The 112,025-nt window shown below is 39.1% G+C and overlaps 3 protein-coding genes and 1 non-coding gene across 8 annotated transcripts; 2 read left to right on the forward strand and 2 right to left on the reverse strand.

Annotated features, from left to right (window-relative positions):
• The first annotated feature begins 6,026 nt into the window (after nucleotides 1-6,026).
• On the forward strand, nucleotides 6,027-23,242 carry LGALS3 (galectin 3). Of its 4 annotated transcripts, none has more exons than XM_059373256.1 (6): nucleotides 6,027-6,109; nucleotides 12,296-12,317; nucleotides 13,961-14,368; nucleotides 17,014-17,102; nucleotides 20,059-20,224; nucleotides 22,939-23,242. In XM_059373256.1, the coding sequence occupies exons 2-6, from the start codon at nucleotides 12,300-12,302 to the stop codon at nucleotides 23,092-23,094; spliced, it is 837 nt and encodes a 278-aa protein (XP_059229239.1). In that variant the 5' UTR covers nucleotides 6,027-6,109; nucleotides 12,296-12,299; the 3' UTR covers nucleotides 23,095-23,242. The 4 variants fall into 4 exon arrangements, with proteins under 4 accessions (XP_059229239.1, XP_059229235.1, XP_059229238.1 ...); XM_059373252.1 differs by having other exon boundaries at nucleotides 6,057-6,138; XM_059373255.1 differs by having other exon boundaries at nucleotides 6,081-6,168.
• A 3,314-nt stretch (nucleotides 23,243-26,556) lies between these two features.
• DLGAP5 (DLG associated protein 5) lies at nucleotides 26,557-65,567 on the reverse strand. 2 transcript variants are annotated; one of them, XM_059373257.1, is made up of 19 exons: nucleotides 65,441-65,567; nucleotides 63,828-64,066; nucleotides 59,894-60,087; nucleotides 57,503-57,565; nucleotides 55,739-55,823; nucleotides 55,505-55,627; nucleotides 54,452-54,522; nucleotides 52,077-52,351; nucleotides 50,648-50,775; nucleotides 50,232-50,364; nucleotides 47,510-47,595; nucleotides 46,605-46,765; nucleotides 41,807-41,899; nucleotides 38,803-39,022; nucleotides 34,540-34,732; nucleotides 31,604-31,661; nucleotides 30,830-31,076; nucleotides 28,936-28,982; nucleotides 26,557-26,925 (listed from the first exon to the last, which is right to left on the reverse strand). In XM_059373257.1, exons 2-19 carry the CDS (start codon nucleotides 64,063-64,065, stop codon nucleotides 26,785-26,787), a joined length of 2,556 nt encoding a protein of 851 aa, XP_059229240.1. In that variant the 5' UTR covers nucleotide 64,066; nucleotides 65,441-65,567; the 3' UTR covers nucleotides 26,557-26,784. The 2 variants fall into 2 exon arrangements, with proteins under 2 accessions (XP_059229240.1, XP_059229241.1); XM_059373258.1 differs by lacking the exon at nucleotides 65,441-65,567 and adding an exon at nucleotides 64,918-65,364.
• Nucleotides 56,150-56,252, reverse strand: LOC132000457 (U6 spliceosomal RNA). Its single transcript, XR_009399318.1, has one exon. It is a non-coding gene; the product is annotated as a U6 spliceosomal RNA (small nuclear RNA).
• Nucleotides 65,568-72,697: 7,130 nt separating the features above from the next.
• Nucleotides 72,698-76,175, forward strand: LOC131998836 (mitotic checkpoint serine/threonine-protein kinase BUB1-like). Its single transcript, XM_059371284.1, has one exon. The coding sequence runs from the start codon at nucleotides 72,747-72,749 to the stop codon at nucleotides 76,002-76,004; it is 3,258 nt and encodes a 1,085-aa protein (XP_059227267.1). The 5' UTR covers nucleotides 72,698-72,746; the 3' UTR covers nucleotides 76,005-76,175.
• The last annotated feature ends 35,850 nt before the right edge of the window (nucleotides 76,176-112,025 follow it).

Consider the following 112,025-nt stretch of genomic DNA (forward strand, 5'->3'; position numbering starts at 1 on the left):
GCAGCTTCTCTCAAAGTTTTCACAGAGACAGTCCCATTCTCTCCTCTCTGGGGCTCCAACCCAGCAAAAGAGGCTGGACTGAGATTGGTTCCAACATCCCTTCTCCTCTACCCCAAAATTCAAAAGTTTCAAGGCATAGATCAAGCATATACAAAGCCTTCCTCACATACACAACTAGCCAGACACAGAACCTGATCCGAGATAGGAAAACTGTTCCTTAGAATTAAAACACGAATCCACAGAGCAACTTTGTTCCTTTGTTGTCTCCGAGACAATTTCACCTTGTGGTCAATTACTCTTTCCATTTCTGAATGACCCCTGCCAACTTCAAGATCTCTCAACTTTTGATGACCTGTTCTTGGTAGTGTTTTTATTCTTCCACAACTCTCTCCCTCCACCCTTCTCTTTTGTGTTTCCTTTCCCCTTCCTTCCTCTCTTCCTTCTTCTTCTTCTTCTTTTTTTTTTTTTTTTTAAATTATTTATTTGACAGAGAGAGATCACAAGTAGATGGAGAGGCAGGCAGAGAGAGAGAGGAGGAAGCAGGCTCCCCGCTGAGCAGAGAGCCTGATGCGGGGCTCCATCCCAGGACCCTGGGATCATGGCCTGAGCCGAAGGCAGAGGCTTTAACCCACTGAGCCACCCAGGCGCCCCCTTCCTCTCTTCCTTCTTCCCCCCAACCTTTCCTCCCTCCCTCCCTTCCTCTCTCTCTTTTCCTCCCTCCTTCCCTCCCTTCCTTCCTTTCCTTCAGTCTATTGAATGGCAAATATCCGACTTCCAAACACTTATTTCTCAGACCCTGACGTACTTTCCACTTGTTCTATGTTGTGATCTTAGTCATATCTAAAGTACTAATCTAAAGTCATATCTAAAGTACTCTGTGCCTCAGCTTTCTCATCTTTTTTTTTTTAAGATTTTATTTATTTATTTGACAGAGAGAGACAGTGAGAGAGGGAACAAAGGTGGGGGGAGGGGCTGGAGACAGCGAAGCAGGCCTCCTATTGAGCAGGGAACTTGATCCCAGGACACTGGGATCATGACATGAGCCAAAGGCAGACACTTAATGACTGAGCCAGTCAGGTGTCCCCAGCTTTCTCATCTTTAAAATTGAGATAAAAATCGCCAAAAAAGAAATTGAATCAGTAATCAGTAATCCCCAAATTAGTAATCAGTAATCCCAACAAACAAAAGCCCAGGACCAGATGGTTTCACAGGTTAATTCTATCAAACATCTACCAAACTGGGGCTCCTAGCTAGTTCAATCAAGAGAGCATGTACTTGGGGTGCCTGGGTGGCTCAGTGGGTTAAAGCCTCTGCCTTCAGCTCGGGTCGTGCGTGATCCCGGAGTCCTGGGATTGAGCCCCGCGTCAGGCTCTCTGCTCTGCAGGGAGCCTGCTTCTACCTCTCTCTCTCTGCCTGCCTCTCTGCTTACTTGTGATCTCTGTCAAATAAAAAAAAAAAAAAAAAAAAAGAGAGAGAGAGAGCATGTACTTCCTAATCTCAGAGTTGTGACTTCAAACTCCATGTGGGATATAGAGCCTACTTATTTGAATAAAGGAGTTAATACCTATTCTTTTCAAACTATTGCAAAAAATTTAGAAAAGGAGGGAAAACGTCAATATTCATTCTATGAGGCCAGCATTACCCTGATACCAAAACCAAATAAAAACACCACAAAAAAGAGTACTACAAGCCAATATCCCTGGTGAATATAGATGCAAAAATCCTCAACAAAATACTGCAAACCAATTTCAACAATATATTAAAAAACTCATTCACTGCAATTAGGTGGGATTTATTTCTGGGTTGCAAGGGAGGTTCAATATTCGTGAATCTGTCATGTAATAGGTCACATCAATAAAAGAAAGGACAAGAGCCATCTGATCATTTCAATAGATGTGAAGAAAGCATTTTACAAAGTACAACATCCATTCATGGTAAAAACCCTCAACAATGTAGGTTTAGGGGGAACATACCTCAACATAATAAAGGCTATGTATGAAAAACTCACAGCTAACATTATCCTCAATGGGAAAAAACTGAGAGCCTTTCCCCTAAGTTCAGGAATAAGACAAGGATGTCTGCTCTTATCACTTTTATTCAACATAGTACTGGAAGTCCTAGCCACCACAATCAGACAAGAAAAAGAAATAAAAGGCATCCAAATCAGTAAGGAAGAAGTAAAACTTTCACTATTTGCAGAACATGATACCATATATAGAAAACCTGAAAGACTCCACCAAAAAACTGCTAGAGCTGATAAACAAATTCAGTAAAGTCACAGGATACAAAATCTACACCAATAATGAAGCAACAAAAAAGAGAAATTGAGAAAACAATCCTATTTACAATTGCATCAAAAATAAGATATCTAAGAAAAAAAACTAATCAAAGAGCTGAAAGACCTGTACTCTGAAAACCCAGAAAACCCAGAAAAGAACTCACAATTATATAGTCAATTAATCTTTGACAAAGCAGGAAAGAATATCCAACGGGAAAAAGAATATATCTTCAACAAATGATGTTGGGAAAACTGGACAGCAACACGCAAAATAATGAAGCTGGATCACTTTCTTATACCATATACCAAAATGAACTCAAAATGGATTAAAGACCTAAATATGACACCTGAAACCATAAAAATCCTAGAAGAGAATCTAGGCAATAACTTATTTGAATCTGCCATAGCAACTTCTTTCTAGATATGTCTTCTGAGGAAATGGAAACAAAAGCAAAAATAAACTACTGGGGGGCGCCTGGGTGGCTCAGTGGATTAAGCCACTGCCTTCGGCTCGGGTCATGATCTCGGGGTCCTGGGATCGAGTCCCGCATCCGGCTCTCTGCTCAGCAGGGAGCCTGCTTCCCTCTATCTCCCTCTGCCTGCCTCTCTGCCTACTTGTGATCTTTGTCTGTCAAATAAATAAATAAAATCTTTTAAAAAAAAAAAAACTACTGGGACTACATCAAAATAAAAACCTTCTGCACAGCCAAAGAAACAATCAACAAAACTAAAAGGCAACCTACAGAATGGGGCAAGATATTTGCAAATGATGTATCTGATAAAGGGTTAGTATGCAACATACATAAAGAACTTATAAAACTTAATGCCCCCCAAAACAAATATTCCAATTAAAAATGGGCAGAAGACATAAATAGACATTTTTTTCAAAGAGGACATATGGATGGCTAATAGACAAATGAAAAGATCATCAGGCAAACACAAATCAAAATTACAGTGTGATAGCATCTCACACCTGTCAGAATGGCTAAAATCAAAAACACAAAAAACAAAGCCTTTAATCTACCGCAAGTTAATCAAAAACACAAAAAACAAGGGTGTTGGAAAGGATATAGAGAAAAAGGAACTCTCTTGCTCTTTTGGTGGGAATGCAAATGGAGTGGCCACGCTAGGAGGCCACTCTAGTTGGAGGTTCCTCAAAAAGTTAAGACCTACCCTATGATCCAGCAATCACACTACTGGGTATTTTCCCAAAGAATACAAAAACATTAATTCAAAGAGATACATGCGCCCCAATGTTTATAACAGCATTATTTATAATAGCCAAGATACAGAAGCAGCCCAAGTGTCCACTGATTGATGAATGGATAAAGAAGATGTGGTATATATACACACAGTGGAATATTTGTCAGTCATAAAAAGCACGAAATCTTGTCATTTCCAATGACATGGATGGAGCTAGACAGTATAATGCTAAGTGAAATAAGTAAGCCAAACACCATACGACAAATACTATATGATTTTCACTCATACATGGAATTTAAGAAACAAAACAAATGAAAAAGGGGAAAAAAAAGAGACAAACCAAGAAACACATTCTAACTACAGAGAACAAACTGATTACCAGAGAGGAGGCTGGTGGGGGAAAGAGTGAAATAAAGGGTGGGGATTAAGAAGTGCATTTGTTGTGATGAACATTAGGTGATTTAAAAAAACTTGGAAAAAAATATAAATAACTAAATAAAATGGATGTATGTATATGGGGGCTTGTCCATGTACAGGCATATATGTACTAACATAGTACAAGGCCCATAAGTGTTCAACAAATATTAGATCTTATTATCCCTAACATTATTTTTTGATATACATATGTTATGAAATGATTACCATAGTAAAATTAGTTAACACATTCATCAACTCACACATTACCATATCTTTTATATGTGGTGAGAACATTCAAGACTTGGTGTATATCCAAAGGAAATGAAATCACTATCTTGAGATACCTGCATCCCCATGTTTGTTGTAGCATTGTTCACAATAGCCAAGACATGGAAACAACCTAAGTGTCTGTTGATGGATGAATGGATTAAAAAATGCCCCCCCCCCCACGAATATCCAGATTGTGAGAAAGAAGGAAATCCTGCCATTTGCAACAACGTGGTGTATATTCCTTTGGATATACACCAAGAAGTAGGATTGCTAAGTCATATGGTAGTTCTATTTTTAATTTCTTGAGGAACCTCCATATCCTTTTCCATAATGGCTGTACCATTTACATTCTCACCAGCAGTACACAAAGGATTCCCTTGCTCACATCCTTGCCAACACTTACCTCTTGTCTTTTTGATGATAGGCATTCTAACAGGTGTGAAGTGATATCTCATTGTGGTTTGAATTTGCATTTTTCTGATGATTACTGATACTGAATTCCTTTTCATGTACCTGTTGATCCTATGCCTTTGGGAACATGTCTGTTCAGAGCCTTTGCCCATTCTTTAAATAGGACTATTTGGGTTTTTTCTGTTATTGACTTCTATGAGTTCCTTATATGTTTTGGAGATCAATCTCTTATCAAATACATAGTTCACAAATAGTTTCTCCCATTTTTTGGCTGTTCTTTTCATTTGTTGATTATTTCTTTTGCTATGCAGCTTTTAAGTTTGATGTCTCTCTTGTTTGTTTTTGCCTTTGTTGCTTGTACTTTGGAGTCATATCTGAAAAATCATTGCCAAGACCAATGTCAAGGAACTTTCCCCTTGTTTTCTTCTAGGAGTTTTATGTTTTGAGGTCTTACAATTAAGCCTTTAATCTACCACAAGTTAATCTGTGTGAGTAGATATCTGAATTAAAAAAAAAAATCCATCTTGGAGGTTTCTTAACCATTTCACTCAGTTATTGACCCTCGAAATTATACAAACAAGTACCTTCTCTCTTGCAAGAATCACCATTTGTTATACGAATCTTTTTTAGAGTGGTGGCTTTATCCTACTCCTGTCTTTACCAAAGCAGGAATAGGTAACTGTTCCCTTCTTCATCCGGACTCTCCCCAGTCTTTGACAAAACAGCTAGGCTTTCTAGGAAAGGATTCATTATTTCGCTCATTCCTTCACGAAACAAATCTTTCCCGAGAACTTACTACACACCCAACGCTAGGTAAGATGCTGAGGACGCGCTGCGGAGCAGACAGACAAGAATAATTTCCAGCTCTCGGTGTGAGGTGGGTCCCCACGTCGCAGTTCAGAAAGGCAATGAATGCAAGGTCAAGCGCAGGTGGCATCTGTGTCACCCCAGCACCTCCGAAAACTTGGCAGGGCCCTCCCAGTGACACAGTCACTGTCACTTCTTGGGAAGGCTTTGATACTGAGAGAGGATGTAGGTAAAATAAATGCAGACAGGAGGAGAGTGTCTGCAATTCAGGCAGAAAATAAGCAAACTTGGTTAAAACAAACAAGCAAGCCAGCCAAACTCTTGAAAGAAGCACACTCTGAAAGTTTCGCGGACGCTCCCCATCCCGGTCTGAGGAGTCACCAGGTGAATCCGGAGAGGGCGGTGGACGTGGCCCCACTCCAGGTGGCGGCTGGCCGCCGGACATCCCCCGCAGTCTGCGGGGCTGGGGGCCGCCCCCGAGCGTCCCATCCGCCGCTCTCCAGACCCGCAGCTTCCCCGCTGCGCCTAGAGCGGCGCCGCGGGGTGCGCGGTGGGGCGGGGGACGCCGGGGCGAGGCCGGGCTGGGCGCGAGCGGCTGCCCCGCCTCGGGAGAGGCGGGCCGGGCCGAGCCTATTTGAGGCGCGGAGCCACCGCCCGGTCTGGGATCGCAGCACCTCACCAGAAGCCGCCCCCGCAGCAAGCGAGCGAGCGCCGAGGCGTCGGGTGCGTGAGCGGGGGCGCGGGCCGCGGAGGTAGCTTGCGGGCCGCCGGGTCCAGGCAAGGTGGAAGCCCGCGCGGGGGCGGAGAGGCGAAGGGTCGCGTGCGGAGCCGGGGGCGCGGTCCTGGGCAAGGGTCCGTAGCCTTGTCTCCCCGAGAGGGCGCAGTGTGAGACTCAGGAAAAGTTAGTCGCGCTTTCCCGAGACTCACGCACTCATCGTGGGGCGGACGGTGAGCGGCGCGGGGCACCCTCCGCGGCGACCGGCGGCCTCGGCCACGGCGTCCAGCCCTCGGGCGGGCTGGGGGCGGGGAGGCGCACGCTCCGTCAGCCCCGCGGCGCGCCCCTATTTGGGATTAGGAAGCGGGTCCTCCTTTCCTGGACGCGGGGGGCTGCGCAGGGACTCTGGAGGCGGCTCCTGCGCCCCTTGACTGGGCTGCACGGCTGCTGCATCCGGCTGCGGGGGGCGCAGGAGCTCTTCTACGAGGCCCTGCGGAGCAGGGGCTGCCGCGGCTCTCTGGGCGCTGATCCCACAGAAAATGGTGATGCCCCAGGGCCTGAGTGGGCATGTGTCTGGCTTGGCGAGCAGTGCACATCCTAAACTTTTGCAAATCAGTGACTCATCCCTGCCCAGATTGGCTAATTTGGGCATTATCCCAGATCTGTGCTGAGGCCGTGTAGGGTGTGGCAGAATGTTGGTCTGAAAGTGCAGAGCCCCAGCGGGGGACGCTAGGAGGTGTCCGCTTTGGGGGGTAGGAGCTGAACGCCAGAGAGTCAGGGACACATAGGGTGAGGCTGTGACTTCGGCATCAGGCTCTCCCCTGCAAGTTACTGATTCCTATTCCAGATACTGTGGAATCTTTGTAAAGTGACTCCCGGGAGTTGGGTTGCTGGACAGTGAAGATCGTTGAACCACAGTGACCCAGTCTGTTTCTGGGATCTTGGGAAAGGAATGGAAGACAGCTCATGTGATCGGTGGGAGATGGGAACTGCTTCCTAACTTCATAACATTTGGGGGTTACACTTAGAATCAGCACCTACTCCATGTTCTGGGGTAAAGTTTGATGATGGTCTTAGAATGTTTTGAGCCTCAGTGTGCTAGAAGGATGCCTCACCAGGTACTTAAGTAGCAGAAGAGGGGAAACACTGCCTGAGAGATTGACCACCAAAGCTAGTTTTTTGCAGGGGTCCTTAATCAGTGATGTTTCTCTATGCTACAAAAATGGATCAGTGCTTTACTATAAAGACTTCACATATTGCTAGTGAGTCAAAAGGCTAGGGTTGGCCTCCCCTATAGTTTAGGTACCTACTTGCCAGGAACCTCATCAGCTAGACTCTGCATCTTAACCGTAGCAGAGACCTACGTTCATGTATTGTAACCTGAACATCTCATGTTGTCCCTAAATACAGTTGGCCTGTAAGCTTAATGTATCTGAGGCTCGTGGTTAACTGATATAAAATATAGCCTCCCTTTCCTGTGATGGTTTGGGAAACAGGCTCCTGCTGAGGACAGCTGGGTTAGCATTTGGTGTCTAGTGCCTGGACTGGTTCTTCTGATTAAATTTGGAGTGGTAAGCCTGCGAGAGAAGGGCCTGTTGCAAACTTCCAATTTGCTGCTGACTAAGTATCATGTGTTCGCTCTTGACTGATGTTCAGCTTTTCCATAGCGGGGAAAACAATCAGTAACTGAGAGGCACAAAGTAACTTTACCTTCCTTGATGCTGAGGAACTATGATAAGAAGGAAATCCTAGTAAAGGACCAGTTTCCTTTATTCCAACTCAGCATCACAGAATTTGGCTCTGGAAAGAAGACTTGTTTCAGCAAGGGCAGGAAGTAAACTCGCTCTCCTGGGTTCTTTGCAGAGGAGTGTGGGCAGGCAGTGCCTTGGGTTCTGAGGAAATGCATTTATGATCTACTCCTCTTTCAGCTTGTATAGAGGTCAGGGCCCTTTGTGAGCAGAAGTTACAGAAGTGCTCCCAGGAACCCCAACTACTAGACTAATTGCTAGGTGGACCAGAATAGCACAGTACAGTAGATAGCCACTCTTTATTAGAGGGAAAACTACAATTAACAGCCAATTAAAAAGGTCTACATTCTGACTCACATTTAAATTCTTTATTCCAAAGCAACACTGAACTACTTCTTATAGGTTTTTCCAAATGTGAAGACCCAGGTAGTATTTCCTCAATTTTTTGTTTTGCTTTAATATAGTGTTTCTTTTCTGGCGCTTCTAAATTCTCTGATTCTGGGAATGGCAGGATGGCGTTCACATATCCGTAGTATCTGTAGGGTGAGAAGGTTTTTTTTTTAATATTTGATTGTGTCTCTATATAAACTGTTCATCTAAAAGGAAAGAAAGAAAGAGAGAGAGAGAAAGAGGAAGGGAGGAAGGGAGGGAAATTTTCCAGGCAAGGAAGAAAGATATGTATCCAAATAGATTTTTTTTAAAGTTCTAAGGTTGCTAATCTTGATTTCAAAAAAAGTATCGGTTATAATCTCTTCTGGAAAAAGAGAACTGATGTTTAAGAATGAACATATCAAAATGGTGCGTACCTAATTTTTGGAGAAGTACACTTTATTGGTTTAAATGTGGTTATAATTAGCAAAGTGACTATGTAAAATGGCATCTTTGCATTCAATACTGTGTGTATTGAAGCTTACTGAATGAGTCAGCAAGTTAGTTTTCTGACAAAAACATGATCTCTTTTTTTAATTTGTTTACAGTTTCCACATGTTATGTAGTTCTGAATGAATAAGCCAGAGTGAAGTAATTAAAACTTTTAAAGGACTGTACTTTAAGATTTCAAAGAGTGAGGTTTTACATTTAGTGTAAAATGAGTCTGTGTCAAAAGTGAGCATGCTTGGACCCTGGTTGTTGACTTGCCAAGAACAGAATGACTTTGGGCCACCCTATTAGCTCTCTGAATCTTAATTTCCTTACCTTTGGAATGGGAATATTAGCTTTCCCCTGAAAATCTCTTACGATCATTATCAGAAAGAGAATAGGAAAAGTATGGGAAAGTGCTTCATACGTGGAAATGCATCACATTAATGCAGGGTGTCATTATTCTAATGGGCTTGTTTAGTGTGTCATAACATGATTCAAACTGTCACATGAGGCTTTAGTGAAACACTGTGGAAAGAAAGTGAAATCTGCTTTGCTTCTCAAATTGTTTTCGTTGGAGCTGAAAATAAGCTGAATATGTTTGAGCAGAGACTTGAAGAAGAAATGTTACATTTTGGAGATGTGGTCTTCACTTTCTAGTCATAATCAACCTTTAAACACATCTTAGTTTTGTTGGAGTTTTGTTAATATGACACCTTATTAGGCCCATGGTACAGATTTAGCTAACTACTGAAACTAACTTTTTAGTTTTTATTGACCTGTGTATCTACACTTCTGTAGGGATACTCACGCCGGTCAGCCTAGACAAGTGTTTCTCAACCAGGCACACTTGTGCCCTCTCCCCCCAACCCCCAGGATATGTGGCAATGTCTGAAGACATTTTCGGTTGTCAGAGTTGAGAGGTGGGGTGTTGTGCTGCTCGCAACTTTGTGTGTTTTTTTTTTTTAAAGATTTATTTATTTATTTGGCAGAGAGACACAGTGAGAGAGGGAACTCAAGCAGTGGGAGTGGGAGAGGGAGAAGCAGGCTTCCTGCTGAGCAGGGAGCCCCATGCGGGGCTGGATCCCAGCACCCCGGGTTCGTGACCTGAGCTGAAGGCAGATGCCCAACGACTGTGCCCCCAGGTGCCCATGCTCCAGGCGTCTTGTAGATTGAAGCCATGGACGCTGCCCTGCACAAAACGGCTCCAGCTCCCACGAAGGATCCAACCTGAAATGTCAGTGATGCTGAAGCTGGGAAAGAGCCTTTACAGAATAGGAATATTTAAGACAAAACACTTACAAAGTTATGTCTAGGTCTTTGGTATGTTGTGCAGGACTGGAAGAAGTTTGGGTAATCAAAGGATTTCTGCCCACCGTGAAGTTTAGGATTGTTTCATACTGGCCTCCAAAATGAGAGAGGCTTTGTTTTCTTAAGAAATGCCCTTTCTAGGGGCACCTGGGTAGCTGTTAGTTAAGCTTCTGTCTTTGGCTCAGGTCATGATCCCAGGGTCCCGGGATCTCGCCCCTCCTAGGGCTCCCTGCTCAGCGGGGAGTCAGCTTCTCCCTCTCCCTCTGCAGACCCCACTCTTGCTCTCTATTTCTCAATTGCTCTCTTTCTCAGTAAATAAAAACCTTTAAAAAAAAAAATAAAGATCTGGGGCGCCTGGCTGGCTCAGTTGGTAGAACGAGTAACTCTCCATCTTGGGGCTGTGAGTTTGAGCCCCACGTGAGGGTGTAGAAATTACTTAAACATAAGATCTTAAAAAAGAAAGAAAGGAAGAAAGAAACATCCTTTCTTTTCCTTTTCTGTAACAATGCTTCTCTCAAATTCTTCCTGCCATGGCAGCACACTTTTCTAAGCGGCGGAAGCCTTTTGGGGAAGGAAGCAGAAGCAGAGGAGCACCTGACTTCTCTTTAAAAGATCACATGCTCTAGGAAACCCCAGAATGGAAGCCCTGGGAGAGTCACTGTGACTTCCCAGTCAAATTGCCAGCAGTTTCCCACGCTGGAAGATGGATGTGGTGATACCCTAAACTTCCAGATATGTTTGAGAATACCCAGATTTAAAAAAGAGAGGTACAAAAAACCAAAACAAAATAGCCTTAACACAAGGTAATATTTAACTGTGGTATAAATAACAGAGGAGTATGATAAAGTCTGATATGTATAAATGAAGGACTTTAAGTCCTAAGAGGAGTTCTGCCTATTTCTTTTTTTACCGAAAAGTGTTAATATTTTAGATTTTTAGGACCTATCAATTAGGATCCCTTGGAGGTAATATCATTTCTTAAAATAATTTAGTAAGTATCATAAGTGGGCAACTCCAGGGAAATCTGGGATTCTGATTGTTTAAGATCCAGGTCACTTTGGCTATAGGACAAGTGATCCTGACCCAAGAAAACTCACCCAGGCCTCAGGAGTCCAAAGCTGCCCTCGTCCCCTCACTGCCAGAGCACGTGCAGCGGGAGCAGGCGTAAAACAGCTTACCTGGTTAAAAACTTGGCAGAGGGAGAGGAGCAGGGGAAAGCAGGAATGATGTGTCAAGGCTACCCCTTGAGTCCGCTTTGGGCAAACCAACTCTCTTTGGTAGCATCCTACCCCAAAACGTTTCCCTCCGCAGTGCCTGACTCCTCTTCTCTCTTCTCCTCTCCTTTCCTCTCCCTCCCCTTCCCTCTTCTCTTCTCTTCTTTTCTTTTTTCCCTAGTTTGTTAGACTGTCAGAGTTTTGTTTGGCATAACAAATCTCTTTTAAAAAATAAAAAGGGAGCTTCTTGTATACCCGCCTTTCTTCTTGATTGGTCCACACCTGGATCTCACCTCTCCTTTAAGGCTTAGCTCAGACACCACCACCTCTTCCCTTCTTAGAAGCAAGAGTTCTAGTGGTGACCCCCTATTTCCAGTCTGGCTGTGTCGATCTCTTGGGATCCCTACCGGCCTGTGAGCCCTTTGAGCATACAGATCCCGGCCTGTCCATCTTCCAACCCAGGCGAGAGCCCATAGAGTGCCTGGCCCAGAGCAGCGAGGGAATAAGTAATTGGCAGCAAATGCATCTAGGGACATTGGTTTTCAAATCTCCCTAGGAATCAATCAACTCTGCTTTCTTTCTAAAACCCAGAAGAGGGTATGGGGGTTGATCTTGTGAACGGGAGGGGAGGGGGGTGATAGGAAGAGCTTTTAAGAGGTGGTGGAAAAGGCACCCAGGAAGGAAAGATGATGATGAACCAGGACTGTTTGTCTCTTTACCAACAAGGAAAGGGGCAGAAGATTGTCTTCCTTGTTCTTCTCTCTCCTGTGTTATGTGGCCTTTTATTTCCAGGATTCAGAACACAAGCTAGTATGATTAGAGCTTAGAATTAGGAGTGAAGTTGGGCTTGGTGGTCTAGCTGGAGTGCATCCCCGCTCGAGTTTCCTCTGTGGTTTCACACTCCTGATTGAGGTGTATTTGGGGAATAGACTGGCTTGGTTAGAAGAAGGCCTGTAGATCATCTAGAACTGCCCAATGAACTATTTGTGATGTTATCTTTAAATGGAAACTGGTGAAATCTTCTAAGATCAAATGATAACCTATCTTTTTTTCCCCCTTTCAGGAAAATGGCAGACAATTTTTCAGTAAGTGTTTTATGTCTGTTTTCTTACCATGATACACATCCCCTTAACACCAGATATCCCCTTCTAATTCTCTGACCCTGCAGCTTCCTCTGGCCATAACTGACCAGTGAGGACTTGTTAGCTGACGTCTTGTTTTTTCAGCAGCAGGTTCAGGGAGAGAGCCAAGCAGATAGAGGCCTGGGACTCACTGACAGTAAGCCTGGGACAGAGACAGGGGGATTCCATGGGCAGAAGCTGAGAAATAATATGAGCAACGGGAATAATGGTGCAGTCTGAGCATCCTGATTTCTGGATTGTTCTTCTCATGTCAGTTAGGGAGGATGTGCTTTTACACAGGGGAAGGCTGCTTTCTGACTTTGGCAAATTATGAAAGGCAGCCCTCCCTGAACTGAGATGATGGGAAACAAGAATAAAGGGAGGCAGGGGATGCAGCAGCTCTCCAGACACCCCGTGAGGCAGAAAGGGGCAGGGAGCTACCCCGGCTTCTCCTTTCTTCCCACTCTTTAATCTCCTGCCAGTGCTGCCCCTTAGCCAGACTCATCTGGAAGCCTGGAAACCACCGCCTACAGGGGTTGGAGACCCTGTGATCAGCACAAGGCAAGGAGAAGGAGGGTTTTGACAGGACATTGCCATCTTGGGAATATGGCAGGACTGACTCTTTGCTGTCAAACACGGAGCTCCTGGAACTATGGGAACTTAGGCCCATCACCCTGACCACCTATTGTTAGGTATATTTCATCTGAACCATGTAGTTGCTCGACTGTGATGAGCCATGATCAAAAAAACACAGATAAGGCAAGTACAGACCTATATCAGAAACCACTGTGCATGGCCCATGTACCTGTTGTGGCTGCCAGGAACAGGCTTGTGGTTTTGCTAGAGATTAGAAATGGGACTGGAAGCCCTTTGGGAGCCATTAAGAAGGGGACCACACCTTCCAGAAATCCTTTTCTGGAATGGTCTTGTGAAACCAGGATGGAGACTTCTAAAGCCATCCTTGTTCTTTGCAAGGAAAAGTCAACGCCATTGGATAGTCGTATTAACTTTACCGTGTAGTTAATATATTGACCCTGTATAGCCCAGAAAAAGTAGCAATCATTAGAATTAAAATCCATCAATGAAGTGCATTCTTTATGGGAAGACAGTTCATGTTGAGAGCTGTGAATTGTTTGCTTTTCATTTCCTATATGGCTCTCTTCCTATACAGGGAGTACTCAATCTGGAACCCCATTTAATTAATGGCATGATATGGCCTTTTAAAAAAAAACTTTGAAATTTTACAATAGTTTTAGACTTACAGAAAAATTACAAAGATAGTATGAAGAGTTCCCGTACACCCTATGCTCACTTTCTTCTATTATTAATGTCTTGCATTAGCATGATACATTTGTTACCATTAATAAACCAGTACTGATACATTACTACTAAAAAAAAGAATAAAATGATGAAGCATATATAATCCCAAAGTCTAATTTTAGTCTTAACTTCAAACTATTTAATAGGTGGAAAATTTTTATTGATATGAATTTTATACCCTTACCATATATATCACTCTACTTCTTAGATCACATATTCCTATTTTCCTGAAAATTCTGTTTCTGTGAATGTATTCATGTTGTAATTGTTGATGTCTTTCTTTCTAGCTTAATGATGCTTTATCTGGGTCTGGAAACCCAAACCCTCAAGGATGGCCTGGTCAATGGGGAAACCAGCCTGCTGGAGCAGGGGGCTACCCAGGGACCTCCTATCCTGGTGCCTACCCTGGACAGGCCCCTCCTGGCAGTTATCCTGGACAGGCCCCTCCTGGTGGCTACCCTGGACAGGCCCCTCCTGGCGGCTATCCTGGACAGGCCCCTCCTGGCGGCTATCCTGGACAGGCACCTCCAGGAGCCTACCCTGGCCCAACAGCTCCTGCTTATCCTGGACCACCTGCACCAGGAGCCTACCCTGGGCAACCGAGTGGGCCTGGGGCCTACCCGCCTCCTGGACAGCCAAGTGCTCCTGGAGCCCAGCCCGCTGCTGGCGCCTTTGGCATCCCTGCTGGACCACTGGTAAGATGGAACTTGGCACTTCATAGACTTGACTGTGATCAGGACAAAGCTAATGAAGAACCAGCACAGTGTTGTCTGGAGCGCTGGTGCCATTACTTTGCTGTGCTCTGGCTGGGAGCTGGCTCTGGGCACCAACCTACAGAGGGCTTCAGAGAGACCTGAAGCTTTAAACTCGCAGGTTAGAGCCCCTCTTCCAGGACCAGCTATGGTGTATGTCAGCCTAATAGAAAAAAATCATTGTATTGAGTTTAGGATGTGTACTGTTAGTATAAAGAGAAGTCCTTTAAAAAAAATAAATAAATAAATAAAGAGAAGTCAATGTATCTTTTGAAGACATCTCTGTAAAGCAGCTTTAATATAAATGAAGTTAAGATTATAGAAATGGGGAAACATTTTGGTTACTATTATTAATAACCACCGAGTACGTAGTTCACACCAGCTATGTGCTTCTACATGGATGATTTCAGTTACCCCTGTATCTGCCCCATAAGATGCTGTTACTGTCCCTACTCTATACACGAGGAATGGGGACAGTAGAGAGCTTTATAGCTTGTTTGGGGTCATAGAGGGAATGTGTAGGGAAATCAAGGTAATGTGGTTTTGAAAGACTTTCTAAAGATAATTTAGTGATCTAAGGATTGAATTTTCATTTATATTAAAACCCACTTTAGTAAGTGAATTCTGAGTGTAAGACCTAATCCTGTGGTAACTGTAGACACATCTCAGACACCAATCCTTCTCTTCCAGATGTGTAGTCTAGTGAGGAGATAATATACAGATGTGGGGAAAGCGTTAAGTAGCCACGTGGGATCAGACCCTTCCAGGAGCCTATGGGTGTTGGCACAGGAGGTGTCTGACTTGCTTTTAGGTCAGCTTGGAAGAGAGTGCAGAGCAGGTGCCGGAAGCGTGGGCAGCATTGGGCAGGCAGTAGTCGACCACAGTTAGTCATTTATAGACAGAAGGGGATGTGGAAGTTGTGGCAAGGGAGAGGCAGATGCGTGAGAGGTTGCAGAGGAAGAACCCCAGGAGCTAGTGGTTACGTCTCAGTCAGGGATGATGGGATTTTCAAGGCTCGACAATTAGAGAACCAGCCACGGGTCAGCCTAGACCAGGAACTCGGGAAGGAGACCTGATTGTGTGGGGTTTGGGGGTAGGGGGTGGGGTGAGGAAGAAGAGACCATTCCAGTTCACACCTGTTGGATTTGAGGCATCTGTGGGAAATTCAGATAGGAGGAGGTATGGGGCCCAAGAGAAAAGACCTGGGTGATGGTTGCATCCAGGGGGGAAAATTATGAAGGGAAGAGAGAAGAGGCCAAAGGGAGTTGTGGGAATATTGACAGCACCCTACATCTAGATGGTTAATGCATTTTTCTGGAAGAATTAGAGAATGTATTAAATGAAAAGTGTTCATTACACCAATATTTAATACCAGACCCCCCTCTTGATGCCATGTAAGTAGAACTCACAAGAATTCACGAGTCCCCGGATGGGATACAATGCCCGCCCTCAGGGAGTAAAGGACCGAGATGAGTATGTTACGTGATCAGGCTCTTAAGAGGGGCACAAAGTCAAAAAACTAAAACTGATATAATTTTATATCAATAAAAATAATCTTAAAAAAGAAGAGTAGCACGAAAATATTAATTTTCTTGATTGCAAGATCTAGTTTAAGCCTTTCTGAAAAATAGTCCTAGTGAATTAATTATAGATTGGGATGTCCTTAGTGATGAGAGATACAGTGCTCCAAAAGGGAATATGGTGTGTCTTTGGCACCAATTAACTGAGGGCTTTTTTTCTTTAATTTACTTATTTATTTTATCTTTAAGAATTATTTATTTGAGAGAGAGTGAGAGAGAGCAGAGGCAGGGGGAGGGGCAGAGACAGAGAGAGAAGCAGACTTTTTGCTGAGCAGGGAGCCTGATGTGGGACTGGATCCCAGGAACCCAAGATCATGACCTGAGCTGAAGACAGATGCTTAACCAACTGAGCCACCCAGGCATCACCCCCCTGCCCTAATGGCTTTATTCTTTTCTTTTCTTTTTTAAAGATTTTTATTTATTTGTTTGACGGAGAGGGAGACACCAAGAGAGGGAATACAAGCAGGGGGTGTGGGAGAGGGAGATGCAGGCTTCCTGCTGAGCAGGGAACCCAATGTGGGGCTTGATTCCAGAACCCTGGGATCATGACCTGAGCGAAAGACAGACCCTTACCGACTGAGCCACCCAGGCACCCCTGGATGGCTTTATTCTGGTTTTTTTTTTTTCTTCAAGATTTTATTTATTTATTTGATAGAGAGGGATCACAGTAGGCAGAGAGACGGGCAGAGAGAGAGGGAGAAACAGGCTCTCTGTTAAGCAGAGAGCCCAACATGGGGTTTGATCCTAGGACCCTGAGACCATAACCTGAGCTGAAGCCAGAGGCTTAACCCTCTGAGCCACCCAAGTGCCCCAGGGTGGCTTTATTTCTGAGTGTTACTTGTGCATGTAGGAATTCTTGTCCCTTCAGGCTTAGGGCAGGGTGACTGGAGAGTCTGGAAAAACGGCTTAAATTAGGGTTATGTGTAAGTCACATTAGCAACGTATTTTTCTTTCTTTTCCTGAGAAGACATGACTCTTTATTGATATTTGCATATTTTTTGTTCCCAGACTGTACCTTATGACCTGCCCTTGCCTGGAGGAGTCATGCCTCGCATGCTGATAACAATTCTGGGCACAACGAAGCCCAATGCAAACAGGTAAGAACAGTATTAGCAACTCTAACGTATTTGTCAATTGTTTCTTGAATATAGGGTCATCTATTTTGAATTTTAATAAAATTTTTAGAACTATGCATTGAGAATTCTATACCATAGAACGGAATTATCCCATAAATCAGTGTGTGTTCCCACCAAGGGACAAAGTATCCCTCATTAAATCTTGCTTTTCTCCTGGAACCACAATGAAACATTTCTACTTTTTTTTTTTTTTAAGATTTTATTTATTTATTTGGAAGAGAGAGCATGAGCACAAGTAGGGGGAGAGACAGAGGGAGAAGGAGAAGCAGGCTCCCTGTTGAGAATGGAGAGCTATGTGGGACTCAATCCCACACCCTAGGATCATGACCTGATCTGAAGGCAGACACTTAACCCACTGAGCCACCCAGGCGCCTTGAAACAGTTCTGCTTTGTGAGGACAAAGGGAAAGAGCTGACAGCCCATACAGAAAAACCTAGGTTCTTCCTGGCAGTGAGAACCTTAGAGTTCAAGGGAAGGACAGCCTTTGAAAAGTAATGCTTGGTCATCCCTCCACCTCTGAGCCATATCTTGTCTAAAAAACCAGGCATGCACTTTATATCTAGATGCCCATCAAAAATTGGGGTCAGAAACACCAAGATCGCACTGGACATCATTTTGAGTTGATCTGAAAGCTTGCACATTGTACCACTCTATTTGTACAGATCACCCTGCAGTCATGCAGTCACAGTATGTACGGTCTCAGATCTGGTGAGCTTGACTGCCGCTTCCGCCTTCCTACTGGGCACATCAGCTGTGTCACAGATTCCTCTGGCGTCAGCCAGGTCTACGGTTGTTATGTGGTGGGATGGGGGAACCCCGGTCTTCTGGGTAGACACAATTTATGCAAAGATTTGAAAAGATCCTACAAGTTAAAGACTTCCTCAAAATAAGTCAACCTTTGCCGTGGGAACTGGTTGGATGGGGGAGTGAGGATGGAGTTATCCTCTGAGCTAATTTAGGACAATCCATGCTGATTTATGGTTGCCTTGTTATCACCACTGGTTGTACGTCCATGTAATACAAGCAGGTTTGGGATATCCTGAAGACATCCAGTATGCCTGTCCCCAAGGTTAGTGGTACCATTAAAGCTCCTGCAGCCATAAAGTAATCTGTGTTTCTGGGGTTTATAGACAGTGCACAAAAGGTACTGGTTCAAGCTATGCACACAGGTTTCCAAGAATCCATAAACAACCCCTGTGAGTTCTGTCACCTTGCTCCTGGTGGATCAATGGGAACCCCCCTTTTCTTTTACCAGAAAATGGACTCAGCCTCTGACGTAATCATTTTACATCCAGCTAGCCCATTCAGGTGCACCTCCAGCGAGCCCTCTCTGCTTCTGTGTGGTAGCCAGTACTCTAAGCCCCCCACTTCGTTCCACACAGCCTCTACAGCTTCTCTAAACACAGTGCTTACCTGCACAATAAAGCTTGTCTCACAGCCAATTATGAAATGTATATACCCCCCGTCTATGTCCATATCCATTTTCCTTCCCAAATAACGCAGCACCCAGCACACCCGATCCCGGGCACCCCACACTCGTAGTTTGTGAGTGTCTGCTCTCCTCCCCCAGCCACGGTCACACAGAACCACACTGGTGTGTTTGCCTCATTGAGGGTTTTTGCACTAGAAACTTTAGCTCCAGTAACACTAGAGGTGTAGACAGAGACTGTGGCAGAGTAAAACTCATTTTGGTGGGAATGGTTAAGATGGTAATAAACTGAAAAAAATGGTTGCTTGGTTCTGCAAAATCTATGTGAGGAATTACCTGAAAAAAAGAATGCTTCAGGTCTATGGCCATACCACCCTGAACACGCCCGATCCCGTCTGATCTCGGAAGCTAAGCAGAGTTGGACCTGGTTAGTACTTGGATGGGAAGAATGCTTAAGGCAATAGAGATGGCAAGATCTTCCTTTTCCCTGCAGAGAAAATATAGCCAAATACAAATTTGGCTATTGCCAAATACAAATACAAATGGTATTGCCATCTGACTATATGGGTCAAATACAAATACTATTGCCATTTGACTATCTGGGTCTACCTGAGCATTCAATTATTGGAAGATACAATTGTGTTTGTATGTGTCCGCTACTGGGTAAGTGAAAATGCCCAAGGAATCATTGTTAATAGGTCTAGACTGTAGACCTTGCTTTCAAACAAGAGCCCCAGCTGATTCTGATGTTGGGTCCCCAGGAGCACACTTGGAAAAGCTGAGGGATAGGGTTAATATGTTAACAGTCCTAGGCCTTGTGTTTGCATTAACATCCAAGGAGAAGGAACAAGGTCAAAAAGTTAAGCCAGCCCCTTCATTAATTCCACCTCACATCAGGGAATGTTTAGCACATTTATCACCATGACTTTACAACTTAGCAACAGGATACTGTACATGATGTTACCTCATTCTTGTTATTTTAGGACTAGGTTTTGATTAACTATAAGGAAGTCAGGTATTTGATGGCTTCTGTTTTATGTGACTGGCTTGCCTTTAATGGGTATTAAAAGTAACTGGCTGGGCAGGAAAGAGGTAAGCATTATTATTCACCATGTACAGCATAAAGTGCCCTCAAAGTGGCCCCAGGTTTCTATAAGGAACCCTTGACCAGTTTTCATAGTAGAGGCAGAAAAGAGGGAATGGCAGCTGAATGGAATCATGTGACCAAAGACAAGGAGGCAAAAAAAAAAAAAAAAAAAAGGAACATGTGGTGCCTTGATTATTTTCAGATACTACAAGAACACATCAACTACTAGGCCTTGTATACTTTCCAGGTTGAAGTCATACTCTGGTTTGTTTGTTTCCATTTGAAAATTTTCCTGTATTTATTTAAAAAAATCAGATCTTTAGAAAATTATATGTTCTCCACTTGATACAGATACATGAAGTTGAATTATTTTACTAACTCTGGTCTTTGCTTTAAAACAGATTTGCTTTAGATTTCAAGAGAGGGAATGATGTTGCTTTCCACTTTAACCCACGCTTCAATGAGGACAACAAGAGAGTCATTGTTTGTAATACAAAGCTGGATAACCTCTGGGGAAAGGAAGAAAGACAGGCGACTTTCCCATTCGAAACTGGTAAACCATTCAAAGTAAGTTATTGCTACCATTATATACTGATAATGCACATTTCTCAGGGAAGAATCACTCTACCACCACAAGGTACTTAAAATGAATTTATCAACTATCCTGAGACACCTAACTGGCACATCTGCTCCCCATCCTGGGGAACCAGGCTTAACAGGTCTGGCACATTTCCCAGCTCCATTCCCGCCCTTCACCATTGTCCCTGTTATCAAACCCTTGAGTTTAAGCTTTTCTGGAAATGAGAAAAATAGCATCTTTAATAAAGAGGGCAAAAGGGGGCACCTATGTGGATCAGTCGGTTAAGTGTATGACTCTTGATGTCAGCTCAGGACTTGATCTCAGGGTTATGAGTTCAAGTTCCATGTTGGGCTCCAAGCTGGGCATGGAGTGTACTTTAAAAAGGAAGAAAAGGGCAGAAGGTCTCAATGGTATAGTTGGGCTGAGACTTAGTACCTTAATACAACATAGTTGGCATGGCAATCAAAGTTAATTTTTTTAAATTCTAAAATTAAGATGTTTTATGAAAAAAAAATTTATAGATTTTCAAATTAAAAAGACTTCCATCTTTTCCCATTTCTCCCAACCTCACAAAGTCTGCAACTTGGTTAATATTTTTCCAGTATTTTCTATTACATGCAGCACTGTTTGTTTTAAAAACTTATTAAGGATTCTCTACCCCTGAACTCATGACCCTAAGATCAAGAGTCACATGCTCTACCAACTGTCCCAACACACTTTTTATTTTTAAGCATTGCTTTAACAAATACTGGGTTGACAGTAGAGTGGACAATAAAACTACTAGGCTGTAAGCTCCTCAAGGGCAGAGACTTATAGGGACCAGATTCTATATTTGGTGGACATCTTCTCAAATTTGAACATTGTTGCTTAATAGTATTTCATTATTTAGATATGTGCTAATTCTGTGAGTGTCCTGTGGATGATAATTTGGAGTATGGAAATATTCCAAACAAATAAAACGTGAAATGATTATTTTGCTAAAATATTGTAATAATGGTCCTTATAAAGCTTTGCTTCCTAGAAAAAGAATTTTATTCCAAGAATGTACATATTTTCCAAAAGATTTTATTTGAGACAGAGAGAGAAGCACAAGAGGCGGGTGGGGGTGGGGCAGAGGGAGAGGGGGAAGCAGGCTCCCTGCTGAGGAGGCAGCCCGATGCTGGACTCGATCCCAGGACCCTAAGACCATAACCAGAGCTGAAGGCAGACGCCTAATGGACTGAGCCACCCAGGCGCTGCTCAAGAATGTACATATTTAAAATTTAGATAAGATATTGCCAAAGTGCTGTTTTCAAAAGGTTATAAGGATAAACCTGTTCACTACTTAACTGTTGGAAGAGTGTTTCTCCTACTCTGGCCCACACTGGTTATTATTAATCTTAGTAACATTTGCCACTCTAATTATTAGAGAATTCCTTCTTTGGTATTCTATTTTCATTTTATTTACTGAAGTACAGTTGCCACAAGAAGCTACATTAGTTTCAAGTGTACAACAGTGACCATCATCTCTTTGTTACCCTATGCTTACAACTGTCACTATCCAGCACTATTACAATACCACTGACTATATCCCTATGCTGTACCTTTTACCCCATGACTTATTCGTCCCATAACTGGAAGCCTGTACCTCCCATGCTCCTCCAACCATTTTGTCCATCCCTGTACCCTGCCCCTTCCCTCTGGCAACCATCAGTTTGTTCTTTGTATTTATGGGTCTGTTTCTGCTTTTTGTTCTTTTGTTTCTTCCTTTGATTTTTTTTAGATTCCACATGAAAGTGAAATCATGGAATTTGTCTTTTTCTTTCTGACTTATTTCATTTAGCATAATATTCTGTAGGTCTATCCATGTTGTTGTAAGTGGTAAGATCCCATTTTTTATGGCTGAGTAATATTCCATCACACCTATATATGGTATATGTAGATACCACATCTTCTTTACCTCATTCATCTATGAATCCACACTTGCACTGCTTCCATATCTTGGTTATTATAAATAATGCTGTAGTAAACATAGGGGTGCATATATCTTCTCAAACTAGTGTTTTCATTCTCTTTGGGTACATACCCAGTACTGGAATTACTGGAGTATTTCTATCTTTAATGTTTTGAGGGACCTCCATACTGTTTTCCAAAGTGGTTGCACCAATTTACATTCCCAAGAGTGCATGCATGTTCCTTTTTCTCCACATCTTCGCCAGTACTTGATATGGTTATATTTTTACTTTTAGGGGTTAGCCATTACAAAAACTTTGTTTTTGTGGAGACACATTATTAATCTTTACTTTCATAGCTTCAACTTATCTTTATGACTCATTATCATCTTTTTTTCATTTTATTTTGCTTGGATCTTTGAATAATCTCTGGAATTTATTTTTGCTGCAAAGTTACTTTTTTTTTTTTTTTTTAATTTGAGAGAGAGCAAGAGAGCACAAGCAGGGGGTAAGGGCAGTGCGAGAGGAAGAAGCAGGCTCCCCACTGAGCAGGGAGCCCGATGTGGGGCTTGATCCCAGGTCATGATCCTGAGCTGAAGGCAGATGCTTAACCAATTAAGCCACACAGGCACTCCCCAGGGTTCCTTTCTTGGACTTTAGTCCGTTCCATGGATGATTATAAAGATGAAATGTGGGACATTCTCAGCTCAGGCCAGATTGGTTTTGAAATTAAGAGCATTTCTAACAGTTTTGTGTATGTGCCATTTCAGATACAAGTGCTGGTTGAATCTGACCACTTCAAGGTTGCGGTCAATGATGCTCATTTGTTGCAGTACAATCATCGGATGAAAAATCTCCAGGAAATCAGCAAACTGGGAATTTCTGGTGACATAGATCTCACCAGTGCTTCACATGTTATGATATAATCTTAAAGGGGAAGATTAAAAAAAAATGAAATTGAATATAAACCCTTATACATTGAAACTTCATGTTTCCTGATTGAAAAATTTCACTTTTATTCATCACTGTCCTTATAAATCTTTGATTTAATAAATATTCTAAGAGTTCCCTCTCTTTATATGTCATTTAATTGGGGCAATTTATTTATTTATTTATTTATTTATTTTTAAGATTCTATCCATCCATTTGACAGACAGAGAACACAAGTAGTCAGAGAGTCAGGCAGAGAGAGGAGGAAGCAGGCTTCCCGCCGCACAGAGAGCCCAATGCGGGGCTCGATCCCAGGACCCTGAGACCATGACCTGAGCTGAAGGCAGAGGCTTTAACCCACTGAGCCACCCAGGCGCCCCAGGGGCAATTTATTCTTGACAATGCACAATGGACTCAGTAAAAGGAATATGTAGCAATATTAATTCTGCATTAAAGTCTCCCAGAGTTTTCTATACTTACTAAAGTATTTTTGAAGAAAATATTTTAACCTCTATCTTTCAGAGTGTCTTTAAAAACCTCAAGATGCGGGGCACCTGGGTGGCTCAGTGGGTTAAAGCCTCTGCCTTCGGCTCAGGTCGTGATCCCAGGGTCCTGGGATCGAGCCCCACATCGGGCTCTCTGCTCGGCAGGGAGCCTACTTCTACCTCTCTCTCTGCCTGCCTCTCTGCCTACTTGTGATCTCTGTCTGTCAAATAAATAAATAAAATCTTTAAAAAAAAAAAAAACTGAAGATGCTACAAGGTAATCATTCTTCCATTTTCTTACTTAAGGAAGTATACATTCAGGAAGCACAAAGAAAAAGTATAGCTGTTGATGACCCACAGGCAGTTCCTGTTAACATTCTGGTATATTTCTTTTTGCTCCTCTTAACTATTTTTTCTCTTTAGACTATATTTAGCTGTTTTCAAATCCATATTTGATACCAAATTGAGACAATCTTGGTATAGGTTCTCTTGGTTCTTCTGAAATCTCCATATTTATAGAGGAAAATTAAGCTCTTAATTAGATATATCATCTGCATAACAAATTTAATAGTTCCCATTGTCAACCTTCTTAAGCATGCCTTTCTGCACTTCCTCATTACCAGCAGGCCCCAAAATTCAGACAATTTCAAAACTAAGAGGTGATCAGAGCACTTTTATAAAAGAATCAAAATATTGTTTGGTCTATTTATTGTTTCTGGAATACCATCTTCTCAGATACTTTTATTGTCACAAGTTGGGTTCCCTGGAAGCAGAGATTAGAACCCAATAGGCTTATGGAGGAGAATCTTGACATCAACAGCTGAAGGACAAGAAGGCACACGACTGGGCAGAGGGAGAAGGTTTGGTTATTGTTGGCTCAGCCTACCCTACAGGGGTTCTGAAGCTGGATGACCCTTTGGAGCTGTCAAGAAGGGGAATAGTCCTTTATCTCTTCAGTTCAATCAGTCAACAAATACAGGCCACCTGAGAAACAGTATGATCTGAGAAGTGGCTGTCTTCAGAAAGCCGTCTAATAGCACTTCTAACAATTAAAGGAAAAAGTATTTCAGTCCTAAAGAGGGATGCGAGCAGCATATCACAGTTTGTTAATTCCTTACTCTATTATTCTCATCTTGATTCTATCTATGATTAAGTGGAAAAACATAAGCTATAGAAAAAAGAGGGAACTTGTTCCACATAAAATTACTTAAATCCTGAGACTTGGTTCCTTTGTCTATAAAATAGTGGTATAATACACCTTTTGTAGGGTTACTGTGATCGTTGAATAAATGTTCACAAATGTTCATAAATGTTCACAAAGGGGTTGCCATATAGGAGGTCCTCAACAAATGGAAATTCTTTTTTCCCCCCATTTTTGGAAAGGCATTTGTTCTACCAAAGCAATATTTTTTCCTAGTATCTTTAAAGATTTTTCTAATATCTCATAATTCTAGAGTCCAATAGCCTAAGAACACACTATCTAGTTGTAGGGTACATTAATAGCTGCTTATCCATCCATTCCCTGTTTCCTAATAGTCACGGTTTTATTCAAATATAATCCTAGATAAAATAAGGAATCCAGATTAAAGACAATCCCAAATGGATTGTCAAAATACCCCAATTTCCTCAAGAAACACTATCATGCCTAAAACACTTTAACACTGAATATTAAAACATTTTATGACACTATATAAAATGATTGAGTAGAAGTGAACACAAATACATACTCTAAAATTTTTAATACACTAACAATATATGTGACCCCAAAAGGACCCAGCCACAGAGAAGCTGACACCAAGGATGACAGAAGGAACTGTGAACATAATTTTGGACCTTGAAACCTTTGTTGAGCTGGTGATTGTAAAGCACCAGGAATCACCCTGGGAACTTATAAAAATAATAAATTTCCCTGTTATTAAGCCAGTTTGACTTCATTTTACCATTACTAAATAGCCAAAAGTTCTCTGAACAAGTCCATAGTACATCTTACCAAACCCACCAAAAAAATCACGTTTACTGACATTGTTTTTGTTCTCATCAAGCATGCTTTGTCCTTGTGGGCAAATGTTATTTTATTATTTTGTTGCATATTGCCTTATATAGACTCTGAGTCTTTGGGTTATCTTGCACCAACTTCTTTTGCATGCTCATATGCTTGGGCCCTTAGAAAAGCCCAACTTTTATATGTTTCTTTGTTCTGCATGTCTTCCTTGAATTATTCATTAATGGGATGTTAAAGCTGCTTTTATCTTTTGGTAAGACTAGGCATTCTGAGAACATTCTTCTAAGCCAGCCCCTCACATGGCCTGACTGCTCATATAGGCTCGATATAAGTTTAACATACCTTTCCCTGACAACAAAAGTGGATATGTTTTCTTTTCTTTTTGAAAACCCCTAATCATACACATTTATAAGCTGCTGCTTGTTTGGTGAATGCCACCAGCCCTAACTCATTTAGAGGTAGAAATAACTGGACCCAGGTCTGGTTACAAGCTTAGCTACTACGAGTCTTCCTGGTGCTGTTATGGCCCTGTCTTCTACAATCCTAAAATTAAGAGTTTTATAAAAGAGAAAATAGTTCAAACACATTAAGTGATTGATATAATTCTTTTCAAGGGAAGAAGGCATTTCCTCCTAAAACTACCAGGTATATTAAGGGGAAAATGAAAAGAAAAAGGCAAAGATTTAATGGGTCCCTCTAATAGTTGAACCGTTTGAAACTGCAGAATGTAAACAACTTCAGATTCCAGAAAGCTCATTTAAAGGAACTCACTATACTCTGAAAAATGTAATATGCAAAGCTGCTCAACATCAACAAATTTAAGAGTCCTAGCTAAGAATAAAGCATAAGATGCAAATATTTCTGTCAAAGTTTAATACTATATTTTGATTAAACTGAAGAATGTTCATAAGTGCTGAGTAAGTACACTTAGTTTTAATTAAGCTTATACATTTTAAACAAGAGAGGCGAGGTAAAGTACATTTTTTATTCTGCATAGTTAATGTACAAAATATCCCCACTTCCCTCGAGAAACATTATCATAGCTAAAACACACTCTGATGAACACTGAATATTAAAACATTTTATGACACTATAAATTGACTAGAAGTGAACACAAATACATACTCTTCAATTTTCAATATGCTAATAATACATCACATTGATAATATGAAGAAAAATATTTGGATTTATTTTTAAATTCAAGATTCTTCTGGTTGTTCATCACGGAGGGGTCTTATAGGTGAAAACGTAATCAAATTACCCCCAAAGGAAATGTGTCTGGCATGATCTTGATGTCTCCTCTCCACCTGAGTGAATGTACTACTGAAGTTTAGGCCGGGCTAGAGAATAAATTCAGAGAAGTCACTAAATCAGAGTTTTCACCAATTAAGCCTTCAACATTGCAAATAGCAGGTTAATTAATAACATGAATAATATTTTGGTATATATAGTAATAAAACCATTAATAGCACAATGATTTTGCTACTTACCAGTGGATCTAATTTCAAATATATATATATATATTTTTTTTTAATTGAAAACGTATGCTAGGTACATATGCCTCAAAGATGACTAGTAATATGTAAATGGACTTTAGCAGTATATGTAGGATAAATAAAATTAAGACCATATCTCAAGCCATTTACAGATTCCACAAATCCCAAACCATATAACTGCACCTCATAGGCCTTTTACTAATGTGATCCTACTAGGATCCTTTTCTTTGTTCCCCCTCGAGTCCTATTTCAGGTTCAAATGATGCTACAGAAGCAAGTAATAATTTGGGTCTCAACTAGACAAGCAGACCTATGGAAAATAAAATTGAGAAGTCCAAGGTCTAATATATATGAAAAGTGGAAAAGAATTCATAGGGAGACTAAATTATAAAGTACCAAGACTTGTCAACTAGCTAACGTATAAGATAATTGAAACGCTTTTAATCATAGTATTAGTATAACACAACATGTGATACAGTACATTCCAAATTTATTTGTAATATCCTATATTATCAGAACCAAGCATTCAGAGTTCAGATCTGAGAACAGGATTAAACAGGTTTATATCAACTGGCCTGAAGATGAAATCCCTGACTCTAAGATCAAGAAAGCAGACTAAAGGTCACTACAGGTCCATACTGACACACTTCATTCTACTCCTGAGACACAGGGCAGCCCAGAAGCCTGCATGAAAAGAAGGCATATCTTTGGAAATAATGAAAGCCCACATATACGGAGATCCTTAAGGAATTAGTGGCTTAAGGAAGCCAAGTATTTTCCAGGCTTTACAAGGTTAACAAAAACTATTGCTTTTATCCTACATTTGCCTCAATGAACTTTTTATACTCTGAGATCAAAGTTTAGCAAACCAAGGCCATTTCCTGACCCATTTTAGCAACTGGCCCTGGAAAATTTCAAAGTAAGGCTATAAACCAGGGTGGTCAACCTGGCTACACATTAGAATCATCTGATAAAGGTCCTACTCCAAATTGAAATAAAAATATCTGGGGGTAGGGCTGAAAACCACTGCTATAAACAGCAGGCAAGAGTACACTATTTTATTCATGCCACAGTGCCAGCTCTGCCTACAGAGGAATTTACAGATAATAAGCAAAACAGATTCCTAAAATTATAATGGGTTTTAGGAATATAACATATTCATATTATATTCCTAAGAGATTGTGTGCATTGTGCACCTACATCTATATATACAAATTAATATGGGAGAGAGGAGAGCTTTTCCAGGAAGGCCTCACAGAAGGGCTAAGGTTTGAACTAGATGTAGAGGCAAGAGGTCACCAAAAATAAAGGCTGGGGAGCCTCTAAATAAAATAGTAGAAGAAAGAGTAGAAGATCTACTCTCTCTCTCTCTCTCTATCTATATATCTATATATATCTCTCTCTAAAAGAATTAAAATGGAAATAACTCCTGATGACTAATGGTAGGACAGACATTATCTTCCCATATTATCATTATCTTCCCAAATGTATGTTTCTAAAGAAAGAAATCTTGTCTTGTTTTTTCTTACATCACTTTGAGATACCTAGCATAATTCAAGCTACAATTAGATATCTAAATATTCAAGCAATGTCATAACAAATTTGATACATAAATTATATAGGGAAATAAATCTTCAGAATGTAGTATTAAAACATGTTACATTTTTTAAAGTTTATAAACACATTTTTTCCCATTTTGAGAAAAATGAGTAACAAATGAATTTCATAGTAAATAAAAGAGTAACATATAAATCTGAAACCAACTTTGTACACAAACTGAAAAGCGAGTAATACCATTTTATAAAACAAATCTAGACTATAAAGCAATTTTTCAAATTAAGTTGGAAAACTTACCGAATCAAGAAGATGGCATTCAGTAGTAAGACTTTTAATATCAAATACTGAAAAAAAACAACAAAAACCCCAACTTTTAACTTTTTAAATATCCTCGCAGTCAGGTGTTGTTAAGAAATAGACAAAAATGATGAAAAGCTCCATATATTAAGTGCTAAGATAAAAATCTAGGTCATTTTATGCTACAGCATTCTTTTATAATTTTTTTAAAGAGTTTAAAAATTTATTTATTTTTGCAAGAAAGAGAGAGAGCGTGCGCAAGCAGGGGTGGGGGTAGGAGAAACAGGCTCTCGCTGAGCAGAGAGCCTGACATGGACCTTGATCTCAGGACCCCGGGATCATGACCTGAGCCAAAGGCAGACACTTAACCAACTGAGCCATCCATGCGGCCATGCTATAGCATTTAAAAAAAATGTACTTAAGGGGCGCCTGGGTGGCTCAGTGGGTTAAAGCCTCTGCCTTCGGCTCAGGTCATGGTCCCAGGACCCTGGGACCCCTACCACATCAGGTGGTCTGCTCGGCGGGGAGCCTGCTTCCTCCTCTCTCTCTGCCTACTTGTGATCTCTATCAGTCAAATAAATAAATAAAATCTTTTAAAAAAAATGTATTTAAATTTTTTATTAAAATTCTCATTCTTTTTTTTTTTTTTTTTTAAAGATTTTATTTATTTATTTGACAGAGAGAGATTACAGGTAGGTAGAGAGGCTGGCAGAGAGAGAGAGAGAGAGAGAGAGAGAGAGAAGCAGGCTCCCCGCCGAGCAGAGAGCCCGATGTGGGACTCGATCCCAGGACCCCGAGATCATGACCTGAGCCGAAGGCAGCGGCTTAAACCACTGAGCCACCCAGGCGCCCTAAAATTCTCATTCTTAAATTCAGTATAAAAAGAGTCTTCTAGGGGTGCCTGGGTGGCTCAGTGGGTTAAATCCTCTGCCTTCAGCTCAGGTCATGATCCCAGGGTCCTGGGATCGAGCCCCACGTCAGGCTCTCTGCTCAGCAGGGAGTCTGCTTCCTTTCCTCTCTCTCTGCCTGCCTCTCTGCCTACCTGTGATCTCTGTCAAATAAATACATAAAATCTTTAAAAAAAAAAAAAAGAGTCTTTTATAAACAAATCCCATGCTTATAATATTAAAGGTATCACTGAGCATCCAGGTTAGTGAATATATAGAAATCTGGGGAGAATGATGCATTTGGAACGCATGGAAGCTCTGTCCCCTTTCCCCATGCTTTGCCCTATGCATCTCTTTCACATGGTTATTCCTGATTTACATCCTTTTATAATGAACAGGTAATATACTAAGGTTGAAAGAAAAAAAGAAAAGGCACCCAAGAATATAGCTGGAGTACATTAAATGTCTGGCCAAAGTTACATTTATTTTGCCTTAGGCCCCAGCCAGAACAGCACCACTGAGGAGCAGATGAAAACAGTAGGAGAAACTATCACACATTATACTATAACGAAAGTCTAAGAGACATTTCCTATTGCAGAACAATCACAACAAAGTAGAAAGGAAAAGGCATTATGAAAGAAAAATAGGGCATTTTAAAGAAAGTTTTGAGGATGTGTGTTGACAAGGAGGTAAACTAAAAAAATAAACTTTGGGGAATTTCTGAGTCTTCACAATGAAGAATCCAGATTGGTCTAATGTAAAACGCTCCTTATTCCCAACATGGATTATTAGCCGTTGTTTTTAATAAGTATACTTCCAAAGGTCTGATGTGTACAGCGGGACACTACGATATGTGCCGATTCTTATAAAGTGTTTCTTGTCAATGCCCAATTTTTCAACCTTTACTATTAGAAACTGGTTGCCAGGAGTAGTCACAATAATCTATGTATTAGTCCAAGTTCATTTATTTAACAAAGCCTCATCTAAATATATTTAAAAGAGCTTACCTGACTGAGAAATTTTAGTCTTCTCTTCCTGTAAGATGTCATTTTGTGATGGTATATTTTTTTCAGGGCTGCTCATCAAAACATCCTGTGCTGTGACTGAAGAATGTAGCTCCATCCCTTCTACACCATCTGGAATTTCTTCCTTTTCATTAGTATTAATATCATCTGCCACTTCACTAGCAAGTAGAGGCAAATTCATTCTTTCACTGGGTAAACAATCCGTCTCAAAGTTTATCTTGTTTGCAGCCTGGAAGTAAAAAAGATTTCTGCTATTAAAAATAAAAACAGTAGAACAACATTCTGAACACAGGCTAAAGAACACTGTAACTCCTACTATCTTGCTTCTTGAACAATTAATTCAAAGAATATTATGGCAATGGTATAATTGAAGGAAGCTTCTCAGCAAGTATCTACAATTTTCCAGTTTTGTGACTGGCAAACATTTTTTCGGGAAAGGCAAGATGCAAAATATTTTAGGCTTTGTGAACCACAGAATCTCTGCCACAACTACTCAGATCTACCATTGTATTGCAAAAGCAGCCAGATACAATACATAAGTATGGCTGTTATAATAAAACCTTATTTAAAAAAAAAAATCTTGATGTGAGTTAACACAAAATGGGACTATGCTTTCAAACAAGACAAAGGCCTTTAAAACAAGAAGTATCATTTGAATGACTGGTTTAGATTTCTGACGGAAATTCTGGGGGTTGCTTATGGAGTTACTATATATAATGACATAAATTGTGATCTATATACTGGAGTGGGACTTACATAATTTACTTCAATTAAATCTTGTAATCCAGAATGCTGAGCTTCTTCTGTGCTATTCCTAAAAAAGAAAAAAAAAGCAGATAATCAGATAATTAAACATACTGCTATCTTTTTTACTTGTGTTTTAATATTATCCTTCATGGGTCAAAGATGGAGCCTGGTCCAAGATCAGACCTGGTCCAAAGAAGTTAGTTTGGGACTACAGCTATAGTGGGATGGCCACACAGACTGGGTGCACTCCTCCCCAGAAAGCTCACAGCCTGTTACCATGCTGCTGAGTCCACCGGCAGTCTTGCGAATCTCACCAAATCCAGAGATACATACATACTAGGGAAAGGTTAGAATAAAGCCAACTCCTGGGGATCAAAGCAACAAGTCAGTTATTGTATACTACATTTACTTGTTAGTTATAGCTTAATTCTAGTTCTAATCTCGAAGTCTATAACTTGTATTTCATTAAAAATACTTGGGGTATTATGCTGAGCCAAATAAGTCAATCAGAGAAAGACAATTATCATACAATCTCCCTGATATGAGGAATTTGAGAGGCAGAGTGGGGGTTTGGGGTAGGGAAGGAAAAAAGAAACAAGACGGGATTGGGAGGGAGACAAACCATGAAAGCCTTAATCTCACAAAATAAATTGAGGGTTGCTGGGGGGAAGGAGGTATGGAGATGGTGGTTCCATTATGGTCATTGGGGAGGGTATGTGCTATGGTGAGTGTTGTGAAATGTGTAAGCCTGACCATTCACAGACCTGTACCCCTGGGACAAATAATACATTACATATTAATAAAAAATAATTAAAAAAAAAAACCTGTCTCAACCTCTTGCAAGTCATTTTTTTTTTAATATGTTATTTTTCTAGTTTTCAACTCCACTTTGCCTTCACTGCACAAAGTTGTTTGTATGTAAGATGATCTTTCAGGATTACTTTTGGGAATCAAGTAAGAAAAATTTAAAGAATACTTGTAATACCTTTTTTTAAAAAAAAGATTTTATTTATTTATTTGACAGCAAGAGAGGGAATACAAGCAGGGGGAGTGGGAGAGGGAGAAGCAGGCTTCCCGCTGAGTAGGGAGCCAGATGTGGGGCTCGATCCCAGGACCTGGGATCATAACCTGAGCTAAAGGTAGATGCTTAACTGACTGAGCCACCTGATGCCCCTGTAAAATCTTTTAAATACAATTATGGGTCTTCTTAGCTCAAGATAATAAACTAGAGGATATATATATAAAGTAAAGCAACTTGCATTTAAGAAATGACAATAAATTGGTATTTTATAATCTACAGATTTCTAGAACACCTAAAATATTTAGTCCCAACAAAATCTAAATATAACTTGGTTCATACTAAAAAATTTGAAATTTTAAAATTTGTTCCATAAAATATTTAAGAGCAGAAACTTTCATTTGTTTCCTCTATTTCAATTCATAAGGTGTTCTTTTATTTTCTTTTTTAAAGATTTTATTTATTTACCTGACAGAGATCACAAGCAGGCAGAGAAGCAGGCATAGAGAGAAAGGAGGAAGCAGGCTCCCGGCCAAGCAGAGAGCCCAATGCGGGGCTCGATTCCAGAACCCCAGGATCATGACCTGAGCTGAAGGCAGAGGCCTTAACCCACTGAGCCACCCAGGCACCCCGACAACCTTCTTTGCTATAATGACTGAGTATGCAATGCTATCCCATCTCCAGATTAATAATAAAACCAACAGGGGCACCTGGGTGGCTCTAATAGTAGGCACCTGCCTACTTGTAATCTCTATCTGTCAAATAAATAAATAAAATCTTAAAAAAAGTAATAAGGCATCTTTAATAATAATAATAACAATAATAATAATAAAACCAGTAGTTCTCTCTTGGTTCCAGACTACAATTTTATTTTCTCCTTACCTTAAGTTATCTTTTTCCTCACAGATTTCTGGTACATTTATGGTCCTTGAACAAGGACTATATAGATCATTGTGATGTATTTGTGCAGAGGCCATACTCTGCAGCAAAAAGAATAGAGGCAGCCTCCAGTTTGACTAATTATAAGCTGTATTTGGGTAAGTTACTAACTTTTCATGTCTTCTCACTTGAAAAATGGGGATCTAGTATCTCACAGGGTTGGTTCCCCTCCCCCCGCAACAGGGCTTCTCTGCAGATGAAATGAGATAATACATGTCAATAACCTAGAAGCATGTCTAACATATAATTATTTGGTACACATGAGCTCTCCCTTATTTATGCAAGATAGCAAACTCAAGGCACTTTTGGTAGAGGCTGGTACAAAATAGCCTATCTCTCAAGGACCCTGCAGGGAAGTCCTGGCACTGGTGTTTCATAAATGATGAACCTGAAGCTAAGGGAGTTAATTAAACTCCCAAAGTTTCACAGCTCATATGCCATAGAACTGGTTTTGAGCTCAGAGCTGCCAAGCACCAGAGCTGTACTGTGTTTAGCACCAAACAACACTGTATTGCTTCTTTTCTTCTTAGTTCTGCAGAATTTACTTTGCATGCTTAAATATAACCAATAATCGATCTAAAATTGTAAACCTTAGTTCCCTCACTTAGACAATAGAAGCATTTCTTACACGTTACAGAGTCATTGTGAAATCTAATTAAAAACATAGATCTTGCATATTTTACCAGGCTAACAATCTGAATTGATTTTTAATGTCAGCATCTGTTATACTTCTTTTTAAAAGACTTATTTTCTTATTTTTAGAGAGAGAGTACGCGCACGCGCACATATGCCTGTGTGTGTGTGTGTGGGGGGATGGGTAGAGAGAATCCTCAAGCAGTCTCCCTACTGAGCACAGCGCTCAATCCCACCACCCCAGGGATCATGACCCAGACCTAAACCAAGAGCTGGGCACTTAGCCAACTGAGCCACCCAGGCACCCCAGCATCTGTTATACTCTTAATGATAACACAACACATGAAAGAAATACCTGTTTTTAGGAATAGTTGAAAGCAAAGTCTCCTTATCGACATGCTCACTTTTGGTACCTTGAGGATCAGGATTCTGTGGTGACATCGTTTGTCTTCGATGATCCATCTCAGCCCTGCACCCAGTCGCACTTTTACTGACAGACTTAGGTGTCCTATGTCTTTGAGAAAGACGTTCAGAAGAGATAGAAAGTCCTAGAAGATGAGAGAAATCATCTCAATATCAAAAAGTTCTTTCAGTCATTTTTCATTATACCAAACAAGACAGTGCAAGTTCTTCCTGTTACCCTACCAACTAGCCTCTTCCATAATGTTTTTTAAAGACGAATGCCTGGGACTTTCAGTTAAAGATAGTATTCAATACACACATTAGATTCTGTTTCCTCTTGACATCCCACTACTATAAGCATTAACAGAGATCATCTTAAAAGGCAGAATGTTACAAGGACAAAGAATGCCTCCCCTTTTATTTCTCAGGAGCTTTTTTTTTTTAAAAAAGATTTTATTTATTTATTTATTTATTTGAGAGAGAGAGAGAGAGAGCGAGAGCGCTCACTAGTAGGGGTGGGCGGGGCAGAGGGAGAAGCAGACTCCCGCCTGACCAGACAAACCCACATGGGGCTCAATCCCAGGACCCTGAGATTATGACCTGAGCTGAAGACAGACACTTAACCAACTTAACTACAAAGGAGATCTTACTCAGTTTTTAAAATCTGAAACACAATTTCAAGGACAAAGGGAACTAAAAAAAGAAACAATAACCAGAAAATTTTGGAAGTTGTAATGTTAGATGAGTGAGTGGGATATTATTTAGTAGACCCAAGAAAATAAATTCTAAGCTACCAGTCACAGTCAGGAAAGAGGAGAAATGACCCAATTTATACCATGGCATCCCTCAAAAGAATTGGTGGTCTCAAGTACGTCTGGAAACAGAGATGAGAAGGGAGCTAAAAACAGAAGATTGGTTCAAAGTTAGTTTAAAGAAAGAACAAATGGAGCCCTTTCCTCATTCTGCACAGGTAGGCAACTGTCATAATGCCCCCACACTCTCACCACCCAAACAAGAAGACTAGAAAGGTTTACTTCCTGAAAAAGTGAAAGAAAAAGTCTCTGGCTTAGGGGATACCAGGTAAGGTTAGGAGATTGGTACTATATGGAAAAAAGGGGATCACAAACAAACAGTTCAGACGCTTAGTTTTTTTCCCTCCCACCTGGCTCCTGAAAGATGGCTGGCCGGAATAATACCCTCTAGGCAACAGACAGGAAGAATCTTTTCTGGGGAGCCAACTAGCCCATGAAAAAAGAATTAAATATAGTGATGTACAGATTCCTAGCACAATGGCCCAGGTAAATCACCCCACAGTAAAGCCCCGATTACCTACGTGCTACTGGACAGAGACCTATTCTTAACCATAAGCAGCCAATGAATGATCACCAGACTCCCAAGGAAATCCTCCAGTACAAGAGATGGAAACAAAAACCAAGCAAATGAAAGTTTCTTGGAACAAATACTGACTGTACAGGGGAAAGAAAACAGAAAAGCTATCGTTAACATCCTCAGAAAGGTAAGACAGTGCACTTAACAAAGAAGTACAGAATGTTATAAAATGGGACATTCCAAGAATGAGAAAGAGGTCTTGGGAATTTAAACTATGAGAGCAAAACCAAAAACCAAAAACAACCATGAGAGCCAACATGAAAGCTGAGGAAATAAGGAAGTAAAAAACAAGTACAGGAAAAATTATAAAAATAGTCTATTTGCCAGAAAAAAGATAAAATAGATGTTTCTAAAAAGAAAGATCAGAGAGGACCAAGGAGAGTAAATTCAAGGAACAATTCACACACACACACACACACACAAGAACACACAAAAGAAAACAAAAAATACACTGCACAATTCGAGGGGAAAAAAATCCACATAGTCGAACAACTCAAGACTCCAACAAAACCCTAAGAACTAAAAGTGGTTGGGATGGCTCAGTCAGTTAAGTGTCTGCCTTCAGCTCAGGTCATGATCCCAACATCCTGGGACTGAGCCCCACATCCAGCTCCCTGATCAGCAGGATGCCTGCTTCTTCCTCTGTCTGCCCCTCCCTGCAGCTTGTGCTCTCACACTCTCTCTCTCTCTCTGACAAATAAAATAAATCTTAAAAAAAAAAAAAAAAAGAGAGAGAGAGAAAGAAAGAAAAAGAAAACAAAAGAGAACTAAAAGTGGCTGGCTCTAGGGAGTGACAAATGGGGTGAGGGGCCTTCCACAAGCCTCATACAAACCATGTGCTCTGTAATGAGAACTCAGTTTTAACAAGATATATTTGGGCCATAAACTTTAATCTCCCCAGTCATAAATGCCAAGTTGGGTACATGAAAGAACAGTGATGAGTTCCTTGGGAAGTTAGTGGCAAGGAGCCGTGTTACTAGCAGGAAGCAATTCCTGGGTTTGTTGGAGGTGCAGCTGCTTAGAGTAAAGAATCCAAATGAAACTACACCAGGTGTGATAGCTAAACTGACAGGAAGGTTATATATAATATACTTGAGGTGATAAATTTCCATTTTAATATAAATATTAGATAGCAGCTCAAATTTACGTTCAGAAAATTTCCCCATGGACACAGTTAAATAATAGGGAAAAAAATATCCCTTCAGCTGATTGGTATCTGAAGAGGGCTTGGCCCCTTTCTCCTTGAAAACAAACATCTAGCACTTAAAGCACTGATAGAAGTGTCCACCGAAACTTATGGAAGAGATCACTTCAGCTCTGACCTCTTATCACGTGGCTTTTAAATAATTTCCATCTACATATATAAATTCAACCTAATAAAGACAGCCTATGAAAAATAACTACTAAAAATTCATAAAGAAAAATCATAAGGTCAGTTAGAAAATCATAAGAATGGTTTTCTGAAGTATTAAAAACTGGTTTCACGGGGCGCCTGGGTGGCTCAGTGGGTTAAAGCCTCTGCTTTCGGCTCAGGTCATGATCCCAGGGTCCTGGGATCGAGCCCCACATCGGGCTCTCTGCTCAGCAGGGAGCCTGCTTCCTTCTCTCTCTCCCTGCCTCTCTGCCTACTTGTGATCTCTGTCTGTCAAATAAATAAATAAAAATCTTTAAAAAAAAAAAAAAAACTGGTTTCACTCTGGAAAACAGCATGGAGGTTCATCAAAAAGTTGAAAATAGAGTTACCTTATGACCCAGCAATTGCACTACTGGGTATTTACCCTAAAGATACAAACGTAGTGATTTGAAGGGGCATGTGCACCTGAATGTTTATGGCAGCAATGTCCACAATAGCCAAACTATGGAAAGAGCCTAGATGTCCATCAACAGATGAATGGATAAAGAAGACGTGGTATATATACACAATGGAATACTATGCAGCCATCAAAAAAAATGAAATCTTGCCATTTGCGATGACGTGGATGGAACTAGAGGGTATTATGCTTAGGAAAATAAGTCAATCAGAGAAAGACAAAGACAACTATCATATGATCTTCCTGATATGAGGATGTGGAGATACAACATGGGGGTTTGATGGGTAGGAAAATAAATGAAACAAGATGGGATCGGGAGGGAGACAAACCATAAGAGACTCTTAATGTCACAAAACAAACTGAGGGTTGCCAGGGGGCGGAGGGTAGGGAGAGGGTGGTGGGGTTATGGACATTGGGGAGGGTATGTGCTATGGTGAGTGCTGTGAAGTGTGTAAACCTGGCGATTCACAGACCTGTACCCCTGGGGCTAATAATACATTATATGCTTATAAAAAAATTAAAAAAAAAAAAAAAGCTGGTTTCACTGGAATATTTTTAAAATAGGAAATTAGTACATTCACTGTTTCATAAAATCTGAGAAAACTAAACCGAACTTCCATTTTCCATAAGTTTCATTTTAAAGCACAGCTAAAGAAGGGTGAGGGTTTGATGCCTGAGATGCTTGTGCTTAATTTCTAAACCAGCTGATTAACCTGAAGAAAATCATACTTCCATCATGTCCCTTACCTCTTGGGATCCTGTGACCTACACAGGACCATGGGGTTAAGCGGTAATAACAGATGTGAAATTGCTTAGAAAATATAAGAGCCATTTTAGAAGACACAGCATATTTCATCTAATCATATACATCCAAACGCACCTTGCATATGTAAGTGAGTATGTAGTCTACTTTCCAGACTCAAAGAGACTCGGTTGGCTTCATATGAAAACTATTTTCGGCCTCTTACCTAAGCTCCCAAGTATTTCTCTCAATGAGTCTTAGCAGAAAAACGAACCTGAGAAGGATTTAACAGGACTTTCGATTCTGAAAAATCCAGCATCAAACACTATTTTATCAACTTCCTTTGGCATTACAGAGGACGCTGCCTCCACAGGTTCTTCCTGCTTCATCCTCTCTCTCATCGCATTTTTTATGGCAGCGAGGCGATTTCTAGCTGCAATTCTTCCGCCATCGTCCTGTTTGGGCTTACTTGCTACCCCTGAGACAACTTTCTTCTGCAAAGAGAAATTATGTATTAAAGCTACTCATTATCATCTTAGAAGAAAAACAATTAAAACATACATAAAATATTAAACACAGTCATCATATGCTAAGCACTTTCCTTGTATGTGCTAACAATGCCAGAGGCCAAAGGCAAAGGACAAGCCACTGCCCTCGAGGAGTTCACAGCTTAAGGAAGGGCTAGATATAGATACTAAGAATAATAAATGTCAAGATATGGACAAAATCAGACAGCTATAAGACAAAACAAGGCTATAACCTAAGTCATCAAGAAAGACTGACAGAAGTAGCCTGTGCTGGAATCACGGTTAGCCAGGCTACCAGATGGAATGAGGAAAGGTCTGAGCACAGAGAACAGCATGGCTGCAAAGCCAGAAGTGAAAGAAAATGCAGAGGAGGTAAAGTGGAAGGAGGTAAGCAACAGGTAGATTATAAAATCCCTTGCAGGTAACCATTTTAAGGAGCTACATTTATACAGAGGACATAGGAATAGAGCTTATTGATGATTTTTAATCAGTAGAGTAATATCATCAGCTTTGTGATTCAGAAAGGCCATTCTGTCCATGGCCCAGAGAAGGGACTGGAAGGTTACCAGCCAGTTAGGAAGACTACTGTACTGATAATAAGAAAAGATGACAGTAGTTAGGTTAAGGAGGAAAATGGAAAAACATGAATGGCTTCAAGAGATATCTAAGGGGGCAAACTGAGAGGACTTGGCAATCTATTGGATATGTGTGTGTGGTAGAGATGATGAACCAGAGAAAGGACTAAAGAAGATAGCCGGGTTTCTACCTTGGACATCTAGTGAAATGCCAATACTATTCTCTGAGACAGAGAAACAGTGATGTGTGTCCAGATGATTTTAGTTTGGAACATAACTTAAAATCTTAAGGTACATGGAGTCAGGATATATAGAGCTAGAGCTTAACATTAAGTGTGGTTTGAAATACAGATTTGGGATTCATCACAGAATCGGTAAGACTGTACAGAGAGAATGTGGAAGAAAAAAAATAGAGTTGAGGTAGAAATACGGATATCACAAACATGTAAGGGTAAAAGGAAAACCAAACTGCAAACATGACTGAAGAATGGGCACAAAGGCAGGAGGAGAATCAGAATATAATCTCAAGAAAGAGGGAATCAACCACATTTAATCCTGCAAGGGGGTTGGATTTTAAAATTAAGTATCTAATAATTCAGTGACTAGAGAATCAATACTCTTGGTGATAACTGTTCTAGAGGCAGAGAGAGAGGTGAAGCTGAATTGCAGGGAGTTGGAGAGAGAAGTGAGAACCAACATAGTAGCAACAGAGTACAGACAGCTTTTTCTAGACGACTGTCTGTGATAAGGAGTTGGGAACATCACAAGATGTTTTTTTCTTTAATGGAAATAAAGATAAATTCTAATCCAACTAATTCAGACTCTTAAACATATCTAAAAACTGATGGAAAAGGAGAAAACAAGGCTAAATGATGGGATGAGAGACCAGTGAAGAAGAGGTCAGAGGGAAGGGTATCAAAGTAGAAGTAATAGTTTTAGTTTATTTGTCCCATAATCTTAACAGCAGCCTGTAGAATAAAGTAAGAGGAGACAGAGACACCTGGTGATGAGGGAGAGAATTACAAGGCTCTGACTGAATGTCCTGCTGACACAGCCATTATGTGGAGCACTGATGACATTGATGTTTCCAGGACCAGGTACTCAATAAGAAATACCCACAGTGGCTTCAAAATATTCCAGCTTTCTTCCCCATTTCACAGATCTGAAATCCATTCATTTAATTTAGTCACTTGTCATGAGACTTCATTAGTAAAATGACACTGTAATAGGTTCTTTTAATATTCTACCACCTTAAACTCCTACGGTAGGATTTAAAACAGATCTTATTTGGATTACATAATAATAACCAATTTAGAAACCTGATTCTAAACCAAAGGTCTTCTAAAATATAAAGAAAAACTGGCAACATGCAAAGTGGTTTGAGAAGCATCATCTGCCCAAGAACATTTGAGTTCAAAACATTATTAGAAACAAAGAGACAGGAATGGAAATGTATCATGTTAACAAAGCAAATGTTACAGAAAATAAGAAAATTTACAAGATAAAGCATAGGGAAGACGATAGATATTCTAAAGAGCCATTTGTTCCTCTCTGCTATTTAAGAATTCTTTCATTTTGAAATAGATCACTCAAAAGACTACATAAAAGAGAGGTGGCATAGCCTACTGACTAAGAAACACAGATTCTGGAACGAGAAAGTCTGGCCCTGAAACCCAGCTCCACTTTTTGCAAGTAATTTCTGGTTGTCAGGTTCCTCAACTGTAAAATGGGGAGCAGAACCCCATGGGGAGCACAACAGGATTGTTGTGATGATTAAATGAGTTTATACAAGTGAAATATGTGGAACAGTACTTGGCGCAGACCACACATTATAGGAATTATGTAGTGCTACTATTAGAATTACAACAAAATGGAGAGGCACAGTTTGCAGTAAAAAACAAACATGCAGATACCCACTGTTTAGTAACTTAGAAGCCCTTTAGGAGTCCCAATTCAATTACAGCCCCTCCCTCCCTCCAGAAATGACACTAAATTTAGTGTTGACCATTTCCTTATTCTTTCTTCAAAGGCAATCAGGACGTTGTAATTAATACATGGAACTTTATTTGAAAAAGATAAAAAATCTGAAGCTAAATGTTTTTAAGGCTTAAAAATAAAAATTTGTTAAAGTAGAAAAGTCTGTATGAGAAATTTGGATATAAAACCACAAACTTACCCGAACAACTTTTTTGCTTATATTATTATTGTTCTGCCATCCAGATTCCTCAAGTTTGGTCAAATTGTTGAATTTTTGGTTTACATCTTCTATCTGTTAATAAATAAAGTACAAGTTTATCAGATTAAAGCTAACCACTGAAGCTTCAAAAAAAATTAAGAATGGTGACTTGGACTGGTGGCATATAATTTAAACTAAGTCATTCTTAATTTAGTATTCAAATCAAGAATTTTTTTTTTAGGATTTTATTTATTCAATAGAGAGAGAGAACACAAGCAGGGGGAGTGGCAGACAGAGGAAGAAGCAGGCTCCCCAATGAGCAAGGAGCCCGATGTGAGACTGATGCGAGACTTGATCCCAGGACTCTAGGATCATGACATGAGTCACTTAACCGACTGAGCCACTCAGGCGTCTCCCTAAAAAAGAATTCTTATGGTAAATTGCTGTCATTTTTTGTTTTACAAGCTTCTAATATCTACATAAAATATGAAGAACCCTCCTAATTTATTTTTGACCATTAAAATGCAGGAGATATTTATATGTTTTTATGTTTTGTTTCCTAAATTATACAATGTGAACACAGAACACATTATGTCTTCTTCTTCTTTTTTTTTTTTTTTTTTTTAAGATTTTATTTATTTATCAGAGAGAGAGGGGGAGAGAGCGAGCACAGGCAGACAGAATGGCAGGCAGAGGCAGAGGGAGAAGCAGGCTCCCCGCTGAGCAAGGAGCCCGATGTGGGACTCGATCCCAGGACGCTGGGATCATGACCTGAGCCGAAGGCAGCTGCTTAACCAACTGAGCCACCCAGGCGTCCCTGTCTTCTTCTTCTTTTTTTAAATTTTTAAACACAATGTTTTCTGCAAATACTTTTTCTCAGTCTATGGTTTGCCTTCTCATTCTCTTGACACAATGTCATTTTAAAAGATTCAAGTAATATATCCACTAGCAGAATGAGAACGTATGAGACCCTTATCCTCCTGGTACGATCCTCATCTCTTCTAGTTATCTGAAGGGGTGCTTTCTGTGTGCCACTTTAGGGAAGGTTAGAACAAGCCTTCCCACATTCCAGTCAGGGCTTACATTAACCTCCACTGCGTCTAAAACACATAGCTCCGAGAGAGGTCACTGTGCAGACATAAACAAGATTTGGGGCACCTGGGTGGCTCGGTGGGTTGAAGCCTCTGCCTTCAGCTTGGGTCATGATCCCAGGGTCCTGGGACTGAGCCCCACATCGGGTTCTCTGCTCAGCAAGGAGCCTGCTTCCGCTTTCTCTGCCTGCCTCTCTGCCTACTTGTGATCTCAGTCTGTCAAATAAATAAATAAAATCTTTAAAAAAAAATAAATAAATAAACAAGATGGGGGGCCAAAGATGGCTTCAGTGATGTCAGTGTATGATCCTTATCCATCTGGTATTTCCAATTTCCTCCAAAGAGGTCACAACTGTCAACAGGTAGCAAACATGCCCACATTCCCCTACTACGCATATATACACATATGTATTCTCAGTTTCTCTCCTGAAAAAATGTAAGTTCCAAAAAGACTCAGGATTACACTTATGATCAACTGATGTTCAACGAATGTGTCAATATAATTCAATGAGAAAACGATAGTTTTTTCAACGACAGTGCCGGGGAAATTGAATATCCACAGAAAAGAGATGAATTTAGATTCTTACCTGTATCATACACAAAAATGAACTCAAATGAATTAGATACCAAACTGTGGAACTAAAACTACAATACTTTTAGAAGAAAACATAGGATAATCTGTTAGCTGACATTAGGCAGAAAGAGTTCTCAGACATCTAGAGCCATCCAACTTAATTTGAAAAAACAAATTTTATATAAAGGGTCAGGAATCAAAATAGCCTTGGATTTCTCAACAGCAACACTGAAACACTGAAAGCTGAGAGAAAATGCCCTCAACACTCTGAGGTAAAATAACTTCCAACCCAGAGTTGTGTACCCAGCCAATCACATGTGAGGGTGAAAAGGCAGTTTTTAGACACCCAATGTCTCAAATTTTACCCTCATGTTCCTTTTCTTAGGAAACCAAGTGAGAACATATCACCAAAAATGAGGGAGTAAGCGAAGAAGCAGAAGGTGGGACTGATCTCCAGATGGGGGCTATGGGAATGGGGGGCTGAGGTGAGTTGAGGTGGGCAGTTAGGAAGATGTAGTTGAGGTTGGAGCAGGAGGACATAGGTCTCTGTGAGATTGGGCTCTGGGAAGCTGAACTAAATATAATACCTGATTTCTTTGCTTTTTAAATTGTGTTGAGGAGGTTTATACAGACTTTAGAGATGAACTGATGATAGACACAGAAAGACTAAACAAATGAAAAGCAAAAATGATTCAGTAGAGAAAAAAGGAAGAAAACATAATAATGTCCATTGCTGTATAGCCCAGATGTGAATAGTGTTTAGGAAGTCAGGATGATGTGTTGGTTTATGTCCAGTTTTTATATATTTACCAGTTTTCATAATAATGAGCTGGTTTGGGGCACCTCGGTGGCTCAGTGGGTTAAAGCCTCTGCCTTCAGCTCGGGTCATGATCGAGTCCCGCATTGGGCTCTCTGCTAAGCGGGGAGACTGCTTCCCTTCCTCTCACTCTGCCTGCCTCTCTGCCTACTTGTGATCTCTCTCTGTCATATGAATAAAAAAAATTAATAAAATAAATAATGAGCTGGTTCACTACCATCCTTTAAAAGCAGCCAATTAGGCGCGCCTGGGTGGCTCAGAGGGTTAAAGCCTCTGCCTTCGGCTAGGTCATGACCCCAGGGTCCTGGGATTGAGCCCCACATCGCATCTGGCTCTCTGCTCAGCAGGGAGCCTGCTTCTTCCTCTCTCTCTGCCTACTTGCGATCTCTGTCTGTCAAATAAATAAATAAATAATCTTAAAAAAAAAAAAAAGCAGCCAATTATTTTGTGTTTTTCAGTGTTGTATTAATTGATGTATTTGAAGATTTTTTATGTCTTCATATTGTTTATGTTTATCATCTACTGATCATTTCCCAGCTTCGGCTTTTGGGAGCCTCTTCAAGTTAGCTCTGGGAGAACTCTTTTGAGATTTAATCTAATATTATAAAACTTAGCAGATATAAATGCACAATTCAGTGATTTTCAGTAAATTGGCAGAGTTGTGCAACCATTGCCACAATCCAAATGTAGAATATTTTTAGCATTAAAGATCTTCTTTCCTATGTGCTTGCTAGTCAATCCCCATTCCCATACCCAGCCCCAGGCAAGTAACTCTCTGTGGATTTGTCTTCTCTGGACAGTTGATATTAAATAGAATAATACAATATATAGTCTTTCGTATGTGGCTTCTTTCACTTAGCATTATGTTTTTGAGGTTTTTCCATGTTATAACATGTATCTGTACTTTGTTGCTTTTCATTGCTGAGGAGCATTTCACTGTATAAATACATCACTCTCTAGTCATTAGTTGAGGGACAATTGGATTGTCTCTACTTTGGTGAAGATGAATAATCTTCTGTGAATATTCACGCAGAAATCTTAGGGTGGACATTTGTTTTCATTTCTCATGGGGTAAATATCTAGATATTGCTGGGACATATAGTAAATTTACATTCAACTTTTTAAGAAACTGCCAAGCTATTTTCCAAAGTGATGGTAACATTTTACTTTCCCATCAACAGCATATGAGTTTTCCTAAGATTCCGCATCCTCAGACATTAACTTCATTTTCCAACTTTCTATAGAATCTTATATTTCTGCTCTCATAGTTTTTAACTTCAAAGAGTAATTTTTGTTGTTCTTGGAATGTTCTTTTTTTAATAGCTGCTCTTATTTGGCAGAGGAAATGCCTGGTCTCTTTGAGAATACTAACATTTGCATTTAAAAGTTATTTTCTTCTTTATTATCCTCATTTCCTCCAACCAAAAAGCTTTCTTTCTGGGGTGCTTTAACTTATTTTTTTCCCCTCAGGTTTGAGGCTTCCCTCAAATGGCTAGTGGTTCCTGAAATGGTATTTTGTATGTTACTGGCTACTGGTTCCTGAAATAGTATTTTGTATGTTAATCTCTAAGTTAAGGTCAAAAAGCTATAGAAAGTGTCATGTCCTCCCACACTTTTCCTGATCTTCCTAGTGAGTTCCACTATCATACATTACATTAGAGTATGTACGTACATTAGAGTGCAGTTATATGTTGTGTCTGACTCTCTAATAAGTTACAAACTTCTCTGGGAGAGAGAATGAGCCTGTTTTTCAACTCCTGGCACGATGCTTGGCACACAGTAAGAACTCAGTAATTGCTAGCTGATCTTAACTAGTAAAGACTAAATTTGTTCATTTTTCTCAAATATAGTTATTAAAGTCTATACAACAGTTGAATAGAATCTCAATTTCCAAACCTTTTGGAAATCACCCTGACAACATAGGAAAGAAGTGGACATCAGTTATAACATTTAGATAGTACTGGGGCACCCAGGTGGTTCAGTCAGTTAGGAATCCAGCTCTTGGTATCAGCTCAGGTCATGATCTCGGGCTGTAGGATCAAGCCCCATGATAGGCTCCATGCTCAGTGGGGAGTCTGATTAAATTCTCTCTCCCTCGACCCCTCCCACCGCTTGTGCTCTCTTTTCTGCTATATAATCAATCAATCTTTAAAATTTAGACAGTGCTTTACAGTTCATAAAAATATTATCTAATATCTCATTTAATATTACAGGTACCTAAAATGAGCACCCATTATCCCCATTATTTTATTTTTACTAACTCCATTTTCAAAAAGACCCACAGAGTTAATACACAGAAAATGCTTAGCTACATACCTGAAAACTAACCATATCCCAAAATCCATCCAGATCTGTACAAGTAGTCTCTTTTTCACCTCGTTTATATTCACAATTGTCCACCAGTCCTTCAAACTGCTTGAACCTTTCTTTCATAAGGAGTCTTGTTTGCCCAACTGCTGTGCGAATGAGATCTTTAGCTAAAGGAAATATGAAGTTGAAAGTTAAAGGACAAAACTGGACCTTTATTGCCAGCCTACCAGCTGATAAGAAGACCTCAAAGTAAATAACCTCAGGCTTATAGAATCAAATTCTTACCTTCATGCAAAACGAAAAATATCACTACAGTAAAACTTTATTTTACAAATACTGAGCATTCACTATCGGCTTTAATTCCTGCTAAAAATTAGCAATATTCATTCTCATACATATTGCTGTACATTCAAGAGCACTCTCCTTGTATTTAATAAGAATTCAATAACAAACCTAATAAGAATTCATCACACATCAGTATCAATGAAAGACTTCACACTGACAAAATACAAATGATTTTTTTTCTAAACAGCTTCCCCAAATAAGTAAGATTAAGGAACTTTCCTGAAAACCCGTTCCATATTGATTTAGGTAATTTTCATTTAGAATATTTATGTTTGATTAGACAATAACAGTTACAGACGCCACTCATAGTTATATCAATCGAATAACGGGTAAATGTCTAATTTTCAGGAATAACAATCAATATTCTAATTACTTAAATCTTTGAAATCATGTACCATTTTAGTACAGAGATATTAGCAAACATATGTTGACATATAAAAAATTCTTGTTGCTTTGAATAACAATGTAGCCAGTTCAGCTGAACAACCCTAGATCTTTGTTATGGATAAATATAACCATATTTTAAAAACCAAAACTAAAACAAAAAAATATAAATGTTCCCTCACCATCATCTGGAATGTCCAATTCAAGCTTCCTGTCCCACTCAAGGCAGTGCGAAGTTAATTTCTCAGTTTCTGAACGAAGAATATTTCTAAAATTATGACATACATTTCAGTTTTATTAAATGTTCCTTATATTAATACCTAAGTATTCACATTCTGGCACATGTAACATTAGGAAGGTTTAAAAGATAGTCACAATGTTAATTTTTCAGAGTAGATGCTGACTTTCTGAACTGTGATACATTAAAATCCACAAATCCAAGTTGATACACTCTGTCCCTCTTTCTACACCTAAAACATACCCAAATGGTTAATGTCAAGAGCCGCTTTTCATGCTAGTATTTCCAATTTCTTCCATTCTTATTTTTTAAAGACTTTATACAATCAGATGTTCCTTACTTCTCCTGTTATTAGCTCTTTGTTATTGTCCACGGAGCTAAGACCAACCCAACTCTCAAGAGTAAGTTGAAGGTAAAAACTGTTAAGTATGAAACAACAATGATAGAGCCTTTCTGATTCTCTATAATTCTTAGGCTTTGCTTGCCACTCCAAAGGCAGCGGTTCTCAACGGGGGTCAATTTTGTCCTCTAGGACACATTTGACAATGTCTAGAGGCATTTGTGTGTCATGAACCGGAGGAGCACTACTGGCCAAGGATGTTACCAAACAACCTACAACGCAGAAGGTGGTCCCCATAACAATTATCTTGTCTAAGATGTCAATAGTGCCAAGGTTAAGAAACACTGGCCTAAGGTAAGTGTAATCTGTTTCTTTCTGAAAAGCATCCTCACAGGAGAAACTGAGAATAGTTTTTGTTTTTTAGAAGAAAACTTCAGCTGTTTATATCCAGTGGCATGACAGAGAATGACTTAATTTACTAGAAAAGAGAACTGGCTTAGATCTGACATTATTTAGTTGGGTAAATTGCTTATTATCTCAATGTCTCATAGTTGAAAACACAATGGACTAGCTAAATTGCTAAAATCCTTTATAATTCTGAAATTTTGTGCTCTAAAAATAATTGAAGCGGCTTTCAAACATATAAAAAGATACTCATTCATAATTGAATAAATATTGAGACTATAGGCAAGATAATATTTCTTATCTACTTAATTGGCAAAGCTCAAAAAATTGTTAACATTATATTGGAAAAGGTATGAGAATGTTCTTGCTATGTTCATTCATGAATAATAGCATGGGGTGCCTGGGTGGCTTAGGCAGTTAAGGGTGTGACTCTTGATTTCAGTTCAGGTCATGATCGTGGGGTTGTGAGATGAGCCCTGCGTGAGGTTCCACGCTGGACTGGAGTCTGCTTCAGATTCTCTCTTTCCCTATTCTTTTGCCCCTCTGCCCCTCGCTTGCATGCACACATGCTTGCTCTCAAAAAAAAAACAAAAACAAAAAACAAAAAAAAAAAAAACGCCAAAAACCCACAACATATACATAAACATGTATGTGTGCATGCCTGCATGTGAACTATAATTTAGAAAATTTGAATATTGACTGGATATTTTATGACATCAAGTAATTATTATGATTATGTTAACCACAATAAGTGTTATGGTTATGTTAACAGGAGTCTTTAACTTTGAAAAATACCGACAAAAATATTTATGGATGAAGTGATATGATTATCTGGGATATTCTTAAAATATCTTGAGTCAGAAGTATATGGGAATAAATATGAAACAAGATTGACCATGAGTGATGGGGGTTCAGTGTACAAGTCCCTGCACCTTCATATATGTTAGAATTTTCCACAATAAAAAGCTTAAAAAAAAAAGCAACATTAAATCATTTCCTGTGTAATGTGGAAGGTTGGGGCCTGTCTCCAAATGCAGTCCTCTGATTTGTTTCCAAAGTCTGTAGGTGACATGGTTGAGGTTCCCCAAATAGGATGTTAATTTTCACTCTTCACAATTGGAGAAAAGTAATCCTATCTCATGATTTAGTAGGCCAAAGAGTTTCCTAACATCTCCCACTATCCTTCTTTTATAAAATATTAACTTGGTTCTTTTTTTTGGTGTGGTCGGGGGGAGTAGGAGAAAATAGGAACTCCCCATACTCCCTTGCTGAAGGGAATGTAAATTGAGGTCGTTACATATTTTCACATGAGAGAACTGGAAAGTATACAAAGTTGTTCTTTGTAGCCTTGGGTGTATTAGTAAAAGACAGAACTCAATGTAAATAATCAGCAACAGCAATATACTATTAAGTCAGTTGTGGTTCTTTCACATACTTGGATACTATGTGGTCACTAAACACACACACATATCCACACCCACAAACAAAATAACAACATGAAAAAGCTCTGTAAGTATTAAAATGGAATGTCTCCTACAATAAACATTAAATGAAAACAGAATAGTAAGCTATTATTTGTATAAAAAAAGGAAAAAATACATATTTTTGTCTCCCTATCTATTTTACCTATCTCAAAGTTTTCTTTCACAAAGCATGAATAACACTTGCCTCCACGGAAGGTTTGAATTGCGGCGTTAGGAGATAGTTGGGAAAGGGCTTCTCACTTGTACCTTTTTCTACCTTTCAAATTGGAAACCACATGAAAGAAAATACTAGCTACTGAAAAAATACATTTTAAAAAACAAATGAAAATCACCCAGAGTCTAATTTATCTATTATATCAAGGTTAAAATAGTTTAATTTCCGTTTTAAATATCTACACATTAATACAAATTCTTACACTAGGAACACCTGGACAAACCTGAAATATGGCACATCGTGGCGGGGCTGAGATACCTGATCTTCATTTATTTCAAGTGATGGGACTTCTTTTATTGTAAGGCCATCTGAATTTTTAGTAGTCTCATCTTTATTTAAGACATGTTCTACATTCCCTACAAAAGACAAATTTTAAAAATCCTTTCATTCTTTTGTTGTTGAATTTTAACATTTTATTTCTGCTTCAATAATTTCATTTACCACATCTCCTCTAAAAGGTCTCAATGATTTCATCTCTTCAAATTTACATTTATTTTCTCCTTTTTCTCAGTCTGCATTCCTAATCCCAGATGTCTTTCCCCATATTTCCCATCTCTTCTAACCTTGTGGGGATTGAAAACAAATCTCTGATAAATCACAATCCAGAAGGCAAGTAAATATTTAATTAAAATACCATACCTTTATTCCAAACTGTTAGAGAACCCAAAGTACACTGTAGTTTATCTGAATCTTGATGTACTATCTGCATAGAGTAAGCTTTACATTGTTGAGCCAAAATTTCTTTTGTCACTTCTTGAGTCTTATCACTGAAAACAAGAGCAAAAATATACTTCTTGAACCATAAATCCTATACATCTAATTGAAGGATTTCAAAATTACATTGCTTTTTAAAAACCTGAGATAAAAATAGAAATGTATGGTGTTTTAAAGTTTGTTTATTTAATCTCTACACCCAGCGTGGGGCTTGAACTCATGACTCCATGATCAAGAGTTGCAGGCGCTTCTGACTGAGCCAGCCAGGTGCCCCAGAAGTATGTTCATTTTAAAAACAACATATCCGGGCGCCTGGGTGGGCTCAGTGGGTTAAGCCTCTGCCTTCAGCACAGGTCATGATCTCAGGGTCCTGGGATCGAGTCCCGAATCATGCTCTCTTCTTGGCAGGGAGCCTGCTTCCTTGTCCCTCTTTCTCTGCCTTCCTCTCAGCCTACTTGTGATCTCTCTCTGTCAAATAAATAAAAAAAATCTTAAAAAAAAATTTATATATATATATATATATATATATATATATATATACACACATATACATTCCAGAGCAGAAAAATTTAAACACCTATATAGTGGGGATGCCCATCTTTACTAATTGTAATGAGATCTAAAGATTTGAAGATCTCTTAGCGGAACAAACACTTAATAGTCTTGCTGCTGCTGAGCAGTTTCTAGTAAATTTGCCAACAGCCAGTCTACAAAACAATCTTGCCTTTTAAAGATTCCAAGTGATCCCACCATAAGGCCTGCCCCTCATTTTGCAAGTTAATCATTTTTGCCTTTAGAGGTAATTTTTCTAAAGTAATTCTCAGCAAAAAAACCACAAACAAAAGCCCATGTCTGAGCTACAGTATTATAGCAATTACTTCTTTCTAAAACTTTATTTATAAGTGATAAATAGTCATTTATTAAAAACAACAAAACACAAATTGTACTGTCAAAATAATGTTAATAACAATGCACAGGAAATAGCAAAAGTGTCAAATAGATTATTGTAGCTTCCTGAAGCATTTTTTTTTTTTTAAGATTTTATTTATTTATTTGACAGAGAGAGATCACAAGTAGGCAGAGAGAGAGAGAGAGAGGAGGAAACAGGCTCCCTGCTGAGCAGAGAGTCCGATGTGGGACTCGATCCCAGGACCCTGAGATCATGACCTGAGCCGAAGGCAGCGGCTTAACCCACTGAGCCACCCAGGCGCCCTGAAGCATTTTTTTAAAAACCAAAATTTCACGATTTACAAGTAAATAAACTAAATAAAAACTTTTAAAAAGCACTTGCTAAATCTAAGAAAGGCATTTGTTACCTATCTTTGCAAGAAATTCATTAACATTACATTCTTACACTTCTGTTTTTAAAGGGGTCCAGGCATAACTGGGTGTCAAGAAAGCATTGGCACTTCTGGGAGTCATAGGTGTTACTTGATAGGTCTTCAGGCCATCCAGTGGCTGAAACATAAAATCCTGAGGTGCAAAGGATTTCTTCCCTTTCATTTTTGCAGTGTTTGTCTTAGGTAAGTTCTCCATCTTTGGTAAGATTCCATCTGGATCCATTCTCTTAGTTGCACTGGTTTGTGAACCCAAAGTATTTTCTTCACTATCGACTTTGAAAGAAACGACCTAGTTGTGAGTAAACAGAATAGAGTGAGAATTCCTCTTCTGGGGATACAGTTGACCGATTCTTACAGGACTGAAAATGTGGAAACTGAGTTATATGTCCCACAAACATAATTTAAAAAGACAAACACAAACACAGTGAAATGAATAGAAGGAATCATAAGACCACCTGCAATAAACCATTACTATGATCCAGAAAGAGAGAGAACCAATCTTCGTTATAGGAATAAATAATAGTTTTAGGTGTTACAACACATTAAAATATATGAAAATTAAGGTGGAAAAATTAACTCACCTAACAAAAACAAAATCTTTTTACTTAGATTATGCTGATAATTACAATAGTTTCAGAATCAGAAATCCAATGTTTATTAGATGACTACTTCTGTCAAGTACCAAATCCTTTTTGCAAATAATCTTAATTATAAATAACCTTGTCATATAAGCAAAATTATTTTTCAGTGTTATACAGTAAGATAAACCATATAAAATGTGAAGCATATCTTCTTTTTCAAGTCAATTTGTTTTTTTTTTCACTTGAGATATAAATTAACATATAACATTACATTAGGTTTAAGTATATAAAATGATTCAATATTTGTATATATTGTGAAATGATCACCACAGTAAGTCTAGCTAATACCATACATAGTTATAAAGTTTTTTTTTCTTGTGATGAGAACTTTTAAGATCTACTCTCTTTGTAAGTTTCAAATATGCAATATAGAATTATTAACTACAGTTACCATGTAGTATGTTACATCCCAGGACTTACTTATTTTGTAACTGGAAGTTTGTAACTTTTGACTTCCCCGCATCCATTTCATGTAGTCATTTAAATATAATTTTTAGAAGTTTCTGATTTTCGACAAGATATGAACGGGAACCAGAGTATCTCAACCTGGACAAGAATTTAAGGGTGACAATGTCCCTGAGGCCAACATGGCAGTGAAAGTAAAAACCTAGGTTAACCCTTATGGAGGAAATCAATCTTATGGGAAGAACTATGAGATCCAGGTGCTTGCTTACAAAGATTTATCCTATACTGCCTTCCTTGGAGGAGCTAAGTTTGATTCTTATGAGAATCTAGCCAGGTTTCATACACTCTAGCAAAACTTTTATTTTTAGGGTTATGGAATTATAACGTGGATTATAAGCCAAGGAATTGGGTCCTCAAATTGGGGTCTCTTTTTTGAAGATTCTACTAGGGTCTATGCTAGATGCTGTCAGAAATTTAGCTTATTTCATGGGACACCTGGATGGCTCAGCCTGCTACCCATCTGCTTTCAGCTCAGGTCATGATCCTAGGGTCCTGGGGACTCCTTGCTCAGCCTGTTTTACCTTCAGCCTGCTGCTCCCCCAGCTTGTGCTCTCTAGCAAATAAATAAATAAAATCTTTAAAAAAAGAAATGTGTGTTATTTCATATTTATTTAAAAAGATTTTATTTATATAAAAAAAAAGATTTTATTTATTTATTTGAGAGGGAGACAGCACGAGCAGGAGGGGCAGAGGGAGAGGGAGAGAGAAAACATCTCAAACAGACTCCACACTGAGCATGGAACCTGACGCAGGGCTCAGTCCCAGAACCCTGAGATCATGACCTCAGCTGAAACCAAGAGTCGGATGCTTATCTGACTGTGCCACCCAGGTGTCCCAGATTATTTCATTCTTAAAACTACTTATATAAAGTAGTGCAAGTTAGAGATGGGAAAACAAACTCATAACTTGCCCAAGGTTATCTAGCTAATTGGAAGCAGAGACAATATTCAAAGTCATGTCTAAATGAATCCAAAGTCAATATATTTCACTCTACTCTATCTTATCTCTTAGTGAATTTCCGTGTGAAGGTTTCTGGCAGCTGCGTTATTATATTTATCTCCCGTTAACCAAATTATGCTTTCTCTAGCTATAAAGCTCTGAGGATGTAATACTTGAAAAACAACAAAAGTAAATCCTTTTGATGCTTCTTAATGGCTCAAGACGTTTTAACACACATGTAGCTTAACCCTCTTGAAACAGTTCAGTATGCTTAATTTCAACTTTATGAAAATAGCAATAAGATTTTCAAAGTATCTAGAAATAAATAGGTGTTTATACTTTACCTTGTCAGGTTTTGTTTCTATCTTTTTGGCAGGTCTTCCTTGATTTGGTGTCTTTCTTTCTGTTTCATTATCTAAAATAAAAGTGAAATAAGACAGCCATTTTGACTAGATAGAAAATACTGCTTTTAAAGGATCAGGTAATTTGGAAAAGGAAAAAAGGCAACAAGAAGAATGTATATCTTAAAGGATTTTTTGATAAAGAGTAATAAATGAGATAAAAACAGATGAAATTTCCTGCCAAGTATAGGCCATCTTTTTTCAAAACAAAACTAAGGTGTCAAGGTATTTTACTTTTGTCTCTGACTACCAAATACCTATTTGTTATAGAAAATTAGTAAAATAAAGAAAAGCACAAAACCCCCACAAAATAAAAAAAAAATAACCCAAGGGGTGCCTGGGTGGCTCAGTGGGTTAAAGCCTCTGCCTTCAGCTCAGGTCATGATTTCAGGGTCCTGGGATCGAGCCCCACATCAGGCTCTCTATTCTGCAGGGAGCCTGCTACCCTGCCCCACCCCCCCCCTGCCCTGCTGCTCTGCCTACTTGTGATCTCTGTCAAATAAATAAATAAAATCTTAAAAAAAAAAAACAAAAACACCCAAGATTACATTACTCAGTAACAATCACTGTTGACACTCTAGGATATATTTTTCCAGTTTTATCCTAGGTTCACATAGTCACATACATGTTTTAGGATTGTGATCATACTGCTCAGAATTTGATCTGTTATTCTTTGTGCACTTAATCTATTTAATTCTTTCATAACACTGTTCTTTGATGTTTTCATTGTATTTCGCCAAATGGACGGGCTCTAATTTATTTGGGTTATTCATTTCTCTCTTTGAAGCGCTGCTAACACCAGATCAGGTACTTCCATCTTTGAGCACCCACTGTGTGTAGTTGACTGCTGAGGCATGGAAACTACCTTGGGAACTGGAATCTCTTATTTCTTTGCCTCTTATCCAGAGTTCTACATGATGATTTTTAAAACTGAACTCAAAAGCATCAAAGACCAAAACATCCTAGAACAGCCATTGATCAAGAAATAGTTCTTACCTTTAGTAGCTCTTGCAACTGGCTTTTCTGTTATAGTAGAGGAGACGGTTCTGGCAATCTGCTTTGCTGCCTGAGTGGCTGATCGAGTCATTCTCATGGATGTGGTCATTACGGGCTGTGTGACTGTGAGAAAAAAAAAAACCAAATCAAATGTTTGCTGCTATTATTAAATTACTGTTGTGGCAACATCAGAGCTTATTAAGATATATAATATAATAACTGCTAAATTCCTACCTTTTTTCTCTTTGTCCAACACTTTTCTTTCAGAAGTTTGTCTCTGACCAGGTCGGATTGTTCGAACATCACTCCCATTATTAATCTATTTAAAAGATTAGGTGCTATGTGATTTAACTGCATAATGAATCAAATTGCCACTTTTTTGGGGGGGCAGTTTTCCAAGTCATTTTATTCATTCAACCATACAAAGATTCCCACACATCTCTGCTACCCCCACCTTCTTCTGAAGAGGAGTGGAGTGAGATGGAGAGAAGGATTGAGCAAACCCCATCCCCCCAGGGGTCACTTACAAAAGGGGGAAATGGGGGAGGGGGGAGACATCCTAAAAATAGCAATGAATAAATGAGGGGTAACAGAACCACAAACACAAGGCTGAGGCAATGCCAGGGAGGGCGGTGGGGGTGTGGGGTGGATATGGAACCCTTCATGAATTTGCATGCATCCTGCTGCAGGGGCCAAGCTAACCTCTGGATTGTTCCAGTTTTAGCGTATGTGCTAGCGAAGTAAGCAAATTGCTACATATTTTATCTGTAAATTGACCCCATATCTCAAGTCTGTTTATTGTAAATGACCTGGCAAAAAATCTACTTCCCCAAATAAAATGAGATGAAGAAAAAAGGTTTGTTTTATACAATGGAAATTTTCCTCACAGCTTCTTTAGAATCTTAGACTTTAGAAAATGCTAATAAGGGGCACCTGGGTGGCTCAGTGGGTTAAAGCCTCTGCCTTTGGCTCAGGTCATGATCGAGCCCTGCATCGGGCTCTCTGCTCAGTGGGGAGCCTGCTTCCTCCTCTCTCTCTCTGCCTGCTTGTGATCTCTGTCTGTTAAATAAATAAATAAAATCTTTAAAAAAAGAAAATGCTAATAACCTGAGCTATTAAAAATAGCTGTCTATAATCTTCTGAGAATCCTTAAACAAACCAGGCATGCTTTCACTTCAAGACCTTTGAATTGTGTCTAGAAACTTCTGGATAGAAAGCTCTTTCCCATGGTTCATTCTTCCACTCCTTCAAGACTTCACTCAAGATGCCACCATCTCAGTGAGGCCCTACTTGACTGCCCCAATCCAAATCCCACCTGACACCCACTCTAGTACTCCCCTTCTCCCTTCGCTCTTTTTTTTTTTTTTTTTTTTACCTCCTCTATAATACAACCATCTGATCTGCTATATACATTTTTTTTAACTGTCTATCTCACATGTAAGCTCAATGAAAACAAGGAATTTTGTTCATTTTGTTCACTACTATACCCTAGAGAGAAACGGGGTAGACTCAAATGTTATTGAATACATGAAATTCAGGTTCCTCACCTGATGAAGAGGCATACTATTTTCTTCCTTGCCCACATCCCTTTATTTTAGTAATTTAGTAATCTTCCTAATAACTTCAGTCACATGGTGTTTTGAAGACCTGTAAGTTTATAACACCCACCCTAGGTGCTCTATTTTTATATCCCTATCTATATTTTTGATGACATAACAGAATGCATAACAGTAACTGCCCAGTAAACAAAAGAGTGTGACATAGGTTTTAGCATACATCTCACAAAAGATGTCATGCAAAGATATTTTCAGTGAGTATTTCCTTAGTAGCCAAGACAGTTTTATCACCATTAACAATAATACAGATTTTGGTATCATTAACTCTAGCAAATTAATCACCACACTTAAAACTGGTATTAGATTAAAAACCAATTTACTCTGAGAAGAAAAGTACAATTTGTCATCTTTGAAACCATTACCTAATAATTGTCAACTCTACCTTAGTCTGCTCCATTTGGTCTTTGGCCTTTGACCTTGTAATCCGTTCAGAAGATGGAACAGCCTTAAAACAGTCAAAGAAAATAAAGTTTAAAAAATGAATTGGCAAAAAAAAAAAAAAATGAATTGGCAAAAGTTTAATTTCATGTCTCTCTTGAAATAAAATTTCCATTTTAAAGTTAAATTTTATCCTTGATCATTTATGGCAAAAAGATACTTGCCAACTTGAATTCCTATTTTTTTCTGGTTCTGGCTTGGCTTAAAGTACATTTAAATTAGCAGCTTCAAAACCCATTTCTTGGGGTGCCTGGGTGGCACAGTGGTTTAAGCCTCTGCCTTCAGCTCAGGTCATGATCTCAGGGTCCTGGGATCGAGCCCCACATCGGGCTCTCTGCTCAGCAGGGAGCCTACTTCTCCCCCTTTATGCCTGCCTCTCTGCCTTCTTGTGATCTCTCTCTCTGTCAAATAAATAAATAAAATCTTTTAAAAAAACCCCAAAAGCTCATTTCTCAGTGAGCCGAAAGAAAAAATTTCAAGCCATAATTTCCAGGTATTTGAACTCTCATTAATAAGATTTGCTGGACTTATTCAGAAGGGAGTAGATGAACAGACTAGAGTATTAGGATCTTTTGTTTTCTGTTTAATGAAAAGATACTATACAGCTTACTCTCCCGGCTTTTACAGTTTGCCTTCGAGCCTCATGATTATGCATTTCTCCACTGTCAATAAGAAAATGGAGACTTGATCACAAAATGTGGAAAAAAACTAACATGAGAAAGACTGATTAAAAAGTGGCAAGAGGGGCGCCTGGGTGGCTCAGTGGGTTAAGCCTCTGCCTTCGGCTCGGGTCATGATCCCAGGGTGCTGGGATCTAGCCATGCATCGGGATTTCTGCTCAGCGGGGAGCCTGCTTCCTCCTCTCTCTCTGCCTGCCTCTCTGCCTACTTGTGATCTCTCTGTCAAATAAATAAATAAAATCTTAAAAAAAAGGTGGCAAGATCTTTATCAATTTTATCAATATTTATCAATTTTATAAAAAATTTTTTAAAAAAGTTTTATTTATTTATTTAACACAGAGAGGTATCACAAATAGAGAGGCAGACAGAGAGAGGGGGAAGCAGGCTCCCCGTTGAGCAGAGAGCCCAATGTGGGGCTCGATCCCAGGACCCTGAGACCATGACCTGAGCCAAAGGCAGAAGCTTAACCCACTGAGCCACCCAGGCACCCCAACTCTGTAAAATTTCTTAGACATAATCAGATTTCTCTCTTAGATAAGAAGTCATTTTCTTCCCTAAATCTCAGGGGAAATCTAGTGCTAAAGAAATTAGGCCCTTCTTAGATTGCACGGCCACCAGAATTCAACAGTGGCCATCTAAATAAAATAAAAAAAAATTATTGGTGAATCTTATTACTTAATACCGTGATGGGTCTCTTGTTCCCAATACACACACTATAATATATATATTTCCTTAAGTTTTTCATTTTATTCCCAGCATACTTAACATACAGTGTTATATTAGTTTCAAGTATATAATATAGTGATTCAACAATTCCATATATCATTCCATGTTCATCATGACAAGTGTGTTCCTTAATCCCCATCACCTGTTTGACCCCCTCCCCTCACCCACCTCTCCTCTGCTTACTATCAGGTTGTTCTTTAGAGGTAAGAGTCTGCTTCTTTGTTTATCTCTCTTTCTCTCTCTTCCTTTGTCCATTTGCTTCCCCTTACATATATTTTGAACATTTTAAAATAGTTGTCTATAGTTTAGACCAATGATTGGTATCCTATCTAAAAAAGTCAGCTTAAATCTAATCCCTTCCAAGTCTTCTTTGACGTTCCTCCAAACATAAATAAACTCTCCCTCCTCTGATATATAGACTATATTTATCTCTATCATCCTACCTAAAAACTATTGTATTGATTTTGGGTCCCTTCCCTCTTATCCGAAGGTCATTCACAGATAATAGTCAAAAAATCAAAGATCATCTAAATAAATCAATGAGATGTGTGAAAGCCCAGAAAAACAGGCAGTATTCAATAGGTTTTATGTTATTCAGTTTATATTTAAATCAGTAATGAGTACACAGTCTAAGATCTTTTATACTTATCTTTAAAATAGCACATCACCAGCGACTGCCTAAATTACAAGTCCCACTGCTCCAGTTCAAATTTCATCCTTCCTGACTCACTGACCATTTTCTTTAGATCACCCCTCCCCCTATGCAGGGTTTCAGTACTCCAGCCACTCAGACCAGTCTTCCTCAGTCACTCACTGGAGCCTGACTTCTGCCCACTCTTTTCCTATCTCAAGAACCTATAAACTACATCAACAGACCTGATTTTACTAATTTACTATTTACTATTTACTAATAAGGATAGTAAATTTACCTTTCTTGGCTCAGCTTTCATAGTTGTCTGGTTTGATAACAGAAAACAAGGCATATCAGGCCTATAAAGACCCACTTTAAATACTCCTCGTTTAGCTTTCTCTCTCTGCTCTTTCAATTTCTGAAGCTGCTTTTCTTCTTTATATTTTTGGAGCATTTGCTTTCGTTGATCACCTAGAAGAGTTTTCACTGACCCTAGGTAGAAAAAAACCCACAGTATATAATACATTTCAGAAAAAAAAGTTAGGCAAATGTCTAACTTCTAACTTCGACTGCTGTTAAGAAATGCTTTCAGTAACTTCTGTTAATTCCTTAGCACTCAAACAAGTTATTTCAACCTCTCTTCTTTTAAAATTTATATTTCTTTGCCTTTGTCTTTTCAAATATTTATTAACTGCTTGCTACACAGTAAGCATGCATTACTTCACTTTTGAATTAATGTGCGTGTATGCTAGCCACCCTCCAAGTTGACCCCAATGATTCTCACCTCCTGGTGATGATGCCTGCATATCATCCCTTCCCACACTCAACAGGGCTGGCCTGGTAACCAACAACATACCATGAAATGATGGTTTTGACTCCCAAGACTAGTCATTATAGACATTGAAATGTTTGCCTTGGCCCCTCTTGGACTGCTTGCACTGGAGGAAGCCAATGGCCTTGTAGAATCTTAAGGGGACTTGAATGGCCCTATAAAGATGTCCACATGACAAAGTCCTAAGGCCTCCTGCCAGAAGCCAGTATCAACTAGCCAGTCATGGGAGTGAGTCATCTTAGAAGCAAACCACCCAGTCTGAGTCAAGCCTGCAAGATGCATCCCTGGATGACATCTTGACCGTGACCTCCAGCACCACTCATTTAAGCTGCACCCCAATTCCTGCCCCACAACAACTGTGTGAAATAATAAATGTTTTAATTGTTTTAAGCCACTAAGTGTTAGGTTAATGAATACCCAATATTAGGGCTACTTGTCAGTTTCTTCAGCTCAACTTGGGTTTCCATCTACATACTGTTTGTTTTAACTGGTTTGGGAAGAAGAGGCTATGTGCAAGACATGCTTAGGCAGTGTGAATAAGTAAGTTTTTGCCCTTGAAGGGCTCACAGCATCCTGGAGAAATGAACAGCTTCAGTCTGGTTTAGTATGAAACAAATAGGAGAATGCACACAATAGAGAATCAGAAAAAACCTCTCTATGGGAAGAGGAAAGGCTCCTCAGAAAAGAGAATACCTGAGAAAGTTTCTGAAGAATGATTCTATTTGCCTACTGGGTAAGGGTTAAAAATAATTCATGAAAATAATACCCCAAGTAAGTAAATTTACTAAAAAATAAGCATGTATTTAAAATAGGTAGATTTTTTTTATGCCATGTAAATTACACCTCAATAGCGTTGTTTAAAAAAAATAAAAAAAGCCAGAACAGAACATGCGAAAGCACAGATGCTGAAATGGTTAAGCAACAAAACCTCTGGATTCTCAACTTCTCCTCTAAATGTTCCCGTCATCTCTTGATCTGACTGAAACCTGGCTCTCCCTGAAGACAGTCTCCCCAGCAGTCCTCTCACATGGTTGACTGTTTTTTCATCTCACACCAGTGCTATCACTGGACCCAAAGAGGGGAGGTGTCCTCATCACTGCTTCCGTGATTTCCAGTGTAAAGATCTCACCTTTACATTTCATGTCATCAGATCCTACTAGCCAGTACCCCAGCTTGTCTTCTATAGGCCCTCCAAGTTTCCTCTTGTCCCTTGAAGGCTCTAGCTCCTAGCTCACTCTCACTCTCTCTGTCACTATCATAGTACAAATCTTGATGACCCCTCCAATACCCGGGCTTCTCAATTCTCAGGCTTTCTTTCCTCCAGTGATCTCCCGATGGTCACATCCCTGCCAGTATTTCAATCTTTCTGATGCTGTAAAAGATAACACTTACACACCACACTGGAGCAAACAGAGAGATTTGCTTATGACCAAACACAAGCAGCCAGAGAGAGATCTCGGACCAACCCATGTCCTTCCAGAAACGTCAATATTTTGTCACACCTGTATTCATTTGTAACACAATTGGCACCTTACTTCTCATGCTATGATCCTAATGAAAAAAGCTAGTCAGTTGTCCCACAGAATGTCCTGCACTGTATATTTGTTTGTCTGCTTTCTCATGTTTTTTATTCATTCCTCTAGCCTTCATGTTTTCTATAAACTGGAAATTATATCTACGGTTTTGATTAGACTCAAGTTTAACTTTTGGGGCAAGACTGTGTCCTGAGTGATGCTGCCAAAAACCTTGGAGTCATTCTGCTCTTCTTTCTTTATCAACCCTACATCCAATCCATTAGGAAATCTTATTGGTCCAACCTCCTAAGTCTATCCAGATTGCAACCACCTATCTTTATTGCTATCATTTTGACCAGCCATCATCAACTAAATTATTGTAATAGTCTCCTACTTGGGTTTTCCTAAGGCCATGCTTGCTATCCTATAATCTATTCACAACACAGCAGCCAAAGTGATGCTTCTAATACATAAATCAAATTTATATAAACATCTATTAATCCTTTCATAGCTTCTCATTTCATTCAGACGAAAAGCCAAAGTCCTTATGATGTCCCCTGAGGGCTCCACAGGGGTGGGAGCTACTACCCCTTATTCATTTTTCTCTAGCCATGCTTGCCTACTTGTTTTCTCTGGAACGCACCAGGCTCACTCCCACTTCTGGTCCTCAGCAAATGGAAAATAAACCAGATACTTTAATAGCATACTGAAAGGGTTAGACTTATTTGAGATTTTGGTCAAGGAATAGAGCATTTGAGTGAGCAAGAGAAGAGGCAAGGAGATGACTTAACAGAGTCATAACACCTCTGGTTCCCAGACAAAAAAATGTCTCGTTCCTTCTCGAAAAGCCATCCACTATCATTCTATGACCCCATTTTCATTTCCTCCCAAATTCTAAGAGATGTTGTTCTTTACTTTCTCCCCTTCAACTACCAGCCCATTTCCTTGACCTTCAAACATGCATGGATCACCTCATCTCAAAAAAAAAAAAATCCTTTAACACTTTTATCCAATTCTTTTCTCTCACTTTCCTTTAGAACCACAAACATGATAAATCCAGAAGAAATCTTTTAGCCCAACACTCTCATTTACAGACTTGATTAAGCTTGAATATGTAGGGAGTCTTGTAAGTGCTACATATAATAATGGTCCTAGAAATAATAAAATTGAAGTAGTGAACAGTTAAACAACTTAGCATCCCATTTCATTCTCTATAAAACTTCTAAAAAAAACTATCTCTGTCATTTACTCAGCACTTACCCCCGCTTTATTTCACTGCGATCCAACTCCTAATGCCTGCTATATAAAGCAACTAAATAGGGGTCCAGTGTTCCTGTTGGCAAAATTCGAAAGTCATTTCCCAGTTTTCTTCCTTCTTGTCTATAGCATCCCTTGCCATCTAAGACACTCTACTTTTATTATTTTTATCTTTTGCTGAGGTCATTCCTTTCTTCTTTAATTGGCTTTTTCCTTTCTAATGACTCTAAGTCCTTTTAACAAATCGCAAGGGCAAATTCTTTGCTCTTCTGAGAAACTTTCCCATTGATAATGTATCCTTATTTCAGTTCTATTTTTAATGCCCCTAATCAATTTCTCTTGTCAATAGTCATCTTAACTGCTCCAAAAGTAAGAACTTTAGGATTCCTATTAGTCAATATAGATAATACAGTGCTATAATTCTCTATAAGTGAATGGCTTTAGCCTAGCCAGGGACTTGCACAGCCTTTACCTTGAACAAAGAGCATTTAGTTGTAGAAAATACCAAGTTACCCAGAATAATGTTTCAAAACTCCATGCTTCTGTTCAGGATTTTCTTAATCTCAGGTATTAAACCAAATTTTATTCACTTTTCAAAGCATTTAAAGTTACAATGGACCTTTACTTACTTGGCTTGACACTGGCCTTTTCTGGAACAAGCTTTTGACAGGTCTCATCTAATTCAAGAAGACTTCTACTTTCCAAGGTTGGAATGTTGACATCTTTCAAACCAAAGTGTCTATTTCGTTCATATTCCTTATGCCTGTTTTCTTTTTGAGACAGTGATTTCCTATGAGCAATTCTGGTTCTAATCATGTCGATACTTAAATCCTTTCTGTGTCGACTGGCAAAATGTGATGAAGACATCCTATCAGAGGAAAAAAGAGACCAACTTCCATGGACTTTTATTATTTAAAAAACTGAGATTTCAATCCAACTCCCATCCTATCTCAGAGTCTTTGAAAATAAAAACATTAAAATACACACACACACACAAGGAATAAGTAGGTAACACTAAAGAGAGGGAAGGAGATTATCAAAAGATAAAACATATTTCTTATTTAGTTCTAAATAGGAACTTGCTTGACAGATGAAGGGAAGCCCAGGAAGCTATGGTCCAGAATATAAACAGGAGGCATTAAGAAGTTAAAAAAAAATTATAAGCACACTATACTATTCAACAAGAATAATTAAGAAAGTCTGCCAGAAAACTCCAGATACAAGAAAAATTTGCAAAAGAAATGCAACAAATTAAAATGTTACAGGATTTAAAGCAATCAACAGAGTCTAAAAATAAGAATGCATATGACCTGGATGCCAATTAAGATTCTTCTTCAAGAGCCATGGGGAAGTGACAAAGGACTGTGGTTTTGTTTTGTTTTCTTTCTTTCTTTCTTTTTTTTTTTTTTTAAAGTAAACTCTACATCCAACCTGGGCCTCGAACTCCCTACAGGGAGGTGAAGAGTCCCACATTCTACCAACTGGGCCAGCAGGGACCCAAGGACTGTGCTTTTCATGAATCCTCCTTTAGTATTTGATTTGTCACCTCCTGCCAAGTATGAATTTACTACATATGAAAGAAAAAAATAAAACTTATGATTAGTTATTTTAAAATACAGCATAGCATTATACACCGCAGAGAAAGGAAGGAGAGGGAGAAAGAGAACGAACACTAAAGGGATATTTAATAATCACTTAAACCCTAAAAGATAGTATTACCGCCATTATACAGATGAGGTAAATTAACTGCTCCGGTTAGCACGGCTAAAGGATGGTGGAGAGGGCATCCCAGGTCAGGCAGCCTGGCTTTTCGCATACATCTAAGCTCTGTTCTTTGACTTCCTGGAGTTTCTTCGAGCTTGAAAATCTAGAAATACCTTAGTCTTGCTTGCCTAGAAGTTCTCAGCCGGGGTGTTTTCAGTTTTCACAGGATCTGAGAAGAGCTACGGGAACTTAAATTTGGGGCCAACAGGACTTAGCGGTACCTACTAAATACTGTCCCGCCCCGAAGGCTAATTACGCCCCGGTGGCGAAACGCTGACTACTACCACACAGGTCAGGGCAACAAATATTTACCCTCCCGGAGAGCTGCGTCATCAACTACAGGAAGGACTTGTAACACGGTCCTCGAGGAGACTCCCCTGAGCTGCGCGTCTAGCCCACCGTCTCGGTCCTCCGAGACTTCCAGACCTTCTACAAAGTGGGCCCGCTCCTTCCCGCCCGCTCCCCAGCACCCACTTACCTGAGACAGCTTCTGGAGTCAAACCTCAACTGAACTAAAAGTAAAGAAACCTTTGGGTCTGAAGGACGCTGCCGCCTCAGAAGCAGGAACAGAGGCCCGTAATCCAGAGCTCCGCAAAATTCAAACTTCCCGCACCGAGCCTCTGATTGGAGGGGTTTTAACCAATACTTCCGGGAAAATGCCCGCCTCTTCCCTTCGAAGAGGCTTGCGATTGGTTTGCGCCTGGCGATATTTGAATTGATTGAAAGGTGAACGGACGGTTCAAAGGATGGGTGTGAGTGGAATGAATGGGCGGGTCTGCAATTGATGAGAGGCGGAGCAATGGGATTTCTGGGCCTGGGCCCACGTAACTGCCGTAGGAGTCATACGTACTCCCAGGATCCCCAGTGTCCGAGGAAGGATCTTGGCTTCCGGAGGAAGAGGAGCTTAGAGTTTCCAGGGCTTTTTAATTCCCTGTTTAGTCACAAAAATCAGAGTTTATCGGACTGTTTTCCTCAACGTTTCAAAGGAGGGACTTAAGCCATCAAATTCTTATTTTACTGTGTAGTGTCAACTTTTTTTTTTTAAGATTTTATTTATTTATTTGACAGAGATCACAAGTAGGCAGAGAGGCAGGCAGAGAGAGAGAGAGGAGGAAGCAGGCTCTCTGCTGAGCAGAGAGCCCAATGCGGGGCTCGATCCCAGGACCCTGGGATCATGACTTGAGCTGAAGGGAGAGGCTTTAACCCACTGAGCCACCCAGGCGTCCCTAGTGTCAACATTTTAAGGGTGCCAGTGTTTGTTTTGTTTTTAAGTATGCTCCATGCCCAGGGAATCCCAACTTGGGGCTTGAACCCCGGACCCTGAGACCAAGACTTGTGCTGAGATAAAGAATTGGATGCTTAAGGACTGAGGCACCCAGGCACCCCCCAGTCTTCCCCCGCTCCTCCATTTTTTTTTTTTTTAAATTTAAGTAAAATTCAAATAGAGTGAAAAACAGGTTTTTTAAAGTGTATATTTGATGAATTTTACTAAATATAAAGAGCTGTGTAACCACCACCCAAGAGTTCCTTCAAGCCCCTTTTCAATTGCCCACCTTTTAGATGATAGACTCCTCTGATGTCTATCATAAAAATAAAGGTGGTAGGTTTTTTTTCACATCCCCCTTTTTTCTCTCATGTTTTCGAGATCCATCCCTATTGTGAGTGAATCAACATTTAGTTGTTTTGATTATCAAAAAGAATTCCATTGTGTATAACTGACCCTTTAACAATATGGGTTTGAACTACATGGGTCCATTTGTTTGTTGTTTTCTTTTTTAAATATAAATACAGTACTGTAAATGTATTATCTTTTCCTTATAATTTTCTAACATTTTCTCTAGCTTACTTTCTTGTAAGAATAGAGTGTATAATACCTATACAAAATATGTTAATGAACTGTTTATGTTATTGGTAAGCTCCTATCAATTAGTAAAGTTCTAGGAGAATCAAAAGTTATACTCTGATTTTCTGCTGTGAGGGGGTTCATACCTCTAACCCCCTGTAGTTTAAGGATCAAATGTACTTTGCTTACCTATTCACCTACCAATGGGCAGTTAGATTGTTCCAGTTTTTGGTTATTATTAATGAAGTTGCTATAAACATTCTTGTACAAGTCTTTTTGTGGGCATGTTTTATTTCTCTTGGGGAAATATGGATGTGGAATTTCTGGGTCGTTGTAGGTAAACTTAATTTTATAAGAAATTGACAAGAAGTTTTCCAAAATGGTCAGACCATTTTACCTTCCCACTTGTGATACATAAGAGCCCCAGTTGATGGATATGCTTGCTAACATTTGGAATCATCACTCTAATTTTAACTCCTCTAATGGAGGATAGTGTAAGAAAGGGAGGCAGGGACAACGTTTCCCCACCCCCTTCACCACCAAGAGGAAACTACCCTTAAAAAAGCATTGGGTGACAGGAGCATGGAGAGTTAATCATATTTAAACAGCCTCCCAACATTCTCATAAAAACCTCTAGACTTAGAAACTCCAGTGGCAACCCTTTTGGGTCTCCTCCCTCTTAGGGAGCTTTTTGTTTTTGTTTTAATATTTTATTTATATATTGGACCGAGGGAGAGATCACAAGTAGGCAGAAAGTCAAGCAGAGAGAGAGGGGGAAGCAGGCTCCCTGCTGAGGAGAGAGCCCATTGTGGGCTTGATCCCATGACCCGAGACCATGTCCTGAGAGGAAGGCAGAGGCTTAACCCACTGAGCCACCCAGGTGCCCCCCTCTTGGGGAGCTGTGTACTATCACTCAATAAACTTTGCTTTGCAGCCCACTTCTCTGTTTGATCTACCTCTTCATTCCTCAAAGCAGCATGACCAAGAGCCGTGGGCACTAAAGGAAAAGAAATCCTGAAATATCTCTCATAGGTGTGAAATGGTATTGAGTTTTAATTTTGTAGTTCCCCAATGTCTAATGATGGTGACCATCTTTTCATGTACTTATTAACTATTTTTATGTCTTGTGAAATATTTCTTCAGTTCTTTGGCCTGTTTTTAAAATTGGGGTTATCTTTTAAAATTTGGTTGTCTTTAAAGTATTCATTTGTAGTAGTTCTATCTCTTCTGAGTGCAAATCCTTTGTCATATATATATGTATTTTGAATATATTCTTCCAGGCTGTTGATTGACTTTTTCAAAATAATAAACTTTTAGTATGATTTCAGATTAACAGAAAAATTATAAAAATCATAGAGTTCCTGTAAGTCCCACATCCATTTTCCCATTACAGTTTCTCAGAACTTTCCTTGTTTTTGGTAAACTTGACAATTTTGAGGAGTACTAATCAGATATTTTGTAGAATGCCCCTCAGTTGGAATCTGTCTAATGTTTCCCGCATGATTAAGCTGGGGTTATGGGTTTTTGGAAGGAAGACCATAGAGGTGAAGCATCATCCCCATTATATCACATCGAGTATGTAATATCAACATGACTTATCACTGTTAATGTTAAGCTTGACCACTTTTTTTAGGTGGTGTTTGTCAGAATTCTCTACTGAAAGATTACTAATTTTCCTCCTTTCCAGACTGTTCTCTTTGGAAGGAAATAACTATGGACAGCCTACTCTTAAGGAATAGGAGGTTATGCCCCATCTTCTGAAGGACAGACATTTTAAACATAAGCTATTTGGAATGGTTTGCATGGGAGATTTGTCTTTTCTCTATTATTTATTTATTTAATCACTTATATCAGGACCCATGGATATTTATTTCAAAGATTTATTTATTTATTTTAGAGAGAGAGAGCATAGTGAGAGGGGCAGAGGAAGAGAGAGTGAGTCTTAAGCTGGCTCCATACCCAGCACAGAGCCCTACATGGGGCTTGATCTCACGACCCTGAGACCATGACCTGAATTGAAACTAAGAATCAAACGCTTAACTGACTGTGCCACCCTGGTACCCCATGGATGTTATTTTATACTCTAACACTACTTTATTTTTATGCTCAAATGTTTCTAACTTTGGCCATTGGTAGCTTTTTCAGTTTGTTCTTCTGTCACTTTAATATATCTTCATGATCGAAGAACTTTTTTTTGGTTGTTTTTAATTTGTTTTTGTTTAGTTTAGTAATTCCTTACTTTCTGACTCTGCAGGATGCTCTGAGCATACCTTGGATTTTCACTGCCCCACTACTAGGTCCAGTCATTGCTCTAATGAGCCTTGGTTCCTCTTATTGGAGAATGGTACTAGAAACCAAGTTCTGGATATGAGATGGGCTTCTTGCTACTGGATAGTCTCTCAGGTGACAGAAGGAAGAAATATACCGGTTTCTATTCTAAGGTATGCATATTTGTATCTATAAATATTTCTATACATAACCACCTGTATCTATATTAAATTAATCATGAAGTCATGCTGATGTCTCCAATTGTAATCCACTACCACATAAATCATTCTAGTTTTCTCCCTTTGCTTATCTGTAATCTCCCATTCTAAGAACAGAAAACTTGGAAAACCAACTCTGTTGGTTGCCTTTTCATTTTATTCATAGCATCATTAGTAGATAAAATGTTTTCAGTTTGATGGGTCTAATTTATCAATGTTTTTTTTTTTATCTTAGTGCTTTGTTTATTTAAGAAATACTTGTCTACCACAAGGTCATGAAGTTATTCTCCTGTTTTCTTCTAGAAATTTAGTTAGAGCTCTTATATTTAGGTCTGTGATCCATCTCAAATTAATTTGTGTGTGGTATCTCTAATCTTTTTTCACTAATCTCAAAGGTCCAGCACTACATATAAATGAAATCTGTAAGTATGGCCATTCGGGCGATTTTTCTTAGTTAACTAAAACTGTAGTACTTTAGTGTATTAAGAAATATAAAACAAGGGCACTTGGGTGGCTCAATGGGTTAAAGCCTCTGCCTTCAGCTCAGGTCATGATCCCAGGGTGCTGGGATCGAGCTGCACACCAGGCTCTCTGCTTAGCAGGGAGTCTGCTTCCCCCTCTCTCTCTGCCTGCCTCTGCCTACTTGTGATCTATGTCAAATAAATAAATAAAATCTTAAAAAAAATATATATATATATATAAAACAAAGCATGGTATATGGGAAGGACACAACATTGCATGTTCAATCCATTTAGCAACAAGGATGAGATTGGCAACTTTGGTGAGAATAATCTCAATTGAGATTAAAGGTGGCAGAAACCATAGTGGAATGAACTAAAGCTTCACTAGGAATTACTGAAACACAGGCAGAGAGTGTAAGTAAGAATTAATGTTTTATTGATGGAAAGGACTTTGAGGACTAATGACTTGTGTTAGATCCCACAGCTATTTAAGTGGCAGATCCACGACTCAAACCAAGGTATTTTTATCTTCCTAGCTGAAAATACGGCTTGTTTCAATGTTAATTTGAGGATGAAAAAGCACACGGGCTTTGGAGTCAAATAGATGCAAAAATTGCACCTTTAGGGGTACCTTGGTGGTGCAGTCAGTTAAGCCTCTGACTCCTGGTTTCATATCAGGTTGTGATCTCAGGGTCTTGAGATTAAGCCCTGCACCAGAGGCTCAGCGTGGAGGCTGCCTAAGATTCTCTCTCCTTCTACCTCTGCCTCTCCTCCCACCCCACCCCTACAGGCACACTCTCTTTCCTTCTCAGGTAAATAAATATATATATTTTTAAAATTGCAGCTTCACATTGGGAAAGTTCCCCAATTCTCCATGTCCTTATCTACCTCTTAGGAATGTTGGGAAGATTAAATAAAATAGTTGTAGTTCTGTTTCCTACCAAGATGCTGACCAAGTAAAATTGCTGCCTCCTTCTTCCAAGATCAACCTCAAAGGAGCTACAGAGGGGGAAAAATGCCAAGTTACCTAGTAAACACCCAAATACCAAGGAAAGAGGAAATTCTGGGGCAATGTGGCTGTTCTGAACTGGTGTTTATGGGAAGATGGATATGGCTTGGGACAGGAGGCAGTGGAGAGTAAAATAGGAAATGGTAAAAATTTGGCTTTCACGTCTCTACTACCATTCTCTTAGGACAACAGAGCCTGTTCCTATATAGCAGCAGCTGAGAGCTCCAGGAGATTTAGAGAGGAATATAAAAATAGGTGTTTGGGGGTGCCTGAGTGGCTCAGTCGATTAAGTGTCTGCCTTCAGCTCAGGTCATGCATGATCTCAGGGTCTGGGATCAAGTCCCACATTGGGCTCCCTGCTCAGCGGGGAGTCTGCTTCCCCCTGCTTGTGCGCTCTCTCTCTCAAATAAATTAAAAAAAAAAGATTTTTGAAAATGAACAAACACATTAGTAATGTTTGTTGTTGTTTAAAAACTGCTAAGACCAGAGGAAAGATAACATACATTCACAATGACCTAGAAAGAAAGTTTCTAGATAATATCAAGATAAAGAAGGTAAGAGTAAAGAGAAAGCAAGGGATAATAGGGTGTACTCAAATTCTCATCTGATAAGGGGCTTTTACATATAATACTTTTTTAAAAGTAAGAAATAGAAAATGTGGGAGAAACTGAAATTACAGATTAAGATGATAGAAAATTTTATAAATATATCAACAAGTACAGGAAGTGTAAGTGGAATAAATCTCTAATCAGAAGATATATTGAATTTTAAAAATCCAAGTATGTGTTATTTATAAGACATATGCCCAAAGCACAGACATGAAGTGAAAAATAAATGGATGGTATAAATTATGGCAGGCAAATACTAGCCAAAAAGAAAGCTGATACATTGTTAGGGATGAAGAGAGTCACAGTGTCATGATGAAAGTTTCTATTCATTAAGGTAGAGTAATTTGAAACATGTATACATCTGATAAAATAGACTCAGAATGGATGAAGCAAAAATGTATAGAACTACAGAAAAAAACCCGTAAGTCCACTTGATTGTCTGTGATTCATCGCACCTCTGTCATTACTGATAGGCCAAACATACAGAATATTAGCAAGGATATACCAAGGGTCCGATCAAAACAATTCACAAACTTGACCAGAAGAACAAGGACCAATAAGAGAATCCATCTTTCTCAAGCACACATGGAACAGCTACAAATGATCACATAGCAGACCATGAAGAAATGTCAACAAACTTCAATGAATAGATTCCAATGAAGTTAGATATTAAGACCATAATGATAAATTAAGAAATTCCTGTTAAATAAACAAACAAAAAATCTTCAGTAAATGAATAAACTTAAAAAAATTCCTGTTAAAGATCTCTTGCTTTGAAAAGAACTTATGAGGGGGGTGCCTGGATGGCTCAGTGGGTTAAAGCCTCTGCCTTTAGCTCAGGTCATGATCCCAAGGTCCTGGGATTGAGCCCGACATCGGGCTCTCTGCTCAGCGGGAAGCCTGCTTCCCCCCTCTCTCTGCCTGCCTCTCTGCCTACTTGTGATCTCTGTCAAATAAACAAATAAAATCTTAAAAATAAAAATAAAAAAATAAAAAGAACTTATGAGGGAGATTTTGAAATGCCTAAAACCAAACAGTAATTTTAAAAATGCAATCAAAACTTGTAGGAGAAAGGAAAATTGATGCTTTGAGGGAAATTTTGAGCCTTAAATGTTTAAATTAGAAAAGAAGAAAAAATATCAATATTAATAAGCTATGTGTTCCTCTCAAGAAATCAGAAATAAAACAATAAAGCCAAAGAAAATAGAAAGAAATGGGGCACCTGGCTAGCTCAGTCAGAAGAGCATGCAACTCTTGATCTCGGTGATGAGTTTGAGGCTCACATTGGGTGCGGAGATTAATTAAAAAATGAAGTTTAGGGTGGCAGCTCCTCGCCGGCGACTCGGGTGGGCGGTTGCTGGCCTGCATCCTCTCGCCATGGATAACCCGGAAAATGTCTTTCAAATGTTTGAAGCCCATATGCAGAGCTACAAGGGCGATGACCCACTTGGTGAATGGGAAAGTTACATGCAGTGGGTAGAAGAGAACTTTCCTGAAAATAAGGAATACTTGACAACTTTATTAGAACATTTAATGAAAGAGTTTTTGGATAAGAAGAAATACCACAATGACCCAAGATTCATAAATTGCTGTTTAAAATTTGCTCAGTACAACAGTGATCTTCATCAGTTCTTTGAGTTTCTTTACAACCACGGGATTGGAACCTTGTCATCTCCTCTCTACGTAGCCTGGGCAGGGCATCTGGAAGGCCAGGGAGAGCTGCAGCATGCCAGCGCTGTTCTTCGGAGAGGACTTCAAAACCAGGCCGAACCAAGAGAGCTGCTGCAACAACACTACAGGTTATTCCAGGCACGCCTCACTGAAACGCATTTGCCAACTCAAGCTAGGACTTCAGAACCTCTCCATAATGCTCAGATTTTAAACCAAATGATGACTTCAAAATCAAATCCAGGAAATAACTCAGCTTGCATGTCTAAGAATCAGGGTTCAGAAGTTTCTGGGGTAGTATCTACAGTTGGTGATAAAGAGTCAAAAAAGGAACAAAGGGTGATCGTGATTTCTAAATCAGAATATTCTGCACAAGCATCTTCAGCAGCTAGAGCTGACATTCAGCAGGTTGTCATGTATTGCAAGGAGAAGCTTATTCGCGGAGAATCAGAGTTTTCCTTTGAAGAGCTGAGAGCCCAGAAATACAATCAACGGAGAAAGCATGAACAGTGGGTGAATGAAGATAGACGTTATATGAAAAGAAAAGAAGCAAATGCTTTTGAAGAACAACTATTAAAACAGAAGATGGATGAACTGCATAAGAAGTTGCATCAGGTGGTGGAGACATTCCAGGAGAACTTGCCTGTTTTCCAGGAAAGGTCTGAGTTTAATCCAGCATGTATGGGACCAAGTGTAAGCTCCCAGGAGGACCTGAGAGCCCCGTCTCTTCCAGCTATCAATCATCAGACCTCAAAGAACATGGGAGAGAAACCCAGAGAGACAACTCCTGTTGTTCCTCCTATGGCAAATGCTATCACTGCCACTTTGGTGTCCCCGGCCATCAGTCAGAGTGTATCTCCTCCTGGTCCTTTGTCAGCCCAGTCAGACACAGACTCCATGTTTGCAGTGACCAGAAAAGATGACAGATGTGTGACTAAAAGTACTCATGAATTCAAGCCACAGAGTGAAGCCGAGATAAAAGAAGGATCTGAAACACATAAGGTTGTTAACACAGGCTTTTTTCACACAACTCCAAACACATCGTTGGGAATGGTTCAGGCGACCCCATCCAGGGTGCAGCCGTCACCCACCGTGCACACAAAGGAAGCATTAGGTTTCATCATGAATATGTTTCAGGCTCCTACACTTCCTGATATTTCTGATGACAAAGATGAATGGCCATCTCTAGACCAAAATGAAGATGCTTTTCAGGCCCAGTTTCAAAAAAATGCAAGGTCTTCTGGGGCTTGGGGAGTCAATAAGATCATCTCTTCTTTGACATCTACTTTTCCTGTGTTCGAAGATGGAAACAAAGAAAATTATGGATTACCACAGCCTAAAAATAAACCTACAGGAGCCAGGACATTTGAAGAACGCTCTGTAAGCAGATTTCCTTCAAAACCCAATGAAGTACCTCACGCTGAAGAGTTTTTGGATGACTCAACCGTCTGGGGTGTCTGCTGCAATAGAACCCTGGCGCCCAGTCCGAAGAGCCCAGGACACTTCACGGCTGCCGCACAGCTTGCATCCACACCTTTCCACAAACCACCCGTGGACACAGGGCCTTCTCTGGAGGATAAAGAAAATGTGGTTGCAAAAGAGTACGTCCATGTGACTCTGGATTCTTGTGAAGAAAACATGGGAGAACCCTCAAAAGACAGAAAGTTCAGCTCAATTCAAGAGAAAACCCCAGAACCAGCATTCCCTGCAGACATATCTTCAGCATCCTTGCTCCGTGGGAGCCAGCCTGCAGCAGGTGGTGTGCTGGCCAGTGAGGTGGCACAGAGCCTCGAGGCTTGTAAACTCACAGACACTAACCTCACCGTCACAGAAGATCCACCCGGCGCTGGTGCCGGGCACCAAGCAGAATGGACGCAGACTAGTTCATTTGAGAATGTCAACGCTTCAAACTTGACTGTTGAGAATCCATGGGATGATACATTGATTCTCAAACTTTTATCTGGGCTTTCTAAGCCAGTGAGATCCTATCCAAATACTTATGAATGGCAGTGTAAACTTCCAGCCATCAAGCCCAAGACTGAGTTTCAACTGGGTTCCTTGCTGGTCTATGTTGATCACCTTCTTGGAGAAGGGGCCTTTGCCCAGGTCTATGAAGTTACCCATGGAGAGGTGAATGATATCAAAAATAAACAGAAATTCGTTTTAAAGGTCCAAAAGCCCGCCAACCCCTGGGAGTTCTACATCGGGACCCAGCTGATGGAGAGACTGAAGCCAAGCATGCGACACATGTTCATCAAATTCTATTCCGCCCACTTCTTCCAGAACGGCAGTGTATTAGTAGGGGATCTCTACAGCTATGGCACGTTGCTAAATGCTATTAACCTCTATAAAAACACCCCAGAAAAAGTGATGCCACAAGCTCTGGTCCTGTCCTTCGCGATCAGAATGCTCTGCATGATTCAGCAAGTGCACGACTGTGAGATAATTCACGGAGACATTAAGCCCGACAATTTCATACTGGGAAACAGATTTTTGGAACAGGATGGTGATGACGATGATGTATCTGCTGGCTTGGCGCTGATTGACCTGGGTCAGAGTATAGACATGAAACTTTTTCCTAAAGGAACTACATTTACAGCAAAGTATGAGACCTCTGGTTTTCAGTGTATCAAGATGCTCAGCAACAAGCCATGGAACTACCAGATTGACTACTTCGGAGTTGCTGCAACAGTGTACTGCATGCTTTTCGGCACTTACATGAAAGTGAGAAATGAAGGAGGTGTCTGGAAGCCGGAAGGTCTTTTTAGGAGGCTGCCTCATCTGGACATGTGGAGTGAGTTCTTTCACATCATGTTGAATATTCCCGATTGTCATCATCTTCCGTCTTTGGATTTGTTAAGACAAAAACTGAAGAAAATATTTCAACAACACTATACAAACAAGATTAAGACCCTACGTAACAGGCTGATCATACTGCTCTTAGAATATAAGCGTTCTCGAAAATAAAATACGGACATTCCTTAAAAATCACTTCGTAAATGCTGGCCTGCTCACTCTGATCCTTGAGGTTTTCCATATTTCTTGTTTATGTAAATGTTTCTTAAAAATAAAGTCCACAAAAAATAAAAAATTTAAAAAATGAAGTTTAAAAAAAAGAATATAGAAAGAAATAGTTAAAGAAAAATAAGAAAACAATGAAATAGAAAGCAAAGATACATTAAGAAAATCAACACTGTTAAAAAAAAATCAACACAGTTAAAACTTGATTCTTTATAAAAATTATAATAGAGGGGCGCCTGGGTGGCTCAGGTCATGATCCCAGGGTCCTGGGATTCAGCCCCACATTAGGCTATCTGCTCAGCAGGGAGCCTGCTTCCCCCTCTCTCTCTCTGCCTAGCTCTCTGCCTACTTGTGATCTCTGCCTGTCAAATAAATAAATAAAATCTTTAAAAAAAATTAAAATAAATAAAATGTTAGTAAGATGGATCCAAAAAAGAGACACAAATAATATCATGAATGAAAATATACAAGGGGGATTATATCAGTTATCTACTGCTGTGCAACAAACTATCCTAATGTTTGTAGCATCAAACAATATCCATTTTACTTGCTCTTGATTCAGTGGTTTGTGAATTTGGGCAGATATCAGTGGGACAACTCACCTCTGCTTCATGTCTGCAGTCTCATCTGTATTTCTCTCTTTTTTTTTTTTCCAGCTGTATTTCTTAAATGTTTTCCTTTGCACAGATCTAAGTGTAGAGAAGTGTTGGTGGTATCTTCAGTGGCCTGAGACAGCAGCCCAGCATGGTCCATCTCATTCTAAAGTTAGTCAAACTTATGTTTTTCCTTAAAAATCATATTGATGTATTTTTCTCCATAAAATGTGAATTCTATATGGAATTTATTTTAATATTAAAGTTTTATGTTATTCTCAAAATTTTTAGCAAATGTAGATACCCCGGGAGAAAGCCCTGTAATTTCCTGTGATGAGGTATAGGAAATGTTTATCTTTAGCCAAATCACACCTGAACCTTCATGGTTCTGAAGCTGTCTTCCCATATACAAACCATGGGAGTGATCATGTCTACTTACATACACACTTGATAGAGTTGTGTTTAAGGTGAAATGGAAATAATACATGTGAAAATGTTCTGAAAACTGTAAAGCTCTGTATAGATAAAATCTGCTGTTGTTGTTAAAGTATTTTTTGATTGGCAAGAGAAAGAGAAAGCAAGAAAGGAAAGGATGTTTAGAAATAACATAGTCTGTATACACTATTTTCCCAAAATTACTAATTATGTTCTGATATAGGATCTTTGGGAGATATATGGTTTTTTTTTTTTAGAGATTTATTTATTTATTTTGAGAGAGAACAGGGATGGGGATGGACAAAGGGAGAGGGAGAGAATCTCTAGCAGTCTCTCCACTGAGCAGGAAGCCCATCAGGAGGCTCAATCTCATCACCCTGAGACCATGACCGGTTCTCAGATGGTGCCACTTTAGAGAACTACCCTGTGACCTCACCACCACGCCCTGGTGATTAAGGTCAGGACTGGGCAGAGAATAGGGCAGAGGAGGCTGAGTGGATCATTTGTCTACTGGATTTCCCTCCTGTCTGTAAGTTTCCCTGGATGAAAGTTTCTAAACAGTACGGAGCGGCTTGCATCATTTTTCTGTCTCAAAGTACTTTCTCAGTTTGGCAGATACACCACCTTTAATAGGGAAGACGGCCGGGATGAACTCAATGACCTACAATTAACCAAACTGTAGTATTAATTTGAATTTATTTATTTACCTTTAAAAACATCTGTTATAGAAGCCACCAAATGTTGATAAATGGTTACCTAACTTTTAAATCTTTTTGTAGAATTTAGTTCAACAGTCATTGAGCTGTAAGAACTATTTAAGCACTGGGGACATCATAAATGAGTAAGATACAGTTCTTGCCCTCAAATCGTTCTTCCAACGGTGATCTTATAAATAAATACCTCGTATCAAATCCAGAGGAGCTAGGGAGATCCCAGTCGGCACTAATCACCTTTTTTAGCTAAGCAATCACTTAATCAGCTAACCAGAACTGCTTAATGAAGGCCTGCTATTAATGACTAAACTAAAATTAGTGAGGTTTTAGTTACTTTATTATTTAGTTATTATTTTAATGTATACTAGTAACCTCTGAACATTGTGCTATTTTCAGTCTTTTAAATCATAGTAGTTCTTTTATGTTATATTATTATTATTTATTTAGGTAGTCTTCACACTCAGCTCAGAGCCCAACGTGGGGCCCAAACTCACGACCCTGAGATCATGACCTGAGCTGAGATCAAAAGTCAGATGCTCAACTGACTGAACCACCCAAGGGCCCCTAGAAGTTCTTTAATATTTTATAGTAAACATTTTTCTTTAATGAATACTATCTCAATTAGATACTGGTGAACTGTCCTCCATAAAAATCTCAAAAGCATTTTTCCAAGAAGAGGATTCTGCTGCTACCGTGAGCAATAGTTTTATCAATGACGCCTTAAAAAAAAAAAAAAGATGGGAAAGTACTGTTAAAATAACAAAAAGTTTTTTTTTTTTAAAGCAGAATCCAAAACTATATAGTTTTAATCCAGTTTTGGAAAGTAAAATATCTATAATTATAGTGGCAGTTTTACCCATTTAGTCCTCACAAGAACCTTAGGAGGTAGCTAGGGTTAGGAAACTGAGCTACAGACAGGTAAGTGATGCGCCTTAAGGTTGCCTGCCCTGGGTCACTCAGAGAAAGTGGACAAAGGGAAAAGGAAATGTCAGAATTCCAATAATTCTTAGATCTAGAGGGTATAATAAGAGGTAGTTCTCATTTCCTATTTTTGGTTACACAATTTCCTAATTTTTCTACAATGAACCTAAATTGTTTGGTAATCATAAAATTGTTTAAAAATAAAATATTCAAGTTTTATGGTCAATAAAATTGCTCAGTAAAGTAGCAAATAGGGTGCTGTAAGCCAAGTCATCGCAATCATTTCAATGAGCATGCAAAGAGCATTTTTGTTTTTAAGAGAGTGAGCAAACATGAGAGTGGGGGCACATGGTGGGGGGAGGGCCAGTGGGAAGAAAGAGAGAGAGAGAGAGAGGAGAGAAGAGAAGATCTTAAGCAGGCTCCAAGCTCAGTGCAGAGCCTGTTTCAGGCTCCATCTCATGACCCTGAGATCATGACTTGAGCATAAACCAAGAGTCGGTCACTAAACTGTCGGAGCCAAGTGCCCTGCAAAGAACATTTGTATTGACTCTGATGACATTTTCTTATGGTTTAAGTGGGGACATGAAATGATGTCAGAATGTTCCCTACAGTGACTGTAAAAATCCTTAGGTTTGCATTTTGAGTCTATTGCCTGGTGCACACATACTATATACAATGTAACTTTATACAAAACTTCTTCAGGATAAATCTAATACATATTAATTGAATTCTGACCTAAAGAAACAGAGAGTTGCAGACTCAGCAGGACTGCTCCTATCTGGTTTTTGACTCCAAGTCCCCTTGAAAGCCATACTGCTGAGCCATGTTAAAGGGATAGCACTTCTTCATGCCTTGATTACTTGACAGATTTGAATCTACACCTCTGACCTCAATGTTTATGCTCTTTCTAGAATACCAGGCTGCCTCTCAAAATGATCTTACCAGTGTTTCTCTTTGGTTTCTTGTATTCTGAAAACAAAAGATGTTCATGCAACATTGAAGCAAATATCAGAGTATACCTCAGAAAACCTGCTGATTAAAATTATTTACCAATGTTTCATAACTAGCCAAGTACAGAACTGGAACATGAATGTGGGTATACTTTTCCCCCATTAAGTCATCATGAGTTACACAAATGTCTGATCTCTGAGGCCCTATCTGCACAGATGGAAGTAGATAGGAGGGCTGCCCACAGTCTGGCAAAACCCTTCAATGCTGACTCAAGGCACTTTTAATCATTTCTGTCCCAAAGAACCTAAAGTGTATCTTACTTGTAATGGCATCTAATTTCAGGAAGAGCTTTGAAAAACTTCATAATTCCTTTATGCTCTTAGGGACGCACTTGGAAGAAGTAAGAGATAATGCTCCTAGTTAACAACGATGAGGGAATCCCTGCAAAGGGGAGGGAACAGGGCTGATCAGGAGCCCTGAGATTAAATTTAAGGTGACCTAGCCTGCCCTGCAGCAGAAAAGAAAAACTGGAATCTAAGAAAATTGAGTTCCTTTAGTGTGGCAGAGCATTTGTGAATACAAAAAAGAAGGGATTAGTGTGGGGTCTCCTGATTGGATGGGGGCCACCAAATGTAGGGCAAACCTAGGTCTGGAGCTACTCCATTCCAACACGGTGGAGTGGAGGCCAGCAGCATAGAAGGAGAAAGAATTCACCCAAAGCAGAACAAAAGGAGATGGAAGTTTACTGAAAATACCTTAAGGAAGCAGCAGGCAGGATAGCAAAGTTGACACTGTCAAGAGGGGGGGGGGGGGGGGTATGGGAACCTTTGGAATTTTTCTTTTTTGGTACCTGTGTCTGGTGTAAGTAGACCATTGGTCAGCTAGGACTGCCCCCCAATGGGCCTGTTTGGATTCAGCCCAGTGGTCATGGGGGCAGGTGGCGGCAGAGGGGGGACACTGTGGGGGTGTGGGGCTGGGGGTGTGGGGCTGACTTCTACTTTATTCAGGACTCCATTGTTCAAATTCGTTGCCTAAAAGAGGCCTCTACAAATAGGAGAAAAAAAGAACTAAGGATAATGGTGAACCTGTAAAATCTGCTTTTGTTAGTTATTGTCAAGGGCTTGGTGATGAGAAAATGTATTCTCTAAAAGCATACATACACCTGAGCTGTCCAAAGTGGTTGCCACCAACCACCTGTGGCTACTGAGCACCTGAAATGTACCTACGGTGACTAAGGACAAAATTTTTTAATTTTACTTAATCTCCAGTAGTTTAAATTTTATTCAGTTGTTGGGAAGGTTTTAGGTATATTTGTAACAACCTGGGTAGGTGGATATACTTTGCAACTCTAGATTTTATGATCTCTAAATACAGATCAAGCTTTCCCATGAAAATCTAAGTCCAAATTGAGATCCACTGTACTGGATTTGGGAGCCATGTTACCAAAAAAATAAAATATATAATATAATATTTCTTTATATTCTGTGTTTAAATATTTTAGACAAATTGTGGATATATTGAGTTAAAACCCATTACTAAAATGAATTTCACTTTTTTTTTCTTTTAATGTGGCTATTAGAAAACTTTAAATCACCTGTGTGGCTTGCATTACCTCTCTGTTGGGAAATGCTATCATCGTTATGAGAAACATTGCCATTTGAAATATCAGTGACAATGGAATGTCTCATTCCTACTCAGAAGATCTGAGCCCTGTGGGTTACTTTAATACAGGGAAACAGAATCCATTTCTAACCAAGAGCTTCAGATAAGAGGTTCTTCAACTGCAGTTTCCAAGGAAACAGGTAATCAGAGTAGAATATTCCTAGGAGAACTTCTAAAATGTTTCCAATGTAAGGCCAAGGCCATGTAAACAATGTTTCTCCTCTGGCTATACAGACTCTGTCCTTTGGAATGATTACTGACTTTTCTTTTCTTTTCTTCTTCTCCCCCCCCACCTTTATCAGTGATATCTGTTGTTCTGCTCTGTTCCTGTTGCCTCCAGAACAAAAACTGCAGAGAAACCTCAGTTGCTAAACTGCTCCTGCTTCATGACATCACCATTTCAGAGCCGATCCCCACTTGTCCCAGGCCCTTTTCAGAATCCTTCGGCACAGGCTCCAACTTTGAGGTAAGTCCCTTTCAAGTCTCTGATGCCCAGACATCCAAGGTCCTGGAGAGGCCTTATGCTCTCTGTCTTGCAGCAGCAGGTAAGTAGCCCCAACTTTAACTACGAGTGTGTTCCTGGTGGTCTTCATCTGATGGACTTCATCTAGGGACATCTGAAAATGAAGTCTTAAAATCTTGAAATTGGATTACCAAAAAGGAGCAAGAGGAATTATTCATTGATTCCAGAAAAATTTGAAATGTAAACAGTGGAAAGCAGTTGTAGAGTCTAACCAACCTGGGTTCTAGTCCTGGAGCTACTCAATTTCTATTTTTAGACTTCATTAAACATCAAAACATCTATTTCAGGGGCGCCTGAGGAGCTCGGTCTGTTAAGCGTCTGCCTTTAGCTCATGTCATGATCCCAGGGTCTGGGGACTGAGTCCTGCATCTGGCTCCCTGTTTAGTGGGGAGTCTGCTTCTCCCTCTGCCTCTCTCTCCCCCCCCCCCTGCTCATTCTCTCTCTTGCTCTCTCAAATAAATAAATGACCTTTTTAAAAAAATCTATTTCATAAGGTGGTAAGAATTTAAGGAAATACCCTACTTAAATTGCAGCTGGCACAGTGAACACTTTAAAATGGTAATTACCATTAGCTGCCCACAAAGGGGAAAGTTAGCAGTAGGACAGAATCCTGTGGGCATTTCTGAGTTCTCTGGACCAGCCCGGTTTCTGGCAAAGCAGGAAATGGGTGTGTGTGTGTGTGTGTAACTTAATTCATTAATTAATCAATTTTCCTGAACAGTTAAAGCTAAAGGAAGGTAAAAGGAGCTCTAAACTTTCCTTTGGAATCAAAAGATGAAGGAATTGCTGATAAAAGATTCTCCTTTTCAGAAATTTGTTCTGCTTTTGCGTGTTTTATTTTTAATTTTTAAAGATTCATTTGAGACAGAATGAGAGAGAGAAAGAGAGAGAGAGCGAGCATGCACCAGCAGGAGGATGGGACAGAGGGAGTGGGAAAGAGAATCCTCAAGCAGACGCCCCAGTGAGCGTGGAGCCTGATGCAGGGTTCACTCGTAGGACCCGTTATTAGGACCTGAGCTGAAATCAAGAGTTGGATGCTTAACCAACTAAGCTACCCAGGGGCCCCTGCTTTCCCTTGTTTTAAAGATGCTTTTATTTTATATGCCTAATAAACTTTTAATGTTTAGTGGCTCCAGAGTCCCTGTAAACCAAGCCTTGGATTAACAGGCTACCACAATGAGAATAGGATAGTAGTAAAAAGAGAGTGGGCTTTGGCCTCATAGAGACATGGGTTTAAATTCCGGTTCTGCCACTTTTTCAATCCATAGGTACAAGCCTACATATGGCCTCGGTCAAGAGATTTACTTCTTCCTCAGCTTCCCTTTGATAACAATACTTTCCTCATGGAATTTTAAGATAGATTAAAGGATTTGACAAATATAATAACAATATCCTTGGATCTACCAACAGAAACTATGTGCATATCTGATTAAAGTATTGAGAAATGAAGAGCAAAGAGATAATGCTGTCAAAAGTTAGTGAAAATGGGGGCGCCTGGGTGGCTCAGTGGGTAAAAGCCTCTGCCTTCCGCTCAGGTCATGATTCCAAGGTCCTGGGATTGAGCCCCACATCAAGCTCTCTGCTCAGTGGGGAGCCTGCTTCCCTCTCTCTTTCTCTGCCTGCCTCTCTGCCTACTTGTGATCTCTGTCAAATAAATAAATAAAATCTAAAAAAAAAAAGTGAAAATGGGAAAATTTACTGTTAATTGGTGACAACTATAAACTGATAGAGCTTTCTAGAAAACAAGCATTGAAGCTGTTTCCCAATCAGTCTCACTTGTGGTAAAGTGGGTAAGATTTTCCTCAATCCACAGCACTGTAAGCTTTGGAGCAGCATATCCCCCCCCAACCCCCTAAGTCCATTTTGAAATTTAAAGAAAGTCAAACTCATTCAGATGTCTTTTCTCCTCCACTTATGGCTGCTTTCTTTCACCGATCATTAAAGGCTGTTGATTCTTCCCTCAGAACTAGTCTTAGAAAACATAGCAGAAATGTAAGAAATATTGATTGACATTTTTATTATGCAGATGTTCTATATAAAGTGACAAGACTTCATTTTTTATGCTGCTCTGAACTCATTTCAAAGTGATTGAAACCCCTTCTCATAATTTTCTGTAAAATTTAAGCACACACCTGCAAAATTATCTGTAAAAATATATAAATACAGAGTTGACAGATTGCAATTATTTAAAAGTTACATACATATTTTGACAAATCCTGGGTGGAACTGTGCAATGTGGTGAGATTGGGTGGAGCTTTCTTGTATTTTAATTCCTACCATATTGTATTGATAGTTTTTGTACAATAAATTATAGCTTAAAAATTCCTGCAAATAGTTCAATCTAATTATATGTCCTTAAAGGTCTAATTTAATGTTAAAATCTTCAGTTATTTTTAAAAAACACATCTATCTTAAAAACCCCACATCTTTCTTTAAAAGAAAATGCTTGCTGAATAATGTATTATATTTTATATACGTTATAAATATCAAATTAATCATTCTCTTCTTATTAGCTAGCTAAGCTATTTTTAATTTCCCTATTATACATAATCTTTCAATTAACACCTTTTAAAATGTCAAGTGTTGTTCAAGCTTTTCTTTTATATCTCAACATTTTTTCTTTATTTGCCTCGTCTTTACAATGGGAGAAAGAGCAACATAATTTTTAAAAACTATTTTTAAAAACTGAAGGAAGTAAAAATACCTGTTAAAGCAAAATGTATATATTTACATCACCATCTGTCATTTCCCACTAGTGGCACCTCCTTCTTTTTTTTTGTTTTTTAAGATTTTATTCATTTTGTCGGGGGAAGGGGCAGAGGGACAGACTCTCAAGCAGACTCCTAGCTGACTGTGGAGCCTGATACAGAGCTCAGTCCAGGGCTCAATGAGGGGCTTGATCTCCCAACTCTGAGATCATGACCTGAGCTGAAACCAAGAGTCAGAGGTAAGCCTCTGGCCAACTGAGCCACCTAGGTGGGCCCCACTGCTACCTCCTTCTGAGTGTGATCTCTTTCAGTGTGAAAGGGATCTTTAGAAAAAAAAAAAATATATATATATATATGTATATATATATATTTATTTATTTATTTGAGAAAGGGAGAAAGAGTGCAGGGGAGGGGGAGGGACAGAAGAAGAAGAAGAGAGAGAATCTCCAGCAGACTCCCTCCTGAGCACAGAGTCCTGCATGGGCCTCAATCCTGACCCCAGTTAAAATCAAGAGTTGGACTTGTGGGGTGCCTGGGTGGCTCAGTGGGTTAAAGCCTCTGCCTTTGGCTTAGGTCATGATCCCAGAGTCCTGGGATCGAGCCCCGCATTTGGAAGGGGAGCCTGCTTCCCCTTCTCTCTCTGCCTACCTCTCTGCCTATTTGTGATCTCTGTCTGTCAAATAAATAAATAAAATCTTAAAAAAAAAAAAAAAGGAGTTGGACTCGCTTAATTGACTCAGCCACCCAGGCGACCCAGTTTCTGATTATTTCTTAGGAGAGAATCCCAGATGGCGGTGCTTACTAAGTAACAAAGGCTTCAAGAATTTGGAAATTACAGAAACATTAAAGGAAATTGTTTGTGACAAGATAGAAAAATTCAAATACTGTCTATGTAAAGTGAGAAACATTTGTACAAAAGAAGACAAAGTCAAAAGGAAAAACAATGGAGTGGCAAAATGTTTGTAATTAATATGTTAGATGGAAATTTGTGATCTAAAAGGGAACTGATGATAAATTTCTCTGGACAATAACTAGCATCCCTTGGGTAAGTAAATATTTTTTAAAAATGAGAGCTAGGAATAAAGGAATTTTCCCAGTTCCTGAAGGAATTTGTACTCTGATACCTGTGCAAAGTCCAATTTCTTAGTGACTCAGTATAAACTTTCTCATATTCAGGACCGATGTGTATGTGTTATACATACACATGAGATTTTGTGACTAAATATATAATGTAATTTATATTGATTGAGAGTATAGATAGGAACTGTCGTTTAATTTAACAGTGCTAGAATAGATTATTAGAAATAGTTTTACTGGATGATTTTTTTGTGACTTTGATAATGAAATGTTTGGATGATTTCTTCTTTTGAGAGCCTGTGTACTCATTAATACTGCTTTGTTCTCTTGTTAATTTTTATTAGTGTTTTTCCTTCCAGTTGTTTTCCAAGTGTTTCTTTTTGGGTAAACTATTTGTGCATCCATATAAAAACAAGATTTGTTTTATAGTGTGGATTACTTTTAGCAGGTGTTTATAATATGAGAAGGAATTAACCAGCAAATTTTTAAAATAAAGGCCTAGTGTCCATAGGCAAATTTTAATGTGTGAGCTCTTTATTAAATACATCATAAATATTAACGAGACAGTGTGTTTAAAATAGCTTCATATCTTTATTTTTAATTGATCTGTTTTTTTTTTTTGGTTAGAAAAGAATTGCATGCACATAATAAAGAAGTTAGAATAAAAAAGCTTAAAATGAAAAAAAAAGTCTCCCTCCTCTCCCCAACTCTACCCTCTCCACCAGAGTCCCTAATTCATTTCCTAGGAATCACTCTTGTTAATAGCTTCTGCTTTTAGTTTATCATATTTCATGTCTTATCAAGTCTACATAGGATCTATCGATATTCTGTTATGAAAGATTAATTTGTCATGAACCAACTACCCTTCTACCTCTGGATTTTATTGCTTATATTTTCATATTTCTAAATGTCTTCTAGTGGCTGCCTTATTTACTTATTTACTTTAATAACACATTTAAATGTTTAATTCTGGATTTCTCAAGTTTAATGTGGCTTGAAGACCCATAATGAAAAATGAGAATATTACCCATCTTTCTACTTCTATCTACCTCCTAATTTTTCTTAGCTATATTAATGTGCCTGAGTATTATTGTATACTATTAATTAATATTTTCTCTTTTCCATTTCTACATTCAAGCAAGTAAAGGGCTCTGCATTCTATCCCTTCAGGGGAGACTTTGGACAGGAAGGAAAGCAGAATTAACTTGTACAATTTTCCCTGGCTTTTGTTTTCCATAAGCCTAAACTCATTGAGTTGCATTGGAGTTGGAGAAAGGGAGTGTGATGCCTTACAGAAGCAAGAGACGGGGAGAGGCTTCTCCTGGAGATTTCATGAGGGTGGTGGTGAGAAGCTGTGTGAGACTCAAACTCTGCTGCATGGTGAAGCCCTTTGAAGGGGGGCAAGCTCAAAAGGGAGCCGTGTCAGGTATCTGGGAAGCACACTGGCACAAGCTTCCCAACCTCAGCTAGGACTCCCATATCACATGTGGAACCCCAAAAGAGCAGAGATCTGCTGCAGTGGAAACAATCATTTGTTGAGGCTCTCAGTGAACTGAGCACAGATTACTGATGACTGGAGGCCCCCCTTCTCTCTGATGTTTTGGTAACTGTGTGCTTTGGGACCCAGGGAGGGCAGAGAAATCCCAATAATGTTTGTGTTTATGTTTCCCATCAAGCAGGTCTTAGAAGAGAGGTAGAGGGATAAAGGGACTATTCCCCAGAGGCAGACATTAAATTGAAGAGTAGAAGATAAAGTGATATTTCTTACATACTTGAATTTGTTGGCTGAGGTTTATATCCTGCCACATAATTTTTAAATTGCCAAGGTTTATGACCTCCATGCTATCCTGTAATAGAAATCTCCTACACTTTGGGCATTATTTGATACCCCAAAGTGAAGCCAATAAACCGCATGTATGATATTATGATTACATAAGTATTATTTACTATAAAGCAAATATTATGATTGGACTAATTTAGAAAGAAACCAAATCTTATGACATTAAAAATTTGTTGCTTAAGTGTGTCTGGGTAACCCAGTTGGTTAAGCATCTGCCTTTGGCTCCAGTTATGATTTCCCAGTCTGGGGATCAGGCTCCTTGCTCAGCGGAGAATCTGCTGCTCCCTCTCCTCTGCCCTCTCACTCTTGCTTGCTTTCTCTCTCTCAAGTAAATAAATAAATCTTGTTTTAAAAAAAATTGCTGCTTAAATCTTTCCTTTATTTTTTCCCCATTCTATTTAGTTGTCACCATTATTGTATAATCTGATGACTTGGGTTCCTATTTCTGTGCTGAAGTACTTCCTGTAGTAATTTTTTTCAGGTAGGGAGTATGAATGGTAAATGTTTTATTCCCAGATGTCTTTATTTTGCCCTCATGCTTAATCAGCAATAAGGCTAAGTTTAAAAAAAAAAAAACTCCCTTTGGACCTTTGAAGTCATTAGTCTACTTTCTTCTATATTCTTACTTTTTATCCACTTGCTCTAACAGATTAAGGGAAGTGAATTGAAGTCTGTATCTTTTAGTGTTTCTATTGTTTCCTTGTATCTTCTACAGTTTTTTTGCCTTATTGCTATTGATGCTATGTTATTTGGTGCATAGATTTTATATTTTCCTTGTGAATTCTGCCTTTAATATTTTCTTTCCTGTATCTTATATAAAGTATTATATAGTATTAAAAAGTATCTTGTTTATAAAGTATCTTGCTTATAGTATTATAAAGTATTTTGTTTAATGCTTTTTTGGCACAAATTCTTTTTTTTTTTTTTAAGATTTATCTATTTATTTATTTATTTGAGAGAGGGATAGTGAGAGAGAGCATGAGAGGCGAGGAGGTCAGAGGGAGAAGCAGACTCCCCGTGGAGCTGGGAGCCTGATGCGGGACTCGATACCGGGACCCCGAACCGTGACCTGAGCCGAAGGCATTTGCTCAACCAACTGAGCCACTCAGGTGCCCACAAATTATTATTATTTTTTTTAAAGATCTTATTTGTCAGCGAGATAAAGAGAGGGAGATCACAAGCAGGGGGAGCAGCCAGCAGAGGAAGAAGCAAGTGCTCTACCGAGCAAGGAGCCTGTAGCAGGACTAGATCCTAGGACCCTGGGATCATGACCAGAGCTGAAGTCAGATGCTTAACTGAGACTGAGTCACCCATGTGCTCTGGCACAAATTTTTAAGTTACTACAAGTCTGGCTTTGATTTTTCTCTCAGGCCCCAACAGTCTCACCAGGAAGCATCTTGAATAAATGACACTGAGAGTTGTTGTACAGCCAACTTTTCTCTTTGAATTTGCTGATACTGACCCTGGATCTTGTCCGAGGCTTTTTAGAAAGAAGTGGTTGGCCTATGGTATCCTGAGATGCAATTTCTTCTTTATTGATTTTTTTTTTCAGGAAATTCAAACCCATTTGCTTTCTATTTTCTAAGTAGTTCTCAAAATTTCTGATATACTGATGATACTACTCTAATTGTTTTCTACTGATCAGGTTTTGTGCTTTTAAAATTATTTGTCTTTGGAATTTCAGTGGGCTGTGGGACGGGGCAGGAGGAATCATGTGTCACAGTCTATACTTTGGTATGAAATCTTTCTTGTAACAGAATCTTAATCTCCACATTTATTGGAATAAAACACTTTTTAGTGCCCATCTATTTTCTTCTTCCCTCTCTTATTCTTCAACCTTCATTTGCATGCTGAAATTATTTAATCATTTAATTTATCATCTGTACACTTTTCCTTAATATTTACTAAAAATCTCAGTGCTGGATTTCTGTTTTTTTCCCCATCCTGAATATTTAAAACACTAAAAAGACCCATTTGACTGATGGGTATCTAGCAAGCATTCAAAAATTTTAGCGTACATTTTAAGGTGTTAGTGTTAGGTAGCCATGATAGAATGGTATAATTTTAAAGGGAATTATAGCAACTTGTAGTCAGAATATAGTACAATAATAAAAATATATATCACTAAATTCGAGAGCTTGAATAAATTACTTGCATGTAATTTTATTCTTTTTTTTTTAAGATTTTATTTATTTGACAGAGAGAGAGACAGCAAGAGAAGGAACACAAGCAGGGGGAGAGGGAGAGGGAGAAGCAGGCTTTCCTCCAAGCAGAGAGCCCAATGTGTGGCTGGATCCCAGGACCCTGGGATCATAACCTGAGCCACAGGCAGACACTTAACGACTAATCACCTAGGTGCCCTATTCTTTTTTTTTTTTTTTTTTAAACAACACTTTTATTTGCCCCAGAAACAAACTTCTCATGACAAGAAATCCTTAATCTCTAGATCACAATTTCCCAGTGGCACTTGAGAGGACCCAGGCTGTGTGTGATTAAGTGTTAAAATGAGTGATACCAAAAATGAAGGCTCTAGGGATTCAGAGACAGTGGTGCAGTGGATTCTAGAGCCTTCAGCTGGACCTTACAAGGGAAAAGACACAGAGGGCCAGAAGGAAGACAAAAAGCATACACAGGCCACATGAGGGTAGCGAGGTGACAACTTCTAAGTTCAGGAGAATCAGTACAGCATCATTGCCCAAGTCCAGCCATGGCATCTGTATAATGATACAGGCACTCCTCTGAGATAGTGAAGGCTCCATTCCAGACCATAGTCACTTCCCTTTATGGAAATTGGCAAGAGGCAGAGCACAGGAGTCAGGCCTGACATGGGTCAGCAGGAAAGGACTACACGGTCTGGCTGGAGACAGAAGACTCTGAGATCATTCTCCCTCATGCTAGGACAGGGACCAACTCAGATCAGGCTCTTGTAAACAAATGATCAGATCAGGCCAGCAAAATCCTCTCTAGATACACCCAGGGGCAAAGAGGTCACGTCTTCCTCATCTTTGGATCCTAGTGTTATGCTTTGAAGGACTGGGATGGGGGAGTCAGGGAGGAGGGTTGTAATTTTATTCTTATCCTTTCTACGCATTACCACCTTCAAGGCATTTCATAACTAGTGGCTAAAAGTATTTGTAGTAAGTCATTTTTTTCTTTATATGGTAAATATTCAAGCAGAAAGTTATATACTCAGTTTAGCTATAAATGATGTCATTATCTATATGACCTTAAATCCTCCTTTTTGAAGATGAATCTTTTTTTTTTCTTTAATAGAAACATTAGCTCACCTACTTTAATGGTTGGCCTCATCAGAATCTGTGTAATTACTTTTCATTTTAGGAATCTAATTGCTTGAGTCCTTGTTTGAAAGAATCTAATAGCAGTAAACAGACTCACCACATGGTGGCAGCCAAAAGCCCGGAAACCAACATCAGGCAGGCTTGTATTAGGCATGTGTCCAAAAACTTGGGCAGACAGCTGCCTTGTGGGAATGTAAGACAGTCCTATTAAAAGGTTGCTGGAGGGGCACCTGGGTGTCTCAGTTGAGCCTTCAGCTCAGGTCATGATCCCAGAGTCCTGGGATGGAGTCCCGCATTGGGCTCCCAGCTCCACAGGGAGTCTGCTTCTCCCTCTGACCTCCTCTCTCATGCTCTCTCTCACTCTCTCTCTCTCAAATGGATAAATAAAATCTTTAAAAAAAAAAAAAAAAGGCTACTGGAAATGTTCTCTACCTTGATCTGGATAGTGGTTCCATAGGTATATTCATATGTAGAAATTGATCAAACTATTTTTTTCATCAAACTAGTTTTTCAAACTATATTTAAGGTCAGTGCATTTTCCTATATCTATACCTTAAAACAAAATTTAAGAGACCATTAATGACAACCATTTTACATAGGTCATCTTCAACTTCACCCTAATACTGAACTCAACAATAAATTTCAGAGGGGAGTACTCGGTATGAGAAATTCCCCTAACCAGTAGAAAACTATTTTGTGACAGTTATTTTACCTTATAACAATAAATTTAAAGGATTCCAAGATTGTTAATTTAAGTGAAAACAGCACCATTAAGAAAATAGCACAGGGGTGCCTGGGTGGCTCAGTGGGTTAAAGCCTCTGCCTTTGGCTCAGGTCATGATCTCAGGGTCCTGGGATTGAGCCCCACATTGGGCTCTTTGCTCAGCAGGGAGCATGCTTCCCCCTTTCTCTCTCTGCCTTCCTGTCTGCCTGCTTGTGATCTCTGTCTGTCAAATAAATACATAAAATCTAAAAAAAAAAAAAAAGAAAGAAAGAAAACAGTGCAATGGATGGATAACTCGTGGGCATAATCACATTTTGAAACATTATTTAGCAAGGAGGATTAAGCACAGCTGCATAGATAAATCTCACACGCACGGTGTTGGGTGAAAGAAATCACAAAGAGCATTGCCTGGGTGGCTCAGTCGGTTAAATGTCTGCCTTCAGCTCAGGTCATTATCCCAGGGCCCTGGGATCGAGTCCCACATGTCCCATGTTTGGTTCCCTGCTTAGTGGGGAGTCTGTTTCTCCCTCTCCCTTCGCTTGTGCTTTCGCTCTCTCAAATAAATATATAAAATCTTAAGAGAAGTCACAAAGATAAGGGATACATACATTTTTATATAAAGTTCAAAAGCAGTCAATATATATTGCTTATTGATGCATACAAAGGTAGCCAACCTAAAGAAACACTAGAGACTGATAATAAAAGGGATAATGGTTTCCCTCGAAGGGCAGGAGAAGGAAGCCGTTAAGAGGAGAAGAACAGAGATGGCTTCTAAGGTACTGGCATTGTTCGGTTCTATTTCTTAACCTGGGTGATACTTACACAGGAGTTTACTTTGTAATTGCTCTTTAAATGTAAAAGAGGCAGATTAAAAAGTGAAAATCGAGCTATCAGATATTTTATTCTCCAGGAATTCCAGTGATTTACCCTTTGGCAAACTAAAGGAGTCACCGGCACTTGGTATTACGTGTAGGGGTACCAGATTTAACAAATAAAAACAAGAAACTATAGCAAATAAAAATATAGAATGCTTAGTTTGTGAATTTCTGAGAACAAATGACTTTCAGTGTAAATGTATCCCCATGGGGTATTTCGTCCCATGCACTATCTGGGACATACTTAGACTGAAAAATAATTCATTGTTTATCTGAAATTACATGTAACTGAGCATCCTGTATTTTGCCTGGCAACCCTAATTATGTGGCCAATTGCTCAGGCAGAAGCTGTTTTCTTAGTGGAGTATCCAGAGGAGGGTCAAAGGAAGAGGAGGAAGAAGTCTTTTTTATTCTTTGGATGAATTAATTTTAATTTTTTTTTATTTTTTGGAAGAAGTATGAAAATAAACTAGTCTGACCCTAAACCCCTGTTTGAAGAACAGAGTAATTAAATTTGCTGAGTTTACCCATTATTGCAGTAGTTTAGGAATAATGAATCCACATGACGTATTGCATAATTTCTATTAACAAAAAACAGCATCAGCAAATGTTTAAAAGAGGCATCAGTGTTTCCCGTAAAACTTGTGTGTCTCTCACTGAATCAGTCCTTCTTCTGATCACTTTAGTTAAAGATACTGTGAAAGACACCTGAAAATGTTCATTCTGTGGCTAATGTTTTTCTAGTTAGTAGCCAATGATTAGGAGTGAAGTTGAAAGGCAGATTGCTTGGTTTTGTTTTTATTCTCAAACATTCTGACAACCTACCATGGGCCAGGAAACCATCTTAGACTCAGAGAAGAGAATAATGAATGACACAGACATAGTCCCTTTTTGTGAAGCTCAAAGTCTAGGCCCTAGGGGATGAGAGATTAGATAGATGGATAGATGATAGATAGATAGATAGATAGATAGATAGATAGATAATGTGCACTTGGTAAAACGTTACCCAGCAATAGTGGGTATTTGCTCTTTGCTGCCCAGCATTCCTCTTTATTTGGGGAATTCAGCCAGACCCCCTTCTGTATTATACGGTTTGGGCAGAATTGACCCCAAGTCAATTGCCAAAATGACAATACTTGAATAAAGGATGGGCATATAATCCAATTAGAATTGATGACCCCAGTATGTAGAAGCTTCTGGAAAAGAGAAGCATTCAGTCTTGCCTTAAGTTATGGTCACCACTTTGCTAACGTGAAGGGAGCCATCCAGATGACCAATGCATCAGGTATGTTGCAGGGATGTCTTGGTGGCTTAGTTGTTAAGCATCTGTCTTCAGCTCAGGTCATGATCCCAGGGTCCTGGGATCAAATCCCCCAACAGGCTCCCAGCTCAGTGGGAAGCCCATTTCTCCCTCTCCCTTTGCTCCTGCTTGTGTTCCCTCTCTTGTCGTCTCTGTGTGTCAAATAAATGAATAAAATCTTTTTTAAAAAATTACAGATTAATTGCAGCTTCTTCTGTACTGCCACTAATCCCATTCCTGTCTATCTTTCCCCAGAGGTAGATGTGCTTGTTTTTGGAGACTAGAAACCTGAAAATTCCCTCATATGCACCGAAGGTTTAAATATTTTCTTGTCTCCCAGAAAGAAAAATAAAAGGCAGCAATAACAAATGGACTGTTAACAGTTGTTCTCAACTAAGTCTTCTCAACTAAGTCTCAACTAAGAATCTGCAGGCATATTTCTAAGAGATGTTAATTTCACATTATTGCAATAGGAAGGTTTGCAAAGTTCCCATGAGAAGCTGTTCACAAACTGTGCCAGCCTTCTGATTAATGTTGCTAATAAAGAACAGAGGAGAATCTGCCCATCAAACTTGCTTCAAATGAGGTCACTGCATTTTTGACAGGGTGTGCTAATACTATAATTTATTTTTAGCCCAGAAGAGGTTATTTTTAAAAAGGCCATCATACCTCTTTCTGCTCACTTTGGAGCAGACATTGTTGGGGTCAAAGACCTTGTGTCCATTCCATAACAAGTGAGCTTGTGGCAGTGAGTGTGTTCAGATCCCCTTGGACATATGAAAAATGAAGAAATTTCATAAGTAGAGTGATGAAATCAATGTGGTTATGCCTGAACATTGTTGCAGAAAGAAAAGACTGTTAAACATTCTTTGAGTAATCTCTAGTCTTTTGACTGAAACTTATATCTTCACTGTTAATTTTTAAAAGGACTCAAATTAAGCTTTGCCTAAACAAGGGAGTCACCTGTGATTTTGACAAGCACCTTAAATAGTATACTTTTATGGTTTTACATTTTTTTAAACAGATCTATATTTCTTTAAAAATTGTCTATAATATAATTTTGTAAAATTGCAAAGTTTATATAAATTTCATGATACTGTGCATAGCATTCTGCAATTTGCCATAGTTGTTCCAGTGTGACTTCCAAATTTATCCATGTTGATACATATAGATTGATTTTTTCATTTTAGCTAATGCATACTATTCCCTTTCATGAATGTGTCTATTTTAAAATTAACGAACATGTAGATTATGCACCTTTATTTCCTCTAGTAAAAATAATGCTGCATTGAATGTATCTCCTTGTGCACACATCTGAGAATTTCTCTAGTGTATCTGTTTAAGGGGGACATTGCTCGACTCTGAGTCCTCTGTACCTTTTAACTGCATATTGCCAAATTGCTCTTCAAAATAGTGTATCATACAAGTTAGACTTTCCCCAGCTGTAAATGACTGTTCCTCTTAGGAGGATTCTCATATCCTTTCTGTCTCTGGTATTTTTGCTTTGGGTTTGTATGAATTTGAGTAATAGCAGAATGTACCAAACTCTTGCCTTGTGGCCTCTGTGTGGGATGAGTGTGTTCTCATGTTTAGAGGGTGTTGGGGTTATGTTTAGTTGGGGCAATGAATGGTTATTGCTGCTTACCTTGGAAACATGGTGATGCTGTTCATTTTGTTTCAAAATGGTAAAGCTGAAACAGAAGAGCACTGATAGTCCAGGAACCTAGCAATCCTGCAGCACGATTCTACCCAGATCATACAACACTTTGCCTTCTGCATATTAAGAGGGGCTAACAGTAAAGTTATGTAAATTTTAAAAAATTGTGTTGGGGAAACCGTGCTGATCACTGTGTGTAATAGGCAGGTGTTTGTTCATTGAGAGGTTTTCCCTCACTGCACAGAACTGGGTTATGTAATTGTAGTGTTAATAACTGTATCAGTCCAGGGGCGCCTGGGTGGCTCAGTCGTTAAGTATCTGCCTTTGGCTCATGTCATGATCCTGGGATCAAGCCCCACATCAGGACTCCCTCTCCCACACCCTCTGCTTGTGTTCCCTCTCTCACTGTCTTCATCAAACAAGTAAAGTCTTTAAAAATAAAAAATAGAATACATTTTAAAAAAATAACTGTATCAGCACGGGGTGAATTGTTAATCTGGAGAATTCCAGGGTTAATGTTTCTCTTTCCCCATCTCCCTCGTCCTACTTCTGAATAGTAGTCACATTCCCTTCCTTATCAGATCAAATCTTAAAGTTTCAGGGAAGTCCTAGATATAACAAAGTTCAGGCTAAAAATTTTTGTGGCCTAAGCTTATCCATGGTATTAAACTTTCTTATACCATCCCAGCTAAAAATAAACAAAAACTCCAAACCAGTAGGATAACCAGATGTGACATCTGCTGAGCTGTCCTGTATAAATAAGCTATAAATTACAGAGTGAACAAGGAATTTGGCAGGTGTGGTAAATCAGGAATGGCTTTGTGACATAAACTGGTATTTTTACTTCTGGAACAATGGAGGCATTTTCTTATTTTACATGTTCAATCTTATTTTTTTTTTATAAAACATATTATTTCATAGCAGTATAAAACCTAACAACAGTTTTTGATACTATCTCTGGGTGTGTGGGGATTTTTTTCCTTTCACCATCTAAATGTCCCTAAATGGAAAATTCTTGCCTCAAGATGTACATTCTTCCAATTACATGTGAAATTTTTTTTTGAAAAGAGCCCAGCTGCTTTAGGAAAGTTTAAATTCTATGTAAGCAAAATCATTTTTAAAATTTATTTTTATATTTTTTTAACTTAAACAAAAAATTTTTTAAAGATCTTATTTATTTGAGAAAGAGAGAGTGAGAGAGAGCATGAGAGGGGAGATTGTCAGAGGGAGAAGTAGACTCCCCATGGAGCTGGGATCCTGACGCAAGACTCAATCTGGGATTCTGGGATCATGACCTGAGCTGAAGGCAGTTGCTTAACTAATTGAGCCACCCAGGTGCCCCAACTTTTAAAAAATTTTTAAGTTATCTCTATATCCAATGTGGGGCTTGAACTCACAACCCTGAGATCAAGAGCTGCGTGCTCCACCAACTAAGCCAGCCAGGCACTCCTTGTTTTGTTTTTTTTAATATTTCACAATTTTTAGAGGGTGAGAAAATCCTTAATCCCCTTTGGCCATATCTGAGGGTTTTTTTTTTAAAGATTTTACTTATTTTTTTGACAGAGAGAAAGAGAGAGAGAGCACAAGTAGGCAGAGGGGCAGGCAGAGGGAGAGGGAGAAGGAGGCTCTCTGCTGAGCAGGGAGCCCAACGTGTGGCTTGATCCCACCACCCTGGGATCACGACCCAAGCCAAAGGCAACCACCCCACATACCTGGGTTTTTAATGAGAGTTTAAGGAACTCAAATAAATCTTCACTCAAGACACATGGAAAGACATTCCTAGTTTACAAAACCTTCTCAGGCTCTTAGGGTGCTGTATTTGTAATGTCAGTTCTCTCCACAGCTATGTGTTGACAACAATTGTATTATAGTATCTCCCATTTATTATTACTTTAGGCTATTTAATTATTGGAGGTCATTGTTTCATAAATCTGTACCTGCCATTCACCTACCATCTGACTCCCTGACTGCTGACTCCTACCTTCCACTTACATCAGCTCTCAAGTGAAATGGGTAAACTCAGACTCAAAGAGGGAAATGGCTGTTGCCTTAGATGATAGAGATGCCGGGTTTAGAGCAGCCTCTGGGGAAGCAGGCATTTGTTTTGAGAAAGAAGGCCAAAGTTCCTTAAGGCAACTACTGTCACGGCCTGCGAGTAACATTCCATGGGACACTTAGATTGGTTCAAGATTGACTTTAATAACTATTTTTTTCCTGAATGTTCAGACTCCATCATTATTAACCCATTGTCTTTTGTCCCCTTTATTACATTATTTTTTTTTAAGATTTTATTTATTTATCTGACAGAGATCACAAGCAGGCAGAGAGGCAGGCAGAGAGAGAGGGGGAAGCAGGCTCCCTGCCGAGCAGAGAGCCCAATGCGGGGTTTGATCCTAGGACACTGGGATCATGACCTGAGCCAAAGGCAGAGGCTTAAACCACTGAGCCACCCAGGCATCCCCCCCTTTATTACATTCTTATGGAACTAGTCAAAGATTTAAAAAATCTTTTTAGAGAAGATGAAGTTACCTATAATTATTAATTCAGTTGCTGAATGACTACTTCGAAGAATACTACTGGACAAGTCCTGAAGCCTAGAGCAAAGATCTGGATTAAAAGAGTAACAACTGGTATAGCAGTGTTTCTTCTTTGTAGTTCCTACTAGATGCCAAGTAGCCAATTTATTAGCTTAAGAAAGTACTTTCCTGCATTGTAACTGTCAAGGGGTGAAAATGTTGGCTAGAAGCATTGGCTGAGCGGTGTGCTGCTGTGAACTCTTCTATGTATGAAACGTAAGTGAATGACCCTATTATATCAAAAAGGCACAAAGTCTTTTATGCAGTCAGTAGCGATCAAAGGCAAAAATTAAAAAAAAAAAAAAAAAAAAAAAGGGCGGCTCACTCAGTTGAATGTCTGTCTTCGGCTCAGGTCATGATTTCAAGATTCTGGGATCGAGTCCCGAGTTGGGCTCCCTGCTCATCCGGGCATCTGCTTCTCCCTCTGCCTCTCCCCCTGGCTTGTCTCTCTCTCTCAAATAAAGAAAAGTAAGAATTTTAAAAAGACAAAAATCATTTAATGTGACAATATATGTATTAAGATACAAACTGAATTAATTACTTGTTCCTCTTTTGGTTACTGCCCTGAGTAATTTTTTTTTTTAATTTTTAGATGCATAGTAACTATATTTTGAAGGAAAAGGAGTGTAACATAAACTTTTGAGTCCTGAAAAGAGCAAACTCAGTCAATACATTTAATTACTTAAGCTGCTTGTAACATCATCTTCAGTGGTATAAGAAAAAATCCTCTTTTTCACATCTGGAACTTACAAATCAAACTTTTTCAGTAGTATGTGTCTCTCTGTACTCACTAGGAGCTCCTAGCAGCTGGTGCTTGGTATTAATCTCTTCTAATTAGAGAAGCATATGCTATAAATTTATCATTCCAAATGAGAGCAAAATGTTTCATCAGTTTCTCTGATCCTTCCTGCTTTACTGTCTGTTTAAGCACTGCCTGACTATTATGCAGCTTGTCATACAGGGTATGGGGTGATAGAATAATATGGGAATGGAAGGTTTATTGCTTTGATTGGAGTCTAGGCTTCTAACTAGCTGTGTAACTTCTGACATATTACCTAATCTCGCTGAGCCTCAGATTCTTTATCTGTAAATAGAATTATTCCAGTTATCTCACAAGACAGTTTCGATGATTAGATGAGATAATACATGGGAAAGCGCCACAAAAATATCTTTTTTTTTTTTAAGATTTATTTATTTATTTATTTATTTATTTATTTGACAGACAGAGATTCCAAGTAGGCAGAGAGGCAGGCAGAGAGAGAGAGAGAGAGAGGAGGAAGCAGGCTTCCCGCTGAGCAGAAATCCCGACACGGGGCTTGATCCCAGGACCTCGGGATCATGACCTGAGCCAATGGCAGAGGCTTTAACCCACTGAGCCACCCAGGTGCCCCAAAAAACATTTCTTTTTTTTTTTTTTTTTAATTTGAGAGAGAGAGAGAGAAAGTCAGCATGAGCAGGGAGAGGGCCAAAGGGAGAAGCAGACTCCCTGCTAAGCAAGGGGCCTGATGCAGGGCTTGATCCCAGGATCCTGGGATCAGGACCTGAGCCAAAGGCCGACGTTTAACAGAATGAGCCACCCAGGTGCCCCTTAAGCTTTTATTTATTTAATCATTTAAGTAATCTCTGCACCCAGCATGGGCCTTGAACTCTCAACCCTGAGACAAGAGTCCCATGCTCTTCTAACTAGCCAGCCAAGAACCCTAAAAATGTTTAAATTATTTTTTAAAACATGACTGTCAAATCATTATCATATTTAAAAATGGGCAAATATCCAGTCAGTGTCCATTTCCCCATTTATGTCATTAATTTTTTTTACAATTATTTTGTTTGACTCATGATCTGCATAAGTCTCCATATAGCATTTGGGTGATCTTTTTGTCTAATCTACAATTGCCCTGTTTGATATGGTAGTCACTAGCTACATGTGACTCATTTTAAGCATAAACTAATTAAAAGTGAATAAAATTAAAAATTCAGTTCCTCAGTTACAAATAGCTACTTGGAGAGTGTAGATATAGAACATTTCCACCATTGTACACAGTATTATGGGATAGTACCGATCTACAAGTCTCTTTTCCCTCTGTTTTATTCTTTAAAATTTAATTGTTGAAAAAAACCAAGTCATTTGTCTTACAGAATTTCCCACATTCTGGATTTTTAAGTTGAATTCCCATGGTGTCATTTCACATGTTCCTCCATCCTCTGTATATAATTGATGGTTAGAGCTAGTGACTGAAATGTTGTTCACCTGGCTTGTGAGCTCAAGTTCAACTGTGTGACCTTGAGCACATAATCTGACCTATGTAAACATCAGTTCCCTCCTATATAAAATGTGAACAATAACAGTCCCGATACTGAAGGGCAGTTGTGAAGACTAAACAAGATCATTGATATAAAGTGCTCAGTCTGGCGCATGGTACATAGTATGGATTAAGTATATATTAGTTATTACTTGTGTTATTATACTTATTTTTTTTTAAAGATTTTATTTATTCATTTGACAGAGAGAGATCACAAGTAGGCAGAGAGTCAGGCAGAGAGAGAAGGGGAAGCAGGCTCCCCGCTGAGCAGAGAGCCCGACGCGGGGCTCGATCCCAGGACACTGAGATCATGACCTGAGCCGAAGGCAGCAGCCCAATCCACTGAGCCACCCAGGCGCCCCTATTATACTTATTTTTAATCAGTGATTCTCAAATAGTAGTCCATGCCTTGGCTGCATCAAAATACTCTATAAACTTAAAAAAAAGTTCTAGAGATTTTAGTTCAGGAGGTTTCAGTGTGGTCCAAGAAAAATCTGTATTTGTAATAAGTTCTTGATGATTCTGATGAAGTTATGACTTTAAAAACTGATGATTTTGTGATATGTTGACTTGACCAGGCAGAATTTCAGTCCCCAGAATTTCCGTTCTAGTATGCTGCCTGTTAGAGTGGATGACAAGAGATCATCTCTTGCAAGAATTGGAGGAGTGCAGGGAGGCAGCAGTCATTTTGTAGCATGCACATATCTTCTCCTAGTTATTCAGTCCAACATACTTTAGGTGCTACTGTAAAGAGATTGTGTCATTGTAATTAAAACCCCTAATTAGTTGACCTTAAATTAATCAAAATGGAGATTATCCTTGTTAACCCTGACTTAAATCAATTGGAAAGCTCTTATAAGAGGGTTTAGGGCATAGTCCAGACCAAGCTGGCTTCACTGGTGAATTCTAGCAAATATTTTTTTTAAAGATTTTATTTATTTATTTGACAGACAGAGATCACAAGTAGGCAGAGAGGCAGGCAGAGAGAAAGAGGGGGAAGCAGGCTTCCCACTGAGCAGAGATCCTGATGCGGGGCCTGATCCCAGGACCCTGAGATCATGACCTGAGCCGAAGGCAGAAGCTTAACCCACTGAGCCACCTAGGTGCCTCTCTAGCAAACATTTAAAGAAAAATTAATACTGATTCTGCACAAACTCTTCTAAAATATGGAAGAGGAGGGAATACTTTGCAATTTATTCTATAAAGCCAGAGTTAACATGCCAAAATCAAACACATCACAAGAAAGCAAAATTAGAAAACAGTACCTTTAATGCGTATAGATGGAAAAATCCTTAATAAAATACCAGCATACTGAATCTAGCAACATATAAAAAGGATTATATACCATGACCAAGAGAGCTTTCTCCCAGAAATGCTAGGTCACTTTAATAAGTGAAATGAATGTATTATTAAGAGAATAAAGGGCAAAACCACCTAACTATTTCAATAGATGCAGGGAAAGCATCTGATAGAAATCACTGATTTATCCTAAAAGCAATCAATAAACCAGGAATAGAAGGGAACTTCCTCAGCCCGGCAGAAGACATCTACAAAAAACTTTCTCTGGGGAACTCATGCTTTCCCAGAAGGGAAGGTGGGGAGGTCTGGGATAGCCAAGTATCTGGGTCTAGGCAGGTGAGACTGTCTTCTCAGTGGGGTTCAGTTTTAAGAAGTCCACCTGCTCACAGGTGTATGAAATATTATCCACTGTAGTCTTTATTAATAACAAAGGTGATACTTTGCTGGCTCAGTTGGTGGAGCTTACAACTCTTAATCTCGGTCATGAGTTCAAGTCCCATGTTGGGTGTAAAGCTTACATAAAAAAATAAAATACAGGGCACCTGGGTGCCTCCGTCTGCTGGACATCTGACTCTAGGTTTCAGCTCAGGTCATGATCTCATGGGTGTGGAATCAGGCCCCACAATGGGCTCTGTACTCCGCGGGGAGCCTGCTTGAAGATTCTCTCCTTTTTGCCCCCACCTCCCGCTCCAGCACTCCTCTCTCTAAAGTAAATAAATAAATCTTAAAAAAATAAAATAAAAAATTAGAAGTAAAAATAAAAATATTTAAAGGTGATACTTTGCCTCCCGCTAGTCCTTAATGTTTTAAACTTTATATTCTCAGCTGATTCAGAATTAGGGCACAAGAGAGGGATGGTAGTTGTTGACACCCTCAAAGACTCCAGCATGAAACAATGGAAGAAATAATTTATTGAAGTTTTAGACATGCACAATAGTAATCCTTGTAGTAATGATTAGAGTCTTAGACTTATTTTAAAAGTTGGAAAAGGTCTAGAGATCATTTAGCAGCTAGATTCTAACCCCAGAGATTAAGAAATGTGTACAAGACTAACTAGTCCTCTAGTGACATATCAGAACTAGAACCCAAATTTCCTTCAACCTGCCACACTTGCCACCACACCCTGTTGCCTCCTTAATATGTGGAGATAAAACGTTTTTATTATCTGCTTCCCCAAAGATCAGAATTTTGTCATTGCTATAAATGAAGAAATAAATGCAATTAAGTTAAACAATTTTCCCGTGATAATGGGACTTATCAAAGTAGCCCTGGAAATGAGAAATACTCCTCTAATTTTAGTTCAAGGCTGTGCCGATGAGATCATTTTCTCTGTCAAAATGCCAAACTGGAATAAATGGATGAGTGGTACATCGTGGAAACACAATTGCTATGGCAGAGTTTCCGGTTCACATGTTAATTCAACTGGTGATCTCTGGTTCCTTTTCTAGCATGATGTCATAGTATGTTATGGTATTAAAATTTCCTCCTGAAAGAATAGAAGGAAGTGAGTAGAATGGGGTGTTACTGCCTAACTCCAAAGCCTGTGATCTTAATTAACCATGATGTTTACTGCCTCCCCAGATCTGTAAGGTACAAAGGCAAGTGTTTGGACAGTAAGATGAAAGTTTAGTTGAATTCTAAATGTAGGTAATTTATGGTATGTGTGAAAGTAATAGAACCAAGCACTTGGCTCTTAGAGCTTTCTTTAAATAATCATCCCTGCAATTCTATTGGTGGAAATGCAATCACGTGAAAGATACACATTAAACCACCAAAATAACAGCGGATGTGCTTTATTAATCAGGCTATTACTGTTTAATTTTCTACAAAATCTACAAATGAATTTGACTTTGCTTTTCTACAACAAGATCTTTAATCTTATATGCTTTCCACATTGAGAAATCATTCATTCGTTCATCAAGTAGTTTTTGAGTGTCTATTGTGTATCAGGCACTGTTTTAGGTACTGGGGGGTAGAGTTATAAATAGAACTAGGTTCCTGATCTCACTGAGCAGAGGGCATTATAAAACAGTAACATCCTTTATTTGTTGCTGTTAGAGATAGGCATAATTCTACTTAATAAAGTTGTTACATTAGTGTTTTTAGAAAAGAAAAAATCAGTTTAGAAAATAATGCAATGATAACCTCTTCTTAATGCTTGAAATTACACACACTTATTAAAGGTCCAAGGATATTAGACAATAAAAATTTCTGCTTAACACTGTTTTCCTGACTTGACCATTTAAACTTTTCTTCCTTTCTCTTTCTCTCTTTTTTTCTTTTTTTCATTTCTGGAATAGTACCTATTAACCTCTAGTGGAATTAATATTCCAAAGAAGACAGTTTTAGAAAATGACAGACTGTAAGCGCTCTTTGTGTTGTTTCGTTTTTATATATGTTCTACATTTCTGTGTCAGTTCTTATTTTATATGGTTACATTTTGGAAGACACAAATGGACCTGAACTAGCTTAAATAATAATAATCAACTCTATTATAAGGGTGTATCTACTGCATGTACTTCTTTCTTACCATTTTCAGGTTGATTTGTCTCCTAAACCACTGTAACTTTTTAATACTTTTAAATTTTGGGGTTTTTTTTTTTTTTTTTTTTTTTTTTTTTTTTGACAGAGAGATAGAGAGCACAAGTAGGCAGAGCAACAGGCAGAGAGAGAGGGAGAAGCAGGCTCTCTGCTGAGCAGGGAGCCCGACGTGGGGCTTGATCCCAGGACCCCAGGGTCACGATCCGAGCCAAAGGCAGATGCCTAACCAACTGAGCCAGCAGGTGCCCCACTTTTTTAACACTTTTAAATTACAAAATAAATAGAAACAGGAAACTAAACAAATGTAGAGCTTAGTGAATAATTGTACGGTGAATACCCTTGTAGCCACAACCCATGTCAAGAAACAGAACTTTTCCAGTCATCTCGGGAGCCCCCCAAAAGCCCTAGACAATGCACAGCCATCCCTCTTCCTCCAAAATAACCTTGATCCTGACTACTAGCAATCACTCTCTCACATTTACTTACACTACAGTTTAGTCTTGCCTGTTGAAAAGAAAACACCTTGTTATTTTTTCACATTTCCTTTGATCTTCACATTCTCCTCTACTGTTTCTTTTCCTTATACTTTATCTGTGGTGGAACTCCCCTGTGACACAGAGAATTTCTTGCAGTCTGGGTTTTGCTGAGTGCACCCTCGTGATACGGCTCAACATGATCCTGTGTCTTTCGTGTGTCTTAGGAATTGGCAGGTGGAGCCAGAGTCCCATCAGGTTTAGATTTGATTCCTTTGTGTTCTTTTTTCAGAAGTCTGGTTTTCATTCCTTTTCTTTTTCTTTCTTTTTCATGCTAGCAGCCATTGATCCTCAATATTTAGATTTATTAACTGAAGCTTGCAAAAAGATGATATTCTGTTTCTACCATTTTGCTTTCATGTATTACTTTGAGATGCATCCCATGCATCCCAATGAAACAATTTACTACAGAAAAGGCAGGAAAGATGTTTGAGTTTTTCCCTTTTATTTCCCCAGGCTTTAAAAAGATGTATTTATTTGAACAAGAGAGAGAGAGCATGCACAGGGCAGAGGGGCAGAGAGGCAGAGGGAGAGAGAGAATCTCAAGCAGACTCCGCACTGAGCATCGAGCTGAAGGCAGGGCTCAATCTCACAACCCTGAGATCATGACCTGAACCAAAACCCAGATTCTGACCCTCAACTGACTGTGCCACCCAGACACCCCTCCCCAATTTTTTTTTAAGATTTTATTTATTTGACAGACAGAGATTACAAGTAGGCAGAGAAGCAGGCAGAGAAGCAGGCAGAGGGAGAGGAGGAAGCAGGCTCCCTGCTGAGCAGAGAGCCCAATGCGGGGCTCGATCCCAGGATCCTGGGATCATGACCTGAGCCGAAGGCAGAGGCTTTAATCCACTGAGCCACCCAGGCGCCCCGTTCCCCAGTTTTTGATGCAACAAATTGATTCCCTGTCACCTTTCACAGATTTAGATTTTTAAACTATTACAATGAACTTAAGGACTTAAACATATTTGGGGAATTTCAATCCATTGCAGTTCTTATCTTTCTTTTTTTAATATTTTATTTATTTATTTGACAGAAAGAGACAGCACAAGCAGGGGGACTGGCAGGCAGAAGAGGAAGGAGATGCAGATTCCCCGCTGAGCAGGGAGCCAGATGTGGGACTTGATCCCAGGACCCTGGGGTCACCAATTCTTATCTTTCTTGAAGCTCCAACTGTCCCGTCTTTGGCTGTTGGTACTCTTCAAATGACCTCCTTGGATGTGATCCTAATAGTTTTTTTTAAATAGCTTTCTTGATAGCTGATATGTTGAGATATTCCATTTTCCTTCCAGACCTCAGTTCCTGGAATCAACCATTTCTCCAAGGACCCCGATCTCTTTCGATGGCATGTATTTCAAGATCACAATGTAATTGTTGTTTCTAAGCCTCTTTAGTGGAAGTGGATATATATATTACATGATGAGTTCATACTAATATTTCTGTTTTAAATTCAGAACTACCAGGTTTATACTTAACCTCTTTTGTGTTATATCTTTATCTCCTGTCTTTCATACCAACAACCCTATTTCTCAAGGTAACAGGGAATGGTAGAGTTAGAATAGTCCCTATTTTTCATTTACTTCTTTCCATATGACACCAACAATAGTCCAGAATTATAACACTAATACTACTACTGATGGTTAATATTACTAATATCACCACCAATTACTAAAAAAATTAAAATATGTGTATGCTATCTCCATTTCTCTCCATTTTAAAAATGGTTGTGGTGTGTTTGTACCATGCTGTATATGATCTACTTGGTGAGATCATCTAGCCATTGCACACTGTAATCTCCTCCTTTTTCAACTGTTGTCTAACTTCTGCAAACAGCTGTATGTTTAATAATCACCTCTTATCCTTATATTAATAATTCTGTAGTCATTTTGGTTGGCTGAAACTCTCTATTCAATTTCTTAGGAAGAGTACAGAGGAACAATATTTTTTGAGATTTATCAAAAATAATTTGTACCAGGACACCTGGGTGGCTTAGTTGGTTAAGCAGCTGCCTTCGGCTCAGGTCATGATCCCAGCATCCTGGGATCGAGTCCCACATCGGGCTCCTTGCTCAGCAGGGAGCCTGCTTCTCCCTCTGCCTCTGCCTTCCACTCTGTCTGCCTGTGCTCTCTCTCACTCTCTCTCTCTCTGACAAATAAATAAATAAAATCTTTAAAAAAAATAATAATTTGTACCTTTTATACATGCAGGTCAGCTTTGCAGGATATAAAATGTTTGGCTGATAATTTATTTTTCTGAATCTTGTAAAAACAGCCCTTACCTTTTTTCTGGCGTAATGGCTGCTGTTGAAAAGTTTGATGACAACCTAGTTATTTCTCCTTCGTAAGTCAAATGCTCTTTTTGCCTCAGTACCCAAAACTTTATTTTTTTAAAGTCCAGTAATTTTAGGGGCGCCTGGGTGGCTCAGAGGGTTAAGCCTCTGCCTTTGGCTCAGGGTCCTGGGATTTGGTCCTGCATTGGGCTCTCTGCTCAGCTGGAAGCCTGCTTCCCTCTCTTTTTGCCTGCTGCTCTGCCTACTTGTAATCTCTCTCTCTCTGTCAAATAAATAAAATAAAATCTTAAAAGAAAATAAAAAATAAAGTCCAGTAATTTTAGTAGAATACATCTTGGTCTTGGTTGTTCTGATCAATATTCTCAGGTACATAAACTGCTATTTCAATATTAATTTCAAATCTTTTTTTATTCCAGAAAACTTGTTGTGAATTATAGTATTTGTTTTGTTCTTTCTGTTGGTTTTCTTCTTTGGACCCCTTTTGTCTGCATGTTGATCTTCTTTGACAATCTTCCATATTGTCAACTTTTGAATCCCCTTTTAGTCTCTTTTTTTAATTTAAAAAACATTAATTTTGTTTTAGTTTTAAAATTGTCCATTTCATCTTTTATTTCTTATAAGGCATTATTTGTCAGTGTGTGTGTGTGTGTGTGTGTGTGTGTGTGTGTGTGTGTGTTTTGCTTTTATTTCTTCTAGTTTAGCATTTATTTCTAAAATGATTTTTTATTTTCAAATTCTCCTTTGAGAATTATTACCTAATTTGTAAATTTTTCTATTTATGATTTATGTTGTTTTCTCATGTCTTGTATTGTTTATTAAAATTCATTTTTAAATACTACAATTTGAACTACCATATTTATCTGTTTCTTGAGTATAGCCTTCTAATGTGCTTTTGTTTCTTTATAAGGATGCTATTTTCCTCCTTATTTTACTTATTTTGGAGGGGCAGTAACTGTGAGATTTGACCTTGATACTTCTCTATTGCTTGCTTTAAGTTAAAAATTAGTTTTCCTGAACTTTCTGCAGGAGGCTTGGTTCAGTCAGATAGTTTTTTAATAAAACTTGACAGTGATGCTACTTCATGTTTTTGTATAATATTTAAAAAATAGGACTGTTTGCTTTTTGAGATTTTCTTTTTTTTAATCTTTAACTTTTTTTGGAGATTTTTTTAAAAAGATTTTATTTGTTTAATTGAAATAAAGCAAAGCCAAGAGAGTGAGAGAGTGAGAGCACAGAAAGAGAGGGAGAAGCAGACTCTCTGCTGAACAGAGCGCCCAACTTGGGGCTCGATCTCAGGACCCCAAGATCATGACCTGAGCAGAAGACAGCCACCTACTGACTAAGCCACCAAGGCGCCCCTCTTTCTGAGATTTTTCTGACCATTTCCCTCAACCACTCCCCCCTCAACTATTTTTGGTATGGATCTTCTCTTTACTTCTATGTTGTCCCTGCCCTGATCAATTTTTATTACATGGCCAGTAGTTTCTTCTCAGAGCTATGTCCTAGAAGGGCATTTTGGTTGGTCAGTATCGAGAATTCATAGGGACGAGACTATTCCTACCCCTTTGGGTCTTATCAGGGCCCCCTTGCCCTTATCTGTTATAGGAATGGGCAAAATCATCCCAGGTATAGTCGTTATTCTCATATTGACCTAATGGGCTTTCTAGTAAATACCTGTTTCTTTTTGGGACTCTTCTGTTCTCAGGTCCATCAAACATCCCATTGATTCCCTCTCTTCTGCCTTTCATAAACTCTAGTATCATGGCCTTGTGGTTGTTAGTGATTTTCCTCTACCTGCTTATATTTGTGATTTGTGGAGACACCTTACTATCTTGTTTTGTTGTAAATGTTATCCACGAATTCTTAACTTTACTTTCTAATTTATTTTTTTATATGTAGGGATTTGAGAAGATCCAAACCTTATGTTGTCACTTTTTAGATGCTGACTATAATCTTCAATGAACTGAGAAATGATTATTTTTATATTATATATTACTTTTTTAAATACAACTTTATTTATTTATTTATTTATTTATTTATTTTAAAGATTTTATTTATTTATTGACAAAGATAGAGAAAGCACAAACAGGGGGAGAAGCAGGCAGAGGGAGAGGGAAAAGCAGGCTTCTCGAGAGCAGGGAGCCTGATGTGGGGCTCAACCCCAGGACCCTGGGATCATGACCTGAACCTAAGGCAGATGCTGAACTGACTGAACCACTCAGGCACCCCAAAAATACGCTTTTAAAAATTGTTCCAACCTTACAGAAAATTGCAAGAACAATATAAAGGATTTTAGTTTACCCTTTACCCAGATTCTCTAATCAGTTATTAGCATTTTACCATATTTGACTTATCATTCTTTCTGTCTCTTTCTCTCTCTAAATTATTTTGTATAGCATATAGTAAAATCATTAAAGTCAAGTAATTGGCAAAATATTAAAATAAAAAAATTAAGATTGTTACAATACTACCATCCAATCCATTGGCTGCATTTACATTTATCTAATAATATGCTATGTAATCACTCTTTGCTTTTTAATGCAGGATCCAATTAAGGATCATGTGTTGTATTTAGTTGTTACATGTCTTTAGTCTCTTTGGAGCAGTTCCTTGGTTTTTCCCTGTCTCTAATGACACTGACTTTTTTTGGAAGACAACAGGCTAGTTACTTTGGAGAAGTTCTCAATCTGAGTTTACTTATTCTGACTAGGTTCATGTTATTCATTGTTTGGGAGGGATACCATAGACATGATGCTATGTTCTTCTCAGTGTATCATCAGGGAGCAAATTAACAAATGTTAATTTGTCCCATTTCTGTCAGTGTTGACTTCTATCACTTTGGTAAGGTGTAAAATTAATTGTAACATTTGTAAGTATTACATTGTTATTAATCAATGAGTTATTAATATGTTTTTTTTGAGAACTACTTCGATATTTTGTTAATATTTTGTTTCTCAATACATTTTCACTCACTGTTTTAGTTTCCATTGTTGGTTCTGCTTGGAGTCAGCTATTACTGTAACGGCTGACAAATGGTGGTATTCTAAGTCCACCATTCATTCCTCAGTCATTAGTCGGCATTGTACTATGAGGTAAAGCTTTCTATCTTTCTTCTTATTTATTTATTCACATATATTTATATCAAGATGGATTCATGAATTCCTATTTTATTCAATGGGTCATAATTTGTTATAATTTTTCATTTTATGTTTAATTGTCCCAGAGTTAGCCAATGGGAGTCCTTCAATCTGGCTCTTGTCCTTCTAACATGTCCTTATTGTTCCTTGAGTACTTCCTTTCATACTCAACAAGATGTTCCAGGAACATGTTGTACTTTCCCTGTCCCAGTTCTAAATTCAACTATTTCTCCAAGGAATTCTAGATCCTTTTAGTGGAGAATGATATTCAGAAGTTACCATCTGGGTGTAGGTGTACTCATTGCTACTAGGGGATCACTTCCTGTGGGTCTAGTTTTCTCCCTTTCCACATTGATAATTGGCAGTGAGAAGTCTGGCTCCCATTATCTTTTTTTTTTTTTTAAGATTTTATTTATTTATTTGACAGAGATCACAAGTAGGCAAAAAAGCAGGCAGAGAGAGGTGGTGAGAAGCAGCCTCCCCGCCAAGCAGAGTGGCTCGCATAACTACATTAATGTAGTTACTTCATCTTCCTATATGTAACCAATCCCCTGACCTACTAGCTGCCTTGCAGATCAAGACCCCCCCCCTCCTACTTCTCCCCATTGAGGCTACTGTGTGGTGGAAATGAAGACTTTCTCAATGGGTCAGGTCCATTACTATTCCCATTATAACTTATAAATTGCATCATCCAAGCAGATGAGACACTTAAAAAACTCATTTCTACTCTTTACAAAAAAAAAAGTATATATGAAATTTGAGACTCTGTGTATGTAATTTATTACAATTCTAAATATTTTACTTTGCTGTAGAAATTAATGCCATAAATATTACAACTGGAATCTTTATGTGAAATTTCTGTCTTTGTGTTTAGGAGTTTGTTATGGCACAGTGGGAATATTTGCTCAGCTACTTTCTGGATGCACATCTAACAATTTGATAAATAAGACCTGCCTAGCAGGGAAGAAAACAGTGAGAATTTTTTAAAAAATTCAATTAACCACAAAACTCAGTTTCTTGTGTTTAAAAAGTGTTCTTAAAAAACTAATGAAAGTCTCACATATCATTTTTACCTCAATAAGTATATTTTACAAAATTAACCATGTTACCGTAAGCCTCATTATAATTAATAACAGTTTCATCTGAAGGAACATTATTGCTCACAAAGCACTTACCAACGATTATTTCAGGTCATCTTTTTCCAGTTTGGTGAAGTAGTTGATTTTTATCTCAATTTACAGATATCATCACAGTCTTCTAGAAGTTAGGCAATGTGTCGAAGATTGTGCAACTCTTAGATGGCCAAAATGGGGTGTAAACACTGTTTTTTTAATGCATAATTTATTGTTTCCTTTTCACTATTTCAATCCTCTGAATTGGGATTTTTCCCCCTTCTTACCCCTGTCCTGTTTGCCAGATTACACATGGATGATTACTTTCCCAAATAATTTATTCATTAGTCATGTAGCCTGAGATCATTCAGTCAACTCCAACAGATCTTATTTCTTCAGAGTAGCAGAGAGTTCTTGTCCTCAATATTCATTTCCCTTCATTCCACAGAAATGGAATGGTTAGCCTGGAAAATAGTCACCCAGGATAAAGTTAATTCTTGTTATAGATGTGTTCCTTTGCCCCTTCTTTGTCACTTTCTCCATCTTGCTCCCTGGAGCAGAGATCCTCCCTTGGATAATGAAAATTAGGGCCTGCACCCAAGAAATGTCCCCAGGGTGGTGGGCTAGAAGGAGACTCCTGGGTCCCAAGGACTTTCTTTGCTCACTTCTTCACTTCCTGAAATGCCTTGCCCTTCTTAACATAGTTTAATCTCATTTCTCCCTTAAAGCTAAGCTCAATTTCTACTTCCTTAAAGAAGTAGTTTATAAGGTGGTGGATGGAGGTCTCCTTTCCACCTTCTTTCTTTTCCCTCCTACCTCTTCCTTCCTTCCTTTCTCTCTCTCTCTCTTTTCTTTCTTTCTTTCTTTCTTTCTTTTCTTTTTTCTTCTCCTTCCTTCCTTC

This window comes from Mustela nigripes, chromosome 13 (assembly GCF_022355385.1).
Source record: "Mustela nigripes isolate SB6536 chromosome 13, MUSNIG.SB6536, whole genome shotgun sequence".
Lineage (NCBI taxonomy): Eukaryota > Metazoa > Chordata > Mammalia > Carnivora > Mustelidae > Mustela > Mustela nigripes.

Coding starts and splice junctions, on each gene's coding strand:
- LGALS3 (XM_059373256.1), top strand. Junction 14,369..17,013: donor GCATCCCTGCTGGACCACTG/GTAAGATGGAAC, acceptor TTTTGTTCCCAG/ACTGTACCTTATGACCTGCC. Junction 17,103..20,058: donor ACGAAGCCCAATGCAAACAG/GTAAGAACAGTA, acceptor GCTTTAAAACAG/ATTTGCTTTAGATTTCAAGA.
- DLGAP5 (XM_059373257.1), bottom strand. CDS start 64,065: ATGTCTTCATCACATTTTGCCAGTCGACACAGAAAGGATTTAAGTATC. Junction 50,365..50,647: donor TCTAACAGTTTGGAATAAAG/GTATGGTATTTT, acceptor TGTCTTTTGTAG/GGAATGTAGAACATGTCTTA. Junction 28,983..30,829: donor GACTAAAATTTCTCAGTCAG/GTAAGCTCTTTT, acceptor GTTTTTTTTCAG/TATTTGATATTAAAAGTCTT.
- LOC131998836 (XM_059371284.1), top strand. CDS start 72,747: ATGGATAACCCGGAAAATGTCTTTCAAATGTTTGAAGCCCATATGCAG.